Source organism: Lytechinus pictus, unplaced genomic scaffold (assembly GCF_037042905.1).
Source record: "Lytechinus pictus isolate F3 Inbred unplaced genomic scaffold, Lp3.0 scaffold_25, whole genome shotgun sequence".
Lineage (NCBI taxonomy): Eukaryota > Metazoa > Echinodermata > Echinoidea > Temnopleuroida > Toxopneustidae > Lytechinus > Lytechinus pictus.
In genome coordinates this window covers 120,303-264,481 of record NW_026974145.1, presented here as the reverse complement: position 1 = coordinate 264,481, position 144,179 = coordinate 120,303, and the positions used below count along the sequence as shown (strand labels likewise).

The 144,179-nt window shown below is 36.2% G+C and overlaps 5 protein-coding genes across 7 annotated transcripts; 3 read left to right on the top strand and 2 right to left on the bottom strand.

The window, feature by feature from the left end:
- Nucleotides 1-7,689: 7,689 nt before the first annotated feature.
- LOC129277468 (deoxynucleoside triphosphate triphosphohydrolase SAMHD1-like) lies at nucleotides 7,690-29,351 on the top strand. The gene is made up of 15 exons (XM_064115232.1): nucleotides 7,690-7,884; nucleotides 10,356-10,422; nucleotides 11,496-11,574; nucleotides 12,397-12,557; nucleotides 13,048-13,163; nucleotides 14,374-14,444; nucleotides 15,379-15,528; nucleotides 17,025-17,240; nucleotides 18,297-18,388; nucleotides 19,325-19,384; nucleotides 20,589-20,784; nucleotides 21,500-21,592; nucleotides 22,634-22,738; nucleotides 23,993-24,130; nucleotides 25,973-29,351. Exons 1-15 carry the CDS (start codon nucleotides 7,737-7,739, stop codon nucleotides 26,099-26,101), a joined length of 1,821 nt encoding a protein of 606 aa, XP_063971302.1. The 5' UTR covers nucleotides 7,690-7,736; the 3' UTR covers nucleotides 26,102-29,351.
- A 14,381-nt stretch (nucleotides 29,352-43,732) lies between these two features.
- LOC135158007 (uncharacterized) lies at nucleotides 43,733-52,736 on the bottom strand. The gene is made up of 3 exons (XM_064115231.1): nucleotides 52,546-52,736; nucleotides 51,600-51,971; nucleotides 43,733-48,535 (listed from the first exon to the last, which is right to left on the bottom strand). Exons 1-3 carry the CDS (start codon nucleotides 52,651-52,653, stop codon nucleotides 46,283-46,285), a joined length of 2,733 nt encoding a protein of 910 aa, XP_063971301.1. The 5' UTR covers nucleotides 52,654-52,736; the 3' UTR covers nucleotides 43,733-46,282.
- A 32,344-nt stretch (nucleotides 52,737-85,080) lies between these two features.
- LOC129270560 (uncharacterized) lies at nucleotides 85,081-95,487 on the top strand. 3 transcript variants are annotated; one of them, XM_064115251.1, is made up of 4 exons: nucleotides 85,081-85,192; nucleotides 89,233-89,314; nucleotides 90,160-90,310; nucleotides 91,907-95,487. In XM_064115251.1, exons 3-4 carry the CDS (start codon nucleotides 90,166-90,168, stop codon nucleotides 92,497-92,499), a joined length of 738 nt encoding a protein of 245 aa, XP_063971321.1. In that variant the 5' UTR covers nucleotides 85,081-85,192; nucleotides 89,233-89,314; nucleotides 90,160-90,165; the 3' UTR covers nucleotides 92,500-95,487. The 3 variants fall into 3 exon arrangements, with proteins under 3 accessions (XP_063971321.1, XP_063971322.1, XP_054763899.2); XM_064115252.1 differs by having other exon boundaries at nucleotides 85,101-85,192; nucleotides 89,107-89,314; nucleotides 91,907-95,067; XM_054907924.2 differs by lacking the exon at nucleotides 89,233-89,314 and having other exon boundaries at nucleotides 85,101-85,192; nucleotides 91,907-95,067.
- Nucleotides 95,488-97,244: 1,757 nt separating this feature from the next.
- LOC129253955 (mucin-2-like) lies at nucleotides 97,245-103,371 on the top strand. Its single transcript, XM_054892398.2, has one exon. The coding sequence runs from the start codon at nucleotides 97,261-97,263 to the stop codon at nucleotides 101,956-101,958; it is 4,698 nt and encodes a 1,565-aa protein (XP_054748373.2). The 5' UTR covers nucleotides 97,245-97,260; the 3' UTR covers nucleotides 101,959-103,371.
- A 6,365-nt stretch (nucleotides 103,372-109,736) lies between these two features.
- On the bottom strand, nucleotides 109,737-137,139 carry LOC129277547 (protein VAC14 homolog). Its single transcript, XM_064115220.1, has 16 exons — nucleotides 136,995-137,139; nucleotides 136,172-136,339; nucleotides 134,995-135,057; nucleotides 134,122-134,229; nucleotides 132,089-132,198; nucleotides 129,352-129,458; nucleotides 128,157-128,294; nucleotides 127,449-127,563; nucleotides 126,437-126,578; nucleotides 125,203-125,268; nucleotides 124,378-124,607; nucleotides 123,168-123,342; nucleotides 115,771-115,889; nucleotides 114,753-114,832; nucleotides 113,932-114,139; nucleotides 109,737-113,470 (listed from the first exon to the last, which is right to left on the bottom strand). Exons 5-16 carry the CDS (start codon nucleotides 132,163-132,165, stop codon nucleotides 113,332-113,334), a joined length of 1,596 nt encoding a protein of 531 aa, XP_063971290.1. The 5' UTR covers nucleotides 132,166-132,198; nucleotides 134,122-134,229; nucleotides 134,995-135,057; nucleotides 136,172-136,339; nucleotides 136,995-137,139; the 3' UTR covers nucleotides 109,737-113,331.
- Between the last annotated feature and the right edge of the window lie 7,040 nt (nucleotides 137,140-144,179).

The following is a 144,179-nucleotide window of genomic DNA, read 5'->3' as shown; positions in this document are numbered from 1 at the left end:
AATGTCAATGAACTTTGGCCATGTGGGGGGTATTTGTTGAATAACTAATTTTGAATAACTATTTTATTGTAGTTTTCAAAGTCAGCACTGCTCCCGGGCACTGCTGCTATATTAAATCGTGTAATGCAGGTGTCAGGTAAGACTGCCAGTGACGTTCCACTTGTTGTATCATTACAGGGCTCTCTACTTAACTCAGTTTTTTTTATTAAAGAGACCACTCTTTCTTGAGAAAACAGAAATAATAAATAAATCATTTAAAGGGATGCTCCGGGATGAAAATATTTAATGAAAATATTTAATGAAATAAGCACTTTGATATAGTAACATTCACATATCAAAGTGCTTATTTCATTAAAATCTGACATCAAATAGCGGGGTTATTGAATTTAACGTTTAAAAATTAATCAATCTAATTTCATATAATAAAAGTGAGGATGTGACATCATAAGCTTGCTTATTGAATATCCATGTAGACACGCCAGACCTGTTTCACCAGAATAATGCAAATCATTCTTTAAAATGCAGCGATAATTTTGTTATTCCTTATCCGATTTTGATCAAATTTTTAATGTTTTCTTTGTTCAAATCATATCATTTTCAGCCTGGAGTACCCCATTATCACTGATATATAACTTATTAAATAATATTGCCACAATTTGTTCAAGTTGTTCAAATTATCTAGTAAATACAATAATTTTATTGTTACAGAAGCTTGTCTTAAGAGTCATTGAGAAGGTGATCATAGAGCTAATGCTTGTGTCAACAATTTATCAACCACGTGACCTGCAACTTGCATAATTTATGTAAATATATACAAAAAGTCAAAAATTTTCTAACTGGTACACCTTAAATGATTACATCCATAATCATGATACCAGGAACTAGAAAATGTAGATTGGAAAACAACACTAGGGCAACTAAGTGTTAGATACAAAGTTCAGTTTTCTAGAATGGGTGATATTCTATTAAAGAAAAACAAAAACAACATCACTCCAAAGGAACTGCAAATATTATTTGATAAAAACAAAACCCACTTCATAGTTTCTATTTGCAATATTGTATTGACCACCCTTCTCCTGTTTTTAATATCCAGACAAGCATGATTTGTCGTTACCCCCGGCCTGGGCCCTCCATGTACCTGTCATTTCTTTGTATTTTCCCTCTTTTTCTTTGTTTTTTCTATTGATCGATGTATCAGTGTTTAGTATTGTTGGCTTTTTTTTATACCAGTAATAGAATATAAATTTAATTGAAGAGTGATGAACATAATGAGAAAGGGAGACAATGATTAGATAAGAATGGAGATAAAATATGATTTGAAAATATTACAATTTACAGAATATGACATATACATGTATATTTCTATTTATTCAAAGTTCACAATTCATTATTATTCAGGCTTACATTTTAAATTTAAACAAGTTAATTAAGATTAGTGATGCATTTTGGAACAATACTAACTTAAATACGTTTTACTTTGAATAAACAATAATTGGTAAAAATACAAAACACAAAACTTCTTACTCCATTCTTTCCTCCTGTAAAAAATTACAAACTAAATGAAATGGACATTAGTTCCAGTGGCGAATCAGGGGGGGGGGGTTGCACATTCGGCCTCTCCCCCTTGAGAGGTACTCAAAAGGCAACTGAGAACCTTTTTTTTTCTTTGCTTGTCAAATTTTTCCTGGGGGAAACAAATTACTATGATTTGGCAGTGAAGACCTTTTGTCAAAAAATTCCTATACAAAATGCCCCCCTGGCCCTGTAGGGAAATGTTGGATCCGCCCCTGATTATATTTCAAATGGGAATAACACTGAGTGGCCCTAAAACTTGATTGAAAAAAATGTTCACAACTGTATAGGGCAAGGCTTCAGTCTCCAAGCTCACGACTGTGCAGGTACGTCCACTTCCATTGGCAATTCCGGCTGAATTCCACCCCGGCAGCCTGACATCCACCCTTAAGACCAAGAAATGAAATTAAAGAAAGTAAATCAGGGAAAAAACGAGGAATGGAAAGGGGCACAATAAATTACATCATTTTGTTTTAAATCCTGTAAAAAATAAAAAATAATAATTAATTTAATTTCAAATTAAGCCCCCAAATAAAACATTTTTTATTGATGGCTACCCTCATCCCGGCATGCCCACACAGCTACACCCCGAATATTTATTTTTTCACATTTCGGGGGCCGGAGTGAAATCGCCCCGAGCCCCCACCAACGTAAAAGTATTTTTTGTGCGACTCAAACATCCACACCACAGTCACACTCAAAGTCAAAGAAATTGAAGCATATTGATTATTACAACTTAAAACTCGGCTCTCTACACCAGGGACACTCAATATAAAAAAAATAAAATAAAATGAAAAAAAAAAAAAGGCCTAAAAATAATCAATTTGAAGTTAAAAATTAAGCCCCCAAATAAACATTTATTATTGATGGCTACCCTCAGCCCGGCATGCCCACACATCTACACTGCGAATATTTTTTCACATTTCGGGGGCAGGAGTGAAATCGCCCCGAGCCCCCACCAACGTAAAAGTATTTTTTGTGCGACTCAAACATCCACACCACAGTCACACTCAAAGTCAAAGAAATTGAAGCATATTGATTATTACAACTTAAAACTCGGCTCTCTACACCAGGGACACTCAATATAAAAAAAATAAAATAAAATGAAAAAAAAAATAGGCCTAAAAATAATCAATTTGAAGTTAAAAATTAAGCCCCCAAATAAACATTTATTATTGATGGCTACCCTCAGCCCGGCATGCCCACACATCTACACTGCGAATATTTTTTCACATTTCGGGGGCAGGAGTGAAATCGCCCCGAGCCCCATGCACCCACGTAAAAGTATTTTTTTTGCGACTCAAACATCCACACCACAGTCACACTCAAAGTCAAAGAAATTGAAGCATATTAATTATTGCAACTTAAAACTCGGCTCTCTACACCAGGGACACTCAATATAAAAAAAATAAAATAAAATGAAAAAAAAAATAGGCCTAAAAATAATCAATTTGAAGTTAAAAATTAAGCCCCCAAATAAACATTTATTATTTATGGCTACCCTCAGCCCGGCATGCCAACACACCTACACTGCGAATATTTTTTCACATTTCGGGGGCCGGAGTGAAATCGCCCCGAGTCCCCACCAACGTAAAAGTATTTTTTGTGCGACTCAAACATCCACACCACAGTCACACTCAAAGTCAAAGAAATTGAAGCATATTGATTATTACAACTTAAAACTCGGCTCTCTACACCAGGGACACTCAATATAAAAAAAAATAAATAAAATGAAAAAAAAAATAGGCCTAAAAATAATCAATTTGAAGTTAAAAATTAAGCCCCCAAATAAACATTTATTATTGATGGCTACCCTCAGCCCGGCATGCCCACACATCTACACTGCGAATATTTTTTCACATTTCGGGGGCAGGAGTGAAATCGCCCCGAGCCCCCACACTGATCGTAAAAGTATTTTTTGTGCGACTCAAACATCCACACCACAGTCACACTCAGTCAAAGAAATTGAAGTATATTAAATTATTATCTTAAAGCTCTACACCAGGGAAAATAAAAACAGAAAAAATAAAAAAATATATAGGCTTATAAATATTTACAAAAAAAAGGCAGAGCCTATACGACACTGCCAAGCTTCAAGCTCTAGTTCACTGATCTCTCACTCAGTCAAGCTCAGCTCTTTGACTGTGCACGCCCACTTCCATTGGGGATTCGGGCTGAATCCCACCCCGCCAGTTTAGGCGGCCGAGCTACGTAGAATTGCGATGAAGAGCAGCGGACCGTTCATCGGTTGTTCGCTTCTTGCGACCAGAGAGAAAAGGTGAAAAACTTTAACAAAATCGTGCAAATGCACCAAATTTTATTCTTGTGATGAGAAAATGGAGTTAATGGAATACAAGAATGTCCATCTTCTGCGATAAAAGTGGTAACTTGAGGAGAAATGATCACAAAATCAAGTCAGTTGTTGAGCGGGGCCGAGCCGAGCACCGACACAGTTAATACACGCGCGCCTATGGGAATCGCGAGCTGTCAAAAAACGCCTAAAATTACACTTTTTTTTTATTTCAGCGAAAAAAAAAGTAATAGAAAGTGAAGAACATTACTATCAGACCATATCTCTAGAAAATCTTTACAAGAAATTACGAAATAACGGAAAAATAGACGCAAATTTGTGAAAAAAAAATATCGTAATGGGTGGGACAACTCGGCCCGCGGTCCGAGATGTCCCGTGGTCCGAGTTGTCCCTGATTCATACCGGTATAGTGAGTGGTTGTATTACCGACCGGCCTTGTATTACCGAACGCGCGCATCATACGCATCAGAAAAAAAATTCATACATTCAAAATTTCGCAACATCCTTCTAAAGAGAACTTGAATAGAAAGATGATGAAAAATGGTCAAAAACACATTTTCAAAGTCTTAATATTCTAAAAACAATTAAATATGGTCAAAATAGCTCATCAGTGATTTTGTTGTTTTCTCAACTTTTCCCATAGAAAACACACGTTCGGTAATACGATACCTTTTTCAAGTGACCAAAATATTTCACATGCGAAGAGGGGTCCGATTGGAAGCAAAAATCATAAAAAGGAAAAACGATTTCGGCTAAAATTTTACATATTTATATTTTGTAGGTAATAGTGTATTTATGGTGAAAGTTTGGTGAATTTTATGAATAATGTGCTTAATATGATTGAATTCATGAAAAGTGTTCGGTAATACGATCCACTACCATACTTCATAGAAAATATAGAATCTAACTGTAGGCCTAGTGTTAGATAAAATAGACTAATAATATATTTACTTAGATCTACTTTTCATCACCGTGCCTTGAAACCCTCCCCATACTTGCCTAAGTGGGACATATAAACACAGATGGATTTCATAATTAAAGCTATAGCCTATAAATCACCTAAATTTTTTAGATTTTATATACGCCTGCCCTAATGCATATGAAGGTACGAAAAAACTGGGAGTGTTAGTATAACTATAGTCTATTAATATGAAAAATGAGAGGTTTTTTATCAGACTGATCTCGTGTAGACCCCTCCATCCATTTGTAAACATCACAAATACAATAGGCTTGATCCTTAAGGACGTTCCACAGTTAAAGTGAAATCCATGTCATTTTCACCAAACTTTGCACATAGATACTTAAGAACCTTAATATTCGAAATATGCAAAAATTAACATAGGTCCATGTGCTTGATTTTTTGCTATAGAGCTTCAAAGTTCACCCAAATTGATGTTCTTTAGAATTGCGCATTCAAAAGAATTTGGCATTTTTAGACCGCCCAAGTTTACTACAATGAGTTTAAACCTGTATTACTCAGTCAAAATACATGAAAAAGTCATCAAATTTCGCGAGAGAGTTAATAATTGTATTGTTAGAATGGAGAATCTATTTATAGTGCTATTTGTTTGCAATTTTAAGTTTAACAGCACTGTCAGTTCTTTAAAATGGCGTAAAAGATAACAAAATCCCAATCTAAAAAATGTAAAATTTCAGCCACAAACTACAAACGTACAATAAATGCTGCACTTTATTTAAAATCCATGTCATTTTCACCAAAATTTGCAGAGTTGTAGAGGAGGGTATACCTAAGAGGTAAAAACATTTAAAAATAGGGGTTCATGTGCTTGTTTTTAAACTATCAGCATTTTTATTAGAGCAAATGTGCTTTTTAAAACACCAAAAATGCGCCGAATGCCTTGTATCTATGTGAAGAAAAAATCAAAACCACTCTACCATTTATTCAAACTCTGGGTAATATTCGTGATTCTTGGCAGCACTGCAGAATAAAGTATTTTGAAACTGTAGAGAATTTTTTTTGGAATGGTCCATGGAATAATTCAATTTTTTAGCTTCATGAAATAACGTATCGGATATGCAGTTAAAGTGCAGAAGATGAGAAAAATCAGCTCATACCCGCAGCTAATTAATCACCTGTTCATCCATTGTGACGTCAGCGCGCAGAGTGTAAACTATGCGCAGATCATAATGCGCACAAACATAACTGTGGAACGTCCTTAAACCGCTTCGTTATGACGTAGCCTCGATAAGCGATTTTACAAAAAGCCGTTACTTAATGAAGAACAATTTATAGATAAAAATTATTCTTTAACAATTAATGAAATTTGAACCTTGATTATAAATAATTATCATCTATATAGATATATATATAGATATATATATGTTGTGCAGTATCAGTGCATATCCCTAGAATGACCGAAATTCCCAAGAGTATCCATAGGCTCCTGTACAAAATTTGCTATTGAATATGAGTGCATATTCAACAGTATAGTGCGCATGCATGAAATATACAACGCGTACAACAATGAACGCAATGCGGTGCGCAGCTTAAGAGCACGACACTCAATGATGTCATACTGAGTTACATGCAAGTCGCATGTCAATGACCAAATTTGATCTTAAGAAGTGATGATGCCATTTATGTGACTTGTTTAATTTCTCCCTCTTTTTGATTGCTAGGGGTGGGATAGATAATAATTATATTGGATGGCTTTCTTTCATGGAATACCAGAAATATTCCACTCATTAAGGCCAATATTCCACTCATCTTCGATTCATGGAATATTTGCCCAAACTCTTGGAATATTTCTGGTATTCCATTCTGAGCCATCCAATATAATATAATTATCATCTATATAGAGTGTTTAAGCGATGCATTAAAAATGTGTATTTTGATCTGCATCAATTGCCCGTGCAGTATCAGAGCGTATCCCTAAAAAGGACCGAAATCCGACGAATATTCCATAGGCTCCTGTACAAAATTTGCTATTGAATATGAGAGCATATTCAAGGCATATTCAATAGTTTAGGGTGCGTGCGCGAATGCATGAAATGTACAACACGTACAACAATGAAAGCAATGCGATGCGCAGCATAGAGATTAACTACGCTCAATGACGTCATAATGAACTACATGCAAGTCGCGTGTCAACGACCAAATTTGATCCTACATGTATGAAGTGATAATGGCATAATGTGATAAGTGACTCCTTTAATCAAATTGCTCCCTCTTTTTTTTTGGGGGGGGGGTGGGTGGTATAGATGATAATAATTATATTGGATGGCTTTATTTCATGAAATACCAGAAATATTCCACTCATCTTCGATTCTTGGAATATTTGCCCAAACTCTTGGAATATTTCTGGTATTCCATTCTGAGCCATCCAATATTATCATATAATATAATTTCAAGCCTTGTGAAATATTCTTATTATTTCCTCATTGTCCTCTGAAAAAAAAGTTTTATTCCTCCCTGAACATGTGGTATTACCATTGTTGTAACATTTTATGGTTCAGTTTATTTGGTTCTTCATGTAAAATTTGTAAAAATTGAAATATTGTGTAATTCAAACAATAAAAAACAAGAGAAACAGTGAGTGATGGAGTATGGACATCATCAATTCTCTCATTTGCATGTTACCGAGTTGTGCATATAACATTAAAAATGCGTACTTTGGTCTGCATCAATTGCCCGTTCAAATTCAATACTATATGGCAATTCCATATTCCACTCATTAGAGTCAATATTCCACTCATCTACGATTCATGGAATATTTGCCAATACTTTTGGAATAATTCTCCATTCTGAGTCATCCAATAAAATGTAATCAGTTCACGGGTAATAACCTAAAATCTGTTTATTTGTTCCAGATATTTGCAATACCTTTTCACCATGCCAGATCCCATGGATACAAGCTCAGGACTAAACAACAGTTCACATGATGGAATTCAGCTTCACCAGTGGCAGAGTTGGACACCTGAGGATGTTAGAAGATACTTCACGGTGAAAGGCCTGTCAGAAGAGGGCAATATCCTCATGGGTAAATCTTGGAACTTGTTGCCTGAAATAGGCCTTGTATTTTATTTCAGGGCATGGCAGCTTTGTCATAGGGCACATTTGTAAATTGTATCACAATTAGGAAAAATGGGAATAAAAAAAAACCCAACAGAATTATCCAAAGCAATAAGAGGGGCATCAAAGAGAGTTAACAGGGAACCCAAGGCTAGACATGGCTTTTGAATGATTCAAGCCCTGATTAAAATTATTATGATAACTGCAATTAATGGTAATGCCTTGGGCTCAGTGATAAACACTAATGAATGTTTCAGGATTGTAACCTATGATGTCAAAGTTGCTATGATAGTACATTTTTGTCCCCAGAAGTGGTGTGAGTTTTTTAGCTCTTGATTCATTTGTTTTAAACATTCCTAAGGAGAAGTATCAGCACCTACATGTACTAGGTATATATTCTGATGTTGTGTTTTATTTCATAATGACCAGCATGTTGGAATTTCCAATGTGAATTACATTTTCAATCCCATTCTTTCCTTATTTTTGATCTGTGTACCTATTTCATTATATAATTCCCATACATTATGTATGACAAACCTTGTACCAATTATTTTTTATTTCATTGCCAATAAAACAAGGAATGTTGACCGATCAGAAAATAAGATTGTGTAATACATATCTCAAATGTCTAACATTTAACCCTAATTCTCCCAGGGGGGGGGGGCATAATGGCCCCCCCCCCCTCGTCAATTTTCGCGATATATCTGCTGCGCAAAATTTTTTGACCTCGCCACCCGCTGACTTTTTACTTTCAAGTCTCGCGCAAATTTTGAGACCAAATTTGTGACGCCCGGGTACGCGGTTACGACATTACGCAACATTATGTAAGTGCATGTCAGACCCAAAATTGCTCATTAAACGTGATTTCATGTACAAATCCAATGCAAATTGTGTATTTAGCCAAAATTCATAAACGTATCATTATTTCTACTTTTACTGATTAAACTTAATTAATTTTGCCTTGTTTATGATCAGAATTAAGTCTGGAACAATTTCCATCGAAAAAACAATAAAAAACAAAAAGTAAAAAAACAAAGATATACATAAGAAATTAAAAAAACAATAAAATACATAAGAAATCGGTCTTGGTACCAGAATTTTTTTCATTCACAATCAGGGTTGTTTGATTTAAATCATGTCGGTTTAAATCATGATTTAAATCGCGATTTAAATCACTTGATTTTTTTCAAAAAAATCACTGATTTAAATCAACTTTTATAAAAAAAAATTAGTTTTCTCTATTTTCTCTTCTTCTTAACAGATACTTTCAATGTAATCATTTTCATTTCTGTTCCACATGCTTTAGAGATACTTTAAAAGAATGATACACCCTCATGGAGTCTGATTTAACACCACTGTTTTATTTTCAAATTGTAAAACAAGCAAAACTGATGAAAACAACAAGTTTCTAACGAAGTAATGATAAATAACTCTCTGTATGTACACCAAACTGTTAAATCTTCAATAAAATAATATATAAAATCTACAAAGGTGCTCAAAGTCCACAACTTGGATACTTTTACAAAACAGCTGAACTACTTGTATGTACCTCCTTCTTGTTACTATTAATACCCATTCTTTCAATTACTTAAGTTGAAGGCATATGTGTACATTTGATAAGAATTACATGTATATTTGCATGCCTTTAATAATGTCAATTTTGTGGGAAATTCTCAAGTTCTTTGAGTACTTCATGCATTGGAGTAACACTTCGGATGTTTTGAACTGACTGATATAAAAATTTCAAGAGTTTAAATGTATACATAATACATAACATTACTTGGGCTTCCATAAAATGTCCGTCTCTATAATGCAAATAAATAAAAAAATTAATAAAAAGAATTACCTGTATATAAGTGGATTATTGTGTCAAATAGTACAATACACAATGTTCAAAAGACTACTTGACCACTATTATTGGTGTAAAACAGTTTAAATATAGTTTAAAACTTGTTAAGTGTGACCATTATTTTTCGTTGGAAAAAAATCAAAAAAATCTGATTTAAATCATAAAAATCCGATTTAAATCATAAAAATCCGATTTTTTTGATTTTTTTTTAAAATAAAAAAAATCAACAACCCTGTTCACAATTGTTAGGAATGCTATAAAGAATATTTTCACCAAAAAATAGCATTCTAGGAGCTTTATTTAGTGAATCAGAGCAAAAAGTATGATTTCATGAATAGATTAGCATAATTAATTCATATAAAATAAAAGTATATGAATTCAGTGAAATTTACCAATGCAACTGCGTAGATTACGTCATTCTCTACCATCATGCAATTTTTTTGTGATCGTGCAATCCCCCCCCCCCCGGAATGACAAGAATCAAAATACCCCGGGAGATTTAGGGTTAAACGTCACTCGATAGAATGATATCCATCATTTTCACCATGTAAAGTTTGTCAAAATTTTAATTTCTATCCTCAAAACTATAGGTGAAAATATAGATGGAAGTCATTTATCACAGCTTACAGAGGAAAGGCTTGAAAAGATGGGAGTACAGTAAGTATAAATGACTTTATAACAGATTTGAGATAACTAATAAATAAATTTCAGCACCCTTAATGCAGCTTTTTTTATTCATGAAATATTGTGAACTAGATTTTTTGCCTTTAAGACAGTTAAAATTTCATAAGTTTACCTTAGATTAGACCGATAATCCTGATAATCCTAATTAATAATGAGGAAAAGCATGTGTCCCGCAACACAAATGTTAGCGATTAATTGTACGCTCGATTTTCATGATTGATTGTACATTGTAGTCAATGCAATCAATCGTAGAAAAATGTTCTATCGTCATTGCTAAGCTTTGTGTTACAGGCACCTGATTATACAATGACTGTCATTTCAAATAAAAGCCAAATTTTTAACTTTAATATTTTTGTGTTCCCATGAGACTAGACTTAGTAATGAAGTTACTTGTATAATGCAGTCTTGATTTCGCTCTTGCCTTTTTTCAGTTGAACTGTGCACTGTATCATTCAAATGAATTGTTTATCAGAGATGGAACGAAAATTTCTCTTTATTCTAATGAACTGTAGTAATACTGAAAATGATACTGATGACTTGTATGTATAGCCTTTTTTTCAATTCTTTTATGAATACAGGTAGTTTTGTATATAATTGTTATGCAATAATATTCTGTTGTATAAGAGAATATTATTGCATAACAATTATATACAAAACTACCTGTATTCATATAGGAATTGAAAAAAGGCTGTAATGGCAGATATGATAATATACAAATATCTTAGGCTTCGAGAAAGTATAGTAGGAATTATTTATCCGAGGTTAATCTGGCAATTACTATTTTTCCCAAGGGAAAATAGTAATATTGCCAGTTCAATCGCCCTCAGCCCCATGTAATTTTTTCCCCCTGATTCTAATGAAAGATGCTTGATGTTTGAACAGGCATGGTTTATATAAGATTTCATTGAAATGTTATACAAATTTTGTTACTAGTTGCTCAACAGTAGCAAGGGCATGTTTTCTCATAGATTTTTTTTCTTGCAAATAATGAATGAAAATGAGAATACAAGAATTGTTATTTGTTCATCATATCCTGTATATCTTAGAACCATGGGAAAGAGGCTGTCTGCCATAAACCTCATCAACAATCTGACAAAAACCTCTCATCAAAGCTTAAAAACCAAGGTAAGTACCATCAGATTATTTCATTCAGAATAATGATAAGTCTTTACAATCAAGATAATTCTTTAAGATCAAATAGAGAGTCTTTAAAATCAAGATCAACATACATGTTTACTATTTCCATATCGTTTAATAAATATTCAATGAAGGCATACTTTTTTAAACAAAAGTTGTTCAGACCAACCTGAAAGCTTGACAGAGGTTTGTCATACATAGCAAAAGCTACATGCAAATTTGATTCCAAGAATAGTTGTTTGTGTATGATTAATGATAATCATATCATTTGTATGGTGCTTAATAGAGATGTTTCTAAGAGCTCAGTGTTCTGACTATAGTATAACTTAATTACTAGGATCTGAAAAACAAAAACTGAACAAAACAAAGATGTGCACCTCCGTATAGGAAAGCAAAAAAATTATATACTGAGTGGGGAAAATTTGCTTAGTTTAATTTCTATAAACTCCATTTTGTGATTGTAACCACACCTTGAATTTATATTCAAGATATCAACAATGTGTCTGAGCAAGTTACTAGAATATAATTTCCCAGGTCATCAACTGCATTCATGCTTGATTTTGCAAGATGAATGCATGCTTATTTTCTTAGAATATGACCCCAGTTTAACATCAGGGTCTGAACTCAGTACCTTGTAATTCAAAGACCTTGGAACAGTCCATTGCCCCACAGTATCTCTATTGAAACCAAACTCACTGATACACCCCAGCTTGATAGACCATTCTTGATAAAGCAATATATACCCAGATACAATATTATATACAATGACATGATTTTTATTGTGTTTTCTGTGTCTTGACTTCCTCCCAGGTTTTCAACGACTCGGTTCATGGCCACATTGACTTTGACCCTCTGCTGATCAAAATCATAGACACCCCACAGTTTCAGAGACTGCGCTTCATCAAGCAACTTGGCTGTAGCTACTTTGTCTTCCCAGGAGCAGCCCACAATAGATTTGAACACTCACTAGGGTAAATATCAAGTGCAGGGACTATGGTAACCTTGAAGTACCATTGATTACATAAGTGCTATTGCTTGGAACTTTAGATTGCACATTTGGTGAATATTAATAGTGGCCAAGATCTTGGATTGATATCTTTCCTCTTCGTTCACACTAAAATTCACACAATGAATTAAAGACTTGTAGAATTGTATTTTTCCTTTCCTATCCATAGCATTTCTCAAGACAGGTAGTATGGTTGGATTGACCAAGTTTTTGTCTGGGGCCCATTTTGTAAAAATACAACTGTGGTAACGTTGCCACTATTTATGGCAACTGCAATGGTAAGAGGACTCGGTAGCCAATCTAATTGAAGGTTTCCACGGTAGTTGTTACAATAACGGCAAAGTTACCATAACTGCAAACCTTTATGAAATGGGCCCATGATGTTTTTAGATTAAGACTGTCGTAGAGCAACAGGTCAAGAAAACCAATGTAATCATTTTCTTGACTTAATACAGGGTGTGTTACCTTGCCAGAGAGCTTGTCCTTTCTCTTCAACGCAAGCAACCAGAGCTAGACATCACAAACAAGGATATCCTCTGTGTGCAGATTGCTGGGCTTTGCCATGATCTTGGTAAGAACGAGTGCTGAATAATTTTGATGGTTTGGTTTAGCCTTTAACCCTATTTTAACTGGGCTATATGAGACCAGGCTTTCCGTGTAGTAGAATTTTCAAAATAATTTTTTTTTTTCAAATTAATTAATTATACGAATAAGTGTATGAAATAATGTTATTGCCTTTAACTCACACTAAATAGATAGGCGTCTGCTGATTTTTGGTGAAAATATTAATTTTGACATTTTTAACAAATATCTACAAAAATTTGCCAAAACATGATTTATTTCCTATGTATTTTTATTGTTTTGTGAATTGGTGTAGTCACGAAATTCGTCACTAACCCAAGGGTTAAACAGCTCTTGGCGAATTCCACATTCACGGGTGTCAGAGTTCAGAATTTTAGCTTATTTTCAGCTATTTTTTAAATTTTTTAAATTATTATTTTTAGCTAATTGTGTATTTTGCCTACATACAGGTACAAAACTATAGGAGCATCTGTAATTTCAGCTATTTCCATGTGGTCACTCACAACTCTGCACATATAGGCATTATTATTCTTGTGTAATTGTAATTTAAGTATTTATATGCCTGTTTTGATCGTGCCCTCTATACAATTTGATGCTTATATGTATGTTGTATCATCTGAGTTCTTATATTTCAACACTTTGGTCTTTTTTAGTTTAATTTGTGATATTTTTACCATTGATCCATTTTTAAAGTTCTGAATAAATGATATTATAAAATTGATTATACCTTTGATATTATGGTACACTGTTCTATTACGTATTAGCTTCTCTTGTGACTAAAAATTGCACTTAAATTCCCTGTTGCATGTGGTAAATTATTTTCAACCCCTCAATGGGTGAAACAAATCACCAACATAGAAAGAGATAAAATAAAGAAAAAAGGTGAAATCTTCAGTGTGTCTGTTTTTAATGCTATTTAATACAATAGAATTTGTGTGAGACGATAAACCCTTTCTTTTTTTAAATTTTTTATTGTAATACTAGCTAAAAAACAAATAAATTGAATTAAATTGATTATCAATGGAAATGATTTTTCGAAAACAAATTTTTTTCAAGTCTTGCTTGAGTTCTGTAGAACACCAAATTGCAACCTTATATGTGTAATGACATTTTAATGCTATATTATTTTATTTGTCTTCTCTAAATAGATAACTAGATAGAATTTGTACTTAAAATGCTATATTATTATTTATCACCAGGTCATGGTCCGTTTTCCCACATGTTTGACTTGTTCTTCATTCCTCATGTAAGACCTGACTTTAAACACAAGGTAAGTGCAAATCTTTGCAGATGGAAGGAAACCTCTTTCCAGAATGTTATTCGATGAGTATTTAATACATTAATTATTTGAACTATTTTGACTTATTCTTCATTCCTCATGTAAGACCTGACTATTTACATAATTTTATTCAAGAGTAAACTGTTTTGAAGGTATCAAATGTGATACTTACTCAAACAAAATGATCTGTATAATTTTGTCTTATAATATAATGATGGAAATCATATTTGATATATCACACATCTCAAAATCATTGCTAGTCAATAATCAGGGAATAAGTTTTGCTTACCAAATTCAATGAGCATTTTTTTTTGGTCATAAGGTAAAAGTTTTGTTTTAATTTGTACAGTTCAATATAAAAATCTGCTATGACTTTTTGTGTAGCATTTAAAAGAAAAGATTTGGAGCAGTTATTCCCTGATAATTATCATTTATATGTAATTATAAGTAGATTACTTGTTATACAAAATGAATGTCTGGTTTATTAGGATCCAACATGATAGCAAATATGAATGAGTGTCTAGCCATTTATACCATGTGCAACTTGAACCTCCAACTCACTGTCACTGTGGAGCGTTGTGGCCCAGTGGATTAGTCTTCGGACTTTGAAACAGAGGGTCGTGGGTTCGAATCCCAGCCATGGCGTAATTTCCTTCAGCAAGAAATTTATTCACATTGTGCTGCACTCAACCCAGGTGAGGTGAATGGGTACCCGGCAGGATTATTTCCTTGAATGCATGAGCGCTGAAAGGCAGCTCGAGCTAAGGCCGGGGTAATAATAATAATAACAATGTGCCTCGGAATAGAATATTTCTAGATAGATGGCGCTATATAAATGCCTAATGTTATTATTGTTTCAGGGTCAAGGGACTGGACTGCCACACTTGTTTTATTTCCTCCATTTATTATTTTTCCCCCTGAACAGCATGAGCATCTGTCTGTACTGATGTTTAATCATCTGATCAAGGAAAATCATCTAGAGGAAAAACTGAAGGAGAATGGATTGGACGAACAGGATCTTGTATTTATCAGAGAACAGATTGAAGGATTACCCAAAGACTCTAGCCAAGATCAGGTCAGATAAGATTTTGCCAAACTCATGGACAGTTCATTCACTCGTATTTATTCCACATACACTTTGTTGGTGTTTTGTAGGTTAGGCATAAGTAACACACCACTGTTATCCCTTTCTAAATAGATTCTAATTTTTTTATCAAATCAGGTACATATCAGCTATAGGCAAAATTCTATCTTTATTTAAGATATCTCATAATTGAGCATAAGATCGATCACAGTCAGGCAGAAATTCATACTGTACGTAGCTCCGGAACAGCTTTATGAAACGGCCCCAAGGGATGTAAAATTGTCATATCTTTGCCCGTTGAAGGTGGTCACTAAATGTTTGGCGTTGTTAATTCATCAGACAAGTATAAAGATAAACCACTTGACCAATCATCTTCTGATGCATATTTATTAAGAATGAAAATGCTATGATCAGATTTGAGATAGCACTGTCAAGATCATAAGACTACTGATTTTTTGCGATCACTGAATAATTGTTAAGTTGCTCTGTATGTGTTCCAACAATTTATTGGTTTGGGGTAAAAAAATAAATCATCATTTTGAATACACACAGTCCATTTTCGTCCGCAGGAATGTAATTTTATTAAAGATCAGGATCACCGGTCTCCTCGACTGATCATTTTAGATAATAGTGAAAATTGTATTTTGAACTCTATCATTTTTAAAGAATTTTTTTCTTTTATTAAATTATCAAAAGGTTTTTTCTTTTCTTTTAAATCTTATCAATCTGTGATGTACTGATAAGATGTCATGATGGTGGAGACATTATATTTAAGAACTTGTAAAGAATTAGTTACAATTCAGAATAAAATTAATATGAGAAATGTGCCCTTTATTTGATCAATGATATTGGTGATAATGAAAATTGAAAAGGCAGAGGAACAAAGGATGATGATGTGATGTATAATGTCAATTTTTAACAAGGTCATCTTCAGGAAATGTCCTGTAGAGAAAACTTGGAAATTTACTTTAAATTAAAAGCTATGATCAAGGGAATGTAATGTACAAGCCAGGAATTTTAATCAATCATGAAATATACAAGAAATCTACCATAAGATTGCCAGAAGACATTCCACCTGTCAATCATTGGGTGAAATTTACTCGAGGCATGAAGAAATTAACACAAATACTTCTCCTCTTCCTGTGTAATTTACACTAAATCTGTAAACAAGCAGGAATCTAGGTCACCTTTTACACTGTATTCTATTACACTATTTTTTTTTGGGGGGGAGGCAAATGTCTCTTTGGCAGAGATTTCATTTGAACACTATATAAACAAAGTCAGATGGCATGGAATTGGATACCAGAAATATTCCAGAAGTAACTGCAATATTCACCAAGTGGAATCGTTCTGAAATCCCACCTAAAAAAGATCTATAATTGGATTTTAATTCATTTTATGGATGGTGCGAGTGGGTTGATCATTGCAGAAATTGAAATCAAGGTTTCATTGAAATCAATAAAATTATCTTTCTTTCGTCTTTGTAGAATGAGTGGCGTTACAAAGGACGAGGGCGTGAAAAAAGCTTCCTGTATGAGATAGTGGCAAACAAGAGGAATGGCATCGATGTGGACAAGTGGGATTACTTCGCCCGGGACTGTTACAATCTTGGGATAGCCAACAGCTTTGACCATCAGAGGTACATGAAGTTTGCAAGAGTGATAGAGGTCGAAGGAGAGAAACAGATTTGCAGCCGAGACAAGGTAATGTTTCAGAAAAAAAAAAGAACATGCTCATTTTAGATAAATTATTTTTTATCATGCGAGATACAAAGAGATAAGTTTGAATCCTCTCTTTTTGTATTACACTTCAATTTTGGAACCATACCACCCCCCCTCTCCCTCCCCACAGGGGGTGTGGCATTTTCTTTCAAAATTCAGCTTTCAGTGTAAATCAATGTTATTGTCATGATCATCTGTACCATGTCACCATCTAATCCCAGTAATAATCCTTTTGTAATTGGTACAAGGAAGGAAGCCTTTCACAAAAGGAAGCCAAGAAAAGCAGCTGGTACCATGGGACAACTTTCATCTATTAAACAATAGAGAAAGCCCAGTAATAGCATGCCTGAATGCACACACAAATACACCCACACCCACACACCTTGTCATGAGTTAAGCTTTATCATCTTAAAACCTATCACCAATAAAGCTGAGTTCAACAATGCCACTGTGCACAGATTTGAAATGCCTCAGCTCATTCATTCATTTATTCATTCATTCAATTCAATTCAAGGTTTATCAAAAACAGGAATCACAGCCAAATGGCTGAATTGGTCATGTATACAAAGTGTGAACAATTGATGGACTCATTTACATATTTCAAACATTAAAAAAAAAAAAATTAAATACTGAGATAAGAAATGTGTATGTAGATAACAAGGCAAGACTAGTTAGACATTGCTTGCTTTCCATAGTTACGATTGATCGGATCAATTGTAGTTCTTTGTAAGACGGGCCCCAGGTATTTTTCCGAGCAATACAAATAAATTTCCCACATATGCTTGTCTTACATTTGTTAGTGTTCTACAGTGTGATTGTTTTTCAGCTTAGATTTCATGATTTCCCAGAATTATAGTTATGTAAATGTAGATATAGACTACAATGATATGGTGACAGGCTTGATTTTAAAAACTTTCTCATGAAATCCCTATTTTCTGCAATTACATGTACATTTATTGATACCATAAATGGATTTTATATTTCATTTCAGTAATTATTATTTTTCTCATGTTTTTTTGTAATATCCTTTGTAATTAGGAGATAGGCAATCTGTATGACATGTACCACACCAGAAACACCCTCCATCGGAGAGCCTATCAACACAAAGTAAACAAGATCATTGAAACTATGTAAGTATTTCAAAATATTTATTTTCTCAGTCTAAACTCCTTCGCTGTTCTATACATCTATCTAAATGATTTTCTATTTGTTTTCAATCTGTGCAATTATTTCTGTTTTCCTGTTCCCCTTTAGATTTGTACACTGTTTTAAAATGATCTTTTAAGGCAGAATTTTTCTCTTGAAGCCCATATGAAACTGGTTTGAATGCTATGATAACTCATTTTTGTCTCGCCTGCATAGCAGAGCGAGACTATAGGCGCCGCTTTTGCGACGACGTTGAAATCTTAACCAAGGTTCAGTTTTTTAAATGTCATCATAACTTAGAAAGTATATCGACCTAGTTCATGAAACTTGGACATATGGGTAATCAAGTATTACTAAACATCCTGCTTGAGTTTCAGGTCACATGACAAAGGTCAAAGGTAATTTAGGGTCAATGAACCTAGACCATGTTAAAAAAATCCTCTATTTAGTATAAATTCAGAATGCAATCTTTGAGCTTGTAGTTTTCTGATATACTATCAATCAATTTGTATATTAGTTTTCAGAGCATCGATCTCTACTGAGAGAACAAAAAGACATTAATGGAAGAGAGAGAGGGGGGAGGGGCTGAATATGATAAACTGAAAAATTCAAACGTTCTGGAAGAATCCATCAATAAAAGTAATATCATGTTTAATACGCAAAATTTTTTAAGATTTTAATGTTTGAATAATGGTTCAATATTATTCACATGATTGAACCTTTTCCAAAGCTGTAATACTTTCCTCACAATTTCAGAGAAAATTTGTCCAAAATATTTATTGATTTTATGATTGATACAGCTACTAATAAAGATAATTCAGGTATGAGGACATCAATTTTTAGTGTGAAACCATTATCTAAATTTATTTTCATTGCCTTTGCAATAACATTGACATAAATAACTAAGATTTTTCTTGTAGGATTGTAGATGCTCTGATCGAAGCTGATGAACATCTCAGGATCTTTCCAGGAGCTAATGGGTCAGTATCTAATTGTTTTGTTTTATTAATATATAAATAAATCCTTTATGAAATAAATGTGTGTAGATGCCTTCATATATATGATATGCATTTTTTGCTTCCCTGTATATCATTAATGAATATTATAAATTAGTAATTAAATTATATTTTCAATTAAAAACAAAATGGGAAATGTGTTGTAGTTTTTACCACTACCCAGCAGGTCTAACAGTAGAACAAGGGTTAGTCCGGGCCATTATAGTGGATGTTTATATCTAACTTTGGAAGTAAACACATGTCCTTGAACACAATGGAAGGGATTTCCATGGATTGGAAATATGAAAACAAGATTCTGATTGGTTCCTGGTCAATGATTTCAACAAAATATTCATGGATACAAGGATGTTGATTGGCAATTGCCAAGTTAGCTATTGATGTCAAATATGTTAAAGAGCCATGGTTAGCAATCAAAACATGCCCCTGAAAATGCATTCAGTAGCACTTATGTTGTAGAGAGAAAGCAATATGAATGTGCTTCAAAGAATGACCTATTTTGTAAATTCATGCCAATATCCAATTTTGGGACACGTTTTGTAACTGATGCAGGATAAAGCTGACCATTTCTGAATCATTGGATAACTCCAGTGTTGCCATTCTTTTTCAAATTTCATGTACCGATGATTGTTTTAAGCATGTTTGTGAACTTTGGTTCAGTTTAATAGAATACATTTTCTTCTCACAAGACAAAAGGCCTCAGATAATACATAGACATCCTTATCAGATCTATCTCTTGTAATATATCTTATTTTGGGATTTCTTTAAAGCTAAATGACCGTAGTTGCAGTAAAACACTGATTTCGTGAGAAAGTCTGTAAAACCAAGGTGAAGTATTGATATATCATCCTAGATCTAGATCTGGTACAGTTACATAAACTGAACTTTGTGAAATCATAATATCTAGCTAAAAAACGATCACACTGAAGATCCCCAACACAGATAGGCACACGTGGGACAGTGTATTTTTATTGCTGGAATAAAGACCCGACAGAAGTGACCGAATCCGCGCTTATTTTGCTTATTTCTCAGCAATTACACAATTTCTTCCAGAATCCTTTGGCACATATTTTTTATTCATACAAACAGACACTTTGGTGATCTTTCTATTAAATTCTGTAAAAAGTCATTTTGAGATCGTTCCCACAACTGGACTTTATCTTTAATGCAGGAAAAAGCTGACCATGTCTGAATCAATTGATGACATGCATGCCTACACCCACCTGACAGATAGTGTACTTGAACACATCCTCTTCTCCCAGAATAAAGGCCTGAAGGAATCCAAAGACATCATCCAGAAGATCCTCACCAGACAGCTCTATAAGTGTGTCGGACAGTCACAACCTCCTGCACGCACTGAACTAGAGGTAAGGATTATACAGGATGGGCTTCCTGAAGAGTGAAGCACTTGCGAAGTGTTATCTGAATCATCAGTGCTTTTCTCGAATCAAATGCAAACATTTGAAATTCCTAGTTTATAACAGTTGTCGCTGAACAATCTTGGACATGAAATGTCACATTGATGGAAAATTCATAATGCCTTTTTAATTTTTCTCAATTGTTAATTTTACTTAATCATCTTATTATTGTTGTTAATCATCTTTGAGTTTATTTGTATATTTATTATTATTATTTTTTGGGGATGAGGGGAACTTTTTTAACAAAAGTTTTCTTAATTATAAGAGCCACAACCATGCTTGAAGCTGCAATATTTTTCTCTGTATTGTAGATATTGTTAGTTTGTTAGTCTGTTGGTCTGCATCAATTTTGATCGAACTTGGTCCAAATGATCCTTGGGTAATGTGTGTTGTTGAGGATGATGGGGTCAAAGGTCATCTAAGGATGAAAAGGTACAGTTTTGTTCAAATTGTTCTCATTTCTTTATTTCTGTATCAGTTATGATCACACTCGGTACAAATGATCCTTAGGTAATACCACATGTATGTGTGTTCATTAGGATGATGAGGTTAAAGGTCATCTAGGGGCCCAAAGATCATATTGCATATTTTATCAGGCAAGACTCATTTGCGAACTACCTTGTTAAATAACTCTTGAATTAATTGTTTCTCCTTTTGTTTTTAGTCACAAGAGGAAATACGCAAACAGATCTGCCTCGCAGTGTCAGAGGAGGACCTGAAAGGACCCCAGCTTGATCTAGATGACCTGGTGGTTCATGTAAGTGTTCAATGTCATTCTGTAACTTGGTGAATATTCTTGATCCAGATGACATGGTGGTTCATTTAAGTATGCAATATGATTCTGTTACTTGGTGAATATTCTTGATCCAAATAACATGATGGTTCGTGTAAGTATCCAATATGATTCTGTAACTTCATGATTTTTTTCACTCTATATTTTCCATGGTTTCAAATATGTTTCCATTGAAATCAGTTTGTAGCTAAAGCTAAGTTGTGCATACCATTAATGATGCAAATATATCACTTATGTTGCAGATATACCAATATTTGGATCTCCATTTCTTTCATGGTTTCAAATAGTTTTCCATTGTAATCAGTTTGTAGGCAAAGCTAAATTTTTCCATATAACTAATGGTGCAACTATACCACTAATGGTGCAATTATACTGATAGTTTTAACTCCATTTCTTTCATGGGTTTATAAATGTATTTCCATGAAAAACCCTGACCCTAGCGATAAGTGAAACTGACAAATCATACAACAATCTAAAGCCCCAAAGCTACAAATCATAATAATGCCAGTTTATGCATATTATTGAACCCTGCTATATTTAGTTTTTCTAAGGCAAATACTCAGCTTGCAAGCAGTGAATGAGCAAAAAAAACTTGCATTGTTGTGCTTTGCTTATGCGCTATTGATTTGTAAATTTCACATTCAGCCTCAGTTGTGGTCTTGAATGAGAGCTGGGCCCCGTCTTACAAAGAGTTAAGATCGATCCAATCAATCACAACTATGGATGGCCAGCAACGTCAACATCTAAAAAATGCAAATTTGTTCAAAATATTTTCTAGATGTGATGTTCATTCATATATTTATCATTCTCTTGAAGATTCAGTGTGATTCTCTTTGTTTTAAGGAGATTGTGCGAATTCCTTGTAGAAAAAATTATGACACTGATGGATTTCCATAGAGTTACGATTGATTGTATCAATTGTAACTCTTTGTAAGATGGGGCCCTGATCATACCATTGATGGTGCAACAATTTGTTTCTCTATTTGATTATTATTGTCATATTAGGTGGTGAAGATGGACTATGGAATGGGCAATCAGAACCCTGTGGATTATGTCCGGTTCTACTCCAAGGAAGACCTCAACAAGGCAGTCAAGATCAGGAAAGGACAGGTAAGGAGCCCTCTAGAATTTTGTTTGTTCCTCTTGCATAATGAAAGATTGGATTTGTAGTGCACTGTATCCACTCTGCAGAGTGCCCAAGGTGTAGTGAAAGAGAGAGAGAAGCTTGTTCAGCTGTAGGATACCATGTGTAATGAAAGTGATAAATGGCCATTTGTATAGATAGCATTAAAAAATCTCTGCCTATGATTGGGCAAAATTCCAGTCATGGAGCGTACTACTGACTGCTGCCATGCAGTGTTCTATTAAAATATGTTATAGCAGACACATAGTCTCAAGTCGCACAGTACAAAGTGCTCTTTAACATACCTTGTTGTGGGCGTAAAGTTTTACCTACAAAACATCATTAGTGCTTAATAGCTCAGGTTTATTGATTGATTGATTGGCCAATAATATATGGCCTTTTATTTGCATCCAAAATATAATCATACATTTAACATGAAAAAACAATATTTAAAAATATTATAAAGAGGCTAGGGACAATAAAGCAAAATACAATTTTAGAGATAACAATTACAACAAATGAAAGCACAACATACGTGTACCGGATTCTATTCTATTTTAAGTTGCCTGCTGGGGTGGGGTTGGGGACATTTCATGTTATTTCAGTCACTTGAACAACCTTCACAAACAAAAAAACACATGCTTCATTACCAGTAAAAGTTTGTCACAGAGTGCGCTCTCTGCTGATACATAATGAGTTATTTATTTGATAGTAATTTGCAACAAGTGCAGGGTTCCCAGCCCATCAGGGAAAATTCTTTTACTTTTTTCCAGTCAGAGAAAATCAGGGAACTTAAAAGAAAATACCTCAAATGAGGGGAAAATGCCTCAAATCAGAGAAAATTCAGGGAAAAATCAGGGGAATTTTGATCAGCCCAAAAGTCGAAAACACTGTAGTCAGTTGTATTTTGTTGCACATCAACCTCTTTCTTTAAAAGGTGAGGAAAGGATGGCTGTATGGAGCGAAGGGAGGCAATTACATGCCTGTGTAATAGTACCAACTTAGTTTTACATTATTGTTTTTATACTGAAAATACATGTAATTCACGGCAACAACTCAGAAAATATGCGAACCTGGGAATGGGTTTAAATAATTATCAGGGAATTTTAAAACTTCATCAGGGAAAAATCAGGGAATTTTGATTTCTTAAAACGCTGGGAACCCTGAAATGTTGGTACAAGTGTTCTCAGAACTATATTCATAATAATGCATCTTTGTAATGATGTGTCACTTATTATCAGGTGTCCCAGATGCTTCCGGAGAACTTTGTGGAGCACTATATACGTGTGTACTGCAAGCATCGTGATGATGAGAACGTTGCAAAGGCTGAGATGTGTTTCGCTGCTTGGTGTGCAACAAAGGAGTTTAGCAAACCAAAGGTAAGGAAGAAGAATAGAAACAAACATATTTTAAAGTCCATTTCTTTTGATTGGATTTTGTTTTATCTCGCCTATCCTATTTTTCTTTCCATTTGATCGTTCATTTTAAGCTAACAATGCATTTAAATTCTGCCGATCTGCTGTCAGTCTCTTTCCGTTACGCCAATTCCATAGTCTAAAGAATTCCCTTTGCCTGATGTACTTACAGTTTTGATTTCATGAATTGTAAATTAATTTCACAGACATGGAGAATTTGTTCATTCTATCGATTTTGTGCACTCTTTTCAGGCGCGTAGCCAGGGGGGGGCGGTGGGGGCGGTCGCCCCCCCCCAAAACGTCCCCAAAAAGAAAAAAAAGAAGGGAAAAAAGAGAGGAGAAAAGGAAAAGGGAAGGGAGGAAAGGGAAGAAAGGTAGCTTTGTGTTTTTTTTTCTTTTTATTCTGTTTTTTTCTCAAAAGAGAAACTCCTTCACTCTTGCTCTAAATTTATGATCTCCATTGTTTCCCCCACCCTTTCTCTAACCCTGTTTTTCTACCTCAGCTATATGTGTTTATTGCCAGTTAAAGTTCAAATGTATACATTAGGGCATGAAATTAGAGTAAGGTTAGGCCGAAGTATATGAAGTTATCTTTTTTTTTTAATTGATCGCGCAACTTCTGGTCGGGTCGGCTCCGGGCGGGTAAAATCTTTATATCAATTTCTGCCGTCACCTCCATAAAGTCAACTTCTCCCGCTTTTCAGCTCATTACTAAACAACCATAATTTTTGGGGCAAACAGGTTCCTAATCCAAAAAGAGGAAGGTATAAAATTCGTATCGTATAAGGGTATTAAATAAAAAAGTACAATATTTTTTATCAAATTCTATTCAACTTCATGTCATTTCCCTGTACATTCATCTCCTGTCCTGTTTTTCGCCGTCAGTTTGAAATTTTGAATGACTCTTAAGTTTCTTTATAATTCAAAATGAAGCGCTTCAGGATAAGTCAAAGAAATTAGGCATCCTTTTTATATAATTTCAATAAATCACAGAAGTTTCAACTTTTTGCGCACTATTTTCCTTTTAATGAAGTTCAATAATCTTAGAAAATTAATTGAATTAGAGCCGATGGGGTATTGGAGATATCTGCATTATTTTGATGAAACATCCGCCCTTTGAAATTTCAGAGTTTCGTTGCTCTGCGCGGGGAGGAATATCTTCCTCCTGGCATATACACTTCTTCTCCTCTGTTTTGCGAGTTAAAGATATGCACTGTCGCTAAATTGTTTGTAATCAAATCTGATCTTTCCAAGGGAAGTATTCAATATATGTTTAAGAATATCCTTTTCTCGGGACCCTTTTCATGGCAAAAAATTGATAAAACGCTTTAGCTTCCGCACTTCGCGCGGGGTTATTATCATTTTAATTTCCTCCATTGTATTCCTTTTTTGTGCGTTCACAATCTTTTTTTAAAACAAGGTTCATGAAAACCAGGTTCAAAATCACAATATAGTCAACTGAATTGGAGCTGATATAGATACTAGAGACAAGAGAGACGACTCCTTTTCATTTTAATTTATGAAACACCAAAAGCTTCGCGCTTCGCGGGGGAGGGGGAAACTCCCCCTCCCTGCACCCACCCCCTAGGGAGCGCGCTTCGCGCGCTCTGTAAGCGTTGGCACGCTTCGCGTGCATTTACCGCCCCCTCCAAAATGAAATCCTGGCTACGCGTGTGACTCTTTTGTCCATGTTATTATGTGAAAAATATGACTAGATACAACACTTTAGAATAGTTGCACCATTGGGCCTTCTCCTAGGATTGAATGATCAGATTTTCCTTATAATTTTATTTTACAATATTACAGCCTGGAAACTTCCTTGATTCTGCAATGACACCAGCTTCCACTAAGAGGCATGTAGAGGATGAACACCGAAGCCCGTTTGACACCAAAAAAGCAAAGAAAAGCCTTGATGATACTTACAATAGTATGTAATAGTAAAATTGTATCGTCTGTGACGGTTTCAATAGCTTTCAATAATTGTATATGTCGCTTATATTGCCTTAACCCATTCTTACTGTACTGGGAGAAATAGACACAGAGGTGATTGAATGCCAAAGTTGGTTTTAGATCATATGTAGAGAGCGGAATTCCTTTACATTTTTACAATCAAATGTAACTTGAGGAATCGAGGAAGAAAGTTGGATTTTAGTCGTAGTATTTTTAACAAGACAGTTTAGTTACTGGTGCTTTTAATGTGCACAATACTCAACATCCATTATTTTTTTAAGCACAATTGAACTGCCCATTAAATTATGGGTATTTTATCAGTTATAAATGATGCTATTTGCCATGTCCTCTTAATGTCCAGGGCCTATAGATCTACTTAAAGATTTCCTTATTTGTTAAAAAGATGATCACAATTCTGATATCCCTTTGCTTTATTTTGTATGGTTCTGGTAAATTGTACAACATATTTCTTTTTATAAAGCCATTATTGAACACTGTCAGAGTTTACTGGGGTAATGTGCAATGACTATTTCTATTCCTGCTTCTTTTTATTTTTTACATCTTCCCTTTTCTTGACTGACATTTTAGAGTTCATGACATTTATTGCTAACTTATGATAATAAAATGAGTATATGCCTAAAAGCAAGGGATTCTCATACTTGTTGACATTTGGAAATCATGAGAAGTAGCCAGCGCGGTAATATTTAATTTTTAATGTGACATTTAAACTTCACTTTTAGATTGTTTTTTTTCAGGTCCTCAATACAAATTTTAAATTGCCATCTTAGCCATTTTGTTCTGCCCCCTCCCCACTTTTCATATGGCGCAACTATTTGAGATATGCCTCAAATTGAAGAAACTAGAAGTATTGTTTCATTTTGAGTAAAGTGAAGTTTTCATTTGTATTAGCGACTCATGTATCCATGATGTTTATAGAAAAGATTGTAAAAGTAGCACTAAAGATTATGATAGATTAGGTGGTGCCACCTATCAAAAGCTGTGTGTATTTTATACTTCTAATTTGTCTGAAATTAAACCCTTCTATACAGCTGCATTTATCCTTGGATATCATTTTTTTCTATTTTCTTCTTTCTCTTTTTTTTTTTACTCACAGTTTTATTGGTATTAGCATATCATTAACTTATAGTTGATATGACCACTTAATCATCTTTTATGAAATCTTAATTTCAAAGTGTAGTTCTTTTTCCTGTCAGAAAAAGAAATATTGGTAAACAGACATGAATTTGGTATAGATGTATTATTAGGTGCAAAGGAAGACGAATGTGGAATATGTACATTATGGTTGTATGTTATGAACGATCATGATACTTTCATATGATTGTGTGTAAATATCCCAGTGTTGGGAGGATTTTATATGTATACAGTGGATACTAATAACATTTCCATATTCATGGATTGACTTAAGTAGCATATGTATACAGGTACATGTAACATGAAATAATGGTAATATAATCAGATTGGGAGAGTGCTTTAGGCATTGGCCTTGTAATCACTAATAGGCAACTCCATGAAATATGTACGTCCGACCCCGTATAGGCGAGGCGTTCACGAAATTTTCTGTCTCTGATTTCTGGTTCTCATGACAGTCTGTAATGTTCTCAAATGATCATGACTTGGTCAGTCTATGAAGTGAAGTAAGACATGAGAAAAATGGGGGTCGGATGTACAAAAAGGTTGATTATTTAACGGATTTGCCCTAATATTACATAATCAAGAGCAACAAAACAGTGTAGTAAAGTTTCATGTTCACAATTAAGTACATACGTATTAGATTATGATGATTTCTTGTTTCTTTTACATTAAAGAAATGTACTTAGATTTGTAATATAAATGATGGATAGATATAGTAGGATTTTAACAGATGTGAAATATAGTACCTTTGAAAATAACAGAATATTTTTTCCTTCAACTTGCCTTGAGGAAAGTAGTGTCAATTTTGGTGACAAACGTGTCAGGTTCAAACATGTACTTCAGTTGTTCCTTAATGTACATTCCATTTATGGTTGATTGCAGTACTCATTTTAATTAAGAATTAATGTTTATGTTTTAATGTACTGTATATAGAATGTATGGAGATCATCAGAGATGCTGCAAGGGGTATTTTTACTCATACCTTTGCTTGTTTTCATTGTGAAATTTTTTTGATCAAAATCCTATAAATTTTACCTTAGTTAATAGTGCATTGACCGTTTCATTCATGAGATTGATGAATACAGCAAGCGTTCTTTGACTCAAAATTCTACCTACAAGAATCTTATGCAACAGTAAGTTTTATTTTTTAACCTCATTGTTGTGTTACAGTAAACATTTTGAGTAAGTTAGTGATTGCTAGTTCGTACTTATAGTTAAGTGTTACATTAGAGAACATGTACATGTAAGTAATTGGGGGTGCTGTAATAATGGTTCACATTCTGTTCTTAATCAAGAGATTGAAAATTTATTTCTTTGACTAATTCTATATTTCCTTTATATGATAAATGTGACAGCTACATTGATTCTATATTTCAGTAAATTAGTTGAAATTTATGTATTTCTTTGTTTTACATTTTCTTAAGTATCCCATGCATCAACAGTTGTAATTTATCAATACAAAACATTGTTTTCTATTCTAAAATGCTTATTTAATATGAGAAGTAGATCGGTGTTGGGGGTGTGTGGGATGACAAGAATAGAGGCTTAAATATAACGTGAGGAAAAGGTTAACTAAATTGTTTAACATTGAAACTTTTTTAAACACAATATTTACTATTAAAGATATAGTGTATATAAAACTTAAAAGAAATTCATTTTTCATACACTGGATGCACAGAGACGTCTGGTTCTAACACTAATGGAAATTGTCTAAAGATGTCTTATAAAATTAGTTTTCATTCCAAGAAATTGCAAGTTACAAATTCTATTGCAAACTCACAAACTCCACAGATTTATCATCAGAGTTTATAGAACCTGTACAATTTGTTATCAATAGAGAAATTGCTGACATGACTGTTCATTTTCTGGGGAAAATTGACTTTCCTCATTCGCTTGGCTTGTACTGTGTGTACAATGTCACCATCTGAACTTGTATCCCACAATTGCATTGAGAATTGTATGATAAAATAATAACACTGGTTAGGTACGACATCATCATCATTATTGCTTCTATATTGAAGCCAGGCTGATGTTTCATGGGTATAAGTTTCGTACAAACATTAAATACTATTTTTCTAATCTAGCACTCTTGTATAGTGTTTAAATTTTGTTGTTTGACGGTTGCATACCATGATTGAGCATTTTCAATATTCGTATGGCCAAGAATTCCACCAAATTACTTATACTACCTCTCTGCAATTCCTTTTCCTCTTTATGATCTTCTCTATCCCTGATTCCCTACTATACTTAATTTTTTACTACTTTTCTCTTAAAGGAGAATGAAACTCTTGGAGCAAGTTAGCTTTTGTGAAAGAAAAAAAATCAAAGAATAAGATCAACAAAAGTTTGAGTAAAATAGGACTAGCAATAGAAGAGTTATGAGCATTTGAATGTCGAGATCACTAATGCTATGGAGATCCTCCCATTGGCAATGCGACCAAGATCTATGATGTCACAGATGAACAACTCTCCCCTTTTGGACACTGAAAATATACCCCAAAACATCTCTTTTTGCTCATTCTAATCATATGACAAACGATTCATCAATGATATAATGTTGTGAAACCTCTGTACTTGTCCTCTCATAAAGAGAACACCTCACCTTGTGATAGACTCTATAAAAGTGGGAATATAAGTGAAATAAGTACTAAAGTAATGAGGGAGTTGTACGTGTGTGACATCACAGATCTTGGTCGCATTGCCAATGGGAGGAACTACATGGCATTAGTGATCTCAATATTCAAATGCTCATAACTTTCTTATTCATTCAATCTTCCTCAAACTTTCAACAATATGTTTCTTTGATTTTTCTCTTTGATATGGATTCAGCTAGTTTCAAGGGTTTCATTCTCCTTTAAGACCTCATGTACCACTATTTCAAAACTAACAAATTTTCATGAAACACTATAAAACTAGTTAAGCTCTCAGATTTTTTTTTTAATTGCACTTGTGAATGGTTTTGTGGAATTAGTTTTTTTTTATATACAGTTGAGGCCAGAAGTTTACATACACCCAGGAAATTCAAAGAATAGTTGACACTTGCCAAACATAAAATTTAATATTTGTGCTATCATGACAAATTTGTTATCAAACAGTGAGTATGTCATGCTAGTCCAGGATAGAAGAGGCATAACCTTGTTTTTTTATATATACAATATTTTTTTATGGTTTCTTTTCAATTCGAGGGTGCTGATTACGAATCTGAATGATGCCACTCGTGTAACCTTGAGCATTTTCCGCAAATTGGCAAAATCCAATATGGCCGCCAAAATATGCAAATTACCCATGAAAATCATAAAATTGTCCGCACACTGGCTATGAAATGCATGGAATTGTGTGGCAGGAGTGAAATACTCTCTGAAAAAATAATTTTTGACAAAATATTTATTTCCTGGTATTCAAAATGGCCGCCATAGGCCCTTGTATACTCTATTATGTACAATATAAATAGGGAAAACTAATTTTCACAAAAATGAGCACCAAACTGCAAAAAAATGCGATGTATGAACGAAGTAATATATGCAAATCTTCATTACTAACGAGATATATCATTTATTATGTCATATATAGGAACATTGCTGTATTTTTATATCTAAAATAGCCGCCACTGGCCCAAACAGTATTGCGTACAATGGCAATGGGGGCCAAAAAAATCACAAGAGTGATCACTAAAATGCATATCATTAAGATTAAACGAGTGGAATACTGACTAAAAACATAATTGTGAACGAAATATATTATAGATATCCCATGTATGTGATGAATGTTGTATTTTGATATTCAAAATGGCTGCCAGAGGCCCTAAAAGTGCTATGCACAATGAGAAAGAGGAGCAAAGAAATCACGAGAGTGAGCACCAAAATGCATATACATGTGATAAATTAATGGGATACTGTCTAAAAACGTATTTTCTAACGAAATATATCATTCAGGTTTCAAGTTTGTGTTAAATACTGTATTTTGACTTTCAAAATGGCCGCCATAGACATTAACAGTAATATGTACAATGCAAAGTGGGAAACCAATATTCACAGAAGTGAGCACCATAAATGCACGTAATAGCGATCTATGAGTAAAATATTGTCTGAAAGCATAATTTCTATTAAGATATATAATTCATTCTGCCAGTTAGGTGATAAACACTGTTATTGGAAATTCAAAATGGCCGCTACAGGCCCTTACGGTATTATGCACAATGTGAATGGGAACAAATTATTTCAACAGAATTTGGCTTTGCTTGGCCAAATGGTGATGTATGAGTGAAATATAGTCTGAAAACATGATTTATAGCATAATATATCATATCTTATGTAATTTAGGTGATAACTACTGTATTTCAACATTCAAAATGACTGCCATATGCCCTTTTTGTGAACATTATTTGTCTCCACTCAAATTGTATATTATACGATAAGGGCCTATGGTGGCAATTTTCAATTTAAAAATGCAGCATTTATCACCTTAATTACACAACATTATGATATATCTAGTTAGAAACCATGGTTTTAGACAATATTTCACCATTACATCACAACTCACAATTATATGCAATATTTAGAGTCAAGCAAAGCCAAATTCCGTCAAAATTATATGTCCCATGTTACAATGTACATAATACTTTAAGGACCTATGGCAGCCATTTTTTTATTTCAAAGTACAGCATTTATTACCTCCACGACCAATATGTGATGTATTTAGTTAGAAATCATGTTTAAGACAATATTTTTACTCGTACATCACAGTTATATGCATTTTATGATTCTCACTCTTGTGAAAATTAGTTTCCCTATTCGCATGTTACATAATTTACTTAGGGCTTGTAGAGGTTATTTTGAATGTCAAAATACAGTATTATCACCTATATGGCAGAAGAAATGCTATAATTGAAAAATATGTGTTTTCAAATAACATTTTACTCATACAACAGGATTATATGATGTCATAGTCAAGCAAATCCAAATTCTTACAAAATTATATGTCCCCATTCACATTGTAGATAATACTGTTAGGACCTTAAAGGACCATTTTGAATTTCATAATACAGCATTTATCTCATGCATGACAAAAGAAATGATATGTCTTGCTATAAAACATGTTGTCAGACAATATTTTACTCGTAGATTACAATTACATGCATTTTATGTTTCTTACTCGTGTGAAAATTAGTTTCTCCATTCGCATTGTACATGATAAATATAGGGCCTATGGCGGCCATTTTGAATTTCAAAATACAGCATTCATCACATAAATGGCATATTAACAATGATGTTTTTAGTCAGTAGTCCACTCGTTTATCTTAATAATATGCATTTTAGTGATCACTCTTGTCATTTTTTTGGCCCCGGCTACAGCCTTTGTACATAATACTATTTTGGCCAGTGGCGGCTATTTTACATATCAAAATACAGCAATGTTCCCATATATGACATAATAAATGATATATCTCGTTAGTAATGATGATTTGCATATATTACTTCGTTCATACATCGATTTTTTTGCGGTTTAGTGCTCATTTTTGTACATAATAGAGTATACAATGGCCTATGGCGGCCATTTCGAATATCAGGAAAGAAAATATTTTGTCAAAAATCGTTTTTTCAGAGAGTATTTCACTCCTGCCACACGATTTCATGCATTTCATAGCCAATGTGTGGACAATTTTATGATTTCCTTGGGTAATTTGCATATTTTGGCGGCCATATTGGATTTTGCCAATTTGCGGAAAATGCTCAAGGTTACACGAGTGGCATCATCCAGATTCGTAATCAGCACCCTCGAATTGACAAGAAACCATAAAAAAATATTGTATATATAAAAAAACAAGGTTTGGTCAAGTTTCTATGGGGCCTATCCTGGACTATGCCCCTTCATCACATTGCTTTGTCATCAGGAGCTGAAAATATTTTGGTGTCATTTTTTCCCCAAAAATCTCCATATTTTAGACAAATTAAAAATAAAAACTTGTTAAAAACATTTCATATTTCATAGTTACTTCTCAACACAAACATTTCAGACTACACTTTTTGTTCAGTGAAAATATGACAAACAATAAAATATCTTAAGCACAAATATTACCTTTTTCTTCAAAGAAAATTCCTCCTGAAATATACTTCAATCCCAATGGCATCCCAATTATGTGAAAGAGCTTAATACGCCCTTTCATTAGATACCAAATTAGTCATGGTAGTATTTATTTTTCTGAAGATATATCAAATGTTGCGATGTTTGGCAAGCGAACAAATTTCACTTAATTCCATGGATGTATGTAAACTTTTGGCCTCAACTGTATAAATCTTATGACACTGAAAGCTTTGGATGTACTGTAGAAGTGTGTCATTAAAAGGGAATCCAAACTTGTTTTCGTCCGAAAGCAGAAAAATATAATGGTGTGACGAGTGGTACATGCAGGGACAACTTTTCCATTTGATAAAGAATTTTGAGGTTTTTCCCAAAATCACCTTTTTCCTCAGGGTGGTAATAGTAATAGAGAGATATATTTCACAAGTCCTTATAACAGAAAAATGTTATTTTGAAAAATTATAACTTAAACTCTTAGTGGCAGGTAATTCTCCTGCTCCAATTCATCACATCACACCTGATTAATTCACTTGATCTTATGAAAGATTACTCCCTCATCTTTCTCAACTTTCATTTCCCGTTCAATCTCTTTCGTTTTCATTTCTCATTATCTTCTCTGAATTCTACCACCCAACCAATCACATGGTCAGCTGTAAAGGCCCGTGCACATTGCACGATCCGCCAAGATCCGATTTTCAAAGAAACTGTAAAAGCATTCGATGTAAACATTTCAACCTACAAGTATAACATCTTAAATGATCAAGTTCTGAAAAGAGGTATGAATTAAAAAAAGATTAACTTTCCAATCTATTCTGAGCCTCCCTCTATGAATAAAAGCAAATTCAATCCCAATTGGTAATGGCATCATCAGCACCTGCCACTTGATGCCTAATTGGACTTCACTCTACTAGTATTTTTAGCATTAAGCTGCACTTCATACAAATAATCAATTTTTTGGAACTTATATATTTAATAAAATATTGTATCTTGTAGTGTGCAGCGGGCTTAAACCAACTTCACTGAATAATTTGAAATTATCTTCTCAAATTTTCTTCTTTTTTCCTTTTAAAACATTTTTCCCCTATAGTTGGATTGAATGACTCGGAAAAATTGTCATCTCGGCAAGAATCAAACTACTTTCATAATAGGTCAACCTCTACGTAATGCACCTTGCCTCTCAGTTGCTTTCATGAAATATCACTACCTCTGTATACTCTCAAAAACTTGTTAAAGGGGAATCCAACCCAAATAAAAACTTGTTTTAGAGGAAAAGGAAAAATTAGACAAATTGATAGGTGAAAGTTTGAACAATATCGGACAAACAATAAAAAAGGTATGAATTTTTAAAAGTTGTAAAAATAGGTAATCACTATACCCATGGAGACTTTAAATTTGCCACATATGTGAATTTACAGTGATTTAAGGCAAGGACTACTCTTCCATGTACTCCAATACATAAAATGGCTAAAATGTCATTTTTTTCAAGTTTTAATTCAAATTATACTTTTCTTTCATGAGGACATAAAACAATATACTACCTGGGTTATATTTAGATTACTGCCCCAGGGGAATGGTTACTTAGGAGAAAACCGCAAATCCCTGATAATTAAGTACATAGCCTATGGGAAAGTTGTCCTTGCCCCTTGTCATAATTTACTTACCCAGTTGCCAATTTGAAATCAACATAGTCTTAGCCTTTGGGATCACAATTTTAAAGCAGCCATAACTTTCTTATTGCTTGTCAGATTTCTTTCAAACTTTCACCATTCTATTTTATTTATTTTTCTCCTTTCCAACACAACATTTATGACCAAGACTGGAATTCCCTTTAAAATGGGCAAAAGAAAAGTCACAACACAATGAAATAGTGTTATACAGTCCAAACATGGCTCTTTTTACTCCATTCCAATAAAAAAAAGTCTTTCATACTTTTGAGTACAGTGCAGTAAGCATTTGACATGTCTATATCTGTGTATTATTTGACATCTGTGTAATTTTCTTTCTCAATGCCCAATTCAACCGTGACATTATGGAAGGTCACCAAGAACAATGAAGCAGCACAAAAGATCTGGGCCTAGTCTTACAAAGAGTTACGATTGATCCAATCAACCACAACTATGGAAAGGCAGCTATGTCAACATCTAAAACACTTGTTTGTTAAAAAATATTTTGTAGATATGTATATTCATACATTCACCGTTTTCTTGACAATTCAATATGCTTCTCTTTGCTTTCACAGGATATTGTGCAAATTTCTTAAGGAAAAAGTTATGGCATTGATGGATTTCCATATACTTCAGTTTGATCAGATAAATCGTAAATCTTTGTAAGACCCTTATGTCGTCTTAGTTTGTACAGCCTTTTCTCCTCTTTTTGTAATAATTGCATCATTGTTTAGAGACATTTCAGCATGTCACATATGAATGGGTCTATGTCTTGAGTGATACCAATCAAATCATCATCGGAAAACAATCACAAGAATCATGGTTAAATAAAACAATCACATTTTGTAAAAAGAAAGGACTTCACTTAAAAAACAACATCGTAATTAGAAACGCAGGTGTGCCATAAATCTGTGGTGATCACCAATATACAGTAGTATGGAATACATTCATTTCCACAAAGAACACTTCAAAATGTAGCAATCTTACTAGTAATGCAAAATAAGTGAGGAATATTTCATGTGACTCTTTAGAAGTGCCTATTTTTCATTACCACCATATATAGCTTATAATACAGCAATTGCATCATTGACAATGTGTCCATGACATGATTAAGTTTATCAGAAAACTTTATTACACTTTATCATTATTTCTACGCATACACATAGAATAACTTCTGTAGTCAATTATATTCGAGGTCTATTAAATTAAAAAATAAAATAGTACATCCCTGAATGAATGGTATAATGACTCGATGTTACTTTCACAAATTAAAACAACAGATTGGTGATCTTATACTAAAACCCATGTTTAGCACTAGGCGGCAGAAGAATTTAAGCCAAACTATTAATGAAATACTTGGGGACTCATTTACCTCATTCGATATTCATGAAAAGGGTAATATAGCAAAATTATGTGAAATTCATTGTATACTCATCATTTTCACTTCATTTCATAACAAAATTACTTGTTCAGACAAATTTTCATTACATGATTAAAATGATTTGTACTTTGACAAAGAACTGGGTATATGGCAATCCGTTTTGAGAAGACCATCCATAGTCTTCAAAAATGTATATAACCTTGAATAAGATTTCAATGACTGAAATCTGCAGGGATGTATTTCAAATATTTGCTCAAGATGATTTTTTTAAATATTTTTTTCTAATCCAACATTGACCCTTTTTTTACACTAAATATCTTTCTTGTATAATTACGCTTCCCATTAAATATGGTGAAATTGAGTTTCGATGATCTCTGGGAAGCATTCCAAGAAGCAGCTTGTCTGATTTTCACTGAGAAATACTCTCAGCCAATCAGGTGAGCGTTTCATAAACGGACTTGTCAGACGTTTTAACCGACAAATCCTGTTTCATCCGACAGTTTCCATAGTAACAGTGCTTCTCAGCCAATCAAAATCAAGAGAGTTGTCAGATCTGACAACTTGTTAAATGAAAATGTTGATGAAATGCTGCCCAGATGGAAGGACTTTAGTAGCATTTAACAGTTGTTTGAAAGTCACCGATAAAATGCACTCCCCTTACTTCAAAAATACTAACAGACAGATTCATGAGGATCATAATTGATATTCTCATAAATATGACGATTTCTTCATGTAAATTAAACATCTGTCTGTCATCTACATGCCCATTTACATCTACCAGATTAATTCAGCAAAATTTAGTATGTTGGGGTAAATTTTCTTTTTTCTCTAGCTATGACGCCTTGTGTATTTTTTTGTTTTCTACAGAGACTTTGTACTGTTATAAAATCATCAGAGCTTAACATGACTTTTGAAGCTCCCCTTCAGAGATGCGGAATCCATGGAAACTCTTCCCACACTGGTTGTATTAATATCCTATACCCATACCCATGTGTGAAAGGAGGAGGAGGTGAATGGATGAGGGATGATGATGACCTTCTATACCTCATGGGCATTGTAAGCATCCCACGGATAAAACACCCACACCTAAACCACAGTCACATCTCAGTAAAGATCCCTCAATGACCACAAATATATTTAACTTGCCATTAATACCATTTGATTGAATGCAAAGCCTGCATGGCGTGTAATGCATCGACACGATTGCTTACAAAAATACAATTGCAAACTTCCGAGCAATGAACCAATGAATAACCCTTTATCAGTTTGAAGGTGGGATATAGTCTCAAAATAGATTTCTAAAATATATATATATATATAACATTATTATTTTCTCACTCCCTACAGATTGTATTCATAATTCAAACTTTATTTGAATTACATGATAAATCTCCATTTTCCTAAAAGCTCTATAATTATTACATGATTCTTTACATGATTGTTTTTTTGAAAATGCCTTTGTGAAAAGGTATAAACATGTACCTGCCATAATAAGGCGCAGTTTGATTAAAAAGCAAAACACATATTTCGATGGTATTGATTCAAAGTGTCAAGTTTTCCTTTACGTTGCATTCTACAATTTCATTACCTTACTTTGCTAATTACAAATTTGACTGGTTGCAAATTATTCAAATATACCAAATATTTTGTTAAAGTGAGAGAAATTAACAATTAATGTTAAGTTGAGGAGGATGAGTGAGATAATTGAACTCAGAAAATTACATAATCTGATGAATGGTGTTTTTTTTTCAGTCTTGAGTGTGCAACCTCATGAATATATTTAACCAAAAACATCACTCAAGAGGAAATCCATTTACAGATAATAAAAAAAAAACACACACAGATGATCTCAAGTACCAGGGTGATGTAACATTGTGAGTTCTTCTACCTTGTTTTAAGCACTACTACAAAATTACAATCACTTTAGTTTCCCTAGGGGTATTCATACAAGTCTTTGAAAATACAAAAACAAAATAAAAAAAAAACCTCTTAAACTTCTGAGTAGCGATAGTGATTAGCAAAGTCATCTCAGATATCAGACAAAACAAAGTCCTTATAAACCCGATGACAAGATTCTGTGATATACTAAGAACAAGGATGACCTCGTACCATGGAGCCAAGAGTTGAAATGTCAAAACAGAGAACTAAAGCATCTTCCCGTAGGCAAAATTGCTAGCTTACTGGAGTGGATGTTTTACTCTGAAGGATTTCCTGTTTTGCAAATGATGCTTGAAAAACAGAAACCTAAATTAATTTCAGTTTAATATTCGAAAGTACTAAAGAAACTCTTTAAAAATTGAATTACTATGACGCTATAACAAGTTTTGATCATATTTTTAACTGCTATTTTATTTAGTTTTATATAATCAGACTGAAATCATGACATGCATACTAAACTGTAATGAAGAAAGCCTTTTGTTTTTTTCTGATGAAGAGTCTGAAAGGACCTCATAGTGTGTAAAAAAATGTTGCTTTTTTTCCACTTTGTCAAAAATGTTTGATTGCATAAAATCTTATCTTTTCTGGCTATACACACAGTCGAGAGGGAGGGGGGGGGGTATGCAAAACTGACCCCAAGAATATGGGGCTCTTCAACAAAGGGGCATAATACGATGTAGCCGAGATCATCTGGGCACCATCTTACAAACAGTTGTTGTGAATCGAACTATATCAACTTTAAAGATCCATTGATGCCTAATCACTCATTTAGGTGGTTTATGCAGTGTCTCTTTGTAAACAAAACAAAGATGCTGATTGGTCAATAGTCATACGCAGACAGGTGTTTGTCAGCTTCAGAGAACACTTTACATTCATGCATGCTAGACAATGGTTTTCATGGTTTCCGTGGCTTCCCATACTTGAGACTAATTACAACTCTATACGACAGGGCCCTGAGAAAGTTCTTTTCCCAAGTACTCCCTGGTGTATTTGTATAAATATATCATCGAATAATCAGATATCTTCAATAAAGTTGGAAAGATATAATCAACATAAAGAAATGTATACGACAAAAAGGAATAAAAATATCAATTTCATCTCTAGAATCATGATCTTTGTATATCTTTCTATAACTCTGTTATATCAGCCATGAACGTAATACCAAAAAAAAAACAACAACAAAAGATGATGATGATTGTATCACTTTGCATTCGACCAGCTTGGTCACTGTCGATCCATTATGTGTATACATTGTATAACTGTTCAAACTTATTGTCTTACTGAGCCAGTTCAGATATACACAAAAACATTATTACACAATAAACCATTTCTCAACAAGTTTTACAAATACACGTACCTCTCAAAATGAGGTACATTGTAACATTTTTATTCATGTTTTCTTAAAGATAAAATCCTCATACGTCAAAAATCATCTTATGCATTCAAATGCATGGCATTTTTACTTTTTTGCACTATCACGTACCAATATCACTTTTTGACACAAAATAGTATTTACATTAGATTTAAGTACAACCATACCAAAATAGTTAATAAATTTTGTGATAACTCTGCATTTTACAAAATGTGTAGGCAAAATGACACCCACTATTACATATACAAGTGTATGGTGACAAATATAAAAAGGTTGAAGTCCAGTGTGTTTTTACATACAAAACACTTCCTCCCCCTAAATTTTACTTGATTCATAAAAACATTTATTCAATGATATAACTTGACAATCTTATACAACATACTGGCATTGACATGAAAACATCCATTAACAAATTGTGCATGCTTTCTGAAGCCAAATATATTGATCAAATCCCTGATAGGCTAGTGCCCCTACAACATGAAACAAAACAACAACAAAAATATAAAAGAAACCAATTTCCTAGGCAGCTTACATTCAGTAATGATGGATTTTTTATTTTTTTTTTCTAATAAATGATATGAAAATTGGGAGGCTAATTTCTGTGTCTTAATTCAGTCTATTAAGGTCATTGAATTTCATGGATTGGTATTTTATAAGGTTGGAATTGAGGGTTGTGATATTTTGAACTTGCTTAAGATGTAACATGAAAAATAACTTAACAGTAAATTTGATATAAATGGAAAGGTTGACATCCATACTCATGGAAGAGATGTTCAAATTTCTTGTAAAATTCAAGCTCGAGGTTGGATCACTTCATCCTGTCCTCTTAGATCCATGTTCTGAAGTCGGGTTTAACTCACACCATATGTATTCTAACTTATGGGAAGCCAAAAAAGTCACTAATTTGCTTACATTGCATGTTTATTATGTTTACTGTGCTCTTCCTTAATTCTTTTAACGGTGAAGACAATTATCTTATGATTATGTCCCAGACAGTTAAGAATGATTTGAGAGTACAATTAGCGTGTGCGCTGTAATCTTAGTAATTACGGCTGCCAAGCTACAGCTGGGGTAATAATATCCAAGTCCTTTGGAAGCGCATAGAGACATTATTCATAATCGTGATATGCGCTATACAAGAACTGTTTATTATTATTATCATTATTAGCTGATACACTGAACCTCTACCTTAGAGATTTATGTTACAATTGGCTACCCATAGTTAAACCATGACGTTAAACCAGAGTTTAAATCAAACCCGACTTAAGAATATGGGCCTGAGAGTTTGATCAGATCATGCACCAAATATAAGATGATTCTAGCATGGACCTAGTAGGACCATGATTCTAGCTATCTTGTTTTGCAATTGATTCATAGAAATGAAAAAATATTTGTGGGTCTCTTTTTGTTCGTTCTTTTCTAGCAAGGTATTCCTCTAAATCGGAGGAAAACACCAACCATGTTCGTGATAGCCATGGCCCCCAAAAGATTGTTTTGTCATAACAAACCTGCTAAAACGTGCCAACTTAATCCCTTTTTAATAAATTTGATAATATAAATATTTTTGACAAAAATAAAAAGGCTGGCCAAAGGAAGTTGTAGAACATCCATATCATGATCAGAGGATGCTCCTGTCTGTCTGTGTAGGCACGTACAGGAAACAAATAGTTGCAAGAGCTTCATCATGTTTTAAAAAAAAAGACCAACCCCTCAACCAACCCTAAATTTTTTACCACTGTTAAAGCAAACAAAGATATTTTTTTTGCAATGATGCAATCACGAACTTATCATACATTCAACCCATGAAAAATGTATGAATAAGTAACCCTTTAACAGGGAAAAGAACAAAATTAAGAATATAATTAACATATTGATTTTTTTTTTCATATACTTCATCCTTTTTACAATTTTTCATAATTGAAACAAAATCTTAGTATACAATTTTCCCTTATTCACTTTTGGTGGATGTGATTTATAATATCAAATTTCATCTATTTATTCATATATTTCTGGAGTCAGTGAACCAATTACCAAAATGAATTAAGCCAATACAGGTTTTCTAATACAACAATCAAAAGTAGTGACATTGTGTCTGTGGATAAGCAAAGTGATGCGATTTTGTCTTAGTTAATCAAATAGACCCAGTTTATACACCTTCAATCCATTTCTAAACTAAGACTTTTGAGACTTTGAACCAATTGATTTGAGGGGCTAAAGCCTCTTTGTTATTAAACCAATCTTTTAATTATTGAATGGACTTAGTAAAGATGATTGAAGCTAGCCCATGTCAAAATTTTGTGCATTTTGACTGAGTGGAATTTGTATAGTGTGCTTGTGAATTTTGATAAGTTTCATTTAGAACCCAGTTTAGTTTAGCCTTTGCATCAAAAGTTAAGATGAGGATTATTTTTTACGAGGCAGGTTTACAGAACTACAAAATATGGAGAGCTGTTTTCCCATATTTAGAGTCAAAACAAATGTTAGACAATAGTGTGTTGTCTAATGGACGGCTTGGGATTGACTCATTTTCTAATATATATACATATCTTTAGTCTCTCTCATACAATTTTTATTTCATAGACCCATGTTTGCTCTGAGAAAAAAAATATACAGACATGCACATGCAATTTCTATAAAAAAACATTTTTTTCTCTCACCATGTTCCCTTTTCTTTCATCCAGTTAGAGATCAGAAGCAGACAAGAAGCCTTATTTAAATTCCACTTTGGCTTAATGACCACAGTAAAAAGGAAAGGGTTTTGTGTCACTTTTCATTATAGCCCAAACTCCATTGCGTGCCTTTTCTAAAAGTCTTTGTTTTCAGCCATTGTGATTTCGCATTGGCAAATTCTACTTTGCTAATGACTGATTCCAGGAAAGTTGTCTTTGTAATTAAATTCATTCACTGAAATCCATTTTATACCATTTAAAAAAAGGAACAATGGTGTTCTTCATTCCAAATTACCAGTTGTGAGCATATAAAAAAAGAAAAACTTTCTGGAAAAAAATTAGTAATGCAAAAATCAGTTTTAAAAAATCTAATCCATAAAATAAAACTTAGTAAGATTACTTTGTCTAAAGCTTTAAGACATATTTTAATTTTGTATTAAATGTTATCAACAAAAAAATTAGCACAAAGAATCAACATGCAATGTCTTTTTTAATTTGTCATTAAAAAAAAGCAAAAGATGATGAATCTCTTGTGAGGTAGGTACCAAAGCTTGTGTTATGGACTATCAAAGCAGGCAAACTGAACCGTCTCCAGCAGTTTAATTCCCCCCCCTACCGGAGAAATGATCGGGCACAACAAAAACCCAGTAATACCTGTAAAACCAACATGTCAATGGTGCATACCTTGACAAGCAAGTTCTTACAATGTCTTGGTTTATTTGATGATCAGGATCGAGTACACCTTCAATTTTTGACATGCTATTTTCCATGCAAATCTTTTTTTCATTCAGTAATCATGTCATTCATCACGAAACATAAACCAATAATAAGCAGCATAATTGCTTCACACAAAGTGGCCACATGCCACAGTGATGAAGTCTAAACATTTTTCTTCTTGTAATGCATGCCAGTATGCAGTAGGGAGAATAATGTCACGAGCTGGGCATGCCGGAAGATGGCTTTAACTGTAACCATGTATTACCAAGCACACAAGTAGGCATGGGGGACCAAATAGATACTCCTTATCTAAACAATGGATACAAATCCATAGGAACAAAGTGTTTACTTCAAAAGAAGCCATTTTATAAAATATACACATACATTCATATATACATATATAAAGGCAACGCTAGACGTCTTCACCACACATTGAACAAACAAACAAACAAAACCCCAAAACAAAAATAGCACAAGTGAAACGATTTACAACTTATAAGGAATATATATAGATATAGATATATAGATATAATTATATATAGATATTTTGTCATCAAAAAATACATGTTGAATAAGAAAGAAGGCAAAAGTGCCAGTCACAAATTTACTCATTGAAAAAAATCATACAACTTCTTGAAAAATATGAAGTATCAATCAAAATGGCTCTTAATTTGTACATGCATATTTACAGTAATAATCAATTCCTTTATTTTTTTCTAAAACCTCCTTGGGAGATATGCGGGCGTAGAACCAGCTAACCCACTTATCTCCTTTCGTAAAATCATACGCATCGCAGGCCTAAAGCATTGATATGTTTTTAAAAAAAAGAAATTCAAAATAGTACTTCTGTTCATACTATAGAATTCAATGAATAGAAACAATTACAGAAAAACAACAAATTTTCAATAAGCAAATAATCATTTCCAAAAAGCTTTGTCTCCACCTCCATGAAGGAAAAAAATAAACTTTGACTCTTACAGCAAAAGTACTACACCTTAGTAAAAGTCTACTGTACTTTCATTTGATACAAACAAAATAAAATCAAACTCATTTTATGCATAAATGCAAATGACAGTTAGTCAACCATTGAATAATTTTTAGTACTTCCATAAAATGATTATTTCAAGAAATCAAAACAAAAATGTTATCTTGGTCAAAGGAAAAAAAAAACTAGACATAGTTTCACTCCTTTCCTTGTCTACTAACTTTTGGTAGAAGCAAAGGAATAAAAGAAATATCCCTCCAGAGTATTGTTCTGAAATCAGTTTCTGCAAAGATTTATAATTCACAACTACATTTTCAAACAATCTACTTAAGTTACAGTTGTAAATGGCTGTATGGATATTTTTTTTTGGAGGGGGGTGAATTCAAATGAAAGTATATGAAAAGGGAATGTCCTACATAGGGATGTGGAAGTTGCATAAAATAAAAAGATTTGAATTGTTCTGGTCCAGGTAGTTTAAAGACTTTCTAAGGTGGATGCAAATACAATTTCCTGCTGTGTAAGTGAGCCCTTATAATATCTTATATATTCCGTGAAAATAACACCAGCATATACGTTTAATGTATGATAAATAAATAGCATTGATTCCTATATGGCACTCATGATTTACATGGTGGACACTTTGGACAAGATTAACTTTTGATTAAAATCGTGTAAAAAAGAATATAGAGTCATTTACAGGTAAAAGAATTTAATTAACCACTAACATTCCCAGTGTTGATCACAAAGAAGCAAAATATTCCTTTAAATGCAGCTTAAACTTCAAACAATTTGATTATTTAACTATTCTACAAATATCTATTTTTTTCTTTCCATCTTCTCAAAGGGGGATCTATAAGTGACCTATGAATCACAGGCTAGATAACACAAAACATTAGACGTGAAAGACGACTACATCGCACAAGTTCACAAAGACAATACTCTAAATTAGACATCCAAAGGGTCCCTAGACAGAAATTTGTACAACCATGATCAATACTATTTGTGGATTACAGCGAGCACGATTTGCAGCATGATCATATTTTCCAGCAGCATTCATTAGAACAAACTATAATAATCAATCACATGTAACCCCCATCATGATACACCGTCGTTGATTTCTGAGTATTTAAGTAGAAGTAGTTCATTAGAAGTTAGCCAGTCTAGTTAGACAGATGCCATTATGTGCTGACCTTTGAGCAAGAGTAAAATTCCGCATTTTATACCGAATACTGCCAACTTTTAAAAAAATATAAAAGAAAGCTGTCAAACAAACTGAATATGTGCCCTGCCCTCCCCCCCAAAAAAAATCTTCAGTATGTCATAAAAATATATATCTTGGTTCAACCCTATCAGCTGCAAATTTTCTAATGCTCTCTTTATAAAAAGCATCTTTATCAGGCACAAAATTACTTAAATACAAAAAAAAAAAAAAAAATCTACATATCAAACATGGACATTGCTTTACATCATACACTGTTACAATCTTCTGAACGACCATTAATTATAATTACCAGATAGTAATATAGAGACCAAGTGCAGACAAGAAATACAATTTCATAAACTCTACTCTAGGAACATTTAGATGTACATTTGTACACAAATTGTGATGAATTAAGGACATGTGAAAGCTCCTACAACATGATTGTACAATGAAAAGAAAAGAACGAATTAAGAATTAGAATAATATATTTATAGTGCAAGCACTGGACCATACTGGCATTGCACAGAACACAAATTTGCTTCAAACATTAATAATGATCATTGCACCTTGTCTGATTAGATGAAGTAGATCACTGGGATAATACATCTATAAAAGAAACATCTACTCTCTACACTCATCATAAAAAGGACACAACTACATTCACTTGGAGTATCTAATGCTTAAAATAATAATAAAAAAATACATCCTTGGCACACATCACATACTTATTTTGGTTCAAGCATTAAGCTTGTTCTTATCATATACATATGCTTCCATAATGAGCCTGGAATCAGCCAACCTCACTCAATGTAAAAATAAGCAGCATAGACCCATTCCTGATCTCTAACCTTCTTCGCACCAATCAATACAAACCTCAGCAAAATGTTTTGCTTTCATCTTGGTGTTTACACCAAATTGTAGAAAGGTACATGTAACCTTTTCTGTGCAGGCATACAAAACAACAAATCACCTTGATAAAGCAACCTTTGGTAAGACGGCATGATGCCCTTCATCCATTGGAAAGCTGGGATGTCAACTGAGGACTACTAGAGCCATCATCTAAAGACGCTCCAACACCCGATGAAGATGATGACGAAGCATTACCTACATGGGTGTGCTGAAGGGAATGCTTACGACGCCTGTGCTCTTCGAGCTCAGAGGCCGTCTTGAATCTCCGTTTCTTGCACAACTCGCACTTGTACGCTTTCCAGCCTGTCAGTGAAAAATAATCAAAGCTGCCATCTGGATTGTAACTGCTCTTAATGCGCTCCTCTTCGTCGCGGTCTAACTTGCGCTTTCTCTCTGGAATCTCTCGGTATATATTGAAGGTGGACTTTCTGCTGCGTTTCTTGTCCATGTCCTTGGAGCTCTGTTCTTCCAGCGATGTGTTATTACCAGAGGACTGGTCACTCCAGGCTACAGCTGCTCTTTCTGTGGAATAGAGTCCAGACGTGCCACTGATGGCACGGTGAACCTGACGGGTAATGTCTTCGACCTGCACAAGCTCTTGACTGGACTCACTGCTGCCACCATGTTCCAACATCGGAGGCCTCCTCCTCTCAAAACTCCGCATTTCTCCACTTCCATGCTGGGACAAAGACCTTTCCAAACTGGAATACATTAAATGGTCTGGCTTGAGTCCAAGTCTATGAGATGTGCTGGATGAAATGCTTGGGGAAGCAGATTTGTCATCAGCATTTTGTCTCATCAGCATATGGTGGTGGTGGTGGTGCATTCCTCTATGATAATGTGGCCAAGCTCCTTGATAACCCATCATGGGTACTCTACCAGCCTCATTATACTGAGTATGGCCTGTCCAATTTGGAGTGACTCCATCTGCAGAGTGCTGACTACTCAAGGCAGCTGGACTTCTTTTCCGTCTGGGTCCAACATTGCCTGGCTGCCTCAGGCAATTGTAAAGAAATGAGTCCTCTGACATCTGCGTTGGCAGAACACCTTTAGCATGATCAGAGCTTGGCCCTGACGGAACAGAAGGCTCACTTTGAACACTAGCCTGTGATGAATATGTAGGTAAACTGCGCCACATTTTCCTTGGATCATTGTCAACTGCAAAAGGCTGATGAACAAGACCAGAATACCTTGGCCAGTAAGCCATACGAGGGGAGTTCTGGTCATGTGCCTGGTAATTCGTAGGTACGTGAGGTTGCTCCTTTTCACGGTTAGCATCTGCCTGCTGGTTCACTTGGAAGTCTGGGTTTAGTCCATTAAGTGGAAGCCTGGCATCCCCCTCTGTCAAGCTGTAGCTACGTTGCCTATGGCTGCGGGGGGCCGGTTGACCACTAGAAGTCTCATCAATGCTTCCAGTCTTTCTGAAAATAATACTCTCTGAACCTCTCCGCTGTACCCCCTCGGGTCTCTTTTCCGCTACTGCTCGGCTAACAAGATCGCGTAACATATTCTTAGAACCTGACTCATTTCCCTGTCTCTCTTCCGATCCAGGACTACTCTCTTCTGAATTTTTCCCTTCAGGGGATTGGTCAAGCTGTTCTGTTGGTTTTACGACAGGTTCAGAACTTTGGCGAGGCAGTGTACTAGGAATTGTTGGTGTGGTTCGATCTGTCAAGCTCATTGAACGAGGCAAATTTGAGCCACCGGAAGGCAGTGAAGTATCACTTGGAGGATTCGGCAAGTCCTCCGTTTCAATATCCTCAATCGTATCTTGTCGCCTGAGAAGGCCACGCAGGACAGACTCTGGTCGGCGCCCAGGGCCACCACTTCTCCCACCTGATATTGAAGATCTCCTGCTGCCTGGACTTGAAGCAGAATGTTTTTCCTGCTGGCAGGCATCAGGGTTACCATGAGGCTCAGCTGATTGAGACTTTTGAGACCGATTCTCACTACTGTTTTTTCCTTCCACATCTATATCAATTGACTCTCCAGAGTAAGAGGCCTGTAGCAGGCGTCTCCTTTTAGGGCACATGATCCTTACAGGACTGACTGGCTCTGTCTTGATGTAACTTTCCTTTGTGCTTTCACTCAATTTCGGAGTCTCCATTCCAGGTCGTTCTGGTGATTCTTCAGAGGCTTGTCTTGAGGTGTGTTCCACACTTTTGTCTTGATGTAAAATTGGTGTTTGGATTGGTTCTGTACTTGCAGACAGGTCTTGGTCTGTGGTGGATGGATTGCAGGAACTACCCCTGGAGAGGACTTGTTCTTGCCTGCTTTCACTTGCAGAAGGTGTACCCCTCAAGAACTCTCCTTCCGTAGGAACACTCAGAGATGAAGCACTGTTACCACGTTCCTGCAACAGAGTAAAAAATAATAAAATATTGCAATTCTCTGATTTTTCATTTTTCATCTATAATTTTTCTTCAATAAATATTGGCTTACAATGTACAATATGGCAGTCAGTACCCGCAGGCACCTTCTACCACTCGAAATTTCCAACTAGCACTCTATGCAAAATCACATCCATCCGCCCTGCACTAATTTGCCCATTGACACACACAAAAAATATATGAAAAATATATTTTCAACATGTAAGCCCTGTAAACTGACAAATTTTCATCCCTATAAGGAAATGGGATGATTTTTTCACAAATAAATAGTCAGTGCCTCAGTGGGGACAATCCTATCAAGTTCAACTAAAAATATACAATCACCTCCCTAAAGCCTATTGTTTCATTTAACAAGCATTCATATTTAAATTTAAAATAGGAAGCAACAAGGGGTTTAAACATCATTCCCTGTTTACGATCTAATGATAACCAGGAATGAATTAACGCAAAATGTAGAGAATAATAGACGGAAGAAAATATCATAGCACATGAACACCACATAAACAATTTTTTTTGCCTGAATCCTCAAAAAGGGTTTAAACTATAGATTATATGCAAATTTTGGGCATCACTTCACAAAATTCAGCACATACACTGAGAGAGGTCAAATAATAAATGTGTGCTTATAGAAGAAGGGTTCTAAATTCAAGCTTGTTGCTTAGATTTATTTGAATTAATTTAACTACAGCTTTGGGCTACTTAATTTATATGAACAGAACTAACAAAGCATTAAGTGCATATTCAGTGCACTTTGTCAAATGAGCTAAATCTATTATTGTTTTTTGCAGTGCAAGCGTGGAATTAAGTGGAATTATCCACAAAAGTTGCATAGTCCATGCTTAACCCCCCTGAATCAAATCTCTTCCAATAATTTTGGGCTAAATGTATTACATGCAGGTGTAGCTCAAGGTACAAAACTTGGGCCTATTCTCTTTCTAATAATGATTCATGATGCATGTATAAAATCTCAAGTTCCATATTTTAAATATGTTGATGATCTCACACTAGTTGAAAGTCGCGTACAATTACAACCATCCAAACTACCAAACACGCTTGCTGAATTTAACCGATGGTCTGTTAGCAATAACATGACACTTAATCCATCTAAATGTCAGTGCATGCATATACATAACTTTCTCTAAAAATATTGTTGATCAAAGTCGTATTTTCATTGGAAATGAATGCTTGAGAACAGTGCAAGAAGCTAAAATATTAGGTATAATTGTTCAGTCTAACTTAAAATGGGATAGTAATATTTCAGACCTATTACGTCGTAGTAATAAAAAACTCTATATGCTTTGTTGTCTCAAAACGTATAAATTACCACTTTGCGATTTAATAACTGTATATAAGGGTTACATTAGGCCAATTTTGGATTTTGGAGTACCAGTTTTTAATGGAAACCTAACACAAGACCAAATTTCCTGTTTAGAACGTATACAGTCAAGAGCATGCAGAATTATGCTAGGTGAAGAATACACTAATTATACCAATGCTTTGGAAGTGTGTTCTTTACAATCTTTATCTGAAAGACGAAAACAATTGTGTATGAACTTTGCTGTATCCCTTGCCAACAGTCCACTTTGTAACCATTGGCTACCTCTCAACAACGATGTTGATTACTCATTGAGAAGACCTAAATATCGTCAGTTTCATTGTAAAACCAAACGTTTTCTAAACAGTCCATTACCTTCCTTTATAAATTTACTAAACGGTAATTTGAAATAAGCTTGTATTGTTCCTTGGTCAGGATCTGAATGTTGGTTGCTGGGCGTTGGGGAGACCCATGGTCACCGGTCCCACGTGGTACGTTCACGGGAGCCTCGCCCTCCTACTTTTCGCTCTTGTGACAGAGAGCGCGGGGTGGGAGGATTGGGCGGGTTTGGTGCACGCGCAGTATGGGACGGGTGGCCGTGGGGTTCCGCCAAGAAACGGCTGCCGGCGTTCAGATCTTGACTAGTTATTTTGTTACCCGGTTGATATACACACAAACCTCAGCTGTGCAAGTCGTGTTATGCTATATACATCCCGCCTGATACCAATTTATTATTATTATTATTAGTTCATAAGCTTGTGATGAAAATTTTTACAATTTTACCATTTTTAGAACTTTTTAAACTCAAACATAATTGAATAGGTTTACAGGTGTTTTTGTAATGCTTTTAATGCATGTATTTCACATTGTAACAACTAAAAGGAAACGATGTTTGGATTTTTATACAAGTATTTCACTAATTTTCATCAAAATTTCTGTATGTGGTGGAAGACATTTATATCATTTTACAAACTACGTCATCCTTTATATTTTAAGTAAATGTTTTCAGGTTTGAGCAGGACGGATTCTTGGGACGAGCGATCACTCACCCCCCCCCCCCCCGCATACCTTTTTTTTAATTTTTTTAAATCCGTATGCTTAATGAGTGCAAGGTGCGAGGGGTGACTGCTGGGTGGGCGAGTTCAGTTGTTTGACTTAGTGTCTTTATGGTTGTTGAATGAATGAGGAGCGTGGTATGAATGTGAGTGTGTTTTGTTTTGAAAGTGATCGTTTGTCGGCCCTATTAATGCATAGCTCCGGTGAAGTTAGCTGACCCTAAAAAGTTCCACCTGAGCGATGGATTTGAATAAACAATTCCATTGCTCAGGTTGAATGGTGTTGTGGTGGGATTAGCAATCCTTGGCTGGAGCTGTGCATTGGACTTGACTTCTCGCTCGTCCCCAGACACCCTCCTGTCTTTCGTTTTGTTCCTGCTTAAAACTAAGTTTTTATTAAGATGTTTATCAATAAGCATCCTTCCACCACCACCACCTTTCAGCGTTTGTATTTTTTTTTTACTTCATCTTTTCCTTTTAGTATACATAATATATTAAGTTGCATTATATTTTCGTCATCATTTCGAGTTTGATGTTTTTAAATCTGTACACTCTGTGTATATATACCTGTAAATTGTACACAATTCAGCCTTTTGGCTGCAAAGTGCAATAATTTTAATAAAACCTTTTCAATTTCAATTTCATGTATATGCCTACCATTTGGCCATCATCTGGCAGATTTGCCAGGTTCCCTGTACTGGATGTGACTCTTCCGTTATTCGGCTCACTCTCCGGCTGTTCTTCTGTGCTCTGTCTTGAAAGCTGTTCATCGTCCTCTGAAGATCTTCCAATGCCTGCGTGCCAGGTCGGTGGGGAGTTGACAAAGGGTCCAGACTCTCCAAAGCAGACTGCAATGCTGCGCGTTCCATGGGCGGAGTCGAGGTGGCTGTTCAGCTGGGCACGGTCCTCAAAGACAAAGAGGCACTGTTTGCAGAGGAAGCATCGGCGTGGGAAGTGGACCTCTGACATGTGACTGGCTATCACATGTTCAAGGGGACTGCAGAAGGAGCAGATACGGCACTTGAAGACCTGAAGCAAAGAATATCACAACATATACATTAATTCCAATAATGAATGATTAATAGTACAGTTTGTAGCTGGCAATGTATTCATTCGCATTCTCATTACTGGTAGCACGGTAAGTACTTAGAAATGTGTCACTTGCTAAAAGTTGTTAAATCACTCATTGTGAGTATCAAAGTTCAATAATGGAATTTTTCTTGACATGCTTTTGTTAAACTTGAATACTTGAATATTTCTTTTTTATTTTGCTATATACTTTACTTAAACTATTTCAAGCATTGACATGGCTGAAATCCTAGATAAACATCATTTCTTTGTAAAACATGACATACTGCACATGTACATAATTACATATTCAAAATATTCTTTTTTTTTATACTAATTTTTTTGGGGGGTTAAGGCCATTTTTCCATCACACACATTTCTGTATCACAGAACAAATGGAGAAGAAAACCATATCCCAAGCCAATGAGAGGGGCATTGAGGCAAATTAAAAAGGGCATCTAATTAAATGACCTTGGTGATGATGGATTATCTAATCCCTATTCAGTAAATTTGAAAAGTGATCTCCCATCATTACCTGGATGACATCAAAGTAATTTCTGAAGTGCTGTAGCTGGGAGTCAATGACCCTGACCTCCGCGTAGGGGTCAGCGGCCGGACTCCCTCCTTCCCTGGGTTCCGTCATCCTGGGAGTTTCTAAGCTTGGACTTCTCAACCGTCTGGCATGGTTGGGAGGGGATGTATCAACGCTGGAGTTCACAAAGATCTCTTTCCTACAAAGAAATGGATATAAAGACGAATAAAAAATGTGCAGAACTTCTTATGGTGAAATTGTTCTCAAGAATATATATAGTGGTACATCAGCTTCACGAAATGTACAAATCTACTAGGGAGTCAGTATGAAAATAGAAAAACAAATTCAATTTTGTCCTCATTTGACATTACGAATGCAATTTTTTTTTCATTTGTCATTACAATAGGATATTTACCCACTATCCACTGCAGCCTACACTGTACATGTATACTGTAAATACATCAATGACGTGACCATAAACAAATGAAAACATGCCCACTTTAGAGTGCTTGTATGATCAAAGAATCAGTCTACACAAGGGTCTAGGGAAGCGAATAAAGAAAATACCTTGGCATCACAATATGTAGATGTTGTTAAAACCATAATCAAATTTTGTTCTCATTAGTCATTAAATCAGAAAATACCTTGGTCAATCAACAACAATCAGGTACTACATTGACTGAAAGAATGTTACCACATTAGAGCTTAATAAAAATAGGGATAAATTGTACATTTTGGGGCATGCACCTACAGTGTCCATTATCGAGAGGCTTGTGGGTCAACCACTTTCTTCCTGAAACGTGTACAAGATAGCATGGACCATGAGCAAGAAATGAAAATTCAACAAATTCAAAGTTAAACAATGAATGAAAAGTACAGGGAAGAAAAAGAATTAATAAGTAGAACCATATTTAGTGAGGTCTAGAAATGAAAACTGGAATGCTTGTATGTCATCACTTTGAAAGAGAAACATGGTGATTAATGCAAATGTTGAGTACACGTTCGTCGACCAATCTCTTAGGATTAAAGCATACAACAAGCACACATTCATAGAACCACACAAACAGTAATTGAGACTTTTGAGATACTATATCTCAGATTCTATGAGCGATAGGCACATAGAAATAACTGCCAAACTTACTTTATCTTGAGCAACTAGATAGAACACCGTTCTAACTACCTTCCTAAAACTAGTTTACTGGAAACTAGTTTTTAGTGGAAACTAGCTTTAACGTGTAGTTGGAACGGTCGAAGTGATCTTGGAAGTGATCTTCCAAATCGGTTCAGAAAACCACCTCACGATGTAGTTTTCAAGATCGCTTTGCCTTGTTAAACTGGTTTTAACGTAAGTGAGGACACAACCGTTCTTCGGGAAGCATTCTTAACACATTTTGCGAAAGCCTATGTAGTATGCCTAGCAATTGAGTCTTGGAACTCTTGTTGGAATGCTCCCCAGGGAGTGGAGAAGGTGCAAACATTGTATGTGGGCATGCAAGGATCCGATGACCGGGTAATAATATATCTGTAAAACGCTTAGAGACGTCGCTGCGATGTGTTAAGCGCTATATAAATGCGGAATATTATTATTATTATTTTGAGTGCGCTACTCCACACGACAAGTGTAGAATGTGTACGCTGCAGTTTCAAATTTTGCTCGAAACGTGTCACCCCACTGAGAGCGTTTTCATAGCAACAAGATCGCTTTACGTGAAGTGATTTTGAAAACGACTTTCGTGTGATCAAGTGGGAACGCTAGCAAAGCGATATTCCAAACTGGTTTCCTGAATCGGTTTCCAGTAAATTAGTTTTAGAAAACGTAATGAGAACGGCCTCAAAGAAAATCAAGAAGCAACATAAATGTATGCCATAAAGGCAGGTCATACATGTATGCGTGGAAGTGATTTGCAAGGTCATTTCAAATAAACTCCATCATAAGAATTTGGTATTTGAGGTTAAATCCTTTAAACAGTGGTTTTGCAATGCAATTTGGGGAACCTCACAAATGCTTCTGGGCTTTGAGTGTAAATTACAGTCATCATCCAGTCAACATTTTCAACAAATAGTGCGAAATGAGAATGTTTCAACAACAACAAAAAAATCGCTTCAAATTTCTATAAACTGCAGATATTTTGCTTCATTATGATGTACCCGACATCCTCCTGCTTCTAGACCTCTGCCACTATACATGTTGTATGAAGGGTTTATGTCCAATTCGTCCAATTGCCAACTTGTCTACTATCATTTGGTCTACCATCAGTTTGTCCACTCACCTCATGGTCTACTTTCATTTAGTCTAATGCAATTCCGTCTCATAACCAGTTGGTCCAATAGCCATTTAGTCCACATACCATTTGGTCTAATTGGACTAAGTGTTAAATTGTGCAAAATGAAAGAAAATTAAATGGATATCAGACCAACTGGTTATGAGACGATGTGGTCATAGACAAAATGGTGATTCGATGAAGTGATGATTGGACCAAATGGTTGTTAGACGAAATGATGGACGGAATAGCATTAGACTAAAATGAAAGTAGACCATGTGGTGAGTGGACGAATTGGCAATTTACCGTATGAAGTCCTACCTGTAGCTACCTGCACTGTCTGCACACTCAAGTTCTGTACTGCTTCAGATGGACAGGTTCTTTCTCCTCTTCATCACTTGACTTTAATGAATCTGTGGGCTTTGCCCTCACTTCTATCAAAACTATATGGAAATGAATCTGGAGGCGGGAGGATATTTTCAAGTCCCATCAAATTACTCTGATCTTTGAAAGGCTTAGTACACATACCTCCCACAGATCTACTGCAGTCAACAGGGAAACTAGGGAAACTACATGTTCATGTATTTCACTATCTTTTTAGATTAGCAAAGGACAAGCAATGGAGATACAGTAGTACAAAACTTTGCAATTTATCAAGGGAAGGGCAACCAAACTAGAATTGAAGAGAGGTATTTTTCCTCTATTGTAATGTGCCTTTTCTTGTACTTATCTCTACTTCTTGTTTTTGCTGTTTTCTAAGTGCCTTCAGCATTTAATCAAAAACGGAAAAGACGCTATATAAATCCTGTGTATTATTTATCAGCGCGCGACACTGGCACCGGTCTGACGGTCCCATACCGGTAAAAATTGCTGTTGGGCCAGTAATTTTTCAGAAAAAGCCAGATTTACTGGTACTACATGACCAGTAAAAAATATATCAAATTGATATTAATGACATTTTCTCCTCTTGTAAATTATAAAAATGGCTCTGGCGTCTTAAAATCTAAAATTGAGAAATGGCTATCATGATTTATGTTGTGTGTGTGTTTACTGTTTCTTTGTATGTTTTTTTTAAGTGGCAATAAAACAATATAAGACAGCAAAATAATCTCAGTCTTTTTTTCCATATTTTTCCTTATTTTGGGAGACCAGTAAATTTTAGATTTGGACCAGTAAATAATTGAAAAACTTGGTATCTACTGGTCCGACATGAACAGGTTGGACCAGTAGAAAAAAGGATTAGTGTGGAGCCCTGTTAATTTATTATTACTTATAAGTTTTTGGTATGACTCAGCCAGGATCGAACCCTCAACCTCCTGTTCACGCGGCGGACGCTCTACCACTGAGCCACCATGCGTGAGAGAAAGGTTTGGCACAAATCCATCAGAGAATGATAAACTTATCTTTTTTTTTTATTGAATGTTATTGTGTGACATGAAAGCAACTACTTTTTAATAATGTCATGTACATGTATGTAATACAATTTCCATAAAGTGCAATTTTCTCAGAAAGTCATTTCACCTGTGCATTCATCGCACATTGACACACAATTCATGAACTCATGAAATTGTAATTTTGTGACATCACATGTACAGCACCAACATGTACATGTAGATTGCAATATGCAATTGAATGACAATACAAATTCAGTAATCCCTATCAAGTGCCCTTTTCTCAGAACATGAAAATATACATAATCAGATACCAAATAGGTAGTTATCAAGAAAACTCTGTTAAAAGTTAATTATATACCTTTGCTAGTTCAAACTCATGTTGATACACCCTGGTATACATGTATATATTGGTAAACTTGCATAGTGTACATGTAGATCAGCACAAGTCATTGCATTTAAATGGATGAATAATTCAAGCCGGTGTGTGGGAGGTTCTATAGCCAAATCCAGAATGGACGATCAAACACAAGCAATGGCTTTGTAAATTAACACACAAAAGTTGAATCTCTCATTACCTCTGTCGACTTCATTTATATAGATCTATATTTTGTACTTGTTTATATACATTGTACTGTATAAATGTATAAAATATTTATATCCAAAGGAACTGTTGCTGCGCGAGCATTATGGGCATCTCTGGACGGTGTGTGCGCTCAGTAAGACATGACTATTATTATTATTATCATTATCACTATCATTATCATTATACTATCATTATTTTTACCATTATTATTATCATAATTATTATATCTAAATTGATATTGATGAATATCGAACAATCTCTAAGAGCACATGTAGGCATAAAAGTGGGGATGACAATGTATCTGCTCACATGTTGCACCAAAATACATAAATATATAAATATGGTATACTGCAAGCATAGCCTACATGTATCAGAGTTCTGATTTTGATGAAATTTTCTCAATTTTTTGTTGTTGCGTGTTTGATTTTACTATTTAAGCCAGAGTACCAAATTAATTGCACCTCCCATTAATATTCTCCTCTAGCATGATTTCATATCCAATACAATGCTCTGTACATGTACATGTATGTTCAAAACATAACAAAGAGATAATATACTGACATACATCATGACAACTGCAGTGGAAAGTAAACTAACATTTCTTTTCTGAATGTTTTGTGGTTTGCATAGTTTCATTCTATTCGATAGCGAAGCCTGATAGTTGGATCACATATATGGGCAAGATGCAAACACCTATTGTCCAGGAGAAACCACAAAAATCCCCTTTCCTACTTCCCAAGATGACATAATACTTGCAGGAAAACATAACGCCAGCCATACATGTACTGAAAAGGGGATTTACAGAACAAAAATATACAAGCTCTGTGGTTTATTTTGAACTGTTTGCACTGTAGGGGTGAATATGAAATAGATATCAAGCGACTGAACAGGAACATTCAGGTGATTCAGTTTTTCTATTTCTTCCTGGTCCGTGGTTAATATTTTGAAACCCATATATGACACAATCACACAAATTAATCACTTATCACTTCATGCAGCAGGAGTTTCAGGACAATTTGATCATTATAAAGCAACAAATAAAAAAATGTTAAAAAGGGGGGAAAAAAGGTACTGATCAGGAGATGCCTTTAGTGTTGCAAACTTGTAAGAGATAATTTTTTTTTTCAATGCTCATATCATAAACACTACCAGCTAGCATACATACATGTACATGTACTCCAGACCACAGCCCAACCCTTCAGCAGCGATAGACGAAAGAATAGGCATCACTGTAGCAATTCATGCAATCTTCAAGTCCACGATCAAACTACTCCGTGTTCATAACTTGGGCTCCTCTTATGTACAGATGAACAGTTTCCTAGGACTCTAACTTGTATTTCAACCAGGTACCTCGATGTAAGAGCTCTTCTCTGCAGACAATGATGTACGTGCACAACACTTTTCATACTGTACGCATAAGAGTTCATCAATTTGGTGCTTTCTGTTGAAGCGTCAAGTGGAGTAATGGCGAATGCAAATGAGTTCACAAGCAAACGCTGCGTTTTCTGCTTGATGGGAGACAAGAAAGATGGGGGCGGCGATGTGGTGTTGGCAATCCCTTTGAACACCCACATAACTTGCCGCATGTGGGTCCACGTGCAAGCTGGGGAAGATGCCTTCTCGGGTGGATTGAGGGCAAAGCAGGATAAAACTAAAAGTGCACCAGAATCGGGCGAAACTTTGAACCGCCTTGAGGTTTCATTTTATTTCTTAGCTATTAGAGGGTTAATTGGGGATAGCCTGGAGCAAACACAGAATCCAACATCGTCATCCTGTAATTCCCAGCATAAATTATTCAATGATATATTTCAAGGATCTAAATAGATTGAGTAGTAAGTGATACAATACTATCCATATCAATTCATTCTATTTCATAAAACTCCTGCGATAAGGGTTGATGTAAAGTGAGAGGCCTACCCAAAAAATTCCCTTCAATTTGCCTTCAAAGTCTAAGCTATTTTTCACAGAACTAGAAAAAAAAGTGTCACTGAAAGAAAAAAAAATCACAAATGAAAGAGTGCAGAATTGCTCTAGAATGAATGAAGTCATCTATTTGTGTGAATCAAATCAGTGCAACCTTATGCAGTCAGTAATTAGACGAACGACCTATTAAACAACTTCAGAATAAAATGAAGGCCAAAATGATCAATTGTTGTCTCCAATAGCAACAATAATGCCCTGTAAAACAAACCCTAGATCATATAAACAAGGGATACTGAATTGCCAGGAACTGAAAATTATTGATGCAAATCACACTCGATTTGCCCTGTATACATTTGAGTTAATTACACTTTTGAGTTGTGAATGCAATTTGAAGCATTCTTTAAAGGGAAACAATCCTAACTATAGGGATTAAGGTATAAACCTGTAGTAGGAATGACAAATAAATCCTGCCAAAAGTACTCTTATACTACTCTGCATGCATAGAAATAAATGTGTAGGGACAGTGATTTTCTGTTTTAACTGGTAAATAAAACTGAAATTCTGTTCGGTTCTTATATTTTTCATGTAAAAATTCATGAAATTCACCTTTGAAAAATGGAATTCAGGGGAGCATTTCATGAAAGGACTTGTCGGACGTTTTATCCGACAAGTACTGTTTTATCCGACAGCTACTGTGGTAACAGTGACTCTCAGCCAATAATTATCAAGGAAAGTTGTCAGATCTGACAACTTGACGGACGAAAATGTTGATGAAACGCCCCCCAGGTGTTTGCTGTGTACTTTTTCAGTGACAAAATGGAATTTCCATTTTTAGGTCAAGTTGAAACGGAATTACAGATTTTCAGAAACGGGAAAGACTATTTTTTTAAATGGAAAATCACTGTCTCTATGTGTGTGTGAAATTATTCCATGAATTCTTTTCAATTTTAGTCTTTTCTCCAAGAAGAGGAATGCAATGTAAGTAAACAGTCAAACTCGGCTACATTCTCAGATACCTCCATACATGTACATGTAAGCTTGCCATTAAAACGAACAGTGCTTCTGTTGTGTATACTGGCAAAATTAAATGACTGTCACTAAAAAAAAATGAAAATTGAGCATTTGGGCTATATGTACATGTAGCTACGAAAGTTAACTGGTGCCATATTTCTATCGTATTGACTGACGTACAGTATGTGCTTGTATAATTTGCAGAAAAATTAATGACACCAACGCCAAAAGAGACGTTATTTTTTGTCATATCAGAGCTATTTTTGGATCAAATATACACATATAAATGGTGAATATATTCAAAACAGCAGGGTTAGCTAGGCAATTGCAGTATTCATGAAAATCTATAGTTCAGAGTCAAGGCGATAACAGAAACCTGGCCAAGCCAAGGACAGTGCTCTAGGTATGCCCTACACGTATGTGCGACAGAAACAGCGCTCTTATTCAGAGATAGACACTCATGGAGATATACCACTAGAACTTGAATTTAGCCTTAAAGGGATGTTCCGAGCTGAAGATATTTGTATCTCAATAAATAGAATAAAATTCACAAAGCAAAATGCTGAAAATTTTATCAAAATCGGGTTACAAATAGGCCTGGGACTTTCGGGTTTTTTTGTTTTCGGGTACCCGTGGTAATTTTCGGGCGGGTACCCGAAAATCATGTCGCTTGAAATATGACTGGTGGAAAAACCCCATAGGTGACGTCATCAAGCCATTGCCATGCGAGCCAATTTATGAATGAAAATATAGTAAGCACTAAGCATGCGCATTGCAAACCTCCCGTGCCCCACGCAGTATTCCATCGAAACAAGTCTGCAATACTCTGTCACCTCGTACCAAAATCGACCTAGAATTCCACTTTCCTATATTTAATATGAATTATCAAAGGTATTCTCAGAGGATCTGTTTTCTCACCGATACCACACAGGTAAGCACATTTTTATTACTTCTTGCTTTTCCGTCAAAATCTTACGAAGTAGCGTCGATATTACAACGTGTTCGTGAGTTTGTTGAATCTATCGCTGCGTGAACAAAGTCAATTGATTTCCGGATTTCGGAGCATACGGAGCACCAGCCAATCACGTTCTTGTTACCATTTTCAGTTCATCATAAACCGAAAATGGTAACACGATCGTGATTGGCTGGCGCTTTGTATGCTCCGAAACCCGGAAATCAATTGACTTTGTTCACGTAGCCATAGATTCTACAAACTCACGAACACGATGTAATATTGACGCTACTTCGTAAGATTTTGACGGAAAAGCAAGAAGTAATAAAATTTTGCTTACTTTGCTTGGTATCGGTGAGAAAACAGATCCTCTGAGAATACCTTTCATAATTCATATTAAATATAGAAAAGTGGAATTCTAGGTCAATTTTGGTACGAGGTGACAGAGTATTGCAGACTTGTTTCAATGGAATACTGCGTGGGCACGAGAGGCTTGCAATGCGCATGCTTACTATATTTTCATTCATAAATTGGCTTGCGTCGCAGTGGCTAGATGACGTCACTGCGCTGCAAAAGAAACATGGCGACGATTAAACGATCTCAGTCACATCATCATCACTTGAAAAACTTGTATATTTATGGATATTTCGAGGGTAATTGGTGAGATTCAAAATGAGAATTGTGTATTTTTGTGATGAGTTACAATCATGTCTTACACTACGCAATAAAAATAAAATACATGTACGTTACTGGTGAGCAATTTTCGGGTATCGGGTATTGATTTTTTTTTGGGGGGGGGGGCAATAACATGTTGTTACCATGGCAACATGATCCCAAATACGTTTGGAAAAGGGTATTACATGTTTCTACCCAAAGACCATGTCGGTGCCAACTTTCATAAGCACTGGCCAAATAATGGGCAAGTATTTTGATCTACAATGAGTTTTCCTTGGTTTTTGGTCAAAAAATGCACTAACCATGGCAACATTATTTCTGACACATGTAATAATATGTCTTGCACATCTTTACCTCAAGACTAAAGTGTGAGCCAAATTTCATGAAAATTGGTTAAAAACTGATGAAGCAGTTTGAACCACAAGATTTTTACCTAATTTTCACCAAATAATGTTGTTACCATGGTAACACAATTTCTGACACACATAAAAAAAAGGTGTCTCGCACATTTTTACTTCAAAACTAATGTGTGAGCAAAATTTTTTGACAATTGGTAGAAAACTGATGAAAAAGTTTGCACAAGATTTTTACTAAATTTTCGCCATATAATACATGGTTACCATGGCAACACAATTTCCGACACATGGGGGGATACGTGTACTGTAGGAAAGCAAACAGCTGCGCACACTAAATATGCAAATGCGCAGTCAATCAGACCTTCGTATCGGCACTGCATTGACTTTGTACGTGAAAATACGATACGTTTAAACTGACTGCGTGCATTGAAATCTTGATCAGGGTTGTTGTATCCCTATGGCGTTTTTGTACAGTATGGAAAATCTAAACCGCTCAGACCAAAATTACAAGCATGTACATGTAGCTCTCTTGCAAAATTTTCTATGATCCTTGGATTTGTATTAAAATAAAGATATCAATGTCAAGTGATTGTCTTGGTCTTTTCAAAAATGTATTTTTCTAGCAATGAAAATGTTGCCATGCTGGGGAACAATGTGTAGAAATTATAGTAAACATTAAAGTCTATTTTCTCTAAAACGGGTTTGCACTGTCGTATGTGTGATACGACGGTTCAGACGACCACCAGCGATATTTGCAATAATGATGAAAAGTATAAGATTAATTCTCAAAATATGTGTAAAATTTTTAGGTTATGAATAAGCCCGAGTCAAATCGATTGTAAAATCGGTGTTCGATAGATGTCATCAACGGCGGTGCAGATTTTGCAAAATCGGTGCATCGAAAAAAACAAAAACATGTCAGTCGGCCAATTCGTTTGGTTCACACAGTCATCAAAATAAACAGAAATGTCCAACTTGACTACTGCTTACTTGATTTATATTCCCCCCAAAATGAAACCGATTGTGTAATTATGATGCCTATTCACCATTCATTTGAAGTTTATTTCGATCATATTTCGAGTCTTACTCGTCTGCTCGTGCCAAGATAACTTTATTTTATTTATTTTCCATTTTTCTTACCTTAATTTTTTTTCTTTATTCCTTTCCCTTCTCTTCTCTTCTTCTCTGAGGTTCTTATTTGTTTTTCTTTCTTCCTCTCTTTCTTTCTATTTTTAAAAATATTTTTCTTTATTTTATGCATTTCTTCTGTCTTTCATTCTTATTTTCCCTTTTGACTTTCCATTCTTTTTCTTTTATTTTTCTTTCTTTTGTCTTTTCTCTCTTCTCTGTTTCTTTCTCTCTTTATTTTGTAGCCTTTTTTTTCCTTCTTTCTTCATTTTTTTTTTTTCTTTCTTAGTTCCTCTTTCATTCTTTATTTCTTTCTTTCATTCATTTTTTTTTTTACTTTTCCCCTTTTATCATCCTTTTTAATCTTTTTATTTCATTTTTCTTGTTTTCTCTTTTTTAAATTTCCTTTCTTTTCTATTGTTGTTGTTTTAATAGCTTATACGACGCGTGTCATTCAGCAGTAAATATTTGCACCAGTATAATTTGCGGTAAATTTCATATAACTTTTCTGTATCAATTCAATAAATGTAGGATATAGCGCTGCATTATTTGCGCAATTTTGGGAGAATCACAACAGACTGTCATTAGTGATCACTTAACCACTTTAGATGTATTTTCTGGCCAAGCCTGGATTGGTATGTTGATAAGGTTTTTCAGTTACAGCATGAAGCGCATGCGTAGCCTTAGGCTGCCCCCCCCCCATACCAGTCAAGGAAGTGTGATGTCTGTTGGCAAATCTCCTTCATCCGAGTTTCGAAATATATATGCTAAGTAGACTGTATAAGTTACTGTCGTGTAAAAATGTTAAGTTCAAAAAAATAGACACGTTTTGGGTCTTGTGATAATGGTGAGACAAAATAAAGAATATCAAAGTTTACATAAGAAAATAATAAGACATCAATTTTTTTTTATGCTACTGGGGCTTCTGGCTCAGCAATGTCTCCTCATAACTCATGATCCGTTTTTTTTTTTGTAAATCCCTCAACATTCATCGTGACAACATATTAGAAGAGTAGTACTAGTCATGCAAATGTACATTGGTCAGATGAGAGGTAATTCCGTGGAGGTAAGTCCCCATTAGAACCATGCAACTGTATTTGCCCGCAGATTTTCATCTCATCGGAAGCATGTACCAAATGACGTCGTTTAAACACGTTTACGATCGTGGTTCTGTAAATACTTCCCCAGAAACCCTGATTCTGGTAAAACAACGTTTTGAAACGTACCTTTTTGTGAGTTTACGATCGGCATTCTGAAACGTTGTTTACATGAAAGCATGGACGTAACCGTGTTTTGGACTAATCAGGTATGGAAATGCTGATTCTGGCCTGAAAAGTGGAAGCATAAACACGCCCTTTGATTTATCTCAACTAAGAGCATTATCCTTTCTTGCAAGTATTTGGGACATTTCATGAGATAGTGGAGAATTGTTTCCAGCACAGCACAGAATGAGCAGAGACCTGTTTCATGGTTGTTTACAAACTGCCTATTTTCGTTAAGATAAATATTGTTCTTCTTTCTTTCTCTTTTTCTTCCTCTCTTTATTATTTGTAATCATTTATTTCTTCCTTCTCTTTTCTTTTATTCATTCCTTTTTCCTTTCTTCCTTCACTCTTTTTTCTTTCTTCCGCCCTTTCCTCTTTCTTTCTTTATAAAATTCTGTCATTTTGCTACATTCTGCTACAATTATTCCAACATAAAAAATTGTTTAAAAATATTGAGTGTCAGGGGAGAAAGAGACTACTATCGCTGGATCTTGGAGCTTCCGAATACAGGTTTCACTGGAAACAGGTATCTGTGGTGAGAAGCATTTATCCTGTCTGTGTGGTCAGTGAGTGGTGTGATCGCTACCATTAGCTTTCTTTCATTGAGCACAAGAGGGCGTTATGGTATGGTACGTAGGAGTGGACAGAGGAGGATAATGACAAATTTCCTGATATTTTTTTAATTTGACGATTTTTGAAAAAGTCTTGCAATAAATGAAAATATTTCATGAATAAATGCAAGTGAAACAAGGACTACAGGGGAAGGAAAATCTATGTTTGGTTCGGAAGAAGGAAAGGGTAAGTCAAACTCTTTTACCTTTACCAGCATAAATGAATATTCAAGGTGATTATTTAATTCAGTATGGTTGGAACTACCCCTTATCGACCACCTAATTTTCCAAGCATCGTATCTGCGAAAATATTTATCAGTTTTACCTAGTTTTCGTCTCATTTTTGCAGAAAATTTAGCAGATCAGATTCCCATGTTTCGATCGGCGACTCTGATTTAATTCGCGTATATATCGGCGAACAACGAATACGACGATTTTACATTTGCTCATTTGCACCCTTCTTTTGAAACCGACCACCCGCGATACACTAAGTTTACGGCCGATTCTTGTCGCGGTGTCGACATATTTTGACTCTTCCAAATCATTTCTATGATGTCAACATAATAAATGATCGTCTCGCTACTTCCACTGCGAGCTCCGGCACATGATTCGACGATTGACAAAGGATATTTGTTCTAAAGCCGTCTCCTATCGGAAACAGGGCGGGGTTTGGGTCTAGTCCACTCACACTAATACGAGGTTAGTATATATACTAACCTCGTACAAGGGACCGTGTTTGACCCTGGATTTCGAAGTAGTCGGCAAACATCGCTTCATTGCTGAAGTAATATTTGCTGAAACTCCTTCTCGCTACGCACCGGGGCTCTTTCCGGTAAGTAGCAATACATTAAAAAATTATACATATGATTTGGAAATAATTTCATTATAAAAAGAGAAAATTTTGCTTACCTCGGCCTAGCAAGTGACTTCGTTTGTCTCTTCTACGCAAATACAAGGAAGCCCGTTGGTGGCGCTAATAAATTTAACAACCATGATTCAGCTCCTCTGTAATTTTATAACTGTGTCTAAATTCTTTGAATGCGCAATTCTTATGATTAATTTACTAATTATGGGCACCAATAAATGAAATACCTTAAAAAACATAATTCACAATTACTATTGGCGATGATAACACTTTTTTTCAATTAATTTAAAACGAAGACTAATAAAAAAAAATTGAAAAAAAATACACATGCCTGGAACGAAACCAGCAGTACAAGCTTTAACGAACGTCAATAATACGGTATACCAAAGTCTATACAATGAAAAGATTGGACACTTCACGTAATGCCTTGCGTCGATTTGCGTGTAAAATAGTGTATATAGCCTAGGTGCCTAGTCTTTCCGTTGTCGTGTCTTTGATATGAATATAAATCGCGCGCCCTCTTTAGGCGAAAATTGATATCCACGCTGACCAATTTTTATCTCCGTGAAATCTTCACTAAAGATCAAGAAAATATACATATTTTTTAAAAGAAACTTCAAGGAGAAGTCACGGAAGGATCTAAATCATTGATTCGGTAAGTGTCATAGCAGAATGTGAAATACCAGATTATGCGTGATATTTTATGTGGGCAAAAGCCCAGTATATTTTGGATGTGTCGCGTGATTATGACTGATATTCCTTCGCACGCGAGATGATATGAACCCATGGGTGGGTCTAGTCAAAACAATTTTGATAAATTCTACTAAATTTTTACCTTTTTTCCCTTCTTTTACTCTCGTAAAATGGATTCTTACCGTTTCTATGGACACTGCGCCTACTCTCCCACGCGTATCGTTTGTAATGCGCGCAAGATGGTCGGTTTCAAAAGAGGTGGTCAATATGTGGTGGTCTCACTATACCAGAGTACAGCTCGTAATGTTGTAGTGACGTAGACGTAGTGACTGATAGTGATACAGTCCCGACTCCAATCCCTATTCGCTGTCGGGCAAATGGTATCGTACATGTATTGTAACTTAAGCGCGAACGAGTGGCAAGAGCTCAGAACAGAGTTCCTAAATTACCTCTGCTCTGGTGAGATCATTGCCAAGGCCAAGCCAAATGAAGATCCTGGGGCCCGTTTCTCAACACATGGACAAGTTAGTCATATCTTTATCCACCAACCACGGAGTTAGTTCCAATCTTACTAAACCTGTTTCTCGAAAGGTTTCCTAACTAGAATACCTTGATATCGATACTATCGGTAGAAAGAGCAGACGAGACGTAGCCTTAGTCACAAAATAGCATAATATTCAAAAAGAAAAATTATGACAAAATTGAAAATATTGTGATAAATTGGGAAATAAATCTTTTCAAAATAATAGCACAGGTGAATTATGCATCATACATACTTAGACTGGTCATGAAGACTTGAGCATTCAATTGCAGAGAAAATTAAATTATGAATAATTCATTTCATGACTAAAAAATCACTTGTGGACGTTGAGATTGGGTACCCCCGGGATATCCAATTTTAATAGTTTACGAAAGTAAACCATAATGGTTTTCTTTGTAAAATGATGATAATTAAGCGGTCTTTTACGATTCCGAACGTCATCAAAATATAGTTCAACGAAACATTTTTAACCATTGATACCGAAACATACGATATTTGACAAATTATATGCATAAATTAGAGATAGAATTTATCCAACTGTTAATAGGGGTCTGAAAACAACAAATACGAGTTCAGTTATGGATGGCCTGACGTGGTAGAATATTTATCGATTAAATCATTTTACTATTTCAAAATGAATGGGTTTGTGGCGTTTTACCAATAGTTTTTATAGTTTCTTTGTATTACAATTATCATTGAATGCATTAACCCACTTGTTTTGTGATGTAATTTTAACCTCTATGATTGATTACGTAAGATTATAATTTTAAAATTTCTATGCGCTTTTGCATGTCATAGTCTACCCACGTGCACTCACACGTATTGCGAGGTTAGTATTAGTATACTAACCTCGCACCACGAACCGCGTTTGGCAGTGGATTTCTAACTAGTGCCATAGTGGGTCGCGCGTGCTGGGATCTCACTTCTTGGGTCCACAACACATGACTTCTATGGCTTGAATTTTCTGTGCGCGGCGGCATGTAATGAACCCTTGGGTGACCCACGTGATGCCACTATCTAGGCACTACGTCATTAAGAAAGAAGTTATGACAGGTTCGGAGGTGTCATAAATATTTAGTGAGGTTGTTTACTTGTTGTAGGGCCTACCCGATCTTGGTAAAGTGGGCTTCGTGAAACGGTTAGCGGACGAGTAGCTCACTATCTCCGATTTAGTCAAGAAGTTAGACTTATGACGGTGTTGTGTTGAGAAACGGGCCCCGGCCCAGCTCGACAACAACCAAGCCCCAGACCCAGTCGAGTCTCGCACAGAACTCAACTCCGTCCATACCACTTTGTACAGGGTCACTCACATCTCGTCATACATAAACACGCACTGGCACCGACGAGCGATTGCGGATTCATGCAGCAGTCGAACAAAAATAAAACTCAGATTCTCTTGAAATGAGTAAAGTTAACAATCTACAGTACTTTCGTATTATATTACGGTAGAAACAAAGTGACAGTTACTTACGGTTTGAACATAGAGGCACTGAACTGCAAAAAAGCAATGGTTTCCTCATCTTACTTCGCATCCTTCTCTATTTTCTCGCAGAGTTGCTCATCAATTGCTCGCGAAAGGTCAACTTTGCCAATTTACAGACTGTGTTTCTATACTGATCATCAAAGGTCATGCATAATTCTTGGAAGTGAGAGTGAATTTTATTACCTCTTGTGTTTTTATCATAAAAAAGATTAGATCTCTGTGGAGTTGATGGTAACTTTGTCATTTACTAGTAGTTCTCTGCAACTTTATCATCTTCTCAATACTGTTGTCGGTTGTTCTCATCCAAGAGGCGGGTATTTCAAGAGAAAGCTATAAATCGTTCCCGTGCGTAGGGGCGGGGCTCTTCCTCTCACATTATCTACAAGTATGATTTCGGGACCGGGTACGCCATGGGATTTTCTATTGATTGTCGAAATCATTCCTCTAAAATAGCTCGATGTTACTGTTGCACAAAGAATATATTTGACAAAAGGAATGAGACGTCGAGCTGTATGGCTCCTGTAGCATTAATGCAGCTAGGGGCCGCAGAAGCCGGGGGGGGGGGCGGGGCTTCATGATCAGCCCCCCCCCCCCCCCACTTTCATAATCCATAACCGTGTACAAAAACGAAATAATGACCATATGATTGTGATTTTTTGCATGGTCAGCCCCCCCCCCCCCCCACTTTGAAAACCGTTCCGCGGCCCGAATTGCTCCGATCGGGTTAGAGTTAAAGATTGTAACCATATAGGCGGATCAGGGGGGCGAGCCCCCCCCCCCCCCCCCCCCATTGTCGGAGCAATTGTCAAAAATTGTCAGCTAGCGCAGCACGCTCGCATTTTGCGATTGGTAAGTTATGTATAGGGCCTACATGCATATCTCAATATTAATTCTTTAACAAACTTAAAATCCCAATTTCATGACAGTTTATAAAAAATTTCGGCTCGAGATTTGCGCTCGCATTAATTGTTAACAATATACCAACTCATGCATCTTATTCATAATTACAAGAGTGCTTAAAATTTCCGGGTTTTAGGCCATAATATTACGGCAGATTTTGCGCTCTCATAGTCTTATTATAATAAATAAGATATTAATTCAAAAGTTAAATTGTCTTTTTTCTCAGAGTGGAATATCAACAAGTTTCATATCGCGCCCTTAGGAAGAGGAATAGGGAGATAGTCATCATTTTCATATGATGACAAAATGTCCTTAGAATGCCCGGTCGTATATATCAAAACTCAAAGCAATAATGATTACATATATCAGCTCTTAATTGTTATTAAAAAGTAAAGTGCGATTCATATCCCCCTCATAACTTTCCTACAACTTAAAGTGTTTGAAATATAGGGCTCATTATTGACCCTTTTTCAGATGGGAATATCAAATATTTTAAGCTCGCGCTTCATGATAAAAAGCGCATTCAAAATGCCAAGATTCTAGGTCTAAATCTGAAACACACGCTCGCATGTTTCTTTAGATAAGCAGCTTGTTCTCTATTTAAATCATTATCCAGTTTCGGATCAGAATATCAAAAATTTTCGGCTCGCGCTTTGCGCTCACATTATTAATATAGGAAGACCTCCAATTGCAGGGAAAGAAGAAAAGAAAAGAAAAAGAAAAAGGGAAAAGAAGAGAGAAGGGAAAAAGAAGAGGGAGGGGCGCCGAACGTTTTACTTAAGGGCGCCGAATTGATGTTTGATACAGGGGGGCGCCGAATTGATGTTCGACATTGGGGGGTACCGAATTGTTGTTCGACCTAGGGGCGCCGTTTTGATGTTCGACATAGGGGGCGTCGAATTTATGTTCGACATAGGGGGCGCGGAATTCAATTCAATTCAATTTATTTTTCTCAGTATAAAAACAATATAAATAGTACACACATAAAATAAATCAGACATCGACATAAATAAAGTATTATACTGAAAGGGTAGCAGCCAAAAAGAAGTTAACCTTATGTACGGCCGACCCAATGTGCAACCACTGAACTAGAAATACGTATTTCTAGTTCAGTGTGTGCAACCTATAAGGGCGCCGTATTGATGTTTCGCATAGCGGGGCGCCGAATTGATATTCGACATAGGGGCGCCGAATTGATGTTATACCTAGGGGCGCCGAATTGATATTCGACATAGGGGCGCCGAATTGATGTTATACCTAGGGGCGCCGAATTGAGTCCTAAAGGAGGGCGCCAAATTAATGTTCGACATAGGGGCGCCAAATTGATGTTTGTCCTGGGGTGCCAAATTCATGTTCAACCTAGTGAGGGTGTCATATTTGACCTTTGGAGCGCCAATTTGCCATTTGACCATGGGGCCCCAAATTCATGTTTCACATGGGGGGGGTTGGCGCAAACTCATGTTTGCTCGCATCAATTGCTTATAAGTGAATACCTATCCTGTTCATGATTACCAAAAGTGCAAATCTTAGGGTCAGAATATCACAAATTTTCATCTCGCGCTTCGCGCTCACAAGTCCACCCCCAAAAACGTTGATTTGAATCAATATAAAAAAAAAACCTAACACTGAAAATTTCACCAAAATCTGATGTAAAATAAGAAAGTTATGACATTTTAAAGTTTCGCTTATTTTTCACAAAACGGTGATTTATGCACAACTCAGTGACATGCACATGAGATAGACGATGATGTCCCTCACTCACTATTTCTTTTGTTTTTTATTATTTGAATCATATAATATTTCATTTCTTACAGATTTGACAATGAGGACCAACTTGACTGAACAAGTATGCTAATTCCACATGTTCCGGAAGGAATTAATCATTGTTTCTCTTGACAATGAGGAGAAAAATAGAATATATGTCATGTAATAAAATATAAAAGAAATAGTGAGTGGATGACGTCATCAGTCTCCTCATTTGCATACCAACCAGGATGTTCATATAACTGTTTTGTGAAATTAAGCGAAACTTTAAAATGTAATTTTCTTATTTTACATCCGATTTTGATGAAATTTTCGGTGTTATGGTGGTTGGATTTTTCTCTTTTTATCAAAATCAACTTTTTGTTGGGATTGACTTGTCCTGTTAGTAAGGTGAAGATCCTGTTCATGGTTAGATTGTCCAACTTTGGGTCGAAAGATCAAAATTTTTCTGACGATCGACCCTGTTCATGGTTAGATACCCATCCTTCAAAGTTAGATACCCATCCTGTTCATGATTACCAATCAGGAGCGCCGATCCTGGGGGGGGGGGGGGCAGGGGCACAGTGCCCCCCCCCCCACTTTTTGAAGCACTGAAAGAATGCCCTTTTTATGCAAGAAAAATGCCCCCTCTAGAACGTGCTCTGTCATCTGTGCCCCTTTCTCCTGAGAAGGACCCGTTTTGTGTATGAGCAAGTGCCCCCTTGCATTCTTGTTAGTGCCCTTTCTAGAATCAGTGCCCCTTTTTACCCGAGAAATGTGCCCCTCACGAATGTGTTCTGTGCCCTTTTCATACCTGAGAAGGACCCGTTTTATGCCGTTAGCATGTGCCCTTTTGCCTTCTTATAAGTGCCCTTTCTCGAATAAGTGCCCTTTTTCACCCAAGAAAAGTGCCCCTCACGAACATGTTCTCTGCCCCTTTTACCTGAGAAGGGCTCGTTTTATGTGCCCCTTTGACACAAGAAAATAATATTCTCATTATATATGTTACTTCCAGTGAAGGAAAAAAAACCTGTAAAAGTAATTTTACGTTTCATGAGTCATGTGAGTGGGGTAGATAAGCAGTGGCGTACAGATTGGGGAACTCTGCCCCCCCCCAAAAAAAAAACACAACCAAGAAAAAAAAAAGTGAAACTGAGGAAAGAGACAAGAATGAAATATGATATTTTTTTCTGAATATTTTGTCAAAATCTATCACAGAATTTGAGTCCGTTGTTAAGTCGAGTATTTGCTCGCTCTCTTCGCTCGCTCGCAACTTCTTATAGATTTTTACATGATACCACATATCTAGCCCCCTCGTAAATTTTTGGTTCTTAATTAGATAGATCAGTTTTTCTTTGTTTTAAGGGAGTGCCCTTTTCGAAAGAAAAGGTGCCCTTTTCCCCCTGTGCCCCCCCCCCCACACTTTCAACTTTGCTCCGCCGCCCCTGTTAGCCATAATGCTCATAAAATGTCTAAATTTTAGGTCAGAATATCCAAATATTTCAGCTCGCGCTTCGCGCTCGCATCAATTATTTAGATAGATACTCGTCATGTTAATGATTACAAAAAGTGCTTAGAATGTCCAGTTTTGGGTCGGAAATTCAAAAATTGTCAGCTCGTGCTTCGCGCTCGCATACAAAAAATTGAGATAGATACCCATCCTATTGTTGATTACCAAAAGTATTTATAGATTTCCAAATTTAAGGTCAGAATATCAAATTTTTTTCTGCTCGCGTTTCGCGCTCGCATCAGTCATGTCAATATTGTTTAGATATACGTATACCCATGATGTTTACGGTTGCAAAAAGTTCTTAAAGGACAAGTCCACCCCAACAAAGAGTTAACTTGAATAAAAACAGAAAAATCCAATGAGCATAAACTGAAAATTTCATCAAAATCGGTTGTAAAATAAAAAAGTTATGACATTTTTAAGTTTCACTTAATTTCGCAAAACAGTTATATGCACATCCTGTTCGGTGTGCAAATGAGGGGACTGATGACATCACGCACTCACTATTTCTTTTGTTTTTCATTATATGAAATATGATTTATTCCCATTTTCTCCTCATTTTTTATCTTTGCAGTTTTTATTCGTCACAAAAACAATCAGAGTATACAAAACATATGGTTGCACTTCAAACAGAACATTGATACAAACTGTGTATAAGTACATACAACATTTCCTAAAAAATATTGTGAACTCAGAATAATTTACAAGTAACTTGTACCCTAGTCCTGCCGACAGGACGATCCATTAAAACCGAAAAAGAAAAAGGGGTACGGTAATACACGTCGGTTAACTGTCGTCCTGGCGGCATCGCCGGGGTATAGCGCATCCCCAAAAATATGACATTTTAATTTATTAACATGACCGAAAGTATGACATAAAAAAACATCACTACAACATGAACAGAAGATAAAACAAACTCACAAAGACGATTAACACAAAATACTCATCTACAGTGGTTACAATTTATGCAATGGAAAGACAATTGTTTATGTTTTGCCATTTTACATTGTGTTTATTGAGTTTGTTTATCTTTTTTGCAATAATTTCCTCAGTAACTTTATAAGATAAAATATAATAATTAAATTTTTTCAAACTAGGGAGAGTCTCTTGGTATTTACATCGCAAAATGAATTGTTTATACCTTGGTCACATTTGTTCTACGGCGGCCGTACGGCGAGTCGAAAACAGCCGTTTTAACATTTGTTTGTATCAGCTACATATCGGTGGTTTGAATAAAAATGAATAAAACGACTGTTTTCAACTCGCCGTACGGCCGCCGTAGAGCAAATGTGACCAAGGTATTACCAAGTAAAATTAGAAAATTAAATGCTAAGGTGGATTGACTTAATGGTTCTAGTAATCCAAATAAAATAGTATTTCGTGAAAGGAAATAAATTAGGATTAAAATCAGTCACTCTCATACGCAACGCATTCCAAAAGGATGCTATTTTAGGGCATGCAAAAAAAAAAGATCCAAAGTCTCGGGTGTCGCATTGCAAAAAGAGCAGAATGCATTGGTTTTCTTTCCTATTTTTGTGAGCCATTCATTTGTAGGTATTAAGTTGTTTAAAATTTTATAGTGTGTGATTCGAAGTCTGGTGTCAATAGTGATTCGTAATGGAAGAGTGAACAATTTGGAAGTCTGTTGCCTATCGATGTTGTAAAGTTGATTAAAACGTGTAAACACCTTGGAGGTTTCGGAGTTATTAATATTTAAAAAAGTGCGATAAAATTGCTTAGTCGATATATTCTGAATTTGTCTAAATGCAGATTCACAGAAAAGAGAAGGGAAATCACCAGGTTCTTTTACAAGATTATGGTAGTTTTGTTGTAAAAAGAAAACTTTCCATTTTCCTGGCATTATTTTATAGCAATCTAACAATTCAAAATACTCCGTAAACTTTAACCCCTTTTCTTTCGCTTCCCTCCAGCGTAGTGGGCGTCCAAATTCATCTAACATATCAGTAATTTTAGTGAATCCCTTTTCTTTATGTTTGGTTTATAAATAGATTTTCCTTTAAATGTGATATATTGATTGTTCCATATAAACTCATTGGTAATATCTATTTTCCTTTCCAATAAACACCATGTTTGTAAAATGTCCATCAACCAATTTGACACTTCAATATTCAAATATTTCATATCAAAATTACAATAAAAAATGTATTCTCCACCGACAGGTGACAACAATTCTATACATATATCTTTCCAGCCCTTCGAAGTTGAGGAGAAAAGTCTCGAAACCCATTTAATTTTCTGAGCTTGAATAATCGATTTGATGCAAGTCATCTTTAACCCCCCGTCATCGTATTCTTTAACCAACACTTCACGTTTTACTCTATCAGGACCACCCCAAATGAAATCATACAGTAATGTGTTCACTTTATGAATAAATGAATAAGGTATATATAATATGCTGGCTGCATATAACAGCTGAGAGGTATAGCAAAAGTTTTCACAATTTGAATTTTCCCGTATAATGATAAATTCCTGGCTTTCCTTAAATTTAGTTGAGATTTAATGTTGGATAAAATTCTTTGTAATTGCGCCATTCTATCCTCAAAAGAATAACAGATGTCGATTCCAAGAATTGTCAAAACGTTAAAAAACTTTATATCTATTGGTATAGATGGGTTTTTCAAACTGAATTGTCCTATAAACATTGCTTTCGTCTTATCGTAATTCAGTGAGAGTGATGAACATAATTGAAAATCATTTAGAGCTTCCGTGAGGTGATGATACGACTCAAAGTTTGACAAATAAACCGTTATGTCATCGGCGTACATAGACAATTTAATTTCATGAGTATTTTTTAATCTTATGCCTTGAATGTTTTCATTTTTTCTTATGTTTATGGCTAGCGTTTCTATAGCTAATATAAAAATATATGGAGATAAAAGATCACCCTGTCGTATTCCTTTTCCTACCGTAAAATATCCAGTTGAAACGTTATTATTCATCACACAGCTTTCAATGTTTTTGTAAAGAACACTGACAAAATTGCAAAAATTATTCCCAAAGTTAAAACATTTCAAAACCTCTATCAAAAATTGGTGATTCAATGAGTCGAATGCTTTTTTAAAATCGAGGCTTAATAAAATACCGCCCAAACGCTTAAGCCTAGTATAGAACATTGTCTCAAGTACTGTTCTCACGGCTTCACCTATGTATCTATTTTTAACAAAAGCTATACTTGGTCAGGATGAATGATAGATGGTAAAATATTTTTCAGTCTCTGTGCTAAGGCTTTGGAGCCGATCTTGATATCAACATTTAAGAGAGTTATGGGCCTATAATTGTCTATAAACATTTTATCCTTCCCTTTTTTTGCTATTAATTTTCTCCTCATTGCCCTTGAAACAAAGTTTCATTCCTCCCTGAACACGTGGAATTACCATCGCCTTAACATTTTATGGTTCAGTCAAGTTGGTCCTTATTGTCAAATCTGTTGAAATTGAAATATTCTATATTTCAAACAATAAAAAACAAAAGAAATAGTGATTGAGGGACATCATCGACTCTCTCATTTGCATGTTATTGAGTTGTGCATATAGCTGTTTTGTGAAAAATAAGCGAAGCTTTAAAATGTCATAACTTTCTTATTTTACATCCGATTTTCATGAAATTTTCAGCGTTATATTTGTTTGATTTTTCTCTATCAATTCAAATCAACATTTTTATAGGGTGGACTTGACCTTTAATGAACGATCGGGAAATATTCAGATGAAAATACCCCCTATTGGCGAAAGCTGGGTCCGCCCCTGGTAAATAAATTACAGCTCCCACACACATAATTTTAGTAGGGCTTACCACTCTGATGAGAAGTTAAACTAAATTGAAACCCCAAACCGGGACCCCAAAGTGCTTTAAATTCTTTGCTTTCCTGGTTGCATTTATTCTTTTCAAAAAGTGGTATTATATATTCATGGATATTGTCTTCGATTATCTTTTTGACGTGATTATGAAATAAGATAATTCAACACGGGTCATGTGGTCCAGTGGTTAGAGCATTGGACTCATAATCGCAAGTTTGTGAGTTCGAATCCCAACTCTGCCATTGTCTCCACTTTGATAAAAAGGCCCAAGAGTGATATTTGTCGTCTATAACGTCAGCCACTATATGACTGATAAACCTAGACGTAAAATGTTTCATAGTATAGGTAATTGGTTACAAACCAGCTTGGCGTTTACCAGCAAAAATGCTGTCCTGCCGAGTTCCTACGGGAGTTACCACAAACAGAAACATGCATTTAAGGCACATATGATTGCCTAGCGTTTTGTCCGACAAGTTGTCAGATCTGACATCTTTCCTTAATTCTGATTGGCTGAGAGGTACTGTTACTATGGTAATTGTCGGATAAAACAGAACTTGTCGGACAAAGTCCCTTCATGAAACGCTCCCCAGATAGACGCTTTTCACCAAAATTGCAGCTCATTGTGGCGGATCAATGCGACCGGAACGGCGTAACGAAAAATATGCGAAGCTTTGGAGCGGATTTCTTTCTTCTTTTCTCTCTATAAGAAGAAAATGCTATGCTTCGGAGCGGCTTCCTTAGTTCTTTTTCTCAATAAGATGAAAATGCTAGGCCCTGGAACGGAAATTTGAGTGTAAAAATGGGGGTCCCCTCCGCGGCACATAGGCCACTATGTGCATTATGAGTGCCCCCCGGCAGGCGCGGATCCAAGATTTTGTGGGGAGGGGGGCCCAAATTTTACCTGATTTTTGGCGCCCATGTGTACTTTTTGAAAAATGGCGCCCCCTCCCTCCAGGCCAGGCTAACTTAAATGTAACTTAAATGCCTTGAATGTATTTTGAATTATCTTATTACATAATCACATTCAAAAAAAGGCAATTAAAGACCACTTTTGTATGTGTTCTTGAAAAAAAATCCATGAATATATAATGTAATATCAATGGGAGCGCGAAGCGCGAGCGATTTTGGGGGGGGGTCTCAATTTGGTTTAACTTCTCACCAGAGTAGGCCCTACTAGAATATTGTGTGAACGGGAGCTGTAGTTTCTTTACTAGTTGCTTAGAATAGCCCTCATTAATATCAATGATAACCTCTTGGGAATAATGCACTCTCGAAGCAATCGACTCAATCTCCTCATCAGTGGCGAAGCTGTGATTTATTCAGCATGGTTGCACGGGGGGGGGGGGGCTTGTTGAACTTTTATAGAGGGCACCAAGATAAAAAAATAAAAATAAAATGGGGGGTAGAAGTTAAAGAAATTCCGAAATTTAATTCTCAAAAACACATTGAGGTATCTCACAAGGCCTAAATAAATAACGATAACACGAAGCGCGATATATTTGACATAATATTTGGAAAATAATATTATATTTCACCATAATCCCTTTCCTTTTTTCTCTTTTTTTTCTTGGTCGTGATTTTTTTGGGGGGGGGACAAAACGCCCATGTCCTAACAGTCATTTCCTAACTTTACTTTATAAACAACATTAATGTGCATTAATCTCATAAGCCCTATGCGAGATAAAAAAAAACAATTAAATTTCATGTATTTTGACCTGAAAATTGAACATTCTGCATTGGGCAATGTTTGTGAACCTGAACAAGATGCGTATATGTAACTAGATAATTACTACGAGCGCGAGGAGAAATTGTTAATGTGCGTTCTGACCTGGTCGAAAAGGGACCTGTTAAGGAAGTTTTGAATTAGCCATTAAGACGATACATATTTCAACGATTAAATAATGCGAGCGCGATATTCCAACCTAAAAAATTAGATTTCAAACCCCCAACGGGACACTCGATTCATGTTTTGTCACTCATGAAAAATGATCGGTAGTTTTTGGTATTTTTCTACATTAATAATGCGAGCGCAAAGCGCGAGCAGAAATTTTTTGACATTCTGATCTAAAACTGGATAATTTTAGCACGTTTTTAATAAGATCAAGATGCGTATCTCAATAAACATGCATGCACGTGTTTTAGAGTTAGACAAAATCTGGGCATTCTGAATACATTTCATTTTTCATCATGAAAATCAATAATGCGAGCGCGGATCGCGAGCTGGAAATAATATTTGAAATTCCGATATGAAATGGGTCAATTTAAGCAATATTTAAAGCACTGTGTATATAGGGGAATTGTGAAGTGGATGTGGAAAGTACTTGATAAATGATTCGAGCGCGAAGCGCGAGCTGATATTTTATCATTATTTTAAACTAGGATCGAGACATTTTAGGCCTAAGGACATTTTGTCATATAAAAATGATGCCTATCTTCTATTCCTCTTCCTAAAACGTGTCGATATTTTTTTCTGAAAAAGGGACAATTTAGTTATGAATTCATTAAAATTTTTATTTCATATTTGAAGAGTTTAGTTGCAAAAGGGGTTAGGTCCACTTTGGACCATTCCGAGAAAAACCATGTTTTTTATTCTCACTTATTGCAATAGTCTTATGAGAAACTAAATTGTCATGATGTACTACCCTATCATGTGAACATAAAATTGGGTATAAAAGAAATCTACCTGTCTTCAATTTTTTTCTATATATCTTTAAAAAAATATAATTGTGGACCTAACCCCTTTTGCAACTAAACTGAAATGAATCCAATCTCTTTTGATTAAAAAAGTGATTTTTTCTTTGCCACTTTCATTTACGTTTTCATTTGAATTTCAAATTTTCTTTCGTATCATCAGAGTGACTAAAGATTTAGAGGTTTAGAGACAGAAAACAATTAAATTTATGAAAAATGGACCTAACCCATTTTGACAAATGAGTTCTTCAGAAGAGTTTTGTTGCAAAAGGGGTTAGGTCCACTCCAAGAAAATCAATTTTTTTAATTCTCCCATATTGCAATATTCTTATGCGAAACTTAATTTTCATGATACCCTTCCATGAGAACATGAAATTGGCTATAAAAGAAATCTACCTGTCTTCATATATTTTATGATATCCTTTTCCAAAAAAATTATGTTTGGACCTAACCCCTTTTGCAACTAAACTGAAATGGACCTAACCCCTTTTGAAAAAAAAGTGGCTTTTCTTTGCCATGTTAGTTCACTTTTTGATAGGAATTTCAACTTTTCTTTGGTATCATCTCATAGAGCTACTAAAAATCTATACATTGAGACATAAAAATCAACCCCTTTTGCAAGTGAGCTCTTCATTTATTAATCTAATAAGCCTAATGAGTGCGTGAAATATGTTGACAGTGCATGAGGACTGAAAAAACTGGATAATTTATATTTTTTGTAATCATGAACAGCATTCATGGGTTGATACATTTATAGCAAATAATGCGAGCGCAAATCGCGATCCGAAATTTTTAAATGGGGGGAATTCAAGTAGTTTGTTATATAATATATAGGTACAGTGACGTACCGTGGGTCACGGCATTGGGGGGGGGGGCACCGCCACAAATTTGGTGTCACTTAGAGAGCGCGCTCAGTTGCCAGGTATGCTGACCTAAAAGAGAAATTTTAAGGACATGCAATGCCATTAAACGGATAAGTATCTCACTGATTAAATAATGCGAGCGCGAAGCGCGAGCTGAAAATTTTTGATATTCAGACCAAAAAGAGACATTATAAGCAAATTGTTTGTAATCGTGATACGTACCTGTCTCGCTAAACAAACAATGCGAGCGCGAAGCGCGAGCTGAAATTTTTGTATATATTGACCCCAAACAGGGACATTTTAAGGACTATATTTTAGGTATCCATTAAGAGTATAAATATCTCAGCATAGTCATCTGATGATAGTGGCATCCTCTGCTGATTTTGTTAGAATTACATCTAAACATATGAAGCACTTTTTGTAGTCATAGTAATCATGATTATCATACGCATCTCACTAATCAAATACTGCGAGCGCGAAGCGCGAGCTAAAAATTTATGAAATTCACACCTGAAGAGGGGCATTCTAAGGCTTGTTTGTAGGAATTCACTAAGTCCTTACGTATTTCACCAACCAAATGATGCGAGCGCGAAGCGCGAGCTAAAAAAATTTGATATTCAGATCAGAAAAATTGACATTTTAAGAACTGATTTTAGGAATTCATGAAGAGCAGACATCTCACCAATCAACTAATGTGAACGTTAGCACGGACAGGAAATGTTTTATATTAAGACCTTAAAATTGGGCAATCACTTTAAGTAGTCATGAAAAAGAAGCAAATGTCACTACATAAAACATTATTAACTCGAAATGCGAGGAAATATATTTGGTGTATATTGATTTGAAAACGGGAGGTTTTAGTACAACAGGATTATACATCTCGTTAAACAGTCTATGCGAGCACCAGGAACAATGAAGACATAGGCCCTGAGCAAACTGTTTCATAAAGTCATGAAAAAAATGCTTCTTATGTAAAATAATTATGATATAATATAACATTATAATAAACAATAATTTCTTTTTTGGGGGGGACGTTCCCCCAATGCCCACTGGTAGTTACGCCACTGTATAGGTATACAGAAATCACCAATAAAAATGCGAGCGCATAGCGCTAGCTCATAGGCCTTCATTTTTGACAATCGAGACACCTGAAAAGGAATATTTTGAGAATCTTATAGGAAATACACAAAGATAATAGGTAGGCCAACAACATTTTAAAGTTTCGCTTAATTTCACAAACCAGTTATATTCACATCCTTGTCGGTATGCAAATGAGGAGACTGATGACATCACTCACTCACTACTTCTTTTTGTATTTTAGTATATGAAATATGAAATATTCCATTTTTCTCCGTTGTCGTGTGAAACAACGATTAATTCCTCCCTGAACATAGGCAATTAGCATTGTTTAATACTAAATGGTTCAATCAAGTTGGTTCATATTGAGATCTGTAAAAAATGAAATATTGTATAATTCTAACAATAAAAAACAAAGGAATTAGTGAGTGAGGGACATTATCGACTGTCTCATTTGCATGTCACTGAGTTGTGCATATCACTGTTTTGTGAAAAATAAGCAGAATTTTAAAATGTCATAATTTTCTTATTTTACATCCGATTTTGATGAAATTTTCAGCATAATGCTTGTTTGATTTTTCTCTATTTATTCAAATCAACATTTTTTTTGGAGGGTGGACTTGTCCTTTAAGAAATGAATGCGAGCGCGAAGCGCTAGCTGAAAACTTTTTTAATGATGAAATAAAAAGGAAATTTTCAGTTGTTAGATTAGAATATAAAATATTTTCAGCTTGTGCTTCTCGTTCGCATAAAAAAAACTGTGAGGTCGGGATGCGTATATAACTAAACAGTGATGCGAGCGCATAGCGCGAGCTCAATTTTTTTATATACTGACTTAAGAAGGACTCTTTTAAGGTATCATTCCTATTCTAAAAGTTTTTCCTTTTTCTCTTCGTCTTTTTTTTCTTTTTCTTTCCTTTTTTTAGCGCTCCCCTAGTTCGAACGTCATTTTGGCGCCGCCTAGTTCTAACATCGATTTGGCGCCCCCCTCGTTCGAACATCAATTTGGCGCCCCAAGTTCGAATAGCAATTTGGCGCCCCCTAGTTTGAGTATCAGTTTGGCGCCCCCCTAGCTCGAACATCGATTCGCCCCCTCCCCCTAGTTCGAGTATCAATTTGGCGCCCCCGGTTCAAACATCAAATTGGCGCCCCTAGTTCGAATATCAATTCGGCGCCCCCTAGTTCAAACATCAATGTGGTGCCCCTAGTTCGAACATCGATTCGGCGCCCCCCCCCCTAGTTCGAGTATCAATTCGGCGCCCCTACATGTAGGTCGATCATCAATTCGCCCCCCCCGTTCGAACATCAATTCGACCCCCAGTTCGAACATCATTTCGGCATGCCTTCGAACTGAATTTGGCTTCCCTAGTTCGAAAATCATTTCGCCCCTAGCTCGAGTATCAATTTGGCGCCCCCCTAGTTCGAACATCAATTCGGCGCGCCCCTAGTTTGAGTATCAATTTGGCGCCCCCAGTTCGAACATCATTTTAACATCCCTTCGAACATCATTTTGGCGCCCTCCTAGATCGAATATCAATTCGGCGCCCCTACATGTAGGTCCAACATCATTTGGCGCCCCATAGTTCGAGTATCAATTTGGCGCCCCCTAGTTCCAACATCAATTCTGAGCCCCCCTAGTTCGAGTATCAGTTTGGCGCCCCCCTAGCTCGAACAAAGATTCGCCCCCTCCCCCCTAGTTCGAGTATCAATTTGGCGCCCCCAGTTCGAACATCATTTTAACATCCCTTCGAACATCATTTTGGCGCCCTCCTAGATCGAATATCAATTCGGCGCCACTACATGTAGGTCCAACATCAATTATTTTGGCGCCCCATAGTTCGAGTATCAATTTGGCGCCCCCTAGTTCCAACATCAATTCTGAGCCACCCTAGTTCGAGTATCAATCTGGCGCCCCCAGTTCGAACATCATTTTGACATTCATTCGAACATCATTTCGGCGCCCTTTTGGTTCGAACATCATTTTCTTTCCTCCTCTTCCTCTTTTTTCTTTTCGTCCTTCCCCTCTTCCCCTCTTCCTCTCCCCTTTTCTTCTTTTCTTTCCCCCCTTTCTCTCTCTTTTTTTTCTCTTCTTTCCTCCCTCTTCCTCTCTCCTTTTCTTTCCCCTCTTCCTCTTTTTTCTTCCCCCTCTCCCCCTCCCCTTTCTTCTCTTCCTTTCCCCTTTTCTTCCCCCTTCTCTCTCTTTTTTTCTCTTCTTTCTTCCCTTTTCCTCTCTCTCCTTTTCCTTTCCCCTCTTCCTCTCTCTTCCCCCTCTTCTTTCCCCGCTTCCTCTTTTTTCTTCCCCCTCCCCCTCCCTTTTTCTTCTCTTCCTTCCGCCTCTTCCTCTTTTTTCTCTTTCTTTCCCCCCTTCTTCTCCTTTTTTTCCTTCTTTTCTTTCCCCTCTTCTTTTTTCTTCTTTCCTTTCCCCTCTCTTTTTTCTTTTCTTCTTTCCTCCCTCTTCCTCTCTCTCCTTTTCTTTTCCCCTCTTCCTCTTTTTTCTTCCCCCTCTCCTTCCCCCTCCCTTTTCTTCTCTTCCTCTTTTTTCTCCTTTTCTCTCCTCTTTTTCCACTCTCTCTTTTTCTTCTCTTCCTTTCCACTCTTCCCCTCTCTCTTTTTTTTCTCCTTTTCCTTTCCCTCTCTTTTTCCTTCTCTTTCTTTCCCCTTTTCCTTCCCTTCCTTCCCCCTCTTCCCTTTTTCTTCTTTTCTTTCCCCCTTTCCTCTCTCTTTTTTCTCCTCTTCTTCCTTCCCCCTCTTCCTCTCTCTTTTCCCCTCTTCTTTTCCCCTTTCTCTCTCTTCTCTTTTTTCCTCCTTCTTCCTCTCTCTTTTTTTTCCTTTTCCTTTCCCCCTCTCCCTCTCTCCTTTCCTCTTTTCTTTCCCCCTTTTCCTCTCTCTTTTTTCTTCCCTTCTTCCCTTCTTCCCCCTCTTCATTTCTTCTTTTTCTTCTTTTCTTTCCCCTCTTCCCCTCTTTTTTCTCTTTCTTTCTTTCCCTCTCTTCTTTTTTTTAGCCGAAGGGGGGGGGGGGGCAAGGCCCCCTCGGCCCCCCCATGGATCCGCGCCTGGGTTTTACCTTCAGCGGATGTTAGTATTTATAGAGAATTAGCAAGTGAATTTCGACTTTAAATAAAAAAAAAATGTCATGCTGGTTCTTGTTCCATAACTTTTGTACATAGTTTTTGTGGCTCGACTTACCCCAAAAGGTGGCTCATCTTTTTTTTCAACGGTGTAGTGACTTTCAGTGTGGGGGTAGAATAATGTTATAGGTAAAAAAAAAATGTTTCCCAAGAATTAAATTTTCAGGCAAGGTAGTTAGTTTCTACAAGATTATGAATCATATAGTTCTAACATGAAAAAAAGCAACAACCCCGCCTTCATATTTGTAGAAAATTGATAAATCAAACAAAATAGCCGCGGCTATATGAGGGCATAGCTATATAAAGCTCGATGCATGATCCGAGCTGAAATATGTTTTGTATACTTCAAAACTTGATGTTTTAAGCTCCATATCAGCCTATTGAACAAGATATGTGTATTTCACCGAACATGCAATGTCAGCGCGAAGCGCGAGTGAAATCTTTATGAAAGATTTAAAAAAATTATTTTCCAAGTCTTCCCCTAACCTTATTTTATTCACTCGTCGGCTCTTTTTTCCTCTTCTTCATTTTCTGCTCTTTTCCCTTCTTTCTTATTCTTTCTCCTTTTTTTTTTGCTCCGCCAAAAGGGAGGGGGCGAGCCCCTCGGCCCCCCTCGGCCCCCTGCATGGATCCGCCTATATATATGCATGCATGGTTTCACAAAATATGGAGGTCGGTCCCGAGATTCAAAGAAAAATATTTTGGGTTTACCTACAAAATCAAGGTCATTTTCCTTACGTACATTTTTACACATCATATCTTCCAGAATACCTGGGGGTGCTGCCTATATGGATGATAATACACGCAGCACCCCCATGGAATTTTTTTTTGGGGTGCTTAATTCATGCAGCACCCCCGCTAAGGCCCAGGGCTACCCGCGGGCACCCCATTGGAAAAATAAGTTTTCCAATGGAAAACTCCCCATAGAGATATATTGCAAACTAGTAATATATCTCTATGATCCTCCACTTTTTACCCCCCTTTAACTTTAATTATTTATTTTATTTTTAGCGCCGCCAATAGGGGGGGGGGGCGACGCGACATGAAAAATATAAAACAAATTGTTGAAAGACTATCATTTTGTTATGGTACACAGTATAGTAATCGAGTGATTCAGACTGAGCAAGCTGATACAAGTCAACGCAAAATAAATACATTCCTAGGTCATATATCTGTCAAAAGGTGAATATATTTTGCTCTTTATATTATTCACTGGTAATAGCTTGTATTTTAAGTGTAATTTTCTGTGCAATATGCATCTTTATTTAGATTTAATTTCTCTTCATTGTGTCCCATGTTCAGCACCACGAATGATGTATTACTTGTCCCACATACCTGTTATTGTGTTAGTATATTAGTTTTAAATGAGATCGCGTCGGACTCGAGCATCGCCGACGACGCCGGGCCGGGCTGAACCTGCCGAAGTCGTGGAGTTCAAGGTCAAAAAAAGGTTTTGCACTTAGTGAACATGGTACAGACTCTGTCTTATAGGGGAAGCTGACTGCCCATCTCTAATTTTTTGTTTGATAATTTGAAATAAAATTAAAAACTTTGAACTTGATGACTAAACATTTTTTTCTGTCGGTGTCAGCAGTGCCAGTGCGCGTGCGTGCGCAGCGGGTGTAAAATGAGTTCAACAGTATTGTTTATGCTTCCAGTACAGAAATAGAATCAGCATTTTCAATGTCATTTCAGAACGTCGATCGCAAAGGTTCTGGGAATGCTGTTTATGCTTCATTTTTCAGAGTCAAAATCGCAATCTGCAACTGGCTTCGCATTATAATTTTTCGTTGAGCAGGAAAGCAAGGTCAAATTGGGCGCGCCCTTTTTTTGAAATTTTTTTCAGTAGAGCTGCTGGTCCAAAAATAGGTTTGTCCCAATCTTGTTATAAAACCTGAGGCCTGTTGCATGACGAGATGAGCGATACGTAGGAACGTCCTAGGACCATTCTTCCGAGATAGGAAGATTGGCGACAAATCAGCGCTTTCCGTTTCACGAAGGCAATTTTGTAATAATTAAAAGAGTCATATTGACTGAAGAGCCAAGTTATATGATGATTAGCTGTAATGGAATCTGTCAGTGTCGAACAATCAAGCATTTGTTCCATAGAAAAAGAGAAAATAAACCAAACATTGCCAACCTTATTTTGCCACACATGGAGTACAAACAGAGAACAAGGTTATATCATAACCTTGTTCATTGAATGAGTGGTTTATGCTAGTTTTTCAGAGGCGAAATCGCAATCTGCAGCTGGCTTCGCATCGTAATTTTCGTTGAGCAGGAAAATTGAGCACGCCCTTTTTCAAATTTTTTTTCCCCAGAGTGTTGTAATGGTACCAATTTCCGGTCTTTTAGTAATTGCATGGAGCTACTTGACATAACCATATAATTTCAACCATGTTGAGGATAATAGCAGGGAATCTACAAGTAGGACTATGGCATACCAATACAGTACACAACACACACTTTAAAAAATCATTAAAATAACACTTTTGTGACCAAAAATAATAATTTCCGTACAGTTGCAATTCATTTTTCATTAGTAGCTTGGGAATAATTTTTGTATTCACCAGAGTGCTCAAAAACTTGAATTTTTGGCATATTTTTGTGTACGCCCTCTATTGGTGGAAAGTAATATGGCAAGAAAATTTTCATTTTTCAGTCTTTTTTTTTTATTTAGAAAAAATAATTAAAAGAATGAAATTTACTTAAGAGCCAAGTTATATGATGATTAGCTGTAATGGAATCTAACAGTGTCAAACAATCAAGCAATGGTTCCAAAGAAAAAGAGAAAATGAGCCAAACATTGCCAACCTTATTTTGCCACATATGGAGTAGGCCCTACTAACAGAGAACAAGGTTATATCATAACCTTGTTCATTGAATAAGTGGATAATAGCACTCATCCAATGAATCAGGTTATATATATAACCTTGTTCTCTGTTACTATACCCTGTGCGCGGTGAAATAAGGTTGGCAATGTTTGGCTTATTTTCTCTTGTTCTTGGGGACAAATGCTTGATTTTATTTTTTTTTTTTCCCACCAGTAATTGTTAAAAAATGTCATATCAAGTCTCTCAATCACATTTCAAGGACAATATTCCTACTGCCAGGACTGTTTTTCTGAATATCGCGATCGGGTGTGTTGTATGCTCATTCAGAGTTGGACATTTTGCTTGGCATGTTCGGCTTCGCCTTAGTTTTGATATGGACTGAAGTTAGCAACCAAAAAATCTGCCTGCGGCAGCTCAGCCGTTTGTGGCATGTTTGCATAATTTTGGTCTTCAGTCCAAATCAAAATTACATTGATTTCAAGCGAAGCGATGTCTAACTGAGAATTCAAACAATGACGTCGAGATCAAGGCCAAAATAGAGTCATTCAATTAAAATATTCAGAAAAGTGGTGGGCATTTTGACCTTGAACTGTGATTAAGAGACTTGCAATGACATTTGCGAACAATTAGAGTCTACTGGTGTTAAAATTTGTTCGATGTCGGCTGGTGCGAAACTGCATTAGCGCTGTTTTTGAGAAAATGACATTTCATTGACTTTTGTTTAAATTCATGATACTTGGGAAGCTGCTCGCATATTACATACATGTATGAGTATAACGTCGCAAATAAAAAGATTAAAATTTTTAAATTTCTGCTTTCTTGTTTGGCAGTAGCTGTGAATATTGGAATACTGTGATAAACATACTTTTGATCTATTCAACACCACTTGGTTCATTTAATTACCGTATACAATATTCTATACAGTATTGGAAATGATATCAGATTTCTGTAACTACTTTTATAATGATTAAGATTAAGAGAGGAGTAATGAGCAAAGTACAAGTCAATTTCCAATGAAATTGCTCATATTTTTATTGTTGTAGTGTAAGCACGATGAGACTGAGTCTAAGAGTGACATGAAAATTTTTTATTCTTCATTTTTTAAGAAATTAAGAGATAAGTATGATGGAGCCCAATAAGGTACACCAGACCTTTAACTAACATGGAATTTTTTAAGTTTATTGCCAGTATTATTTATAGTAATTTATTTTAAAATGTGAATATTGAGAAATTATCCTTCTTTATAGATGGTGTCCACTATCAGAGAATTTTGTCATTAATTTTCACATGCAGTTTCTTTTTCAGAGATGATCTCCAATATACCGTACATGTAGGGGACCAATTATTATTTTATAATGGTTAGTTACAGAGTCGAGGTTAAAGGTCATTTCAGAGATCTATTAATTTGGATGGAGAATTGGCATTTTTTAGAATATATTAAAATATTTAATTAAATCAAATGAAACTTGTGTGAGATGATTATTGGAAATAACAAATGATATGAAATGAATAACAAGTTTATAACTTTCTAAGTCAGAAATCAGTCAGAAATTGGAGGTCAGCGAAGTTATGATTTTGAGTGAGTGAGCTCTGCTGCTATTTCGAATGAAATATTTTAATGCAGGTGAGACTGCTAGAGACGTTCCACTTGTCATAAATATATTGGATTTTCAGGCTTATAAGAAAAAGATCAGTGTTTTCATTGAACACGTACACATGCAAATAATGCCTTACATGTAGGCTGAGTTCACAAAGTATACTATTCAGATATACGATGCACGTTTTCGAGGGTGCATGAATAGCTTGAATCGAACAATAGGATTACGTCATACTGGTTCACTTAAAAGGGTACTATTCGGAAATGTCGTATACATGCGGCTGCATATAATAAAGTATAGTATTCTGTAGTATAGTTTAGTTATAGTTATTAGCCTATAGTTTAGTAGCCTACAGTGCGAATCGCACTTGTTCAATTTTCGTGTAGCATAAACAATCCAGTTCGAATCTGGTGTGCTGTGGTGAAATTAGGTGAAATAATTACAAATAAAATAATTTCTTGGTTCCAACTTTATTGCAATTTTGTAGCACATGTCATATTTAAGTTATCCAGAACTTCAGGAGGCAAGACTTCCATATATGTCCCCTCCACCAAAATAAAACAAAAATATGGAAAGGGTTTATAAAGCCATGTCTGACATTATCTTGGAAGGAAAAGTTGGATACATACCAAATATGGCTTTTTTCCGTCAAATTTTCGTGCAGGATCAAGCTTGTGTATTTCCCATTGGTGTCAGTTTCTTTAGTCAGAGTAATCAATTCGCTACAGTCTTGGAGACTAGACTAGTCGCGAAATCGGCTTATAATCACTGTGAAACCCTTGGCTTTCAGCAATTCCTGCTAGTTCAGTGAGTTAGGCGACAAGATTGGAGATACAGCGGAGACTCATCGAGAGGTTCGAATCCAACCAGAAGTAAGTAGTAAAAAGAAAAAGAAATAGAGAACAAAGGAGGAGTTTTTGTAGTAGAATTTTTTTAATTAGTGGAGGGGACAATGTACGGAAGTCTTTCCATTAAGGATTGCAATGTCAAACCAAATTATCCCCCCCCCCATTTTCTTAAACTGAAAGAACAATAACTCATGCACATTTTGCATTATTTATGTGGGCTCCTCATTTTTCTTTCGTATTTGACCTCATAATGATTGAAGACACAAGTTCAAAGTGACTAAACTAACCCGCACAGCTGCATGGTTAGTTTAGCCATGTTGTTGTGTATAGTTGAGCCATATCTAATTACTTGATTATTTCTATAATAAGTTGAAACTATTGAGGAAATAGATTTAATTAAAGAAAATAATGTTTATAAAAAGATTTCTTTATTATTTCACTTTTGTGAAAGTTCATCTCAGAGCTGTGATGGTGGAGTAGAATTAAGCTACCCTCATCATAAAAATGATGATATCACAGCAAAATTAGGAATAATTGATAAAAATCAATTAGGCTGATAAATGTTTTAAATGTTAATTTTTTTGGGGGAAACATAAGCACTATATTTTCATTCACATTTCCCCCAATGAATAAAATGTTAGTTTTGGTGTGTAAAATCCAATGACTCGAATAACACCATCTTGATCAACTAACCCTATTAAAAAAAAAATTAACAGTTGTATTAAACAGAAGTTAAATATTTTGCAGAGAGGTTTGCACACGAAGGCCGATCCCACCCCACCAATCCCCTGTCTTGGCCAAACAAATTGATGCCCCAGAAATCTCCTCTTCATCTTATACTCTATCAACCAAATGATATTCTTCAACAGGTTATCATGGATGACTACAAGTACACGGTAATAGAAAAAGTTAGACAGATGCCTCTGCTGTGGGATCCAGAACATTTTGATTATAAAAACAAGGATCAACGACAGCTAGCATGGGACAAGCTTGAAAGTGATATGAAGCCGCCCAATAAAGGTATGTGTTACTGTACTTGTTTTTAATCATTGTCGGGGCGTTGTAGTACATTTCTGAACACATGTTAATATATTGCCATCCCACACTCCCCTGCGGATCACAGTAAACTCTGTGATAGCATCTCTCAGGTCAACTGCGTCGTCAGCAAACCCTGCCCCAAGTGGGTGAAGATTGAAGAAACCATCTCCTAGATTCTGGAATGTGCCATCGTACTTCACAGATGATGTGCAATCTTTCATGTGGCCATCCTGTCTTCTGACATGGTTGTGAAGAACCGGGCCTGCATTCGTAAATACAACTGCTTTGTCCGACTGAAGGCGCATAGGGCGTTTGAAAACAATGTTTTTGCCAAAATGCAGAAAGCGCATTCGACACTACGTCGGGCTCTGGAATGTCTATAGTCTATAGTTGTACATACATCTGTCATCATTCAGTGTATGGGCTGCAAAAGGGCACATCAAAGCCGTCTTTAAGGGCAACGATTCATCCCTGATGATCGTGAACGGAATCTGTTCATCTGACATGTTTATTTTGAAATTGTTTTTGGAATGTTCAGCTGATTCCTTTCCAAAATATCAGTTATCACTGAATTCTTCAAGATGCCGGCATCACAAAATTTTCCATATTGACCACAATCAACCAAGGTGGAACAAGAATCTGCATCACTTAATGCCAGGAAAATACTAGGAAAGCCTTGTAATTGTGTTTGGTTTGATTTATTCTTTCACATTCCACAAAAACATACATCTTCAGCAAATGAGAAAATAATGACAATTACATTCACTTTTTCAAAAAGTAATATAGAATCATGTGAAATATGAGGAACGTATTAAACAGCATTATTTTGTAAACATGTCATAGGTTCCCAGAAAAAATCTGTAATGATTACAAATTTCTAACGCAATGAAGAAAGATGAATCAAGTGAAGAAAAATAAATACATTATATAGAGGTAGTCACTCGAGCCAAGAGTTTACCTACATACAAGCATACAACTGTAAAAGAAACTTTTTCAGTCTACATTTAAAAGTACACAAAGAGTATGATTGAATTATATGGGTGTCTAAATTGTTTTAAAATGAAGGTCCTGTGTACATGTAGGTAAATATTTGAGAGCAAGAACAATACAAACTGTGGAGACGTGGAAATCTTGTACTTGTCGAGTTGGGTTTTTGTAGTACATTGACCCACTGTTCGCTGGGTTCACAAGCACAATGTGTGTTTCCCATTAAGTGTACCGACCGCAAAAGGATAAGCCCACAAGTTGCTGAAACATTTCACCATTTGTTTCCAGTCATCTTCGGACGGTTTGGGCATCTCGAGAGGCTGAAGTAATGTTCATAATTTCTCACAGGTTTCATGAACATGTTGGGCTATCGTATTTTTGGTATGTGAAACGATGCTGACATTGACGCAGCAAACAAGGATCCTGTGGCAAGATTTCTGAAAACAAAACACATGAAAAAAAAACATTTTTTTAAGATACATGTAAAGATGAATAGATAAATACATAAATGAATGAATTAATAAATAAATGAAATTTTAAATAAATTTACAATTGCCATGTTTTTTTGTTCAATTTTCTTTTCATTTTCAGGGGTGACAGTGAAACAAACTTGGGAAGGCTTGAACCGTGCTTTCAACAGTGCCATGAGTCGACGAAAAAAGAAGACATCCGGTAGCGGCCAAGGCAACGATAAGCCATGGAAATTCGAAACATCAATGGGTTTTTTGAAAGCTGTCAAAGAGAGAAGGAGCACTATATCCAATCTGGAGGAGATTGACGATTCTGATAGTGATGAGAATTGGAGTAGAGTGGTATTGGAACAGGCCATAGATAAATCGGGCATTTATGACGTCCATGATGATGACAACGACGAGGACAACATGGCTCCATCAACGTCATTCAGACCCATTCCTCATAAACCCAATTCAAAGAGGAAGGCAACTGATGATGTGTATGACGACACCCAAGCTGGATTGTACAAAGTTATGACCCAATGTCTGGAAGAAAAACAAACATCCCCTCGACTCAAGTTCTTTGAGTCTATTATGCCACAGGTTGATGAAATGACAGATGATTGTTTTTTAGACTTCCAGATAGAAGTTCTGAACTCTCTCAAACGTTTCCGATATGATCCTGGCCCCGATTGCTTAAACTACAGTCAGCCAATGACCCCAGCAACATGATTAATGTCATCGTCAGATTTTTATTACAAGAAAACTATTTAAAAAAACTGACCCAACTCCACAGGGGATCATTTTGGGCAAATCAGTTAAAACTGATTTAATTAAATTTGTTTAATTATATTATATCTGATCATGATATAAAGCACTGTATCAGAATATCAGTCTGTATATGTTGTTCTTGTTTTTCTTTTTTTGTTAACCGTCAAGTTTCAGTTAATTGGAGGAAGTCAATTTGTCTCGCCTGCATAGCAGAGCTAGACTATAGGTGCAAAAGCGGCGGCAGCGTCAACATTGCAATCTTAACCTAAGGTTAAGTTTTAAAATGTCATCATAACTTAGAAAATATATGGACTACATGTAGTTCATGAAACTTGGACATAAGGGTAATCAAGTATTACCGGACAGCTCAGTCGGTAGAGCGGGGGTTTCGGATTCCGGTGACCCGGGTTCGATTCCCAAGTGGTGCGCTAGTGCCCTTTGGTAAGGCATTTATCCTCATTACCAGGTCCCTCGGAGAGGACCTTAAGCCATTGGTCCACTGGTTGCTTGCTCACAGGCATTCATGCTTTTTTAGCAGTCAGGTAAAAAAAACCTCGGTATATAAGTTTCAGGTCACGTGACCAAGGTCAATGGTCATTGAAGGTCAATGAACTTTTTGCCATATTGGGGGTATTTTTGGGGATTGCCATTATAACTGAAAGTTTATGGATCCAGTTCATGAAACTTATCAAAAGAGTAATCAATTCTCACTAAACGCCCTGTGCGAGTTTCAGGTCACATGACCAAGGTCAAAGCTCAATGAACTTTGGCCAAGTTCGGAGTATTTGTTAGATTACCATCATAACTTAAAAAGTTTACGGATCTGGGGCGGTATTCTATTTCTGAGGTCATTTTATCTTTAAAATATTTTATTTTATCTCTTAAAATGAAATTGGTATTCTGAGATGACATTTTATCTCTCAGATAAAATTAAAATTTTTATCTTGGGTATGAATTTTATCTTGCGTATCTTTGATACGCAACAGAGCAGTGGCTGCGTAGACATACCCATCGCGTATCTTGCCATTGCAACGCGGGTGATGTGCTTGCGCCTAAGTTACTTTGAAGAAAAAATATAATAAACTTAAAAGAGGGTAGGGGCTATTTTATCTCCGCGACATTGATTTCGTCAATATTTCTAGGTGAATTAACTCCAAATGTTGACATGAAAATGAAGAAAAATTATATATTCATTGAGAACAACACCTTAAAGGTATTGTTTAACTTTGTGAGCAGCCGATTTAAAAAATTCTCAAACCAAGATGAAACATGTGTACAAGTGCATGTATTAGAACTAATAAACCGTGAAAACAACCATTATTGAGAATGAAAAGCTAAAACTACAAGGCAAACCCCGATTTTGTAAATAGGCGTCTTATAGACGCCTAAATAGTACACATAAGTGTATGGGATGAAATTAAGATGGTGTTTTCGGTCACTTTATATTTCAATTTTTGAAGCACTAAATAATTATTTTCGAACGCAATTTTTTCTGGGCTTCATTTTTGTAACATATCACAGACACAGGTGACAAGTGTGACCTTCTAGCTCAGATTTTTTAAAAGTCAAACCAATGTTAACCAATCACTTTAAAGTTATTCCTGTACAATCGGGAAGTATTTTCATAAGACTTTTCTTGACTAATATTGTCTTTGAAGTGATGCTTGAAAAGATGCAAAATAGACTTCGAAAAAAAGATGAGAGTATTGTCAGTTTTGTCAAAAAGAAATCTCTGAAAGACGCGCAAGCGTATAGTGCAAGCGTATTTGAAGGCAATAAATTGACGCAATCTCACTCCTTCGCCACACCTCCTCGCGGAATGGATTTCCATTGGTTGAGTGATATGAGAGAGCTATAAAAGCGCGTTTCTAATTGGATATTGATTAAAAAATAGGTGTGTCTTACAGATATAAAATGAAGATAAAATTGTTCTCAGAATACCAATCCATAGAGATTTCAAGGGCATTTTATCTCACTGATTTTAACGGAGCTAAAATATTTCATTTTATCTTTTTACTTTTTACTTTGGCCAAGTTGGGGGTATTTGTTGAATTACCATCATAACTTTGAAAGTTTATGGATCTGATTCATAAAACTTATCAAAAGAGTAATCAGTTATCACTGAATGTCCTGTGCGAGTTTCAGATCACATGACCAAGGTCAAAGGTCAATGAACTTTGGCCATTTTGGAGGTAATTATTAAATTTCTGTCATAACTTTCAAAGTTTGTGGATATAGTTTATGAAATGTGGACATAGGGTAATCAAGTATCACTGGCAAGTCTTAGGTCGCATGATCAAGGTCAAATATCATTTCGGGTCAGTGAGCGTAGTATTGTATCGTTATATGAATGTTTTTTGTGAATAATTTTTTATAGTAGTTTTCAAAGCCAACACTGCTGCTATATTAAATCGTATAATGCAAGTGAGACTGCCAGATGCACTCCACTGGTTTAATCATAGAGTTGGGTCGATTTTGCATTCATACAAAAGTTTGGTACATGTCTATAATAAAATATTAGTTCTGCTACATAGCATCGTTATCAAGCATGTTACATGTATTTATTTTTGTGTATGTATGGTGATTCCGTGTGTGAGCTGTGTAGGCATGTGTGGGTGTCTGTGTTGTATGATAGTGATGATGTGAGTGATATGCATTTAAGCGCAAGATTATTTAACCCTAATAAGACGGGTGGGGGGTTTGTGACCTCGTCGCTCGCTGGCTTTTTACTTTAAGTCTGGCGCAAACTTTTGAAATCAAAATTGTGACCCCCAGGTACGCGGTTCCAAAATTACGGAACATTTTGTAAGTGCATGCAGACCTAAAATTGCTCAAAAAGTGAATTTGTGTACAAATCCAATGTAAATATTGTTTTTAGCCAAAATTCATAAATGTATCATTAAATTTGCTATTACTGTTTAAAATCAAAGCCCCCTACAATTATCATTGAAAAAAACAATACAAAATAAAAAGTAAAAAACAAAGAAATACATAAGAAATTTAGAAAACAATAAAATACATAAGAAAATAAATGTGATGTTGAAATTTTTTTGGAGTACATTTGATCAGATTCTTAAAAAGTTAGCATTTTAGGGGCATTATTTAGAGCTAACTTTTCATTTTTGCATAAATTACCATAATTAGCAATGAGATTTTTCACAGAATTTGATCTTGTAGTTTTGTAGATTATGCCATGGGTAATGCGCATGCCAATTTTCATCCTGATCGCACGATCGACAGCCAAGATCATAAGGGGGCTGAATCAGCCCCCTTCCAGTCTTAGGTGTTGAAATAGCCCAGTCTATTTAGGGTTAACTCAGTTTAACCAAAAATTAGAGTTGGGTCGATTTTGTACTCGCATACTCAATTGATGTTTGTTTCACTCACCTGATTATAAAACAGGCTTCTGTTCTCCTGATATCAGTTTCCTCCAGTTTGATCCATTTGGCCCTATGGAGGGGAAAATCAGGGCCCCATCTTACAAAGAATTAAGATTGACCTGATCAACCTCAACTGTATAGAAATTCATCAATGTCATAATTTTTTCTCCAGGAAATTTCCACAAATATACATCATATCTAGAAAATAATTTGAACAAACATGCATTTTAGATGTTAACTTTGCTGGCTTTCCATAGTTGTGGTTGATTGGATTGCTCGCTACTCTTTGTATGACAGAGCCCAGGGGCCGATTGCACGAAAGGGTCTTTGAACCGTCTTTCTTGTCGCCCATTTATTATGATGCACCATGGAAACGCATTTTAATTAAATTACTTGCAAACATATTTTATTCATCCAATAAATTAAACAAAATCTTTGTTTATAAAATGATGAAATATATCATGAAATCGTATACAAATTGATTTAAGTGCTAGCTAACAAATTTTATTTGTTTATCATACATTTCAGAAATATCCCGCATACAGCTTATCATAAAAGATGGGCGACACGAAAGACGGTCCTTGGAAAGACCCTTTTGTGCAATCGGCCCCAGGTCTTTTTTTGTAGCTGTTGTATGACATCTGCATGTAGTTGAAAAACACCATCTCATCAGGGTGGTCTATCGGGTTCAGAGATGTTATATGGAACTCCCCCAATGCAGGTCACATTGGGAAGTGATGATGCACCCCTTCACATGTGCTTCCTCAGCCTCGGCCAGTAGGAGAAGAGCCAGATCTTCTTCGTCCACTTTGACAGCACCAAAAGAATATATAAGTAGGACATGCCTGCTTACCTTGTGTGACCCGCCGTGCCCGTATAACGTATCGCGAATACTGTATTCGTATACTTCTATGTGAACTCAGCCTTACGCATGCAGTGGTTGGGATTTCATGTAGCCAATGGGGGATTTAAACATACCAGACCATGCCTGGGGCATAAGTTCCAAGTTTATTTCAGGGCCTGAAAGCGGAAAGTGTAAATATGCTTCCCAAGCATCTTTTGGACTGGTGGCCAAATACAAAATGTATCCAAAATGCTTAAAAAATAGAAACAAGAATGTTAAGCTTTAAAAATCAAACAATCTCCCCAGAGAAAATCACGGGGGGATGTCCCTGTCACCCCCCCCCCCTGATCGCTGCCTATGAAGGCACACATGTACTTGTACCTGGAAGTGCAGTGGCCAGGGATATCATGAAATGTGCTACATCTTTGTGATCACATGGATTTCAAATTATTTTTTTTCTATCTCATTTTATGTGCAGATGAGCTTTGATGGCAGAAAATGGAGTCTCGGGAGAAGAAAAAATTGGCAGTTGTGGCTGGAAAGAGAATGTCTGAAGAGAGTGACTCAGCAGATGCCTCCATGGAAGACCTATGTCGGAAAAAATTCAAACCAATCGCACCTAAGCCTGTTATTAGAAAAGATCAGCATCAGGCAGTGTTATCAACAGCACTTCCTGTGAAAAATGATTCAACACAGAGAAAAGAACAGGTGGTGTTTCCATCTCCCAAGTTTGATCCCAGCAGTGCATTCGTCATGAGACCAGGAAACTCCTTCCCATTCATGTGTGGTGGACCCATGATCATGCCGATTCCAGTGCCAGTCGTCCCTGGCAAAGACGGTTCGTACGTCCCCCTGCAGGTTCCAGTTCCGATTCCAGTTATGGTGCCTGTTGTTGTAAGTCTCAATCAAGCTGCTTCTCCAAGTGCCTTGAACACAGTCGCAGTATCATCAGATTCCACCCATAATGCTCCATGTGGTGAAAAGGAAAGTCCCGGTGGCAGCAAGAAGGACAAAAATAATAAGAAGGTGGCTTCGTCAAAGCAAGACAAAACCTCTTGCTCAGGAGACAGTTCAGACAGTAAAGGAGCCAAAGCTAAGCCATGTCGGTACAAGTACAGCATGATAAAAAATGAATCTTTATTCAGGGATATTCTTCGTGGTGTTGGAGGGGATTTCATGGCAAACCATGGCATATCTCTTGCAGTATCATCCAGTGATGCCATTGATGTTAATAGCATATCAAAAGGAATGGTTGCAACATTGGGTCAGAATAAGAAAAACTCTGAGAGCATTAATGATGAGGCACCAGAGTGTAGTCAGAGGCAATCCAAAGTCCACAAAGATGCAGACGGTGATGACTCGAATCTATCACTTAAAGATATAAATGAATGTCATGATGGAAGTTCCAAAAGCACTGGAGATGTGACGGATACTGTAGTATCAAGTAAACCTCAGTCTTCACTTTCCACAACTACCGGTAATCAAGGATCAGTGGTGACAGTACCAGGAAATGTTTGTGTGAACAATGGCCCATCAACATATCCATGTTACACTAACTCATCAAAAGAAACAACAAAAAACTCAACTGTGTCTGCTTCTCAGGCAAATTCAAACCAAAGATCGCTTGGAAATCAGTTAGGGCAAAGTGTGCCGCATGAAAGTAATCGTAATAATTTTCAGAGTACTTCCACTGTAGAAATGAGTCAATCAGTGCAGCCTTCTGGAACAGCTCTTAGCAATAAACCATCAAGTGTGCGTGCTACCACTGCTTCATGTCCTTTGAGTGTTCCTGAATCATCTGTCCATACATTTTCTTACTACAATACATCTTGTCATAACAGTGTGCCTTCCAACCTGACAAATTCTAATACCCTTGTTTCCACACTATCCAGCTCTGTAGTTCCCAATAACAATTTGCGGGGATTACGTCCACAATGTCCCCCAACAAGTTCCACCATCGTCAGTGCTTCTCACAATCCCCATTGGAATTATGCTCAAGGAAATCCACAAAATATGATGAGAAATGAACCCCCAAACAGGAACGTGCTGAGACCCTTTCATAATTTAGCACAGAGGATTGCAGCAGTACAAAATTCTGAGCATGATCACCCAGATGAATCTAATTTTTATGGTATTGATGAGCTTCATTCCTTCGGTGTAGAGATGGACCAGTCTGCAGGAAGCTTACTCAGTTCTTCCGATGACAGTGTCAGTGGTGTTCTTGGCATGGCAGATGTTGCTGCTTCTGTGCCTGGAACTCTGACAGATAGCCCAACAAGGAGAGCTGTCACAGCTATTGTCACACCACTACCTCGCAGTGTTCCCCTGGCAACCAGCACAACTGGCAGTACTTCTGTGTCTCATATGTCCGAAAATATTCCAAATGCATCCCAATCAGGATCTCAAAGTTGTGATGTTCCACTTGGGCAAATGCGACCATCTTCTGACCAAGGTAATATTGATAGCAATACCCCAGGATCCAGTCAAAGTAACAAGTTTCTTCAAGCAATTTCATCTTCCACTCAATCAACACATCAGTGGAGTTCTCCAAGTAACGATGGTGCGAGAAGACTACCTAATGCTGAACTATCTGCAATGCGTAATCACTACCCACAACCAACAACTTCCGGTAGTCAGGCAAACGGAATTATGAATGCCACATCTTCTGTCGGTCAGCAAAGGAATATGCATATGGAAGGGTTGCAAAGTCGAACATGTCCAACAGTAACGTCTTCTGGTCTCTTGTCAAACGAGCATGTTCCTAATGCACAAACCTGTGTTGAGAACTCACCGTCTACAACCCAAACACCAGCAGCATATTCTGCTGGTTCTCAGAGTGCTACATTAAATCAAAGATCACAGTCATCCATGTCTACAAATTATAGTATGCCAAACATGAGTACACATCAAACCCATGCATCAAGGCCAAGTTTTGATAATGCTAATAGGAATAGTTCAGGAAATGCACCTTCATATAGAAATAGGAATGATATGCCAAACCCCCAACAGATGCCAAATCCTCTAGTAGCAGGAAATTCCACCAGTGGCTATCCAATACAAAGCCACACCAAGCAAAGTTCATACCCAGTTGGTGTAAATTCCAAAGAGAAATCTCCAAGCAAAACAGGAGGCAACAGGCAAGCCGATCCTCGGCAAAGTCAAGTACATAATTCTGTTCCATCTTCATCTCGTATGGTTCATCAGTCTCAACCTTCCATTTTGCCTGGTGTTGCCACCAGCCAGCCCGGGTTATCAGGTTTCAATAGTGGGAATTTCTATAATGCGAGTAGAAGCCAGGCACCTATTACAACTCGTTCAGTCTCTGATTCAAGAGGAATGACAGTGACATCTTCTGTGACTGGTCCTTCCATGAGCAATGTATGGCAGCCTTCCTGGTCTGGTAATGTCCCACCCAGTCAGAGTCATCCTTTTACTGGTGATGGGAGTCGACATCAGCAACCAGTATCTGCTGCTCATGCTACTTGTCCTGATCAAACAGCAGCACAAGCAAGACATGTAAGCACGACGACTGTCACTGCAACTACCTCGGTACAATCTGTTCCCTTGCAGAGCAATGTTCAGACAAGATCAAGCTTGATTGAAACTGTGCCACCACCTGATAATCAGTCTAGAAATCATATGGGTATGTCGGACACTAGAGGGAGTTCTTCTAATCAAATGCACTTACCTGGTTCAGTACAAACTCCTATGTTTTCAGGGAACAATCAGAGACAGTCACTTCCGCATCCTGTCTCTTCAGGAAGTTTCAATGTCCCTTGTACAGAATCAGGACCAAGAATGCCCTATCCACTAGTTCCTCCCATCATGTTTGGAAATTCAACACCTCGGGGTATTCCTATGGGAAGTCCTATGGGAGGAATCCGTGGTGTACCACTCCCAGGAAGCTTTCCAGCAACTAGCATTTCAGAGCAGAATGTTCAACCACCTCAGGTTATGTCATCTTCCCCATCTGCCATACATCATACCCTGTCTCCTGCTATGCATGAACGCCATCGGATGTACTTGCCTTCGCATTTCAATACTCTTCACAGGCCTCTCTACATGCCACCAAGTCCTGCACCAAGTACAGATCTTCCCTTGCTTTCTCCCCACTCATGTGGCCAACTACATGTCCATGACAGTGTACTGTACAGTCCCAGATATCCATCTTCCATTCATAGTTTGTCTCCAGGAGTCAACACCAGTTTCCATGCTTCTACTTTGCATCGGACCTATTCATCCTCCGAACATCAAGAGAATTTTGCCAGAAATAGCATCAGCCATCCTGCACCTCATTATGATAGCCCTATGCCATTGCGAATGACACATCTTGGACAGAGTTCGATGGGTGTGGCAAATGCAGTGAGCTCTCAATCAGGTCAGGTACCACCATCGATAACCTCCTTGCAACATAGTAGCATTGTAGCCAATAGGGAGCAAAATTCACTTTTTGAACAGAATCTGAAGAGACTCCTTGAGCGAAGTGCTAGAAGACACAGCATGGCTTTGGCCAGCTCACATGGATATCCAAGATCATTGTCATGTGACCATACATTTCCCCCTAGACCAATGAGCACCTTTTCTTCACTTTCATCGTTTCCCCCTCCACATTCTTCATCCAGTGTACCCTTCAGTACTCCATCCACAATGCCTTCAACTCCATCAATCCAACCACAGACAAGGTTACCATCACAACCACTGCCAAGCAGGCATGCAACAACTACAGCGTCATCAGGAACGGGTGCAGCAACAGTCACTACAGTGTCAACAACTCTTACACCAACAACATCCTCAATTGTGACAAGTAGAGCTATTCTTGGAAACACAAGTGATAAGTACCTCCCTCTTGAGTTGCTCAGTCCAGATTCTGCAAACGCTCAACCAGCAACACCTGCCACAACCCCCTCGGTACCTTCCCCGCAGGTTGCTGTTGACCTTGTTGTAAAATGTGGAGACACTGTGTTGCAGTGTAGTCGCCAGGTTCTTCGAGAGTCTGGTCGGACTGTTCTTTGCTGCTGGCATTGTGACTACCACACTGCTGAGCCACGTAAGATGAAAAGACATCAAAAGAAAGAAAACGAACCTCTTAAATGTCAGCTCTGCAGTTACCAGAGTGGCTCTCGATGTAGTGTTAACCAGCATTACAAACAGGAACATATGGACAAGGATGATCCTTTTCGTACTATTAGTCATTAAGAATTTTATATTTGCATGCCATGGATGGAAGCTTTGTGGAAAGTCTGACTATCTAATGTAATTTATGCACCCAGTTGTGAATTTTCAGGATTTGGGGAAAATTACTGCGTATCTCCTTCGGACATACTCTCCTGTACCTTACCGTGGGTCAAATTTTCATATATTTTGTTTACTTAATATTGGGTATTCAATATTTTATTCGTACACACAGAAATACTTGCTTGCCCTTTCTGATGAAGAATTATTTTTTACTGCTTGTAAAATATCCCACAAAATACCTTTTATACTTAAAGGATAAAATTGGACCTTTGAAAAGTCAGAAGTTGATTTGAATGAATAGAAAAAAAATCAAACAAACATCAAAATATCATCAGATGGGACGGAATCTAGGAAAGTTATTCCAGTTCAAAAGTTTGCTTGTTTTTACAAATGAGTTATATGCACAACTTTGGGATATGCAAATGAGTGAATCATGTGACATCACATCCTCACTGTTTCCTTTGTATTTTATTATATGAAACATTTCATATGATAAATAGTGAGTGTGTGACATTGGTTCTCTCATTTACATGTTACCTGTGTTGTGCATATAACTTTTTTTTGGGAGAAATTTGATCAGAACTTCATAGCACCATAACTGTCTTTCATATTTTACATCCAATCTTGATTGGATGTGAGCTTTTTGCTTGTCTAATTTTTCTGTTTAATTCAAATCAGCCTGTTCTTTTGAGTGGACTTGTCCTTTTAGAGTCTGAAATGTGACAGTAAACATATTTTGTTGAAAGCAAACTTTTTGTGAAAAACATTTTGGTCACCCTAATTTTAATGGTATTCTGAAAGTTATATATTGTTGATTTTTCATTGATGAAATTTGAAAACTTGAGTTTCTCTGTCACAAGAGTCTTTTTTTTTTTGTTGGGGTCTACTCCGCACATCCCTATCAAATAGTGTAAACTATGTGCCCCCAGCTATTATGCGGTAATTGTCCCAATATTGTTCCAATAAAAGTAACTTTTACATGACTGGCAAAAAGGACTTCAAAATCTGCAGGATGTGCATTACAGGTGTAACTATAAAGTGTACATATAAAGTTATATGATGTAAAAAGGTATTATTATAAATATGAAAAGGTTTCTAAATCATCACCATGTACAACCGATCTTGCACAAACTAACTTTAAAAATTGTGTATTCACATTTTGTACTTTTTACCTGCAGTACTTAACATATGTAATTAAGTAGTACGTGATATACATCGATGACTGTGAAAACTAGTTTAAGTATTTTTTTTAAAGTTTATTTCAATTCAATACAGCTATATTAAGATATGTTGATATGAAATACTGAGTGTCTATGGATAATTCAATCCTAATCAAAGAACAATTTGAGGGGGGGGGGTTACACTATATTGACTTATCACATAATATCAATCGAGGTGATATCGGTGAGTTCTGAAAAGTCGACTTATATGCAGATTCATCAATGTACTCATAACATAAACTAAATGACCCGTATTCTAAACTCGGGTTTAACTTTAGACCGTGGTCTCACTCTTGGCTAAAATTATGGGAAGCTTCATGTCAAAATTTGTTCACATGCTATGTTTATGTAGTACTGTGCCCTTTCCTAATTCTTTAATGGTGAAGACAATTATCGTATTCATCTATTCAGGCAGTTAAGAATGCTTTGAGAGTCAAATGAGCTGATACTATGAACCTCTAACTGTTAGAGAATATGTCACAATTGGCTATCCATAGTTTAACCACAACTTTAGACCCCAGTTTAAATTAAACCCGACTTCAGAATACGGGCCATTATCTTCAGCTTTGAGCCATCAAGTGATTCATTGATTCATATCACTTTCAACTGGGTATTCTGAATTCTAAGGAAGAGGTGTCAATCATCATTCTCAATATGAGATTCATTCGTATATCCATCTCAATTGTGTACTCTCAAGAAGTAGTTGCAATCATTCTCAAATTGATGTTGACTTGTGGGGACTAAGTTCCAATCATTCTCAATTTGAATCAATCACAACTTCTTTAAGTGACTTGTCAGCTCAATACCCATAATGAGTTATTTTTGTTTACAGTTTGAAGAAATGGATTGTAAACTTTTAAAAATGATAAGTAGCCTGTTAAAATTGATCAAAAGTAACCCATGGTACTCTGATATATTTTTGAAGAATTTGGCAAGGATTCACAGAGTAAAGGGCAAGTTGGCGGGGGCAGCAGAAAAGGTGGGGGAGGGGGCTGGATGGGCTTGAACACCCCTACTTTTTTCCAAAACTCTGTACAAAAACGTATAAATGACCATCTGTTTGTGGTTTTTTGCATCATCTCCCCCCCCCCCCACTTTCAAATCGTTTCGAGGCCCCTGGTTGGCTTATACCTTCAGGGTTCTTTCTCTTGTCGTTTTTTTTCTTCAATTTTTTCTTCCAAAACCGTATACAAAAATGTAAAAATGTGATTTTTTTTTGCACGATCAGACCCCACCCCCACTCCCACTTTGAAAACCTGTTCTGAGGCCCCTGGTTGGTTTATACCTTCAGGGTTCTTTTCTTTTACTCTTGGTTTTTTTTTTTTTTCAATTTCATCTGTACTTAGATATGCTTTATATGTATAATGGTTTATTTCCTCCTTGTTCATGTATTGATGTAAAGTTCATATCCCCACATTCTGCTATATCAATGTACATGATATGTGTAACTTTGTATTCATGAGTATACTATGGTTTGATTATTTTGTGAACATTTTGATTTTTGTGCAAGTTACGATATTTATGTTTATATTGTCTGAACTATCTAAGGTTTTTATTGAGTTATGTGGGCCGTGTAGGGGTAATAATACATGGTATCTCTCCAAAGTAAAACCAGCCAATCTTTGAATCGGACATTTGGGGTGGTTTTCATGAAAGGATTTGTCAGACATTTTATCTGACAAGTTCTGTTTTATCCTACAGTTCAATTCAATTCAATTCAATTTAATTTAATTAGTTACCATAGTAACTGTATGATGAGCTGTTGTTTCATCCCCCCACTTGAATAGTATGACGTCATGTGCAGGTAACTCTGCCTAAGTCAAATATTTTGGGGCCACAGAAATTGGATCGATTTAGGAGAAATTGGACTTAGAAGAGGTAGATAACACTTGTTTTTATTAATCTGTTCTAAAATATTGCTTCGACTTCGGCGATTATTCGACTTATAGAAGGTCAACTTATAGTTCTCTGTATTTACACCCATGGGCAGTAAATTCATGTTTGTTATTTTAATTGGCCCATTGTTTATGCAAATATGAATTTACATAAACAGACATAGGTTCATTAATGCTTTAACCCTTAACAACTGTAAATGTAACTCTCTGTGACAGAAAGCATGCATTCATTACCGGTATTGGACGCTTTCTCTTTTGGAGTGAAGTCTACATAAATCATGGTTTCAATCCACAGATTTAAATCCATGTGCGTGAATTTGAGCAAAAAAAAGTCTATATACTTTCACAAAAGATGGTGATATACGAAATATCTAATGAACAGAAAGCATAAAATGTGTATTTATTACTGTATTATATAAAGGTAGTTTCAACGTAACAACGTTTCTATGTGATTCATATATTTTTCATTCGTACAGGAGTTATGATCTCAATGGCAATCAAATGTTTGGAAAATGGTCAGGATTTATAAAATGTTATTTTTTAAAGGAAATACAAGGGCGGTCTGTGGTGGAGCTATTCTTTGTAGAATTTCTTTCTTAGTTGATTTACCCATCATGTTGAAATTTCTCAATACTTTTTACAACTTCATCGTGTTATGTTGTATTTTATACATGGTTAATTTATTTTTTCCCTGCCGTACCTGTATTTGAAATAATAGGTTTCTTGGTAATGAGTATAATTAAAGACTCAGACCGGAGCTAAAAGTGAAGTCGGCAAATGGGAAATATGTATGCTACATAGTACAACAATGTAAGTTTATGCATATTCACTGCTTGACAGCTGAGTAGCTTGCTTAAGAACAACTCAAATCAACGGGTTTTGACAATAGGCTATATTGAGCCTCTAACAAATGTCCTGAATTATGTGACGTCACATTGTTTCAGGGTGGTTCTGATTCCTTAGAAAAGAAAGATTAATGTTTGATTACCAGGTTATGAATTAGATATTTTGTTTCAATTTGCAGAGGAAAGCAACTCAGACAATTACTCAATACCCAAAAGGGATGGAAACCTAAAACTCTTCACTAGGTTTTTTGTGATTTCTTTGTTTGGCTATTATTTGGCCTTAAGTGCTATGTCAGGAAAAGTGTTACGCATACTCTGAATGCAGATAGAATTGAATGAAAAGATGTGCCAAAATTAAGCGGGAAAGAAAATGTGGCAAAAACTAGTTTAAAGCTGTATATTTTATCAATTCAAGCTTGAAGGAAAGATATTATTATCTCTGTGATAGAAGTGAATAAAATTAAATGCGTAATAGGAAAATCAGAAAATCATCAAGTTTGTGTAAAAACGTATGGAATCACAATGATTTAACACAACATGACATCATGGTCTGAAGCCGGTGAAAAGCAAAGAAAGCCGATTTCCGAAGCCTGAAAATTGGAACAACATATTTTCTCAAGCAAAATACTTGGCTGGTAAGCAGTGAATGCATAAAAGCTTGCATTGCTGTATTTAGTAGTTTATAAGCTTTCAATTGGTATATATTTTGTTAAAATCACTTTTGTGTCCGATCTGGGTCTTTAAAAATGAGATAGGTATGTACAAGTATTTGAGAAGAGTGTTGTGGGATTACATAGAAAATTAGGTATGCCCAGTTTTATCATTTTTAACTAATGGATTTCATAATGTGTAATTGAATCATCTTTGATTTTTTATCAGTTTTGTAATCAATATTTTCCCATAATATTGTGCCTTTAGTATTAATAACACAGCAAATCAATGATAACATAGTTTTGTATTCTTCTATTATAGACACATACTACATGTAAATGTAAGCTTATAATTGTCACCTATTATGAATATCAACATTTGTTTTTATGTTATGTATTTAGATTTTGTACTTTTGCACATGAGAAAATCATAGTTTATTTCATTTTCATCATGTTTTGACTTTCCATCTTTAAAAAAATTTATTTGGGATGATGATTTGGAAAGTCTGTAGGACATATGTAAATGTATTTGATTTTGTTTGCAATTGTTTATTTTTCAACTTGCAAATGCATGATCAATTTTGTGTTCAAGGCATCGTTATTGAGGTGTTAATAGGTACATGATAATCGCTGCCGCAAGAATGGGGGTGGGGGGCAGAGGAGAAAAATGGCCCAAGAAATTTTAATAACTCCCAAGTTTTCAGTGTCCACCCAAAGTTTCATCAGGCCCTTAAATTTCAATTGAAATATTTAAAAAGAACACCCCTGTGATTAGGTCTGTTGCTTCTTTATAAGTATGAATTTAAATTTCAACATTTTTTATGACTGGGATAATTATGTCTGGAATCCAATTCAAGATACTTTTAAACACTAATATCTAGTTGCCTATTAAAGCAAAGATGCTATGTGCTTACATTTTCAACGTAGCCCAAATGGAAATAAAATGATCTGTAATATTCATAGTTTATCTGACAAGTGAATGTTGATGATGTGTGTGACAGACAAGTATTCAATATACATTATAGAAAACTTCATTGTTTAAGAATCCCTTGAACTATTGCTTATGCAGTTATAATTATGAGCTATACGATGATTATAATATGTATATAAAAATTATATGTACTTTTTTTCATTTGTAGAAAAGGCTCAAGTTGGTTTAAGAAAATGAAAATACATATATGCAATGTATATTTTGTAGCCCATGTTTTCTTCACTCTAGTACTTAATAAAGTGAAGTTAAACCCCAGTTTGAAATTTGGGGAATAGCTGTGCTAACTATTGTTCTTTGTGTTAACTGTGCTCTGAGTTCCAGGAAAATAGTCATACAGTATTACAAACCACTCCTCAGCTTTTAGTTTTCTTCCCCCAGAATCTTGATAAGTTTAAAATCTGTTTTGTTATTTTGTGGGGGGGGGGGAAGGAATTGATGTCACATTTGGCTACCTTTAATTGGTCTAGCATTTCAAATCATTTAACTTATCCTAGTAAGCTTTCATATCACTAAGTGAATATTGTATGAATGGGTACAATATTTTATACTGTTCTTTTTATTGTACTTTTGCACTGCTGGCAAATTTTAAAGAAAATATTTTGTAGTCAATGAAAATTAAAAATGAAAATCTACATATCAATATGGATCCTGAATTGAAGTAACAAATGTGTAAATTTCATTTATGTATAAAACTATGAAAGGGACCATCCTTGAAAATGTTATGTTGAATTATATACATATGTTTATATATTTATAATTTTTCTTAGGTAATTTTAATCCCACATGCACAAGTGCAAGCTGTTATAGTTTCTTTTAAGAAACTGGGGATGTTAAAAAATAATGTTTAGCCTCCTTTTGGGAGTCCAGTGTTTGAATTCGCTGTCTTTTGTGAACAATTGATAAAACTTCACGATACTGAATAGGTTAAGATGAATATATATCAGATGTAATTATCGTATGTATTATATTGGGGGGGGGGGGCTCTCAGTAATATGTGATAATACAAGCTGTGTTGATGTATTCTATAAGTGGCTAGTTGTACTTTGAAATTTACCATTTGTTTTCTAGATTTTATGCACCAAAGATCCAAGTAATAAAACAGATTCATATATGATCTTTTGTACAAAATGGAAGAAACATTCTTGTGTTAATTCTCTTTTGTTATAAGTGTATTAATAGTTGGCATGTTTTCTTAATTTGCTTGATTAAGAGAAAATTGTCGGTGGAAATATGATCAAATAAAAGTAGACATTTTTTTTTAAAGGTAATGAATTTTAAAGAGATGTATGACCCACAGTGACCACAAAAATATTTCTTCATTTGGGTTTAATGTTGTATAATACTAATTGTGGAATGCATTACAATATATCTAGAAGTATACAATACATTTTTGGATAGCCAAAGAAAACATGGAAGAGGCAAGTAGAGGATGAGGGTTGAGGATGGATGTACTGAATCGAGCACAGTAGGGGGGGGGGGGTAACTCGGGTAAGGGCAATCACTGCAAGTGTGAGGTGAATTCAGCCACCCCCGTTAACGGGGACAAAACCGGATTTATACTATTGATTGATGATGATATTCTCATCCTTCCAGGAGGGTTTGAATTTTGAATATTGTTTCCTTTATTTTTTTACATTTCACATTAAAGTTTTCTGAAGTATGTTGTATCTTGTCCAAATATCAAATCTGCTGTAGTACAAACAATTCAAAATGCAAGAGTCTTATTCTGGTTTTTACATTTTTAACATTGCAAGAATTCAAATATGGGGATTGTAAGGAAAATAGATTTATGTGTTGTGAAGGTTTCAATGAACATGTTTTCAGTAATTAAGCTTTCTTTAACAGATTGGGCAAGATAAGGACACAATCCTCTCTTTATTTCAGTTAAATGGCAAAGTGAAGAGCCATTTGTTAAATGTTTCATTTTTTCAAAGTTATCAAACAAATATAATATCTTGGCATTGATGAGAGGTAACTAATTTTTCCATCCCTAAACTATAGAAAGCAACAGCTTAATTATAATTCGTAAATGATAATTCAAAGATGTAACACCAAATTACTGCATATTTTTCAAGACACTGGTGATCCCGTGTACAATGCCCTTCCCAATTAACTACCAAATGAAACAATTCTTATTTGATGCAGTCGCAATAATTTTTTTTTCTGATAAAATGAGACAAGGTACAATCACTGATTTAATCATAATTGATATATATTTCATATATAAATACTCTGTATCAACAAAATTAGAATTGCAAAAGAAATGTATAAAAAAAATGTTTTTACAAATTTACGATGATTTCTACAAAGACACAGAGCAAGTTCATAACAGTAAAGCTAATCATAGAGCAATTGTTGCATACATTTATGTTACTGTTTGGTTTCTGGATTTAAAAAATCAGTAAAATATGAAATTACAAAATGCACAATAATGAAAACAGTAACATGATATGGAAATTACAAGATGAAACTATGAGGGGGCAGAAGGATGACTTCATTCACTGCCTCTGTCAAAACACTATGGCAGATGATATGATTTTAAGTATTTATCTTCCCCATACTAAGAATCTTGCTATAGGATTGGTCGAAAGTAATTTGTGGAAAAAAAGAGTAATTTTCCCTTTAATGTCACTGGAAGTGATGGAACTTTTGCATTTCCCGTTGTCACTTACTTCAGCTGATGGGGTCATAACGCATTGAATTATTAAGAGTATGTGCGAAATACAAAGTCATTGCCACTTCATTCTTTTTGTTCCATCTTTCTCCATCACATGCAGTGGTGATCATGCAAAGTACATACACACTAACATTAAAACATTTATGCAAATATCCCTCGATTGTTTTGTTGTGAAGGTGAAACTCTTTAGTGAGGTCACAATATCCTTCCTCAAGCAAAATCTAGGTACTGTTCTTGTTCACAATTTATCTACGTGCTAACAGTAAAAACGAGTATTGACTGCAGTGAAGAAAAAATCAAAACAAACGGCTTGATACTTTAAAATCAGAGTTTTGACCGCTTGGTGTTTTGAATTCAAAATTTTTTTAAATGCATAGATTTCTGAGAATCAAAGCTTTAAGAAAGTTGGTAAATTCAGGAATATTCTGATGATGCTGTATCTCTGCTCCAGTACCTCTCCAATATTGACTGTACTTCATACCCTAATTTAACTGGCTATTCCAGACCAGGATATAGGGGGAGGTATCAGATCTCGGTCGCTCATTATGCGATCGCCGCGAAAATTCGCACGCACATAGAGCCTGATGTAAACTACAAGACTGTATCGTAAAATTTTCTAAATTTTTTATTTTTTTATTAATTAATTATGCGAATAAGTGTATGTTTTTAAATTGCGCGATGGCGTAGTGATGAAATTTGTCGAGGGGGGTCAATTTGACCCCCCCCCCTTAAATAGGGGTTAAACTGAAATACTTTGGTTACGTTTGTATTCTTGCATGATTTATAGTTTACAGTTGGAAAAGTAGAAAAATATGTCTCGGGGGGGGGGGGGGGGGTTCTAAGCAGTGATATTGGCAATGCATTAAGTTTTTTAACCATTTGGTTGCTTTTAAACATACAAAAATATCATATTACCATTACATTCAAATGTCAATGTCACTTGTTCATGTGACATACACACAGAGTTTATCTGTAAATTGCACATACAAATTCTATATTACTTTAACATACTGAATATTCATTTCATGAGAAATAAAACATCACATCCTGGGAATGTTAGAGAATGTCTGAAAGTCAATAATATGTTTACTTATATAGTAAGCAATATAAATTTTCGCTCAAATCTTGACCAAACTTGAATACAAGTCAATATTCTTGGTTATAAATAGCAAACAATGACAATGCTATGATATGTATTCAATAATATGGTTGCGAAAATCACGCTGGGAAGAGCACATTAAAAATGTTACAAAGCATAAACTATAACAAAGGTGAGTTTTTTAGATTCTGTTTTTTCCCCAACATTATCCCTTTTGCCATAAAATGGCTTGAAATAACTAGCTAAAGCACATCCATTTCATAAAATCTTATTCTTAATTAAACATCACCAATATAGGACAATAACATGACAATCTATGAGCCATATCATCTTTCATCATAAATGTTGGTTGACTGTCTTAAAGAAAACCTCTAAATATTTCAGTTTGTTTGCTGAGATACGAGCAGCTCCATTCATTGAACATTTGACGGCTTACATTCTGAGTCAGTAAACAATACTAATTCTTTCTTCATATTTTCAAACTTTGTAATCCATTTCAGAGAGAAATGCCAAATTGCCATCTAGATTAGGACACTTCCATAAAATGTTCCAACCTTTTGTATGTCCTGCTAATGACATGATAATTAGAGAGCATTACAATATCACGATGACTAGAAAACAGATCATTTCAAGAAGCTCCCACTAATACAGTGGTTAAACACCCAAGTATATTTTCATTCAAAACAAAAGATATAAATATTCAAAATAGGAGAGAGATGGAAAAAGAGACGGAGAGTGAGTGAGTAAGAGCTTCTTAAAAAGATAGGATAGTGGAGTGATTGGAGTCCAGAAAGAAAGAAACGTAAGGAAAGACGTAAATTCAGCAGCTTCAATTTGAAATTTAATTCCATAAAAACATATCAATCCTCCATCTCAATAAGACCATTTAGTCACAAGATTTATCAATGGAGCCTATATAGGCCCCCCATCTTACAAAGACATCTGGGCGCCGTAACACAAAGGTAAGCGGTTAATCGCTACATGAAATGGCCTATCAAGATCATCGTTGCATGTGCATTTTGCTCAGTAGACTGACCAGGAACCAATCAGAATTGTTCTTTCAAATAAGTGATCAATCGCAACCTTTGAGTTACGGTACCCTGAACTATGGAAATCCATCAATGTCAGAATTCTTCAGATAAGAAATGTATGCAATTTCCCTTTATAAACAAAGATGGACACACTGATTTATCAATGTAATAATGCATGTACCAGTATACATCATATTTAGAAAACAATTTGAACAAACGTTGGCATTGCTGGCATTCCACAGATGTGATTGACCAGTCAATCTTGACTCCCTGTAGGGCGGGAGTGACCCTGGCCTAGGTTTCCTCTTGCTTCCAGGATTACCTTGTAAATTGATGATCGCACCTCAGTGAATTTAACATCATTTACAGTTCATTTCATAGGGTAGATATTTCATGGAAAACCAGGCTTTCTTTTACATAAAGAATTTGGTGATCCTAGCAAGCACCAACACAATCCTGCCGTAGGTATGTTCATACTATGTTCATTCATTCATTCACAATAATCTACTTAATTATTCACGATGAATCGTACAGAGATCTTGTTGTCTTTGGCACTGGCTAATTGACAATAGATTATCAGGAAATGAACCATAGAAGCTTTTGACAAGAGACCATGGAGAATGTGTCACTTCAAGTTCACTGGCAATAGTCTTCGGCATCCGCACAGTTGTCATTTCCTATCCTTCAGAGTTGAGGATCTACAATGACTAGCATAACTAAGCTGTCATCTTTGGCAATGGCTCATCAGCAACGGCTGCTGACGAAAAACAAATAAAACTCACAACAACTTCTAACCAAAGCCATGGAGGATGTCTCAAAACCTTGGCAATGACAGAATGCATCCCCAAATTGCCATATCCTCTCCTGCATGCAGGAAGGCAAATCCAGCTGAACGCATGACAGCCGGCATCCCTAAGATCATGATCTCAGGATCGTCCAGATGACAGGGTCTCCATGGGTAGATGTCTGGATCTCTTAGCTTTACTGTGGTCCTGCTGGATCTGATGAAAGTGCTCCAGCATCTGACTCCAGTTGATATTCTTCTTGTAAGATGAGTCGCCCTTACTGAAGGATGGAGACAAAAAAAGGAATAAGAAACAACATCTCAATGTCATGGCAAGGTATTTTCAATTATGAAAATCGTTGTCTCTCAGTTGAAATCTACTTAGATTGATTAAATATGTGTGACTTAATTTGATTTACATGGCAGAAAACAAAGTAAAATTAATATGATCTTTTTAAAAACTACAGGGATATGAAAAAAAAATCAACTTTCACAGAAAATATATTAAACTTCTCAGAGTTTGATTTACATCAAAAAATCATTTTGGTTTATTGATTAACTCGGTTATTTTTTAGTTGAACACTGACTTCCATACAGGTATTTAATGCAAGTGTAAATCAGAATTTTAATTTTCATTTTTTATGAAACTTTTAACAGAATTTAAGAATTCTTAGCGTTGGTAAATTGCAACTTTACTATCATATATATCTTTTCCTTTCTTACAAAAAAAAGCTCTGCTAACCTTGAGTCAACAGTAGCCTTATTCCCCGGTAGGAATAGTTTCTTGGATGTTCCCCCTGTACCCGACAAGTACTGAAGATTAGGTACACAAGTGAGCCTATGATGAAGGGTGTTGAAGGCGGTACTCTGTGGTAGCAGCATCAGCAAACCATACAGGCTCTTCAGAAGAAAGGGGTTGTGCTCTGCATCTAATAGCTGAAGCCGAAGATCTGTGAAAGGTCAGAGATCAAAGGTCATTTGGCTAGATGGGACCTGTTTGCTAATGAATTATTTTTTTACATGAGGTTTTATCCATTACATCATAAGACATTAGTAAGCTATAATATTCAGACAGTTTATCAACATCTGGGGAATACCTTAAAAAAACATAAAACTGCTCAGATAATCTTGTCAGGGAATATGCAGTATTACCTACTAGTAAATATATTATACACTGGTATCTGAGAAACAATGTACAAGTCAATAGAAGAAGAGGGAGTCATAATCCATATTTTCGTGACTGAAATACAGTTGTGCTCAAAAGTTAATGAACTCCTTCACAAAATTAACTCTTTCATGCTAAGTGTTGAATGTAGACAACAACACTACAATGTTCGGTTAGCCCAGAGAAACAAACTTTATTGAACGTAATATTTTATCACCTGATTTCACAATTAAATATCTAAAACACGACAGAACTTGAACACTTTTAAATATTTTCATTTTCTGTTCACTAACTTTTGAGCACCACTGTATATATACTGATTGATTGATTGCATTTATTCTGATATACAAAAATGAAAAGGTATATATGAATATACCTACTTAGAAAACTATACTTACAAGTGAATATAGGTGACTCAATAAGCTGGACTAACTTGTCAATCTCTGTGAGAAAATCTACAGTGACTTCCAAGTCTCCACTGTAGCAGAAAATAATTCAGGAATATAAACATAACAGAATAACCCTATGTCACCCAAGCCTCAAGTTTCATTAGCTGTTTATGATACAATACATGGATAACATCATGGAAATGGGCAAAGAAATTTAATGTAAATAGGGTTAATATTTCTAGGGTTGAAATAATCAACCATTTTGTACAACCATCCCCCATTTTTCTCCATTCTTATTTCACTTTAAAGCAGAAACAAACTAATAGCGCCATCTCCAGTCCTCAACTACTCATCCTGGGCACATTTCCTGACCCATAATGCTGGTGTAGTCTAGCAATATAGACCCACTTGAATGATTACATGCTAATTAACTACTCAATACATTTATACCGCAATAATTATGTTACCAAGTAGCAAAACAATTACTTTTCCTCTCAAAACATTTTAGTTTCTCTATACAAGCACAATTATAGGTCAATTTACTCTCTGTATAGTATTAGTAGATATCTGAAAAAGTATATTTTAAGACTAAGTATTTATAACACACAGTCAATGAGAGACCACACACAGTTCACTCCCCCTTTAATAAAGGACTGCTCAAGCCATGATAATATGAGGGAATTGCATCCTATCATATAAACCAAAACACGCAAAAATCATTTAAAAAGATCCTAGTTATAAGGGGTAAGACAAACATGTTTCATGGTATCGTCCTATAAAAAAAGTGTGTATAGTCTGGTATACAAGGGGGAAAACCCCAATAACACATCCATTACTTCCTTATCTCTTATTAGGGAGGGAAATGTAATAATCTATTAGAACATTGTCAGCCATACAGCCATATTTTGTGAAGGTTACCCACTCAAAATGTGTTGCTAAGAGAAAAGCTATAAGCATAACATGATATCAGAAAAACAATCCGAGACATAACTATTGATGATTAAAATATTGATTATCATAAGGATACAATTGGTATATAAGATCACAGGAATGTTTGTAGTTTTGAGTGAGAAGACACAGTGAGACAGTAGCAACGGGACTATGGCACCAAGACTTGTAAAGACAGCAGAATAAACTGCAACTAGCCTAAAAGAAAGCAAAGACAGTGAAAAGAACAACGTTAAATTGTATTAAATGCATATATTCTATGCTCATAGTGGGTGCTTTTCCAAGGCTAGCAATGATAGCTTCCTAATATTGAAGTACACCAATGAAATGGTAACAGCTTTCAGATGGAAATATCAAGTTTTGTTTCAGGAAATGTTACCTTGATAGAAAATTTTGAGCTTCTGGAAAAACATCAAGCAAGTATAAAAACCAACATTAAAGATAATCATAAGTTCCACTTGTAGCACTGAATTGTGGAAAATTTGTATTAAATTGATTTTGAAATATTAATCATAAGAACTTAAAAAACTTGTGCATACTATCAGACTTTTGCCTTAAACCAATCTCTTGGAATCACAGATGTTTGTTTGATTTGGGGCGAAATTTGACTTACATGCAGAAGTAAATAGTGCATGCTTTGCAATTCCTGATCTGAATAGCTGCTTCCACTTAGCCAATTTTTCAGACTTAACTGTATATTTTGCTGTAAGTCACACTGAACACAGAAATGCAATCATTGAACTACACACAAATGTTCAAGCCACAAAAGTTTAGCAGGGGGGGGGGGGAATAGAGCATATGAGTACTTTGCAGAGCAGTCCTCTTTGTAGTAGACCATTTTATACTTTAATATTCTTTAAATAACATGAGAAAAAAAAAAACTAATAATGATTGGCTTCACCTTTCCTTAAGGCCCGGTCACATATAGCCTGACGCACGACCCGCGCATTGAAAATTGGAAAATAGGACCAGTGCGTCGTTGTGCGCTCAACTCTTGTCAGAATTTGTGAAAGGCTAGCGAACTTGCATCGAATACATAACATATTGCTAACGCGCTGCACGTATACTTGGCGCATACTGACCGTACACAGAGCGCATATACAAAACCTCCCAACGAATGCATCACGTATTGCGAACGTGTTGAACGAATGGCTAGCGCATGCACTGCGCGTTCAACGCGCAGCCCGCGACCGAAAAACTTCCAGTCACGTGACTGTGGCTGCAAAACTAAAAAGAACCTCGTGTAGTGTTAAGTTTAGACCTACAACCCAAATTTTCATCTTTGCATCTTGGCAACAAAGACAATGACTGGTGGTCGTCGTAAAGGAAGAGGTCGTGGAGGCCGCAGAGGCAACAAGGAGCTTCCCAACCCCAATCCGGACACTCAGCAGCCAAGCCAAGACCATGAGCTTATTCCCAACCCGGATCATCGGGAGACCAGCCTGGATCATGAGCTTACTCCCAACCTGGACCATCGCCAGCCAAGTCTGGACCCTGATGTTGCCCTTGAGCATGGTGACGTGGTGGATGCTCAATCCTTTCCTTCCTCGTCCCCTCAACGCTCCCCAACTCATTCGCATACTGGGTCCGTAGACAGCCATGTATCACTGGCATCGCATGTGTCGTCAGTCGCAGAGATCCTCCCCCAAAAAGGCAAAAAGAGAGAAAAAAGGGCCAACAAGCTGTCTGATGAGGAGGAGGAATTGATGGTCGCCTTCCTGGAGGAACACGAGATGCTTTGGAACAAGAAAGTTATGAACTACAGGAGGACAGATCTGAAGAACGCTGCGTGGCAGAAGCAGGCGGAAACCATGTCCAAGGAGGTATCTCATCTGCAAGGTTGGTTCAGGGGCATGAGGGACAACTTCACGCGACTAGAAAAGATACCTAAGTCTGGGTCCGGGCAACGGGTATTTACAGAGAGGGAGCTCTGGACATTGAAGAAGTTCCAATTTCTTCAAAAGATCGTGTACCACAGACCAGAGCCACTTAGCAGTGTAAGTACATATTTTTGAACTTTTTATATTGTTTAATGTTATTTAACTTGTGATGTTACCATCGTTCAAAAAATGTAATTGTATCTATAGGTCGAATGTTTTTATACCAAACTTTGTAGTCAATTTAGCCTTAGGAATGTTTAAAAAATATTGTTTGTAAATCATGGTATATTTTTGTTTTGTGCTTACAGGTGAAGGATACAATTAATGCAAACAGTGGAGATCTCTCGGCTGCTGAAACTGAGTGCGCCCTGGACGGCATGGAGGTGACCGAAGAGGAGGAACAGGCTCCAAAATCTTCCCATAATGCTGGTAGAAAGAGAAAGAGCACGAAGTTGGAAGACACAGTCCTGGCCACATTACAGGAGCGGCTGCAGGAGTCTGGCCAGCAGATGATCCAGTTGCAGCAGGCAATGCGACCACAGACACCTGCAGAAGTCTTTGGGAACTACGTGAAGGGGACACTGTTGAACTTGTCGGAACGAAAATTCAAAAAGGCTCGCACGGCAATCAGCAGGATCCTAGAAGAGGCTATGGAAGATAGCGACGAGGAAGAGCCTCCACTAGTCACACCATCACGTTCCAGCTCCTTCCAACCCAGCTCTGCACCCCCCTTCTCGTCCTCTCCCAAGCCGGCGGAGCAGTGGCAGCCGGCCCCAGACCTGTGGAAGAGCACTAAACCACCAACTGCATCGATATGGCAATCCCAGGACTGCGGATACGTGGAGAGGTACAGATCCAGCATGACCAACCAGATCCCGCCGCCTCCTCAGGGTCCAACGCAGCTCTCCCACCATCTGCCTAACACCCAACTGCAGCCACATCAATACCCGCAGCAGCAGCATCAGCAACACCAGCACCCCAATCATCAACATCGATATCAGCAGCAGCATCAATACCACCACCCCAAGCAGCAGCAGAGCGTGTCCGATATCATCCGCAGTGCCCACCAAGTGCTCCCCACAACCTGTGAGCGGGACCTAGGAGATATGGCTAACATCTCAGGCTTATCTTCATTATTGGAGACATCTTCAACCTCAGGTCAGATGGCATCTTCGACCTCGGGCCAGATGACACCCAGGGATTCAAATACTCCTACTATGTCTGGTGCCGGTGAGAATCAGTCTTGATCAAGATTGGGAGGGACGCTATAGAAAGATGGACAAGGACAGTTTTGGATTTTAAGACATATTTCATTGTTGAGCTTTTAAATAATGAGGACGCGGTGGCGAGTTTTACGCATCTATTAATTGTTAAGAAGTTGACAATAGTCATGTTGGTTATTTAATATTTTGAATGTGAAAATAATGTTACTTTCTTCATCCGTGTTTAATGTTCATGAGTTTTGTAAATGGAAAAAAGTGTTATAAGTTGTACAATTAGGAAGTTGGATATTTTATATTTATGTGAAACAAAGCATTTCGTGTTTGCCTATTTCTCATATAGACAGTGTAGTTGTATAAAAGATTGAAAACAAGTTTTAAAAAAGTGGTGATAAATAATTGCTTTTACACAAAACGTTTTGTAGTATTTCATTTCATTGTTAAAAAGGGATTGTTGATAGAGAAAAAGTTAGATATTGAATCGTTTTAACGTACAATTAATGTGTTTTGTATTCATCCGTTTTTAAAGTTAAAAAATAAATTTTTTACAAGTATTTCAAATAGAAAATTGGTTATTTCATATGTTTAATTGAAATAATATCCTTTGTGTTTGCCAATTTCTCACGTTGACAGTGTGGATTGATAACAAGTGGTAATGAATGTCTTGGTAAATGATTGTTATCAACCTCTCATTTCAACTGTTAAACAATGTGCTTTGTATTCGATTTTAATATTACAAAAATGTCAAAAGAGAAAGCGTTGGTTATTGAACATAGTAAAATGTTTATTTCACCGTAATTAATCGATTTTGTCCTTCTAATTATAACACGTCTTGTTTAATGTGCAGTAGATTATGGAAACTATCCCTCTTAAACAAGTACCTCAATTAAAGTTTAAGTGCTTGTACCAATTTTTTGTTCATTTTTGTTCGTTTATATTGTTTTAACTATTGATTTGCTATTACCGGAATAGCTTCAAATCATACCAATAAACAATGAAAACTGATATAGTAACTATGGTAAACTAAATATTGAGTTTAATGGGTCAAGCATGAAGGGGACTTGCCAAGTTAATAAAATAAAAATTTAATGCAAAAGATTAAGACAAAGATTTTAATGTTATAGAAATGCTAAGAAAGAAAACACTTATAATGATTTTAGTTTATTCCATTTCTGTTTTGTACCCCTCCCCCTTCCTTCCTCCCACTAAAAGTGGATTGGGGTATAACTAATTTAACTTTGCAAGGCCTTTAATAAAAACAATTGGTGCAATTAATAAATACAATACAGCCCTGTTTCTTGTCAAACTACATGAAAATGTGTTTATTAAACTTATACTTCTGCAACATGCAAGTTGGATCTACACAATATACAAGTCGACATAATAATCAATGAAATGGAAATATAAAAACGCGAATACATTTAGTTCTTGAAATAGCTCTAATTTATGATAATTACAAAATATAATTACATAATTAAAGAGAGGACATGAATTATGAAAAAAGATAAAGAATAGGAATTGAAAGGGATATCAGGAAAATGGGAGCAGAAGTACATTAGAACACATTTGGTAAAAAAGACTCAGGTGATATCCAGTAAACAAAACCCTATAAAACAATGTATACATTTGTAGAAATAATACTATGTTATTAAGAAAATATATTTTGTTACTTACACTACCAAAGAAAAATAGTTTGAAAATATTTTATATTCAAATCAGTGTCAATTTATCAGGCAGGGAAAACAAAAGTTAAGTTTTGAAGGAAAAAAAAGTTTCCGGCAGGTTTCTTTACAAAGAAGAGCCAAAAGGTAAAGAGAGGGGAAATATGAAAAAAACTAAGAATAGACACATGTAGGAGAAAAGTGTGTGTGGATTTGTAATCAAATGTATTTGCGCTGTTAGCGAGAGTGTGTGTGTGTGCGTTTGTATAATTATGTATGTTTGCAAGTGCATGCTTGTCAAATAAACAGTTTATAAAGAATGAAATGAAATAGTACAAAGCATTAATCAACCATCATCCAATCACATCTCTGTATAATCAAAGCTGTCCGAACTGTTCACATAAATGTCTATATCATTTTGTCCTGCCATGGAACGGCACCGGCTTCGGAGTTGACCCAGTGCTTGATAAGATTCCTCTGCCTTTTTCCTTCCCTGCTGGAGGTATTGCTGCCAGCGACAGAGATGGTGTCTTGCATGTTAAGGCATGATCTCCATGCTCCTGGGACGTAGTCATGACCAAGGTTCTCGGCACGGTCAAGCTGCTGGTTCTGCATACCTGGGTATCTTGTCCTCATCAAGTTGTGGAGGATGATGCATGCCGTGACAATGAGCTTGACGGTAGCTGGCTGCTGCTGCATTGTGGTCAGGAGAACTTGAAACCTGTTGGAAAGAATGCCGAATGCATTTTCGACAACCCTTCTGGCTCGGGAAAGCCGATAATTGAAGATGCGCTCCGACTGCGTCATACCTCTAAGACTGTACGGCTTCATCATGTTAGGGCGTAGAGCGAATGCATCGTCGCCGACGAAAAAGTATGGTACATCCTGGTTGTCGTTGGGAAGAGGATCTGGATCCGGAAGGCCTAAACTGCCATCTTCAACACATTCTCTCAGCTCAGAAGCATTGTAGATCTGAGCGTCCGATGCCGATCCCATACCACCAATGTCTACCCAGATGAAGCGATAATCAGCATCTACGAGCGCCATGAGGACAACGGAGTAGAATCCTTTGTAGTTATAGTAAAGAGAACCACTGTTTGGAGGACATTTGCAGCTGACATGCTTTCCATCGAGTGCACCACAGGTATGGGGGAAGTTCCACTTCTCCATGAACTGGTCAGATATGGCACGCCACTCATTGGGAGTTGTGGGGCACTTCATCATCTCGCCCTTGTACTCTTCGATGATGGCCTGGCACACTTCTGGGATGAGCAGGGATATGGTATTGTGAGGGATTCTCCATCCATAGGACATTGAGCGATACTTGGTCCCAGACGCAAGATGTCGAAGGGTGAGAGCAAGCTTCAGGCCAGGATTGAGGGCATCTCTGTAGGTTGTATTCTGTTTGGTGATACTCGGGCCCACTCTTGTTAGCAGTTCGTCGAACATCTCTGGTGGCATTCGCATGAAATTTTTGAAGGCTGCCTGGTCTTCGTTGCGGAGCTCTACAAGAAGTTGATCATACAAGCCAAACTGTCTTCTCCTTCCGATCCAGCGTCGGACCCAGTATCTTCGTTGACTTTTTTCCTTTCTCCCTCTGGAGACTTGTAGTTGGTGAATAGTCAGTGCCATAAGGTTATGCTGATGTTGGAGAACTGCAATTTTATATTTCAATTGAGTGTCAGGATCATCCATCTTCCGAGGTGCTTCTTTCGAGGGCTGGAGGAGAAGTGATGAGGAGTTGGTGCCGGATACACTTATATGCCCTATGACTACACGCTAGGCACACGTCAGGTATATGTTAGGAACACGCAAGATAAACGTTGTGTGCGTTAGAGACATGTTCAGCACTCGTTCAGCACTCGTTCAGCTCGTTCATATTCGTTGCGTGTTCGTTGGAATGCACGTTATGTGTGCGCCAGTTGTTCGTTCGAAATCAGCCGCCGAACTTGCGACGGATACTCAACGTAGGCTCAGCGTATGTCTAGCGTTGGTCTAGCGCGCTTTGCGAATGTATGGCGACTTCATGGCGAATAGAGTCATGCGTCGAGCTCTGCGCATATTTTTGAGCATGCTCAAAATATCACGACGCACAAGCGGAGAGCGTCGAATACATAACGTTGGTAAAACGCGCTCGTCGAACGCTTAACGAACAATTGCGCAGATCTAGCGAGTAACAACGCATTGACCAAAACTGCCAAAATTCAACACGTGGGCCATGCGCCTCTCGTGCGTCGCCTATATGTGACCGGGCCTTTAGACTGGAATTCCCCTCTGGGAATGCACTTGAAAGGCCCCGAAAATGTATAACAGGAACAAACTGGAATGTTTAGGCCAAACTTCATGATAAATAACAAATATGTCTCACTCTATTCAGGAAAGTGAAATTCTTATCAAATCATTAACTAAAAATTTCACACTAGTCAAGCACAATTTCTTTGAAACAAAGCAATTATTAATTATGAAAAAAAAAAACCTGGGCCTGTAACACAAAGTTTAGTGCTTAATCACAGGATTATTCTTCTTTAGGATCATAGGATTGATTCTTTACGCTTGATTACAATAACTATCATGTACAACCGAGTGTACAAAACAACTATACATTCAATTGTCAACATTTGTGTAACAGCCCCCAGAACTGAAAGTTGCCTTCATGATAGGACAATGCCCATGATACAAATGACAAAGAGAGAGACGAGAGTGCGTGAATATCACCTCTGTTTTAAGATCCTTGAGTTTACTGCGGAGTTCAAACAGCTCGGTGGAGGTCAGCAGGATGGTGTTCAGGGTCTGGACCATCGTAGTAGCAAACTTCATGTCGGGCGAATCCAGAAGAATCTTAGACAGGGCTTGGTAGATGTGTTCAGCATTCAATAACAGACACAGCTGCCTGCCATGGTAAGAAAGAACTCAAGCAATACCATCAACCATTCCATAAGTCATTGATTCCATGCCAAACTAGTATAAAGATTATTTACTAGTCTAAGGTATGATTTAGTCATAGCAAAACAAAATGAGCATAAGCATACAATTATTAGAAATAGTATCCCATTTTCACAGTTTTCTGAAAAAAATCTATTGCCATAGATCGTCTTCAATTCCACTCATCATGTTTTCAGGCAACTTTCTAGTGAAATAATACAAATGGTCAAACACAAACTGTCACTATCATCGCAACACTATAGTCTTTCATGGCCACAGCTCCCCAACACAGATGAGCAGAGTGCTTTGTGTACATTGTCACATGATCAGAATCTTATTAGTTCTAGATATGAATTTTCAAACATTTAAGAACCAATTATGCTCAAATACAAGTTACTTACATTTGAAATCTATTAATCAAACTTTGATACACAACATGAGCCATTTTAAATCCTACCAACGAAATAGTTAAAGGTAAAAGACAGTAGTTGCAACAAACAATTATTTCATGAGAACGTCTTTTAAATCAAGGTTAATATTATCATACATCTGGATCTGGTACATTAATGTAAACTTATCCTTGTAAAATCATGAAATCTTAGTTCAAAATCTATAATTCTGATGATCACTAACACAGAAAAGCATATGTGCGATAGTGTATTAATATTGCTTCAAAAAATACCCGACATTTTCATGCAATTCTGTGCTTATTTTGCTTATTTCTCAGCAATTACGCATTTTCTTCCACAGCTATTTGGCACATATTTTTTATTTATACATACAAACACTTTGGTTCTAATTTCATTGGATTGTGTACAAACTCATTTTGAGATCGGTACCACAACTGGTATTTATCTTTAAATATCTAAGGCACCAACTCTTCCACTACTGAACCTCAATTATTGAAGTGTATCTTATTCACCACTTGGTCTAGTACCACTCCAAATAAAATCTAACCCCCCCCCCCCCCAAATATGACCACTCTAAAAAAGTATGTACTTACCTGATAATAAAAGAGCCTCTATCCTCAAGAAGTTGCGGGTCAATGGAGAAGAGGTTGAGGAGCTTCACCATGAAGTCTTTGAAGTACTTGTTGGTACCTGATACTGCCTTGAACGATGTGTTGGATGCTGACTGAGCGATCTGATTGGCTGCTTGCTGGTCGGCAATAAACTCCGGACCAGCCGATGAAGAGACTATCTCCGCAAGTACCTCAAGGTCACGGAGAACAACCTACAGAAACGAATAACAGAATTTATCGCAATGATAATTATTTTACAGAAAATAATTGAAATTCATTACTTTTATGAGCAAAAATAATCAGCACTGTATACAAAAAAGAGAAAAAAAAGTCTCAAAAGATTTGCTGAAAATTGAAATTCTAAATGAAAATTTGGTTTGGAATATGGTGCTGGTTGTAATCAAATGAGAACAAATAGTTTTTAATTTTGAGATTCTCAAAGGCACATTTTTCATCAGACTAAATTCAGCTTTTGCAGGAATTCAATTCTCTCTGACATGAAAACCATTTGTTCTATCAACATTTATACTCAACATTGAATCAAGAAGTTAGTAAAAAGTTTGAGTAGCAAAATATTTAAACCATGGTGCCCTATGAAGCACATGTAAAACCGATGAAAATATATATTCAGTGACTACCTTACACCTTACAAAATTTTGAAGAATATTCTTTGGTTTTTAGTTTTCCAATGATAAAATGACACCAGAACTCCATGGGTGTTTTTTTCTTTAATAGGACAAATATTCTTTTTTACACTACAAATCAAATTAGAAATTTCAATGACATTTTCAATTCCATTTTACCAACCTCATCGGATGGATCTGATAGAGTCTTCAGGAGAACTGGGAAGAGTTGCTCAACATGATAGAATATCTGTTCAAAAGGAAAATATGAATTACTCGGAAATTACTAGGATAATTGTATGGCCAAGCCCCTAGTTATCTTTCAGAATTGCTTTCCGTGAAAATGCCATCAACCTCACACAACCTGTGAAATGCGAAGGATAAATTCCTTTTGGATATACCCTACTCTAAAACCAAGACTACTCTTGGAGACTGTGCATTTAGCTACGCAGCTCCGAAATTATGGAACCAACTTCCCCTTAGCGTTAGAATGACCCAATCTGTTCCCTCTTTCAAAGCATTATTGAAGATACATCTGATCAAGGGAGCTTTTAAGTAGATCATCATGTTTAGTTAGTATAAGGAGTAGGAGTAACCAAAGCACAGTAAAGTATATTTATATAGTGGCTGCGCTATAAAAATTTATCTTATTATTATTATTATAATATTCATGTATGGCAGGTGTGCTGTAGGTGTGGTGTCTTGGAATACGATAAGCATTGATAGGGAAAGGCTTTTCCAAGAATCCTGAAGATCTTTTTGTCAATTCAAATCAATCCATCAACTATGACTATGATGACTGGAATAAACTTTTTCTGGCCCCTTTCTACAATTTTACTAGTTCCCATTATACAAACTGTATCAATTGATTGTAAAGTCAACTGATTGCGGTTGATTGCATTGATCAATATCAAAGTGCAATCAATCATTTAAATCAACTTCATGATCAATCACTTAAAAGTTTAGAGCTACAAGGCATTAGTCTAGTTTTCACAGATTTGTATGATGAAGTGCTGTAATCCATGTCATGGAATGGTGAACCAAGCAGTAACAAAAAAAAACCCAAATGGAGCAAGAAAATTGTTCACCTCTCACTTTAATTAATAAAAAGTTTGCAAGTGCATTAAAACATTCATCATTGTTAAGTCACTTCACGATAATTTTGAATTGAATATTCGGGTAGAATGTCAAATTATTTGTAGGAAGGAGCCAACTGCTTTTTCTCCAAAGTAAAAGGATAGAAATTTAATAATAAAAATGTAGTGTGCATGAATGAAATACCAAATGACAAATTTTACTTAAAGACTTCTGCCTGTTTATACATGTTTATGTATATCAACTAATTTCATTATGAAGCATTTCATCTTTTTTTTTTTTAATTGCAAAAAAAAAATGGTTAAAGTAAATTGAAAGCTGACCTTCTTTGGTGTCTTGATGTGTAGATGATAGATCCACTGTAATACAGCTATCCTAGTCTGCATTGACTTGTGACCTAAGTACCGCGTCAGGACCTGGACTATCGGGGCAAGCTGGAGCTTCACTGGAAGAGTAATACTGGTTCTACACGCAATATATCATACAACAAAATATGAATGAGTTTATACAACATATACATAGATCCTTGACAGCTGATTGGATGAATGCAGGTCACATGATATTCAAAGGAATCGGCTGTAGCACGCCAACCTATTGGTGACCATTCTAGACAGTTTCAATAACAGTCATTTCTTGTGCAAGGGAGACCAAACACATTGCCATTGTAGAAAATCGGACACTGAGGGGGGCATTTAAAGACACTTGCAATCAATTTGATGGATTCACAATACGGAGTGCCATCTATCAGTTGCAGAAATTTGCAATGCATCATGGGAAAAAGTCAACATCTGTTGCGCGTGCTAGTGCTTTAGTGAATGTATGCATGCAATTACTCAGCGCTGGCCGACGCAGCTTGACCGGATATGCCGTTTACCTGGGTCCAGTGAGTAGGAGAGAAATATGCCCGCATATTTCTTTGCGCAAGTTAGACCGCTTTTGGTGAATTCTTGGCATATGGATTTCATGTTTGAAGCACTAGCACTGTGCGCTGCCTGCGCACGATGTCGAACTCAAAGTTAGACATTAGGCCTATCCGCTGCAACCGATAGATGGCGCACCGTATTGTGAATCCACCGATTTGAAAGTCAATGTCGGGTCACAAATCAATCATAAAATCTTGCAATCATTTACAAATTTGGAAATGATTGTTTATCTGCTTCTTGCATCAGAAAGTAGGCCTATAGATGAATTTGCAAAATTTACAATTGAAATAGAAAGTATAATCCATTTTGTAAATGATAGCAAATGGTTTCAGGTCAAATATAAATCCAAGAGCAAATTCATGTAATATTCAAATATTTGATGAACAGTGGGTGAATTGAAATAGCTACTTACATATCAGATTTCTCAGGAGTACTTGTTATTGCATGTTGGTTCGTATCTTCGTCATCACTCTGTGTTACCAGTCTCATCAGACTTTGATTGACTGATGTAGCAACATCTTTGATACGTGAATACCAAAGGTCAAGGAAAAATATTTTATTTATGATATCACTCTGGGGAGACTGAAATCGAAGTATTTTACTTTATCATTTAAACTGGATTAAGACATAATGACGTATTCTAGAATCAGAGATTGAAAGTAAAAAAGGGAAATTTGTTGCTATTTAAATATCGAATTTGTAAATAAACTTCAAATAAGGATGATTTGAAAGACATAGTTAATGACCAACTTTCAGGTAAAAATGTCTTTTTTAAAAGCATTGCAATGTTAAATCAAGGCACAAGAAGCATTCATGTAAAATACATCAAACCATTTCAAATGAACATAAGTATGTTTACAAATTCCAAAACCAAAATTGGCAATAATAATAACGGTACATTTACCCAGGGTAGCCACTTCAGTTCCGAAAACTGTTCTCCCAGCGGACCCTGCTATTGTTATTACCCGGCTAAGCTAGGCTACCTATTCAGGTGCACACAGCTTTTTGAGGATTAACTTCCTACCGGTACTGGCAATATTCCACTTGAAATCTTTTCTCATGAAATGCCCTATCCCAGTGTTCTAACAAAATCATACACTTTCATTCATACAAAGGATATTCTTCCGATGTTGTTCTTCATACGCCAGACAAGGTAGTGCGGCACTCATTAATGCTGACATAAAATGAAGCAATGATCTTCCCGCTAAATTCAAGAATTCTCTAATCCAAGTCATTGCTGTAAGCTGGATCAATTCAACTGCAAGCAAGCAACAACAAATAATGGTAAAAGGAATTAAAAACTGAAGTAAACAGTACAGGTAAAAGACATTCATTTTTAACATGTCTATGAAATATCTCCTGTATACAGGAATGACATTGTCAAAGACCAGCAACGCACACAAGGTTGAAGACGGGGACATGTTGTGAGTGAAACTACAGGCATTTTAAATATATGGCGGTAGACTGCAATAGAGGCATAAGAAAAATATTAGGGGGAAGAACAAGCGCCCCTTATGCAAGAATCTCAAGCCTAAAACTACTATTAATACTTTTAGTAATAGCGAGCTTTTATATAGCATTGATGTCCATCAGATATCCCTGTGATGCTCAACATTACTAACCTCACTTAAGCATGGATGTCTATGTGACACTTGAGCATTTTGAATGAAGTCAATGTACAAGCACCAGCCTACATTCAAAACTACATGCAATATTTTGATGTGGTCTTATGATATAAACCCATCAATATTCATAAATGCCAATAAATGAAATATTTCATATGCTTCCAGGAATTCCTTAGTTTTTAATAATAATAATAATAACAGTATATTTACCCAGGGTAGCCATTTCAGTTCCGAAAACTGTTCTCCCAGCGGGCCCTGCTATTATAATTACCCGGCTAAGCTAGGCTACCTATTCAGGTGCACACAGCTTTTTGAGGAATTGCTTCCTGCTGGTATCCATTTACCTCACCTGGGTTGAGCGCAGCACACTGTGGATAAATTCCTTGCTGATTCTTGCTTTTTCAATAAATATTGTACTAACATTGAAATAAGAACTCTCCTCATGTTGATATACAAGCTTTTTAAGACCATCAATTCAAATTTGCAATCTTTAAGTCACTCAACGTTTAATAATATGTCAGGTAATGTCACAATACTGATACATAACTGAACCATAAACACAATGCTCAGTGATTGATTTTTCTATCAATGTTTTAAGATATCTTGCACCTGGTCATCTGTGAAATCAACCAGTACAATTTAAAAAAATATTGATTGCTATGTTTTGTGTTTATGGAGCCCTGAACTAACCTTGGGATGTCGTGTGAGTGGTTAGAATGTTCACCATGTTTGGAAAGTCAGCGCTGCTCGGATTCTTGCGGATTCCTTTCAGAAACTCATCAAGACAAAACTCACACCTATTCAAACAGATTAATGACATACGGTTTTAATACAATTAATGTCAGTTCCAATAAATCCACTAAGACTTGAATCTATATTGCAATAGGATAAAGCAAGTTGCTGTGTAAATAAAATTGTTACATGGGAAATCAACACTTATAAAAAATTGTCTGTCCTACCAAAACCCCGATATCAGCAGAGATTAACATTCACTGGCTGCCACAAAAAGACAAAATATCAAGTTAACTATTAGAGCTGTAACTTGAAATTGCAATGTCAAGCAAATTAGTGCTGTCATTCCTAGAATTCAGTGATAACACAAATTACTCATTCTAAAATTTATGAAAAATCTTGAAACAGAATGTGAAATCCCTGGAACTTTTCTTTATCACTCATTTGCAGACCTGCCAACCTTCTACAAAAAAAAGTATTCTTAGAAGGAAAAAAAAGGACTTTTGACAAAAAAGAGTATTTAATTTTTTTTTTAAAACATAACAATTGCCAGCCTGTTGTAGTGAGATCAGTGAAAAAAAATTGTGAAATGACTCTACTTGAAAACTTGATAATTCACCATTTTAAACACATGCTCGTAGGCAAGAATTTACTTGTTCTTTTCATGCAACAAGTTACTGGCCGGAAAGTGATTTTTACTGGTCTGGGACCATCGGACCGGCGCTAGTGTCGTGCGCTATGTATAATACATACTCCATGATCGGAATTTTTTTTAAAAAGTAACAAATCATACCAAAAAAGTATTGGCCTAAAAAGAGGAACAAATACACTAACAAGGCAAAAGCAATTTTGTGTCTCGCCCACTTATGAAAATAACCAGAAATATTGTGACCTGCGAGGGCATGCAACGGAATTGTATCGAAACTTCATTGTGAAATGATTGGGATGGAATAACACTTGTCATAAGACTGAGTCTTGCATGTAAACTTTAATGTTGACCACAAAATGAACTTTGACCATACCATGTGACCTCCCAACACAATAGCATGCAGGTCCCCTAAGTACATCTACCATCCAAGTTTGGTTGAAAAGTGATTTACGGTTGCAGAGTTATGGGTCATAAGAGAGTCTTGCACGGAAACTTTAACGTTGACCTGAAAATGACCTTTGACCTTATCATGAGACCTCCGACTGCAGCATGACACGCAGGTCTCATAACTACATCGACAATCCAAGTTTTGGTGAAAAGTGACTTGCGGTTGCAGAGTTCTATGTCATAAGAGTCTTGTATGTAAACTTTAACGTTGACCTGAAAATGACCTTTGACCTTACCATGTGACCTCCGACTGCAGCATAACATGCAGGTCTCCTAAGTACATCTACCATCCAAGTTTGGTTGAAAAGTGACTTATGGTTGCAGAGTTAGATGTCATAAGAGAGTCTTGCATGTAAACTATAACGTTGACCTGAAAATTACCTTTGACCTTACCATGTGACCTCCGACTGCAGCGTAACATGCAGGTCCACCAAGTCCATCTACCATCCAAGTTTGGTTGAAAAGTGACTTACGGTTGCGGAGTTAGGTGTCATAAGAGAGTCTTGCATGTAAACTTTAACGTTGACCTGAAAATGACCTTTGACCTTACCATGTGATCTCCGAATGCAGCATAACATGCAGGTCCCCCAAGTCCATCTACCATCCAAGTTTGGTTGAAAAGTGACTTACGGTTGCGGAGTTAGGTGTCATAAGAGAGTCTTGCATGTAAACTTTAACGTTGACCTGAAAATGACCTTTGACCTTACCATGTGACCTCCGACTGCAGCATAACATGCAAGTCCCCCAAGTCCATCTACCATCCAAGTTTGGTTAAAAGTGACTTACGGTTGCGGAGTTAGGTGTCATAAGAGTCTTGCATGTAAACTTTAACCTTGACCTGAAAATGACCTTTTACCTTACCATGTGACCTCCCACTGCAGCATAACATGCAGGTCCCCCAAGTCCATCTACCATCCAAGTTTGGTTGAAAAGTGACTTACGGTTGTGGAGTTATGTGTCATAAGGTTTGTGACGGACGACAGACGACGGACGACATTTGGATCTCTAAGTCTCGCCTTCACCTCTGGTGGGCGAGACAAAAAGGGAACAGTTGGCGTGTCTGCATTTGTAATATGAAACTGACAGAACAAGAAGTAATGAAACAAATAGTACATCCACCTTTCAATTAATTTAAGTAATAAAATGATATTTAAAGAAAAACAATGATATCAAACTACATCACAGAAGAACTAATTGTAAAATAAGAATATTTCCAATAGAATTATGTACATTACAAATGCTAAAAAAATAGTATTAAGTGGGTCTACAGAATTAATCTGAAATTTTGTTTGCTTTTCATCCAGTCTAATAAAATGTTGGCATAATCATATAGCTTTCCATACTCACTGAATTTAATCTTAAATCAACATAAAATGCAAGTCCAGAGTATGAGCTGTATGTTTTTTCTAAACATATCTTCAAAGTCCCTGTTTTAAATGCATTCTACCAATCTAATCAGATAATCCCTCGTCTAATATTTGATTACAATTTGGTTTCAGACTTGGTTACAGACTCAGTTTCAAAGAAAATAAAAATAATAAAGCCCTTATATGTAAAATTCCCAGATGATTAATAGGAAATGAGGAATAAATAGTTTACATTTTTCTGACTTCCTTGTTCTGATCACTGAGAATATGAAAGAGGCCATCCAGTATCTCAGGTAAGTAAACCAGCATGTTGATGTCTGGTACAGAGTCCAATGTAGTCACCTAAACATGATTATCGGAGATGAGACAATCATTGTCAGGAAATGTTGCATAAATACAAGTAAGCTCAAAGAAAGACACCGAAACTCATTTAGGTTCCAAGATATTTCCTGTCTTTTCTTTCTGCAGGTTCTAAGTCTTCCAAAGACCATTATAATTCTGTTCATTTTAACTAGCTTACTATCATCACTAGGGGATAAAACCTTGTATCTAAAAATTCATTTTTATTTTAGGAAAGCAGTCAGAGCAAAAGCCTGATTTTACAGTTTTGAAAGAAGCAGCATCCTTCTTTTATCCAGAAAGTGTTCTTAAAGACCCTGACCGGTGTAAAAACAATCATATATTAAAATAAAGGTAATGATTCATACAATACGAATATACCAAAAATATTACATATATCTCCTTCCAATAGTTAAAAATATTAAATAAAAATCAAAGAAACTGCTCCTCCAAAGTACGCTTCGATTGAGCACCCCCACGTCGCCTGGAAATGATGACGTCACGTTGTGTCAGGAGGGTTGTGATTCCATAGGTTTGTGTACAAAAGCATTGGGTATTTTCTTCCATTTCCATGTTATGAATCCATTTTTTTTTTCGTTTTCGGATGAAAATGGCACTCAAAATTATTCACTGTTCAAATTGTTGTAAACCTACAACTATTCACTACCTTTTTTGTGATTTCTTTGTTTGGCTCTTATTGGGCCTAAATTGCTATGTCAGGAAAAGTTGTTGTACATAATCTAAATGCAGATAGAATTTAAATCTGCGCCAAATAAGCAGGAAATAAAATATGGCAAAAACTAGTTCAAAACTGCAGATTTCATAAATTCAAGCTTGTGGGTAAAAATATATGTGATATCCCTCTGTGATAGAAGTGAAGAGAATGAAATGCGTTATCTGGAAAGCAAAAAATCACCCAGTTTTTCTGTGTACAAACCTATGGAATCACGACGCTTCTTACACAACGTGACGTCACGGTCTCGAGGCAGGTGAAAGGCACAATAAAGCCTATTTTCTAAGCGGGGTTCGAAACCCGATAATTGGAATATTCTTAAGCAAAATACTCAGCTGGGAAGCGGTGAAAATGCATAAAGCATACCTTGGTGTATTTAGTAGCTTAAAAGCTTTCGATTGGTATATAATTTATCAATTTCATTTTCGGGTCCGGTCTGGATCTTTAACAGGAATTAAGAGACTGTTTTCACACATGAGGTTGCCGCCATTGCCATATTTCTACACTACAGCTTTTTCTGAGCTATTTTTTTTTACAGTTCATATACGAGGTCCTAAGAACCCATCGTCGATATGCTGAATTATCTCAAATATCTATAATTTCTTTATGCAGGGACTACTAGATTCCTGAAGATATGAGGTTAATACATTCCCTCTCTCCCTGACGTTTCATTTCATCCCAAATAAATATTCAGTTTCTTGAACTATTCATCCATCCCTCTGTTCATTAAAGAATAATAAACGTTTGCAGCTAAGAAAACAACATCAAGTCAAATAAAATGAAGGGAAAATACGGTAAGGAAACACAAAGGTTAGGGATTAATCGTACGCTTGAATTTTGCGATTGATTGTATATTATAGTTAATGCAATAAATCCTAGAAAAATGTTTGATGATCATTGCTAAGCTTTGTGTTACGGGCCCCTGGAGCGAAGAGCAACAAAGAATCTTTTTAATCAACAAGGTAATCCACAATATCTGGGTACAACTATTAGGCATAAATTATGTGTAAAACAGTAATCGAATGAAACATGTAGTGAAAACATAGTAAACAATTATCTTCTTGGGCAAGAAGGATCAACCAAGATTTTTTTTTCACAGGGCAGTCCAAAATATGTGTATAGAATTAAGGGCAATGCTTTTCTTACATCATCAAACACTTATCTTGTAGAAAATATGAACAAACTATACATACCCATGATAGAATAAACTGGCCCACAAAGGAATTCTGTGTGTAGATCCTCTCTCGTAATAAGTTGATGAATGCATTCAGATCAAAATTTGGGCTACCTGTGACAATGTCCTACAAAAAATATACATAGAATTTAATGACGTTTTCAGTTTACAAAAATGAATGAATTTAAACAAATAAAATTGAATGAAATTAAGAAAAAAATAAACAAATTACAAATAAGTAAATGAGTGAATAGTTAAATACATAAAGGTTTGCCTTATCATTTCTTTCTCTTGTGTTGCATTGCAAATATGTAAGAAGTGAAATTGAAATAAAAGTTCAGGTATTATCAGTATCAAGTGGGCTTATAATTGCTGCATTTACCTGAACAGAAACTACACAAATCTGAAGAATTGAATTAAATAAAATAACATTTACTCTTTTAACTAGTTAAGAAAAACTTATTCAAATAGATCACTAAAAAAAAGAGATAGATTACGCAACTATTTAAGATAATCTGAGACATGATTTAAATAGCATCAAATAGTAATATCAGGTGGGTGTTTCATAAAGCTGTTCGTAAGTTAAGAGCGACTTTAACGACTGGTGATCTTTTCTTTTGGTAAATGGTATATTCATTGGCGATGGTTTACCGCATAAGAAAGGTTCACCAGTCGTTCTTAAAGTCGCTCTTAACTTACGAACAGCTTTATGAAACGGCCCCCAGGTTATATAAAGATTAAATTTGGAATTTATAAAGACACATTAACTAAAAACACTCAAGATCACGATATAAACAAGTTCAACAGAATACCAAAACAAAGAGCACTGTCTCTTAATGAAACTAATATACTTTTGTGTTGGTATGATAAATCTGAGATAACAAGTAATTACCTTCAAGAGTCTATCCAACAACTCTGAACCATTCTTGACATTTATATCTGGATCTGCAGCAAGCTGTAGAAGATAAGGACACATTATGAAACTAATACTCATTTAAATGAAGAGCATTATTAATATAATGGGCCTAAGTCACATACACAACTATCCGCATAATATGAGTGTTTGATCATCAAGTATCTTTCTTGAAAATAGGGGCCTCATCTTATAAACAATTGTGATTGATCAGGGGAGCGTTTCATGAAAGGACTTGTCGGACGTTTTATCCAACAAGTCCCATTTTATCCGACAGTTACCATAGTAACAGTACCTCTCAGCCAATCAACATCAGAGAAAGATGTCAGATCTGACAACTTGTCGGATGAAAATGTTGATGAAACACTCCCCAGGTGGGTGTGTCATAAAGCTTTTCGTAAGTCAAGAGCGACTTTACGAACGACTGATGATCCTTTCTTACGTGCTAAATAATCACCAATCAACATTCAATGGTGAATATCATTTGCAACAAGAAAGGATCACCAGTCGTTCTTAAAGCCACTCTTAACGAACGGACAGCTTTATGAAACGACCCCCCCCCCCCCCCCCGGTCAATCTCTACTCCTGAAATCTACCAATATCACAATTCTTCATTAAGAAAAATACAAAACATCCCTTTTGTAATCAGGAGGCTCACACTGATTTGTCAAGACACTTATGCTTGCAGAAGTATACATTATGGCAGGCAAGCAATCAATTGTTTGTTTTTCGGGGGCTACATTTTACAACCTACTGCCTAAATTTGGATAAGCTTTAACATTGCAATGATTGGGGAATTTCCAGGGCTCTTTTGAGCATGTAGGGGGCTAAGTCGTCCTGAGCCTCCTTGTAATTTTTCCCAGTATTACAGTTCGAAAACACTTTGAATAAAAATATATGCATTTTAGAGGTTGGGGTTCCTGGCTTTCCAGCTATGAAATCGGTTGGATCAATCACAACTCTTTGAAAGAGCCGTCTGTTTCAGGTTGGTATCAGGTTTTCCCCAGGAAGGTTGAGAGTTTCCAATAATAATTGATTCATCTCTTAATTTGACTCCAAACCGGCTCAATGGGATTCAGATCAAGGTAACTTTTCACAAAACAATGACAGTTAAAAGCCACTGAAATTGTGTCCTTTGATCAATGGTAGAACTCACCACAAAGAGGACATTGAATACATCATTGAAGTGCTTGAGGATGGCATTCCTGGTGACCTTGGCTATGTTATAGAGTGCTTCACAGGCTAGGTAGCGGGTCCTGCTATCAGGGTCTTTGAAACAAGGCAGGACTGGTCTGATCAGCTCTGATACATAGCCTGAAGACTCCTGGTGCATTGTGTGAAATAAACATACTCAGGTACAAAAATTGATGATAAATGTATAAAAGATAAATTGCAAAGCCGTAGACCTAATTCATGAAATGCATTTAGTAATGTGAGTGACATTCAAGTGGATAAAATAAAATTCTTTATTGATCAAATATACATACAGTAAATCTCAATAAAAAACACATAGCTTTAGACAGACAAGATTTCTGCCAATACAGTGAATACAAAATATTGCAACATAATTTTCAATGATAAAACATTGCAAGAAGCAATGTGGACGTACAAATGATATTAAGCAATGGTTGGGAATGAACTTCAATATTACTATTCACCACTACATGGTCCTCAATAATGAAAAGTATCCTCAATATACGGTTGGCAAGATACTCAATCATTTTGCAGGTAGATTATTTCCTACATATCATGGAGCGACAATATTACCCCCTCTCCAATAAGACAGACACAAAATGGTTTCTATTGGTGCATTTCTCTTCCTACAGGGTAGAGCAATATGCATGGTACATAACACAATCACACCCGTCTGATAAAGATCCACAATTCATTATTGACTGTGGCATCCTACCATATTTATTTTAATCAACAAAAAGGCAATGCAAATGAAGATGCTGTGATTAAAAAGTCTTTTTTTGTACCTTTCCAAGTCCAGTGGCTGTAGCAGCAAGACCGATAAGCCCACCTCTCTTGAGACTTGTGTTTGGCGAAAGGGCAAAATCAGACCCAAGGACAGCTATCAACTTATGGATCTGGTCTTTGTCTCCCTTGGCTGCTAGATCACGAACAAGCCTGATAGAATATGATAAATATTGAGCAGGGATCAATCTTCTGATTATCAGCAAGTATAGTTAGTATGAGTAACCTCGAAGGCCAAACCTCACCATCACAGTGAAGTACATGTCCATTAACCAGTGTGGCGTGGCAAGGTTAAGTTTTAAAAGTTTTAAAAACCCAGGTTTGAGAGTTCTTTTCCATCTTTAATTGAGGAGTGAGGGAACATTAATGGAAGACTGTGGCAGCTTATTCCACTTGTTGGTTACTCTTTGACTATATATAAGTCTTTCTAAAATGAAGGCAGCTTCTGGTTCGAGCAAATTTCATAAGGTGTTCACTCATCAAAATCTCACAATAAGTAATTGTGTACAGAGTACAAAGTAACTTAAAAATAATGGATCACATTAAAATGGATGGTCCAGGCTGGAGATATTTATATCTCAATAAATAGAGTGAAATTCACAAAGCAAAATGCTGAAAATAACAAAGTTATTGAATTTTAAAGATTTGCATTATTCTGGTGAAACAGTGCTAGGCATGTCTTTATGAATATTCATTAGGTGGGCTGATGATGTCATATCCCCACTTGTTCTTTTGTATTTTATTATATGAAATTAGGTTTATTCAATTTTTTTTCTACCGAGAACTGAAACAATTGGATTGACAACTGATTGTGCATTAGTTATTTATTGCCGCAGCTTATTTCATCATAAAGGAGACACACCATTTACACATGTAAGAACAAAATAAAAAAATTGTGATTTCATGTAATAACATAAGTAAAAGGAAAGTGGGGATGTGACAACATCAGCTCACCATATGAATATTCATGACGATGTGCATATACATGTAACTGTTATCACGAAATATTGATAAACTGTTATCCGATTTTGATGAAATTTTCAGCATTTCGCTCTGTGAATTTTACTCTACTTATTGAGATATGAATATGTTCAGCCCAGACCACCCCTTTAATAGGTATCAAGCATGTTGCAAGGCATGCACATGCACACTCTGATGATTTCGATCTAACTTTGATGTAAACCTCATGTGCATGCATATTGAGTATGTAGTTAATTGTCGCCCATTTACCGGACATTTGCGAATGCAGATTAGTTCTCAACTGTTTGTTTCCAATGTGCTTCAGAGCTTTGTGTTCGAATTTCATGAAACATATTTTCATCAAAATGGATCAACGTTTTCTTAAAATTATGGTAGGTGGGCCACGAGAAAAATCTGAGGGTCAAAGTGGTCCTCAAGTAAAAAAAAAAGGTTGAGAAGTGCTGTGATATATGAACTTCCCTTCTATTGAACTGAACACACAGTAGACCCAGGTTGCTGCAAAAAATATTCCAGGGATTAAATCCAGGGGTAAAATCCATGATTTTGACTTCAAAAGATTCTTATGACCCTTGCTAATTGTAGACTCCAACAGATCAATGACCAAAAAAAAATCTTGTAAGGGGGAAGTGATTTTCGCTGGAAATATCGCTGCCGAGATGACATATATTCAATATCGCCGTCGCAGGGTTTTCCCATGGTGGAAATTCAACACCCTTCCAAATATGGCACTCTCCCAATTTCCCAAATATCGGACATCTCAGCCGAATGAATTGGAAATGCGTGCTGTAACGTGTGAGAGCTTGCTTTCCAGAATGGAATCGCGCAAAGCTGAGCAAAGACGTCCGATGTTTAGAGCCGAAAGAGGTCAATTTGGCACGTAAACAATTATTATTCACCAATTTCTATATAAAAATTATTAAAAGTAATAATCCAAATCGGCATTTGTGCTGCTAAAATAAGTTGATTTCTCAACAATCAAGCAATTATTTTGGGTTTAGAGCGCGATTTAAAGTGCTAAAATTGATCGCGACACACAACATTGCATGTCCGATTTCCAGCCACTGCGTCTGATATTTGGCGAAAAACAACTCACACCAGTACTAGTGCATGTAAATGTATATATTCAGTGAAGTTTAGCTCTACAATCTAGTAGTTAATGTCATTTTTCTACCATCTTGTAAATGTTTGTTGCTATATCATGACATTTTGTAGAGAAATGGGGGGAGCATATTAATGCTAATTTATTCATGAGATTATGTTTTTGGCTGCCAACACTAGGTTGCAAGTTGCACTGTACATGTACCTCTATGACTCCTGCAATGCTGAATGATTTGTGGATATGCTGTGTGTGCATGTGTCATGTGATCACGAGAGTAGCTGAATTGCTGCAAGTACAAAGTGGGGAGATTCAGGCTTATGAGGAGGGGGGAGAGCCGGGGGGGGAGAGCAAAAGATGTGAAATGTGGTTGTGTGTATGACTGTGTATTACATGCTGTGTAAGCTTTTTTGTTCAAAAGTTGCAGTAGAGGCGGGTCCAGGATATACCTGCATGAAGAGGGGGGGAGTAAAAAAAAACCCTGAAATTCTTGAAAGGGTCAAGACCAGGTCAACAGCTTTTTCAAAGCTTCTCCCAAATGTAGATCTTGGGGGTGGGGAGGGGGGGGTGCATGCCCCCATTCCCCTATCCCTGGATCCGTGTCTGATCATTTTACTTTTAAGAAGATTAAAGCAATATTGACTGGCCTTGGGGTGATACGACATATATCGCCCAAACTAGATTTATATCGCCCGAGTCGTAGACGAGGATGGTATCAATTTAGTGAGGGTAATATATGTCCTTTCGCCCCAAGGCCAGTCAATATTGCTATTATTAACCAAATCAGACATCTAGAGCAAAAATCGTTAAAATTTAGATATTTTAAAGTTTAAGAATGAGAATCTAGTTTTTCATGTTGAACAGACTGGGCCTCTGAACTTTACCATTGTGACGTAATTAAAATGACGCGTCCCTGGCCTAGGGACGCAGTATCCAGCGTTGTGTCAACTTGATAACCATTGACGTATAGCACTGCGCAGTTCAAGGACGCGTACACAAACGCGTAGAATACCCGGATGTTAGCTCTGCTTTATTGCCCGCTACATTTCCACGCATTTTTTCATTGACTTTCCTGAGCGGGCAATAAATTGGGCCCGTGGATAAACAATTGGAAATTTATTGACCGGCCATTTGATCCCAGTCTTAAGCAGGCAACAATGTATCAAAGTTGCCCTGCTCAGATGTCTGATACGGTTAATAATAAAAATTATCACATGGTCATGTGCAGGGGCGGATCCAGGATTTTCTAAGGAGGGGGGCACATTTTCATTTTGGAAGGAAAATTTGACAAGCAAAAATGAAAAAATAATCACCTTAAAATGCATTTCATTTCGTCCAGGTACAATTTGAAAAGCAAAAAAAAAATATTCCTATTAAAAATGCTGTGACTTTTAAAGGGGGGAGGGTACACGTGTAAAAGCAGCAACATTAAACAGGGCAGGACAGGGCAGGTATGATGTGCCCCCCCCCCCTGGATCCTCCACTGGTCATGTACAGGAGGCATATGGGCATTTTCACCACAGATGGACACAGAGGCAAAAAAATCAAGTTGATATTCATGTCAAATGCTTTGTTTTTTAATAAAACAAGACCTGAAGTTTCTGAGACAAAATTTTTTCCCAACTCTGGCAGCCATTTTTTATTTCAAAATGGCTGCCAAAGTATGGATACAAATTAGTGTTCAAAATAGTATATTGATACATATTTTGTTTTGACAGATTTTTAAAGAACAGGTTTGATCATGTTTTCGCCTGTGATTTAGCTTGCTTAATATCAAATTTGCCCTGCTCAGATGTCTGATACGGTTAATAATAAAAATTATCACATGGTCATGTGATAAACACTTTTTAAAATCCCACAGAAAGAAACACCTGTAATTCATTCTTCTGATAAAAAAAACATTGATGAAGTATGTGATATGGTATGTAATGTCAGTTACCGAAAACATGAACTTTTTTTCTCATTTCCTGGAAAAGAGGATATATTATATGAAACTTGGTAGATTTCCTCTCTAGGTAACACCCCTCCCTTCTACACCAAAATTAAAGATTACCAATTAACAATGAAGCCATAGGATACCATTAAATATATGTAATGTAAGTTACCAAGTGGAAAATGTAATGTCAGTTACCGAGATGTAATGTCAGTTACCATGATAAAACGTTGGTAACCAATATTGAAATGCAAATATGTGGTCAATTTTATGGTGAGGAAATATTGTATACTTGTTATTTAAGTCTTTCACTTTAAAAGTCACACCAGAAGGAGCTTGCTATTGACTTTTAAAAGGTATAGTTCACAAGGAATACTATATGAAATTATGAAGGAAGTTGCATTCCCATCGTGGAAAAAAATTACTATGAAATTGTTTTGTACATGCACTTACCAAGTACCTAATTGTTTGTATCAGACAATTTTTTGTTTGGTTTTCGGGGGGGGGGGGGGGGTAGGGGGTACTTTTCCCAACCTCTTGCCTAAATCTGCAAAAAAAATTAAGCTTAACATTGTGATAAAGGGGATTTCCAGGGTCCCTTTTTTAGTTTCTAGGATTCTTTTGAGCATTGCCTCGCTAAAAGTAAATTCCTGGTTTTTATACCTGCTAGTAGTGAGGATGTGTGATACAATTTTGTTTTTGGTTTACAAGTATAGATGAAAAGTGAAATTTGACAGTTCTGATCAATGTTGCATGGATCTACTAAAACTGTTTTTTTTTTTTCTAATTTACAAATAGTTCAGTTTCAGTTTAGAAGCTGGAGTTTATTTTTTGTTGACAGCTTAAAAAAGAAATTAGCAAAGAAAATGATTAAACAAACTATGAAGAGAATTGAAATCCGACAGATATGAACAAGCATTGCTTGCACTGACCAGAATAGAAATCAATATAACTACATGGCTGCATGAGATTCAGGGGAGGGGTACGTGTAGCCTAGGGGAGGAAACCCTTATTCATTTTGCCTTTTTTGAGGGGAGGGGGAGGTTGGAGAAGGAAAAGGTTTAAAAAGTTAATATAAAACTGATGAATATATTATGGGTGTATAGTCAGAAAAATCCATGTGTACAGTCAATGCAATATTCAATTACTATAGGAAAACATGTAGCTGCTATGACCCCCCCCCCCCCCCCCCCGAGTAAGTAAAACATAAATTCTTATCTTTTGATAATTAAAAATGTGAAGTATTATGAAACTTTTATGATTTAAAAAAGCCTTACATATAAGTACCAAGAAAATTATGCCTTTGAAAATCATATAGCACTGGTAAATCTTAATGTGTATTGTCAGTTACCGACAAGTTATGATAAAAACGTTCAAATCAAAGAAAGGAATTAAGAAAAAAGAAAGTTTTTTCATTGAAATGTTCCTAGAAACTTGGGTATACTTCCACATCAAGCTCACTTTCAAGTGAAGCCCTGCAAAGAAGATACAATGCAATGATTCCACACATTTGACTTCCATGTGTTATCTCTATGGCAAATTAAGTGTAATGTCAGCTACCAGCATGGTTGTGGAAAAATTATCATAGCCCCCAAAAGACAAAAACGAATTGTTTAATATTTTGACACATCTTAACCTAGTAACGGAGGTATATTTACATATTCAAATTATTACTCTATCTACTCAGGGACATGAGATATTTCAATTTTAATGAACACCCTGAAATTGCATGTCCTTTTGCGTAATGTCAGTTACCGACACATTTTTGTTTGCTGATGCGTAAAAAAATGTGGTTACATAGGAAAACTTAATATCAGAGTATACAGCAAGGTTCACTTTATTAACTCTATCAAAAGCAAACTCCCATCATTTGTTGTTTTAGAGATACACACAATGAAAGGTGTGGAAAACATTGTGCCTTGTAATGTGAGTTACCGTGAAAATACCCATATGCTGCAGGCTTGCTTCCCATACAAATTTTTATGGGGCATGTAAATATTTTACTTGCATTGAAATGACACATAATAAAACGGGGGGGGGCATCGGCGCAAAAAATTTAGGGGGGACCGTCCCCCCCCACGCTTCTGCCGCCTATGGGGGGGTGTAACTAACCTCTTGTGTCAAGCACTGGCGGATCAAGGGGGCACAGCCAGCCCATGCCCCCCCCTTTGAGAGGCACAATTAAAATTTGTAATGTAAAAATGCTGACATTAAAACTTAAAACACAAGTGTGCCCCCCCCCCCCTTGAAAGTGATGACTTTTTATTTTTTCTTGTCAGATTATTTCGTAGACGAAATGTACTTCATTTTTGGTTGAAAACATTTTTTTTTGCTTGTCAAATTTTTCCTCGGGAAAATGTGCCCCCCCCCTTTTGGAAAATCCTAGATCCGCCCCTGCGTCAATACTATATTTGAAAAGAGATATACCCTTTCCATCCCTGATGTAATCCTTTTGCTGTCAAGAAATATATATTTGAAGAGGGGGCTAACATACCCCTTTGGCTTCACACCTGATGATTGCACATGACTTGTCATAGTATACATGCACACACACCACATGCAGATGTACACGTACATGTTCTACCGGTGACACCTGCACAAGCTAGAGACACACAGAGATCGATAGGTCCATGATCCGCTCGACCCATTCATTAGCTCACTGCACAAGTTGAATGCGGCATTTGTTATTCATTAGAGGTACGAATTGTTATTTATCAATCAACAATTTCTAAAGGGTCATTATTAATGCCAGTTCATCCTCGCTCAAACTCAAGAAAAGTTATTATTCATTAGTCCGAAATCGCCTTGCGTTTTAGCTTTGAGGGCGATATGCGACACATTTGTGAAGTCGGAAAATAACCATCGCCCGAAGAAAAAAACCTTCCTTAATTCATACATCATTCATACGTCCAAAAAACGTCGCCTGAGAAATAAAAGATAAATAAAGGCTGAACAAAAATTGATAATATTCATGAATTTTGCGAACAAAAAATCACTTAAAAAAACACAATTTTGCTCACCCGTCTCATATTTCCAGCATCAAAAGAACTTTTCAAACTTGAAATCATGCTCGCAAAGAAAGAAATTTGATGTTTCATCGAATAGCGACAATATGAGAGAGAAAATAAAACCCAGAAGTCAGATCCCGCGAAACTTGATATTTTTAAGATGGCGACT

Excerpts from the sequence above, each read along its gene's own strand:
- LOC129277547 (XM_064115220.1), bottom strand. The coding sequence starts at position 132,165 with ATGCTGGTTTACTTACCTGAGATACTGGATGGCCTCTTTCATATTCTC. Across the intron at positions 126,579-127,448 it reads ACTCCTGAGAAATCTGATAT|AACCAGTATTACTCTTCCAG; the intron begins GTAAGTAGCTAT and ends TATTGCGTGTAG. Across the intron at positions 114,833-115,770 it reads TGTGATCTTATATACCAATT|TGGAGACTTGGAAGTCACTG; the intron begins GTATCCTTATGA and ends TTTCTGCTACAG.
- LOC129270560 (XM_064115251.1), top strand. The coding sequence starts at position 90,166 with ATGGATGACTACAAGTACACGGTAATAGAAAAAGTTAGACAGATGCCT. Across the intron at positions 90,311-91,906 it reads TATGAAGCCGCCCAATAAAG|GGGTGACAGTGAAACAAACT; the intron begins GTATGTGTTACT and ends TTTCATTTTCAG.
- LOC129277468 (XM_064115232.1), top strand. The coding sequence starts at position 7,737 with ATGCCAGATCCCATGGATACAAGCTCAGGACTAAACAACAGTTCACAT. Across the intron at positions 13,164-14,373 it reads TGGGCTTTGCCATGATCTTG|GTCATGGTCCGTTTTCCCAC; the intron begins GTAAGAACGAGT and ends ATTTATCACCAG. Across the intron at positions 17,241-18,296 it reads AGATTTGCAGCCGAGACAAG|GAGATAGGCAATCTGTATGA; the intron begins GTAATGTTTCAG and ends CTTTGTAATTAG.
- LOC135158007 (XM_064115231.1), bottom strand. The coding sequence starts at position 52,653 with ATGACGGAACCCAGGGAAGGAGGGAGTCCGGCCGCTGACCCCTACGCG. Across the intron at positions 51,972-52,545 it reads ATTACTTTGATGTCATCCAG|GTCTTCAAGTGCCGTATCTG; the intron begins GTAATGATGGGA and ends TCTTTGCTTCAG. Across the intron at positions 48,536-51,599 it reads TGCCAGATGATGGCCAAATG|GAACGTGGTAACAGTGCTTC; the intron begins GTAGGCATATAC and ends ACTCTGTTGCAG.
- LOC129253955 (XM_054892398.2), top strand. The coding sequence starts at position 97,261 with ATGGAGTCTCGGGAGAAGAAAAAATTGGCAGTTGTGGCTGGAAAGAGA.